This window comes from Hemitrygon akajei, chromosome 12 (assembly GCF_048418815.1).
Source record: "Hemitrygon akajei chromosome 12, sHemAka1.3, whole genome shotgun sequence".
In the NCBI taxonomy this organism is placed as follows: Eukaryota; Metazoa; Chordata; class Chondrichthyes; order Myliobatiformes; family Dasyatidae; genus Hemitrygon; species Hemitrygon akajei.
In genome coordinates, this window is record NC_133135.1 from 115,825,141 (window position 1) to 115,969,319 (window position 144,179).

Below are 144,179 nucleotides of genomic sequence, written 5' to 3' on the forward strand. Positions count from 1 at the left end.
CCCCCTAGCTCAATCAACCTACCCTCATTAGACATGCTCTCCAATCCAGGTGGCATCCTAGTAAATCTCTGCTCCCACTCTAAAAGTTTCCACATTAAGTAGAGTGTGACTTGGATGTGGAAATCTCTGATAATGGATACTGCTTTCCTACAACAGCATTTATACCTAAACGTAAAAAGCTTATTCCTCTCCATAGATGCTGCCTGACCTGCTGAGTTCCTCCAGCATTTTGGTTGTGTTATTCTGGATTTCCAGCATCCGCACAATCTTTTGTGTTTGTAATCTGAAGGGAAGCAGGATAAACTACCAGTGTGCAAGGGTAGTTTTCAGGTGTTGATTCCTGCAGCATCCAGTCATAGTGGATGTTTCTGGAGACATTTGCAAGTTTCTTATTTGTCTTTAACTGAAATTCAGTAAATTGCTTGTTCACCTTGATATCGTTTCATGTTGGCAAGGGAAAGCCTTCGATGGAGTTCAGTGAAGTGTACCACATAGGATTCTGCAGACTGACTTGACGCAAGTTTGTTGTTTGCAGTTAAGTACATACTTGTATAACTGTGAAGGACTGAACTAGTATATGAACACAGAAGATTCTGGAAATCCAGAGTAACACGAACAAAATGCTGGGGTAACTCAGCAGGTCAGGCAGCGTTTATGGAAAGGAATGACAAGTTGATGTTTCGGGTCAAGACCCTTCATCAGTTAATGTTTGAAAACTACTTGGCAAGAGGTCCAAAGCACTATTATCTACTCAGCTCTACACCTGGGAAAGATCAGTTGAACTCATAAGTGATTCAAAGAATATGCCAAGATGCTAATTTAATTTGTGTTTTATGCTTGGCAAGTACAAATAAACACACACATAATGGCTTCGTCTCCAATTAAATGACCAAAAACAAATCCAAGGATAACAACCCGAGTTAACAACCTTCTAAAGCAGGGTTCCTGACCTGGGCTCCATGGAATTAAAAAAAAGTTGGGAACTTCTGTTCTAAACTGAAACAGGTGGAGTTTTACATTCATAAACTTCAAATAAAAAGGTAAGGAACTTGAACTTGGATCTGAAATGATTTTATATTTATATAGTCATAGAGAAGTACAACACACAGGCTCTTCAGCCCATCTAGTAAGTGTTGAGCCATCTAAACTGCCTGCTCCCTGATATTCTGTTTGCGTGTGTTGAGGTTGGAGGAACAGCTTTGTATTCCATTTGGGTAGAATCCAACCTGATGGCATGAACATCGATTTTTCAAACTTCCGGTAATGTCTCCACTCACCATTTCCCGTCCCCTTTCTCCCCCTCCCCCTTATTTCTTTGCCTGCCCATCGCCTCTTTCTGGTGCTCCTTCACCCTTTACTTTCTTCCATGGCCTTCTGTTTCTTTCACCAACTTCCCAGCTCTTTACTTCATCCGTCCCCCTCCAGGTTTCACCTATCACTGGTGTTTCTCTCTCCCCTCTCCCCACCTTTTTCTCTCCAGTCCTGCTGAAGAGTTTCGGCCCAAAACATCGACTGTACTCTTTTCCAGAGACGATGCCTGGCATGCTGAGTTCCTCCGGCATTTTGTGTGTGTTGCTCAGATTTCCAGCAGCTGCAGATTGTTTCTTGTTTGTGCTTGGAGGTCGGGAACACTCTTCTCTTTCCCTCTTGCAAGCTTATCCTCCTACAGTCAGTGACGACTTTATTAGGTACAGGAATGGAACCTGGTGTGGTCTGCTGCAGCAACTGCATGGTTTCCTTTTATTTATTTATGTACGTATGTATAATGCAGCGTGGAGTAGGCCCTTCAAGCTGATTTAATCCCAGCCTAATTCTAGGATAAGTTACAATGACCAATGAACCTACCAACCGAGCACCCAGAGTAAGTGCACTCTGTCACTGGGAGAACGTACAAACTCACCGGCAGTAGTGGGAATTGAACCTGGGTCGCTGGTACTGTAAAGCATTGCGCTAACAGCTAGGCTAGGCTTCCAAGGGGTTGTTCTGCACGCCACTGTTGTAATGTTTGCAGATGTAGAATATATGTAGGGTAAATATATTGCTGCAAAGATTTCCACTGTTGCTGAGATTTCCCAACAAAAACAAAAACCCTGTAGGTCAGATATGTCACAGAGTTGTAGTGTCTGTTCTGATTAAAAGAAAATCTTTTCTGCATGCAGTGAAATTTGTTTTCTGGTAAGATGGTGGTGTGTTCAGTCAGAAGGCTTCTACCTTCACCCTGGAGTAACACTGTTGAGTTTGGCTGTATTCATGTATGACTGAATGACAATTAACCTTGAATTGAATTGATTAGCCTGGCCCATCTACCCCATATATACCCCTGTGGGGTGATACAAGGCAGTGGGATATGTGAGCGTAGAGATAGACCTGTTGTATCTGGGATGTGGTTTTTGCCAAATGACCAACACACATTTCATTAGAATAAAAGATTTATTTACAAAAATTGTAGAAAAATCAGTAGAAATAAATTCCATCGAGTGTGGATGTGTACCGTCTCCCTTCCCCACCCAAATACAACACACTATAGTCTGAGCTATTATAGCAGGGCAGGTGTTCCCTACCTGGGGCCGCACAGATCACTTTGGGTCCATGGCATAACCCCAGTCGTTGGGGCAGATTACTGTTCTCAATCATCCACATGCACTCCCAATGGTGGAATCAGTATAGATATAAGAATACTCCCTTGAACAGTGGCTGAGTCCAATACTGGAAGAACTCCTACCTCAGATAGACTGCACAATTGTATCACACTGTATATACTTCACATATCTTCGTGGTAGACTCACTCCACTTGTGGTTTCCTTGTTATACTTAAAGGTGCAATAAAGGGTTTGACAAGGAAGATGGACACTACTGATATAAATATTCAGTAGGCAAGTCTAACTGCAAACAAATAACTCTGCTCTAAGTGGCCAGTCACAACAACCTTGGTATCTGAGACATCAGGAAAATTGATGCTATTAATTCTGAGTGTTGAGAGTCACAACATGAAGGTTAGAGAGCCTCAGGATTCAGATTACTGGGTCCACAAATCCCGATGAGATAAATGTACCCTTTCCAAAATGGAAACTTTTGGTGTTCAACTCTTCTGAAGTACTATGTGGTACTATTCAGACAGGAGAGCCACAGGTAGTTCACAGCATTAGATGTTTAGCAATCTGGATATTAGCTCGACCAACCAGTTTGTGCAAAATGAGCTTATCTGAAAGCTAGACAGCACACAAGCTTGGATGGTTTCTTAAGGTCTAAGTTTGGCAAAAGGTTCTTTGAGTTAATCAGGAGTAAACAGCTAGGCTTGTGTGGAATGTTAGATTGGTGAATGTACATTCAGCAGAAACGTTGAGTGGAAATCTTACACCTTACGACTTCATGGGACCCCTGGGGTTCACTCACATCTGGCCTGGCCACTTTAGGTTAAACTCAGGCAGGCCAGAATTAAACTTTACAGGTCATCCCATGAGTTGGTACTGATCAGCCATCATCACGTTCATCACAAAATTCATTGAAGGAATATTTAAGAAAGACAGTGAAAGATGGCCTTTGGCATAATTCATCCAGATTTGAAGCTAGTGCCAGCCAGGAGATGTGTTCCTGGAGTAAAACAAGGTTGCAGTTGATGATAGGAAAGTTAAAATGGAATGGGTAATAAGTAAGCCAGAGTTGTTGGAGTGGGGAAACAGGGTGGAATGAGTGCAGATTTCAAATTGGAGAATGAGGGGATCTTCAGAATGGGAGAATGATGGATTGAACTTCCTGCTAGATTGCATGGGAACAGGTAGATGATGTAAAACGGTTTTCCAACATGGACCCCTTGTTTAATGGCATAAAAAGGTTGGGAATCACCGGAAGGCACATTGGAATTATTTATTCTTTGCCCTGTGTACTGTGTTTCAATGTAGGTATCCCAAGTATTTTACAATATTAGATGCTCACCAATCTAGACAAGAGTAATATTACCTCAAAAAAGACCAGTTAAAGCCTACTGAGCTCATTGAAATCAAGCTAGACACCACACAAGCTTGAAAGGCTTCTTAAATCTAAGTTTGTCAAAAGGTTCTTGGAGTTAATCAGGAGCAAACTTAGCTGGACTAGTGTGGAATGGTAGATACTGGTACTTTAACCAGAAACACTGAATCGAGATTGTACATCTACCTTGGGGTTCACTCTTCCCCCAGCAGGAGTACTCCCTTCTTCCCCAGTAAGGCTTGAACACCTTTGCTTATTTAATATGGTCTGTATTCCGACAATTCCTATTGGAATAACACGTAGACATAGCAGAAAGGGAATGAGCACTCGATGCAAATTTGGGGAGACGCTAGATAACTTTGAAACAAACACAATCGCCCTGTGAATTCAACTTCTCAAGCTACGAGTCATTAAGGTGTTTGACACTCTATTCTTGCTCTAGTTAGTGGCATTGTAGCCAATAATTGTTGGGTAATCATTTGTTCAATAGACAAAATAAAAATACTCAGAGACGACACAAAGCACTCAATTGATTTCCAATGTGTACTCTTTTCCCCATTTTTATACATTCCTATTTACAATAAACCAACAGACATACAGTTCTGGACAATGAAGTTCTTGTTGCTTCACGACATGTCCTGGATCAGGCAGATGCTGTGTGAAGGTTGTTGTCCCATTTCCCACCCCCAGTCTCACGCAGCACCCCTGCCCTTGGTACGTTTCTCATATTCCTGATCGTCCAAAGGGTCTGGGACCCACCTCACTCAGTCCGCGCTCCCAGTTTCTTCATGTACTCCTGCAGAGCGTTCAGCCTGGCATCGATTTCAGAAAGGTCGCAGGAGTCCAGGTAGTTTTCTGCAAAGAAATGTCTGTGAGAACCAGGACTTTCTCCCCCCCTAAGAGGTTGAACTTTGATAAGTTTGGCACCTTTTACTTTTTCCTTTTATATTGTATCTCTATTAAGTACGGTACATAGTTCCAGTAAGATCTATAGAGTGTAATGATTTAATCGCATATGGTGTACTGCCTGTTTTTTGGTCTGGGGATCTACAGCATCTACACAAACTGATGACCCAGTCTGGCAGGGCCGAAGGCTGCTCCTCCGAGACGGAAGCGAGCTGAGCGAGTCTCAGGGTTACCGGGGGTTACATTGTGGGGTTACTCGTCCGGGATTTGATTTTTGTAGGAAGATATGTGATTGCCCTCTGTAAATTATGCGTGCTGCGGGGATGGAAAGCTGGTGTGCCTCTGTGGGATTGCTGGTTATTACTGCATGTGTGTTGATACTGCATGTGGCTCTTGGTACTCCGGAGGTCGTTGTTCGAGTTCAGACTAGCGTTGACGAAATGGTGGTGGGACTGCCAGTGTCTATTGGTGCCCCAGGTGAGGCGGGACCATGGGCTGTCCATACTGTTAGGAGAGAGAGGAAAGACTGGTCGGAATGTTCCAGCTATGGCAGGCTCCTGCCGGTTGTTGGAATAATGTCCACCAAAGGGGTGGAGGGGACCTCTCAGCTGTTAGGTGAATGGCAGTGCTCGGCTGAGGGAATGCGTCAGGGATTGGTTGAAAGTTTGAGTAGGTGGGCTGGTGATGTTGTTAGAACTGTCTGGTTCAGTAACCTCGAAGTGACAGCTGCCAGTTATCTGAAAACGGGGGAAAATGCGTCTGATTCGACTGGAAGTAAAATGCAGCAGCTGGGGGGCTTTCCATATCTGTAGCAGGAGATTGGTGGAAAGTTTTCAGAGTATCTTCTCTGGCTAGGGGGCAGATAAATTGCTTGCGGTACCAGGGGGATCAGTTAAGGGGAGCAGCCCGTCCCTCAGTTGTTCAGCTGATCAGAGAGGTGTCGGGAATCTTAGTGGAGGCCCAGTGGGGGAAGGGCTTGGGGTCTCTGGGGGAGCACGTTCCCAGCAACGTACCAAGGAACTCCCGAAAGGAACAGACCCTATTCCTGAAGGCTTAGAGGGACCATGCACTCGGGTGTCGTTATGAATAGATGGAAGCTACGCTAAAGTCATCCTCGACACCGGGGTGCAGGTCAAATTCCTGTACAGTTCGTTTTAAAACCGGTATTTGAAGCTTGACAACATTAAGGGCACTGGAGATTTGGGGTATCAGTGCCAGTGATTATCCAGACAGCAGTTATTGGTCAGTGAAACTGGAGTTCTTGGAGGCCAATGTGGGGGTGACAGAGGTTGGTGAATCGTTCGTGCTGATGTGTCCGGACACTGTTGAGACGGGCAGAGTTTCGATTCTGGAGGGGACCAACACCCCGCTGGTGAGGAAGAGCATGGGGGCCTGTCAGGAGGAGGCGGGTGAGAGCTGTTTGGGGGCATTGTCTGTGCACCCAGTGTTTCAAGCTGCTTGTGAAGTCATGTGTAGCAGCATTGGGACGGTACTGAATTTAGCGGGAGCTGATTGTGGTACGGCCTGGGGGAAGTATCTGAGGGCAAGACCCTCTTAGTGGACGCTCCAAAATACCACGAGGGAGGGGAGTTGACCACTGAAGACACCTCGCTGACAGAGAGGTTGCGGCGACTGCAGCCGTGGAAGATGTAGGCAGCGTGTGTGTGGATTATACGATTCGGAACAGGCGCACTGTCAGTGACCAGAATACATTCCTGAGGGCCGAAGAGACGATGGTCTGTCTGAGTGGTGTGAAGTGGTTTAATGTGCTGGATCTGAGGAATGGATGTTGCCAGATCCCGCCGAGTGAGGCCGACAAGGAGAAGATGGCCATTATAGGTTAGCTAGGATTCTTCTGGTCCGAAAGGATGCCCTGTATCCGGAGCCCTTGTAACCTTCCCGCGGGGCAGGGGGAAGACCACGGGGGATGTGGAGGTGTTTGGAGTTTTGGCGTATGTGGATGATTGTCCAGGGTTTGGATTCGCCTTGGGGGACTATGATGCGAGGCGAGTGCTGGAGCCTGGGCAACAAAATTAATGAAGTAAAGCTTTCTCTGGACACGTGCCAGGTCTGGCGAAGGTCGCAGCTCGGGAGTGACTGTCTCTACGGGATCAAGTCTGAAGTGAAGATGGAGAGACCAAATTCCCAGCAGAGACCGGGGAAAGTGATCCAGAACCAGTTGGAAGACTTGCAAGTTGGGGAAGACAAAGAAAGTTGTCTGACTAAGGGCAAGAGAAAACCGAAAGCCCAGTTTGAGGAGGTGAAGCAATTGCGGACAGATCTTGGAAGAGGGAAGTGGAGGCTTGAAGGGAACCTGAAGATAACCATCGACAGTTTAAATGAAGTGGAAAACCTGAAAGTTGACCTGGAAGAAGTCATTAGGAAGAAAAAGCTGGAGATAAGTTCAGTGAACACTAAACTGGAGGCTGACCAATCTTTAACTGCTGATTTTCAGGTCGGGGTGCAAGAAACTGGTGGAGTAACTGCGTCCCAGATGGAGATGAACATGAAGCGTGAGTCAGAACTGCTGAGATTGTGGCGAAAGTTGGAGGAATCAGAGAAGAAGCTGACGTCGCGATTACAGTAGGCTGAAGAGGTTGCCGAGGCAGCCCAGGCCAAGTGCTTCAGTTTGGAGAAAATCAAACAGTAGCTACCGATCGAGGAAATGAGGAAGAATACAGATTCGAAGGATGATGTGCTGGATGTGTGGTACATGCTGCCTTTTGCTAACTTCCTCTTGATTGAGGAAGAGACCTTTGGCCCTTCTCCCATTGAGTCAGGGGTAGTGGCGAGGGCTAGCTGTGGGCAGCCTGGGTTACTGCAGGACCCTGAAAGAAAAGAAGTGGGGCCCTGGACACAGGACAGGGAGCTCTGAGTTGCAGTGGGGGCATGAGTGAGAGATTGTGAGAGGAGTTGGCAAGCAGACCCGAGGTATCCCCAGTAGTGTCCGAGCCTGAAGGGTTTAGGTGAGGGGGTATGGAGGTCTCGAAGGATTAGGAAACTCCCAGATAGGTTGGCCTATGTAGCGCTTGAGGAACAAGGTGTAAGCTCTACTCTTTGGGGAGCAATGTCACTGTCTGTATCTGGATTGGGTTTCTGTGTCTGCAGGAAGGGTTGCCGAGTTATTTAATAGTCATGAGGACATGACTAAATTTGGTGGGGGGGAGAGTGTAAGGGGTTTCTTCTTTTATGTTGCTGCTAAGGCTAATAAAATGGCTTCTTTGTTATGTTAACTGCTGAGAAAGTGCTTCTCTCTCACAGCTTTTTGGGGTTATAATTACTGATAATGAGAATTGTATTAATTTGCTAACCAATTGGGATAGATGTTAATTCTTTCTTGTGTGTCTGTAAGCTATTGTTACGCGGGCTTTGGGGAGAAGGCGCGATGAGGACAGAGAGGAGACGCGATGCTGTAAGCTGGGCGATGGAACGGACCCCGAGTGGGAGTCTGAGACCCAGGGTCTTTGGCGAGGAGAGGAGACGAGGACAGATTCGTGTGGAGCGTCTGGTTGACCACCATGGTTTGTCCCAGGCAGCAGGTCGAGGAGGTCGGAGGGGATCGAATGGTGGAAAGAAGACTCCGTTAATTGAGCTCCAACTGTTGTGCGCGAAGAGGTTGAACTTTGATAAGTTTGGCACCTTTTACTTTTTCCTTTTATATTGTATCTCTATTAAGTACATAGTTCAGTAAGATCTATAGAGTGTAATCATTTAATCGCTTATGGTGTACTGTCTGTTATTTGCATGGTGGGGACATCACACAGCATCTACACAATCTGATTACCCAGTTTGGTGGGGTCGAAGGCTGCTCCCCCTAGATGGAAGCGACTGAGGGAGCCTGAGGCTTAGCAGAGGGCTACAGATGTGCAGTCTCTCCCATCTCACCCTGAAGCTTGTAACTCCTCCTGACTAAGCTTTTCAATAACCTTTTTGCAAAGTCACTTGGTGTGTTTTTTTGTCTACATGGTGTAATTGTTGACAGCATATTACCCCACCAGATACAGGTGTATTTTTACTACAATCAATTGAAACACCTTGACTGCACACAGGTCTCCAAAAACAGATCTCCATTAACTAATTATACGACTTCTGAAACCAACTGGCTGCACCAGTGATGATTTGGTGTGTTTTATATTTGTAATTAATTTAGATCCCTTGGTAGAGATCTGTTTTTACTTTGACACCAGTGTCTTTTTCTGTTGATTAGTTTCAAAAAAGCCAAATTAAATCCACTGTGATTCAATGTTGTAAACCAATAAAATATGAAAACTTTATGGTATATATTATGTACCATAATATATACCATATGTACCGGGGGAGGGGGTGAATAATACTTATAGGCACTCTATATATAATATGTATCTTATTGTAATTTATGGTATATATTATGTATACTGCTGCCTCAAAACAACTTTCATCACGTATCAGTGAAAATAAACCTGACTCTGAAACATTTCCCTTGTCATCATCTTCCAGTTACAGACCCCATTGTACCATTGCCTGAACTACTTTCCACACATCAGGAATAATCTTCCCCAGTAATACTTGAAGCAGTTTTACAAATTTTGTATGGTCTGTATTCCAACAATTCCCATTGGAATAACCCAAAGGACACAGCGGACAGGGAATAAGGAACTCAGCATCTATGGAGGGGAATAAACAGCCAACAGTTTGTACCGTGCCTCTTCAGCAGGGCTGCTGATTATACAGCAGTTAATAACAACTTTTTTTACAAGGTACGCTTCATCTAGGGATAGAACACAAACCAAAGCTGGCACATCTGAAATAAATTGAGTGAGAACAAGCTACATACCTGCACTACCCAGCAGACCAATAATCTGAGGGTGTGTGAGGTGTGAGCAGTGTCCAGTCTGTAGCACCTTCTTACCTTTGTCAGACATCTTGTTCGATTTTGTGGGGGTGCTGGCCAAACGCTTCTGTTTGGGCTTCCTCCGAGGCTGAGAAAACAGAATATAAAGCTGCTCTTATTTCTTGGAAGGCTGCAGCAAATGAATCCATTCAGCCCATCCTATCTTTGCTAGCTCTTTATTCAAGCCCTTCAGCTAATTCCACACCCTGCCCTTTCCCCAAGAGTATGACAAATGTCCTTTATAAGACTGTCCAAATCTCCCATGAAACGCTGCAGTCAAATCTGCCGTACCATACATTGCCAAGCACTTTCTAACTTGTAGTTTAAGATAAGATGAAACTAGTAATCATGCTCCCCATAAACCTACTCCAAGACTAAGCCTCAATCGACATCACAAAACAAAGCATCACATTGCTGCTGTTGGAAGCATAAATGGGTTGTCACATGTCATACAAGCATTGGTCATTTTGGGAAATCAGGATGTCATGAAAGGTCTTAAAAATGCAAGTCTCTCTTCTGTTTTTTAAATGCACAAAATGATGGCTAAAGAACCATGGTAACGTTCTGCAGGCTATGTACAATACTTTTAAGTATACTACTGTTGAATTACTCTAACTGCAATCTGCAGCATTTAATTTAAGCAATGTATTTTTAAATATCCCTCAGATTTCACAATCTTCTGAGGACTCAGCAGACTTAACTTTCCTCCTCTACCCAGCATTTTGTTAGCATATGTGCAGTCGATGGAGAACAAAATTGAGGACCTGAGGGAAAAGTTGTTGTATCCATCATGTGTAAAGCCCACCCTACCATTGAACACACCTACATGAAACACAGTCACACATAGCAGCATGCATCATAAGGAACGCCCACCACCCAGGGCATGCTCTCTTCTCACTGCTGCCATTGGGACGAACGCATAGGAGTGCAGGACTCACAGCAACAGGGATTACCCCTGAACTATCAAGCTCTTGAACCAGAGGGGACTTAACTCCATTTCATTTGCCCCATCATTTAAATGTTCCCACAACCCATGAACTCACTTTCAAGATCTCTTCATTTCATGTTCTTAATATCTATTACTATTTATTTATTATTGTTTCTTTCATTTTGTATTTGCACAGTTCATTGTCTTTTGCACACTGGTTGATATAGTCTAGTATGGTTATTATTCTATTATGGACTTAGAGTATACCTGCAAGAAAATTAATCACATGGTGACACATATGTACGATAATAAATTTACTTTAACAACTTAAAATACTTACTAAAGTATACATTGTTTGGAGGAGCTTTCCATCATGCAGAAATTCCTCAATGCTCACACTACATAGAACAATAGACGACAGACCTTTCAGCCTGCCCAACCATGCTTGCACTGACCACGAAGCCAACCCAAACTAATCCCATTTTGAGAAGGAATATTGAGAGATAGATCAACACTATAATCAGAGGACAAGGCTTAAACCAATCGAGGCCAACAGTGTGATGAGATTCCTGTTTATTGCACAGACAGAGGTTCTGCAAGAACTCCAGCTGCTCAGCACCATCCAGGACAAATCATTTAGCTTGTCTAAAACAACACCCACAAAATGCTGGAGGAGCTCAGCAGGCCAGGCAGCATCTATGGAAATGAATAAACAGTCGACATTTTGAGCTGAGACACTTCTTCAGGACTGGAAAGGAAGGGGGAAGACACCAGAATAAAAAGGTGAGGGGAGGGGGAGGAGGCTAGCTAGAAGGTGAGAAGTGAAGCTAGTTGGGTAGGAAAGGTCAAAGGCTGGAGAAGAGAGTGGACAAAAGGAAGAGAACAGGATCCAAGGGTAAATGATAGGTAGTTGAGAAGAGGTAAAAGGTCAAAGTGGGGAATAGAGGGGAGTGGGAATTAGTTTACCAGAAGGAGAAATTAATATTCATGGAGCAGACCCAGGGGAATTTAAGGTGGCTTCATCTTGGCACAAGAGGAGGTCATGGACCAACATGTGGGAACAATAGGAATGGGAATTGGAATTGAAATTGAAATCTTTGAGCACCAGGAAGTCTTGCTTGGTGGCAAATGGTAACTTGCCCATTTGAAGTGTCTGAACACTGACTCCTTCCACTCTCATTCTACCTAGGCTGCTGTGTCTTCAAATTCAAGTACACTACAGCAGACCAGCCAATAACCCTTCCCAAGCTCACAGCCTCGAAGGAAGGACTTCCGAATATTAACCGGTTTACCTCGTATTCCACAAACCATTGGAAATGTGTTGCCATTCTCTCATTGTTGCAGGGTCTCATTCCCAGACGATGTGGGAGCATCTTTACAAGGGCATCAGCACTTAAGAGAGGCAACTTATCATCACTACCACTGTCACAGAGACAATTAGGAGCTTGTAATAAATATATTTGGGATGCAGGTATCACTGATATGAGTACAGTAGAACTTGGCACAAAGAACATTAGTGGTGAAGCTTATTTTTTCCAGGGGCTTACCAAGTTGGGACTGGTCCAGGAAGCTGATGCCAATGGTTTTCTGACTCTTTGCAATCTGTTGGAAGAGAGGGAAAGGAAGAAGCTGTAATACAGGCTAAATCAGAATTACCAGCAATCAGCAACATTACTCAGAAACACAGGAGATTCTGCAGATGCTGGAAATCCACAGTAACACACAAACATGCTGGAGGAACTCAGCAGGTCAGGCAGCGCCTATGGCGTGGAATAAAGAGTCGATGTTTTGGGCCCAGGCCCTCATCATCATTTCTCAGCAAGTTTCTGAATCAGTAAGGAAGTGACACAGCGTGCACCTTGGGCCTAAGCCGCCACGTGAATCGGACAAAGCTTAATACAAGGCACCTACAGCTGAGGAGGTTATTTGGCCCATCATATTCTTTAAAGGAACTATAAACTAAAACATAGAACAGTACAGGCCCTTTGGCCCGTAATGTTATGCTAACCTTTAAACCCCACTCCAAGATCAGTCCACGGGTTCCCAACCTTTATTATGCCATGGACCAATACCATTAAGCGAGGGATCCATGGACCCCAGGTTAGGAACCCAGATTCTCTCCCTCATAGCCCTCCAGTTTTTCCCTCAAACACCACACTCTGTAAAATATCTACCACCATCTTTTCAGTTTGAAACTAACTTAAGTCCTCATTTTTTCAATTCTGATTCTAAAACTTTGAACTGAAATGTTAACTTTGAACAAGACCTGATCATATTTTAGGTGATATTTATGCAGAAATAGAAAAAATTCCACAGGGTTCACAAACTTTCTAGCACCACTGTAAGCCCTCTTAACATTGAATTTCAATAGACCAAGGGATTGCTTGATAACACGTTATTACTACTGAGCACAATTTCAGATGAATAAAGGAATATCACATATGAGAACCTTAAGGCACAGAGGCTTTCCCTACCCTCACAACACTGGAGTCACAACTCAGTGGGAGCTCTGCCCACCTCAGTCACCACCATACCTGGAATTGCCTGCTGCCCCGTTGTCCTCAAAGTCACTGACTGAGCTCGCCGAGGAGAATCTGCTTCGAACATTTTCTGCTGCAAGAGATACAACAATGTGAGCAACATCCCACTGAAGGGTAACTTTCCATAGTACCGACCCTGCAGGCACTACAATCTTCAAGTGTGTATTGCACAGGGTCCGTGACACCATTCTCCACAGATTAGATAAACACCTTTTGCTACAACTATCAGATTGCTGATGGTTATATGCAGCTGTATGTTGCATTCCAGACTTGTCAAATATTTTCTCAGCTTCAATCAATTCCCTTCTCTCACAAGTGTTAACACTGAACTTCCCTAGCTCTGCCACTCTGCTTGGTGGGGTATATCGGAAATGTTGACAGGTTGAATTGGTTTAAGGCAATAAGACAAAGGAGCAGAATCAGGCCATTTGGCCCATCAATTCTGTTCTGCCACTCAATCGTAGCTGATTTATGTTTCAACTCCATTTATTTGTCTTCCCGTAAACTTTGATGCCCTTACTAATTAAGATCCTATCAAACTCTGAATGGAATTGAATTGACTTTATTTCTTACATCCTTCATACGAGTAAAAATCTTTATGTTACGTCTCTGTCTAAATGTGCAATGTGCAATCATAGTAATTTATCGTAAGTCAATGTAACATAGAAATACGCTCAAATCAGCATGAGTTAATCAGTCTGATGGCCTGACGGAAGAAGCTGTCCCAGAGCCTGCTGGTCCTGGCTTTTATGCTGCAGTATCATTTCCCGGTTGGTAGTAGCTGGAACTAATGTGTGGTTGGGATGACTCAGGTTCCTAATGATCCTTCGGGCCCTTTTTACACACCTGTCTTTGTAAATGTCCTGAATCATGGGAAGTTCACAACTACAGAGGTGCTGGACTGTCCACACCACTCTCTGCAGAGTCCTGTGATTAAGGGAGGTACAGTTCTCATACCAGGCAGAGATGCAGCCAGTCAGGATGCTCTCAATTGTGCCCCTGTAGAAAGTTGTTAGGATTTGGGGGCCCATACCAAACTTCCTCAACCGTCTGAGATGAAATAGTCAACAACATAATAGTTGTTATGCCTTTTTAACTACACAGCTGGTGTGTATAGACCACATGAGGTCCTCGGTGATGTGGATACCAAGGAACTTAAAGTTGTTTATCCTCTCAACCCCAGATCCATTGATGTCAATAGGGGTTAGTCCGTCTCCATGCCTCCTGTAATGCACAACCAGCTCCTTTGTTTTTGCGACATTGAGGGAGAATTTCTTTTCTTGATACCACTGTGTCAGAGAGATGATTTCTTTCCTGAAGGCCACATTGTTATTGTTTGAGATTAGGCCAATCAATGTAGTGTCTTTGGTAAATTTAATTAGCAGATTAGAGCTGTGGGTGGCAACACAGTTGTGGGTATACAGGGAGTAAAGGATGGCCCAGAGCCATCAAACACTGTCATACATTAACCTTTTCATTCCCAGAATTTCATTCAGAAATTATGTATTTCCAAGTATGAAGTTCCTGCATGGAGCAAGCTCTAATTGAGAAGGCGACTAGTGGAGTGCCACAGGGATCAGTGCTGGCTCTGTGGTTGGTTGTCATCTATGTCAATGTTCTGGATGATAATGTGATCAGCAAATTTGCAGATGACACCAAGACCAGGGGAGCAGTGGACAGCAATGAAGGTTGTCATGGCTTGGAGCGGGATCTAGACCAGCTGCAAAAATGGGCTGAAAAATGGCAGATGGAATTTAATGCAGACAAGGGTGAGGTTTTGCACTTAGGTAGGACCAACCACGGTAGATTTTACACAGTGAACGGTCGGGCACTGAGGAGTGCTGTAGAACAAAGGGATCTGGGATTACAGGTCCATAATTCATTGATGTTGGTGTCACAGGTAGTTAGGATTGTAATGAAAGCTTTTGGCCTTCATAAGTCAAAGTACTGAGTAGAAGAGATGGGATGTTATGTTGAAGCTGTACAAGACATTGGTGAGGCCTAACTTGGAGTGTTGTGTGCAGTTTTGGTCACCTACCTACAGGAAAGCTGTAAATAAGGTTGAAAGAGTACAGAGAAAATGTACAAGGATGTTGTAAAGTCTGGAGGACCTGAGTTAAAAGGAAAGATTGGAAAGGTTAGGACTTAGAATGTAGAAGATTAAGAGGAGATTTGATAGAGATATACAAAATTATGAGAGGTTTGGATAGGGTAAATGCAAGAAGTCTTTTTCTACTGAGTTTGGGTGCGACCACAACCGGAGATAGAAAAACAGACAACTGCAGCACAATACAGGCCCTTTGGCACACAAAGCTGTGCCAAACATGTCCCTACCTTAGAACTACCTAGGGTTACACATAGATCCTCCAGTTTTCTAAGCTGCATGTAGCCATCCAGGAATCTCTTAAAAGTCCCTATCATTCCTGCCTCCACCACCGCAGCAGGCAGCCCATTCCACGTACTCACCACTCTCTGCGTAAAAAACTTACCCGTGACATCTCTGTACCTACTTCCAAGCACCTTAAAACTGTGCCCTCTCATGTTAGCCATTTCAGCCCTGGGAAAAAGCCTCTGACTATCCAAACGATCAATGCCTCTCATTATCTTATACACCTCTATCAGGTCACCTTTCGTCCTCCGTTGCTCCAAGGAGAAAAAGTTCACTCAACCTATTCTCATAAGGCATGCTCCCCAATCCAGGCAACATCCTTGTAAATCTCCTCTGCACCCTTTCTATGGTTTCCATGTCCTTCCTGTAGTGAGGCAACCAGAAGTGAGCACAGTACTCCAAGTGGGATCTGACCAGGGCCCTATATAGCTGCAACATTACCTCTCGGCTCTTAAACTCAGTCCAATGACTGATGAAGGCCAATGCACCGTATGCCTTCTTAACCACAGAATCAAGCTGCATAGCAGCTTTGAGTGTCCTATGGACTCGGAACCCAAGATCCCTCTGATCCTCCACATTGCCAAGAGTCTTACCATTAATACTATATTCTGCCATCACATTTGACCTACCAAAATGAACCACCTCACACTTATCTGGGTTGAACTCCATCTGCCACTTCTCAGCCCAGTTTTGCATCCTATCAATGTCCTGCTGTAACCTCTGACAGCCCTCCACACTATCCACAACATGCCCAACCTTTGTGTCATCAGAAAATTTACTAACCCATCCCTCCACTTCCTCATCCAGGTCATTTATAAAAATCACAGAGTAGGGGTCCCAAAACAGATCCCTGAGGCACACCACTGGTCACCGACCTCCAAGCAGAATATGACCCATCTACAACCACTGTTTGCCTTCTGTGGGCAAGCTAGTTCTGGATCCACAAAGCAATGTCCCCTTGGATCACATGCCTCCTTACTTTCTTGATAAGCCTTTCATGGGGTACCTTGTCAAATACCTTGCTAAAATACACATACACTACATCTACTGCTCTACCTTCATCAATGTGTTTAGTCACATCCTCAAAAAAATCAATCTGCCTTTGACAAAATCATGCTGACTATTCCTAATCATATTATGCCTCTCCAAATGTTCATAAATCCTGCCTTTCAGGATTTTCTCCATCAACCTACCAACCACTGAGGTAAGACTCACTGGCCTAGAATTTCCTGGACTATCTCTACTCCCTTTCATGAATAAGGGAACAACATCCACAACCCTCCAATCCTCCGGAACCTCTCCTGTCCTCATTGGTGATGCAAAGATCATCACCATAGGCTCAGCAATCTCCTCCCTCGCTTCGCACAGTAGTCTGGGGTACATCCCGTCCCATCCTGGTGACTTATCCAACTTGATGCTTTCCAAAAGTTCCAGCACATCCTCTTTCTAAATATCTATATGCTCAAGCTTTTCAGTCCACTGCAAGTCATCCCTACAATCACCAAGATCCTTTTCTGTAATGAATACTGAAGCAAAGTATTCATCAAGTACCTCTGCTATTTCCTCTGATTCCATACACACTTTTCCACTGTCACTCTTGATTGGTCCTATTCTCTCACGTCTTATCCTCTTGCTCTTCACATACTTGTGGAATGCCTTGGGGTTTACCTCAATCCTGTCCACCAAGGCCTTCTCATTGTCCCTTATAACCATATAACAATTACAGCACGGAAACAGGCCATCTTGGCCCTTCAGTCTGTGCCAAACGCTTACTCTCACCTAGTCCCACCAATCTGCACTCAGCCCATAACCCTCTATTCTGGATTTAGTGTTATGTAATGAACAGGATTTGATAAGCGATCTTGCAGTAAAGGAGCCATTAGGAGGTAGTGATCACAATATGATAAGCTTTTATCTGCAATTTGAGAAGGATAAGGGCAGCTCGGAGGTGTCAGTGTTGCAGATGAACAGGGGAAACTATGGAGCCATGAGGGAGGAGCTGGCCAAAGTTGACTGGAAGGATAGCCTAGCAGAAAAGACAGTGGAGCAGCAATGGCAGGTATTCTTGGGAATAATGCACAAGGTGCAAAATCAGTTCATCCCCCAGAGAAGGAAGGATTCAAAGGGGGGAAAGGGGCCACAGTGGTTGACAAAGGAAGTCAGAGATTGCATAGCATTAAAAAAAAGGAAATATGACAGAGCTAAGGTGAGTGGGAGGACAGATGATTGGGAAGTTTTTAAGGAACAACAGAACTTAACTAAAAAGACAATACGGGGAGAAAAAATGAGGTACGAACGCAAGCTAGCCAGGAATATAAAGAAAGATAGCAAAAGCTTTTTTAGGTATGTGAAGAGAAAGAAGAAAGTTAAGAACAATGTTGGGCCCTTGAAGAATGAATTGGGTGAAATTGTTATGGGAAACAGAGAAATGGCAGAAGAATTTAATGAGTACTTTAGATCTGTTTTCACTAAGGAAGACACAAGCAGTCTCCCAGATGTATGGATGGGCCAAGGACATAGGGTAACAGAGGAAATGAAACAGATTGACATTCGGAAGGAAACGGTGATGAGAAGACTGACGGGACTGAAGGCTGACAAATCCCCAGGTCCAGATGGTCTGCACCCTAGGGTACTAAAGGAGGTGGCCCTGGAAATTGTGGATGCATTGGTAATCATTTTCCAATGTTCCTTAGATTCAGGATCAGTTCCTGAGGATTGGAGAATGGCTAATGTTATCCCACTTTTTAAGAAAGGAGGGAGGGAGAAAACAGAGAACTATCGACCTGTCAGCCTGACATCGGTGGTGGGAAAGATGCTAGAGTCCATTATTAAGGATGAAAGTGGCATATCTAGATAGCAGTGATAGGATTGGGCCGAGCCAGTATGGATTTACCAAGGGTAAATCATGCTTGACTAATCTGTTGGAGTTTTTCGAGGATGTAACCAGGAAGTTAGACGGGGGAGATCCAGTGGATGTAGTGTACCTCGATTTCCAGAAGGCATTTGATAAGGTCTCACATAGAAGATTGGTGGGTAAAATCAAAGCTCAGGGCATCGGGGGGAAGGCATTGACATGGATAGAAAACTGGTTGGCAGATAGAAAGCAAAGTGTAGCGGTGAATGGGTGTTTCTCGGAATGGCAGGTGGTGACTAGTGGGGTGCCACAGGGCTCGGTATTGGGACCACAGCTGTTTACCATTTACGTTAACGATTTGGATGAAGGCATAGAAAATAACATCAGCAAATTTGCTGATGATACTAAGCTGGGTGGCAGTGTGACATGTGACGAGGATGTTAGGAGAATTCAGGGTGACTTGGATAGGCTGGGTGAGTGGGCAGATACTTGGCAGATGGCGTTTAATGTGAATAAGTGTGAGGTTATCCACTTTGGGAGTAAGAACAGGAAGGCAGATTATTATCTGAACGGTATAGAGTTGGGTAAGGGAGTAATACCAAGAGATCTCGGAGTCCTTGTTCATCAGTCACTGAAGGTGAATGAGCAAGTGCAGCAGGCAGTGAAGAAGGCTAATGGAATGTTGGCCTTTATTACAAAGGGAATTGAGTACAAGAGCAAGGAAATCCTCTTGCATTTGTACAGAGCCCTGGTGAGACCACACCTGGAGTATTGTGTACAGTTTTGGTCTCCAGGGTTAAGGAAGGACATCCTGGCTGTAGAGGAAGTGCAGCGTAAATTCACGAGGTTAATTCCTGGGATGTCTGGACTGTCTTACGCAGAGAGGTTAGAGAGACTAGGCTTGTACACACTGGAATTAAGGAGATTGAGAGGGGATCTGATTGAAACATATAAGATTATTAAGGGATTGGACAAGATAGAGGCAGGAAATATGTTCCAGATGCTGGGAGAGTCCAGTACCAGAGGGCATGGTTTGAGAATAAGGGGTAGGTCATTTAGGACAGAGTTAAGGAAAAACTTCTTCTCCCAGAGAGTTGTGGGGGTCTGGAATGCACTGCCTCGGAAGGTAATGGAGGCCAATTCTCTGGATGCTTTCAAGAAGGAGCTAGATAGGTATCTTATGGATAGGGGAATCAAGGGATATGGGGACAAGGCAGGAACCGGGTATTGATAGTAATTGATCAGCCATGATCTCAAAATGGCGGTGCAGGCTCGAAGGGCCGAATGGTCTACTTCTGCACCTATTGTCTATTGTCATTCCTTTCTTGTCCATATACCTATCCAATTTTACTTTAAATGACAATATTGAACCTGCCTCTACCACTTCTACTGGAAGCTCGTTCCACACAGCTACCACTCTTTGAGTAAATAAGTTCCCCCTCGTGTTACCCTTAAACTTTTGCCCCCTAACTCTCAACTCATGTCCTCTTGTTTGAATCTCCCCTACTCTCAATGGAAAAAGCCTATCCACGTCAACTCTATCTATCCCCCTCATAATTTTAAATACCTCTATCAAGTTCCCCTTCAACCTTCTACACTCCAAAGAATAAAGACCTAACTTGTTCAACCTTTCTCTGTAACTTGGGTGCTGAAATCCTGGTAACAGTCTAGTAAATCTCCTCTATTTTGTTGACATCTTTCCTATAATTTGGTGACCAGAACTGTACACAATACTCCAAATTTGGCCTCACCAATGCCTTGTACAATTTTAACATTACATCCCAACTCCTATACTCAATGCTCTGATTTATAAAGGCCAGCATACCAAAAGCTTTTTTCACCACCTATCCACATGAGGTTCCACCTTCAGGGAACTATGCACCATTATTCATAGATCACTCTGTTCTACTGCATTCTTCAAAGCCCTACCATTTACCATGTATGTCCTATTTTGATTAGTCCTACCAAAATGTAGCACCTCACACTTATCAGCCATCTTTCAGTTCACTCTTCTAACTGGCCTAAATCTCTCTGCAAGCTTTGAAAAACTACTTCATTATCTACAACACCACCTATCTTAGTATCATCTGCATACTTACTAATCCAATTTACCACCCCATCATCCAGATCACTAATGTATATGTCAAACAACATTGGACCCAGTACAGATCCCTGAGGCACACCACTAGTTACCGGCCTCCAACCTGACAAACAGTTATCCACCACTACTCTCTGGCATCTCCCAACCAGCCACTGTTGAATCAATTTTACTACTTCAATATTAATAGCAAACAATTGAACCTTCCTAACTAACCTTCCGTGTGGAACCTTGTCAAAGGCCTTACTGAAGTCCATATAGACAACATCCACTGCTTTACCCTCATCAACTTTCCTAGTAACCTTTTCAAAAAATTCAATAAGATTTGTCAAACATGAACTTCCACACACAAATCCACGTTGACTGTTCCTAATCAGACCTTGTCTATCCAGATAATTAATTATATATACCATCTCTAAGAATACTTTCCATTAATTTACCCACCACTGACGTCAAACTTACAGGCCTATCATTGTTAGGTTTACTCTTAGAACCCTTTTTAAACAATGGAACAACATGAGCAATACAGCAATCCATCCGGCACCTTCTGGCTCTCCTAATTTCATTATTAAGCTCCTTCCTTCTAGCCTTATAGATTCCTATCACTACCTCGTTTTTTGAACCTTTCATAAGCTCTTTTCTTCTTGACTACATTTACAACAGCCTTTGTACACTATGGATCTTGTACCCTACCATCCTTTCTATGTCTCATTGGAACGTACCTACTCAGAACCCCACGCAAAAATCCCCTGAACATTTGCCACATTTCTTCAGTACATTTCCCTGAGAACATCTGTTTCCAATTTATGCTTCCAAAGTTCCTAACTGACAGCCTCATATTTCCCCTTACTCTGATTAAATGTTTTCCTAACTTGTCTGTTCCTATCCCTCTCCAATTCTATGGTAAAGGAGAGATGGAATTGTGATCACTATCTCCAAGATGCTCTCCCACTGAGAGACCTAACACCTGACCAGGTTCATTTCCCAATACTAGATCAAGTATAGCCTCTCTCCTCTTGTAGGCTTATCTACATATTGTGTCAAGAAACCTTTCTGAACACACCTAAGAAAGTCTACCCCATCTAAACCCCTCACTCTAGGGAGATGCCAATCAATAATTGGGAAATTAAAATCTCCCACCAAGACAACCCTGTTATTATTACTCCTTTTCAGAATCTGTCTCCCTACCTGCCCCCGATGTCCCTGTTACTATTGGGTGGTCTATAAAAAAATACCCAGTAGAGTTATTGACCCCTTCCTATTCCTAAATTCCACCCACAGAGACTCCACAGACAATCCCTCCATGACATCCTCCTTTTCTGCAGCCGTGACACTATCTCTGATCAATAGTGGTCATGGGTTAAGCGTGAAAGATGAAAATTTTAAGGGAAACATGAGGGGAAATATTTCCACTTAGAGGATGGTGAGTGTATAGATTGAGCTACCAGCACAAGTGGTGCATGTGAGCTCAATTTCAATGCTTAAGGCAAGTTTGGATAGGTACATTGATAGTAGGGATATGGAGGGCTATGGTCCCGGTGCAGACTATTGGGAGCAGGCAGATTAAATGGTATTGGCATTGACTGGATTGGCTGTTTCTGTGCTGTACTTTTCTGTGAGTCTAAGGTTTCTCAGGAGAGATGTGTTTAACATCTGTTTGCACCTTAAATCCGCAGTAGCAAATTCCTGTACCCCAAATGTATCTTCTTGCCCTTGCATAAGGTGTTTAACATTTTATTCTCATTCTCCTATTGATTAATTTGAGGCCATCTGTTCACATATTAAAACTAAGACCCAAGGACTGCATCAGAGGTGAGTTGGGCAAAAAAGACTCCTCCCGCACCCCCCCCCCCCCCCACTGCACTTGAAGACCATGAGATCATAAGACATAGGAGCAGAATTAGACCATTCAGACCATCGAGTCTGCTATGCCATTCCATCATGGCTGATCTGGGATCCCACTCAACCCCATACACCTGCCTTCCCGCCATATCCTTTGATGCCCTGGCCTATTAGGAAACTTTCAACAGCATGATTTTCCAGTGGTCCAATATCAGCTCTCACCTCCATTTTACTCTTTACGTAACTGAAAAAAACTTGATATCGTGCTTTATATTATTAGCTAGTCTGCCCTCATATTTTATCTTTTCCTTTCTTATAGCCTTATGTTGAATTTTAAAAGCTTTCCAATCATCCAACTACCCACTCACATTTGCAATTTTATATGGCCTTTCCTTGGCTTTTATGCAGTCCTGAACTTACTTTGTACTTTTCCAGCTCCTTTTGCAATCTCAACCCCACATCTTGGCTGCTATTTGGAGGCCTTTATATGATTCCCATAATGGTGTTTTAACCCTTATAGTTTCTAAACTCCACCTACAAAGATTCAGCATTCTCTGACCGTCACCTCTTTCTAAAGACGTAATTCCATCTCTTACCAACAAAGCCACAACACCACCTATGCCTTCCTCCCTGTCCTTTCAATACAAATTATATCCTCTGATGTTAAGCTCCCAACTATGGCCTTCTTTCAGCCACGACTCAGTGACGGCCACAACGTCATACCAACCATCTCTAATTGTTCTCACTGGGGATAAGTTCTCCCCAGCTGGCATAGTGCAACTACCCAGATGTTCTTCCCAGTGCAATTCAGACCTCTGCTTCCCCACCCATTCACTTCATAAGGTCTTACATACCTGAGGAGCTACGATTGCGGACTCCACTACCCACTCGCATCCTGCCGGTGCTGCCATCCCGCGAGCAGTTCCGGGACTTTGAGCGTCCTCGCTCATTGCTGGCCAGGCCGTTCATGTTCCTGTGGATTTTCCTCAAGCTGCACGAGAGATTGTGGTGGCAAGAGTCAATGCAGAAATGGACCGCAGGGTGCTCGGAGCCCTCAGGTGGGCTAGATCCCTCTCCTGAGACTTGACCGTACAATATCCATGCTCTCATTCACAATGCATGCAAGAAATACAAGAAAATAGGGTCTGGAGGAGGTCAGTTAAGCCTGCTCCTCTATTATCATCATGGCTGACCTGCCCCAGGCAACTTCTCCTCAGTGTCAGATCCCTATTGATCCCTTAAACCCTGATCTTTCAAACATCTGTCTGCCTCCAGAGGAATGGGTAATAAGAACAGAATTAGGCCATTTGGCCCATCGAGTCTGATCTGCCATTTCATCATGGCTGATTTAATTTTCCTATCAGCCCCAATCCCCTGCCTTCTCCTTGTATCCCTTTATGTCCTGACCAATCAAGAATTTATCAATCTCTGTTTTAAATATAAAAGCTTAGTCTTCACGCTGTCTGTAGCAAAGAATTCCACAGGTTCACCATCCTCTGGCTAAAGAAATACCTTCTTATCTCTGTTCTGACAGGACACCCCTATATCCTGAGGCTGTGTCGTCGGGTCTTAGACATTCCCACCACAGGAACTATCCTCTCCATGTCCACTCTATGAAGCCCTTTCACCATTCAATAGGTTTCAATGTGATCACCCCCTCATTCTTCAGAATTCTAGTGAATACAGGCCCAGAGCCATCAAACGCTCTTCATATGAGAAACCATTCAGGTCTGGAATCATTTTTGTGAATTTCCTTTATCCGCCTCCAGTTTCATCACATCCTTTCTAAGATAAGGGGCCCAAAACTGCCCACAATAAGTCTCAACATTACACCCTTGCTTTTATACTCTAGACCTCTCTAAATAAATTTGCCTTCCTCATCACAGACTCAACCTGCAAATTAACCTTTGGAGAATTCTGCATAAGGACTCCCAAGTTCCTTTGTACCTCAGATTTTTGTATTTTCTCTCCATTTTGTAAATAGTCAACCCTTTCATTTATTCTGCCCAAGTGCATGACCATACACTTCCCAACATTGTATTCCATCTGCCATTTCTTTGCCCATTCTCCTAATCTGTCTAAATCCTTCTGTAGCCTCTCTGCTTCATCAAAATTACCTGCCCCTCCACCCATCTTCATATCATCTGCAAACTTTGCAACAAAGCCTTCAGTTCCATCAATCCAAATCATTAACATATAACAAAATGATTGGTCCCAACAGACCCCTGTGGAACACCACTAGTCACTGGCAGCCAACCAGAAAAGGCTCCCTCTTTGCCTTCTGCCAATCGGCCTCTGCTTTATCCATGCTAGAATCTTTCCTGTAATACCACGGGCTCATAGCTTGTTAAGTAGCCTCGTGTGGCATTTTGTCAAAGGCCCTCTGAAAATCGAAGTACACAACATCAACCAATCCTCCTTTGTCTAGCTTGCTTGTTATTTCTTCAAAGAATTCCAACAGATTTATCAGGCAAGATCTTCCCTTGAGGAAACCTTGCTGACTACGACCTATTTTATTATGTGCCCTGAGACCTCATCCTTAATAATCGACTCCAACATCTTCCCAACCACTGAGCTCAGACTAACTGGCCTGGAGTTTCCTTTTTCTGTCTGTCTCTCTGTAAAGTTCAAAGTAAAATACATGATCAGAGTACATGCATGTCACTACATACAACCTCGAGATTCTTTTTCTGCAGGCATACTTAGCAAATCTGTAGAACAGTAACTCTAAACTAAATATCAGGAACTGTAAACTAAACGAACTGTGCAAATGCAGATATAAATAAATAGCAATAAATAATGAACATGAAATAACAGAGTTATTAAGTGAGTATGGCTATCCCCCCTTTTCAAGAGCCTAATGGTTGAGGGGTAGTAACTGTTCTCGAAGCTGGTGGAGTGAGTCTGAGGCTCTTGTACCTTCTACCTGATGGCAGCAGAGAGAAAAGAGCATGGCCTGGGTGGTGAGGATCTTTGACGATGGATGCTGCTTTTCTACAGCAACATTTCATGTAAACGTGCTGAATGGTCAGGAAGGTTTTATCCGTGTTGTATTGGGCCCTGACCAACTACCAGTTGTAGGATTTTCTGCTCAAAGGCATTGCTGTTCCCAGTCAGGTCTAATGCAGCCAGTCAGCACACTATCTGTCACACATCAATAGAAATTCGCCACGGTTTTTACGACATGCTGGATCTCTGCAGATTCCTTAGAAAGAAGTGATGTGTTTTCTTTGCAATTATATTTATATAATGAGTCCAGGACAGGTCCTCTGAGATAGTGACACCCAGGAATTTAAAGTTACTGACCCTCTGATGATTACCGGCTCACAGACCTCTTGTTTCCCTCTCCTGAAGTCTACAATCAATCCCTTGGTCTCATTGACATTGTGAGAGGGTGTTGTTATTACATCACTCAGCCAAACTTTCAATCTTCCTTCTGTATGCTGATTCATCACCCCCTTTGATACAGCCCACAACGGTAGTGCCATTAGCAAGTGGTGTTGGTGCTTTACTAAGCCACACAGTCATAGGTGTGACTGTGCGTAGAGCAGGGGACTAAGTACACATCCCTGTCGTGCTCCTGTGCTCATGGAGGTTGTGGAGATGTTTTTGCCAATCTGAACTGACTGGAGTCAACAAGTGAGAAAATCCAGGATCCAATTACACAGGGGGTATTGAGACCCAGGACTTGGAGTTTACTGATTAGTTTTGAAGAAATGATGGTTAAATTCTGAGCTATAATCAATAAACAGCATCTTGATGTATGCATCTTTGCTGTCCGGATGTTCCAGGGATGTGTGAAGAGTCAACAAGATAGCATCTGCTATAGGTCTGCTATTTCAGTATCGAATTGAAGTGGATGCAAGTCACCAGACAGGAGTGGATGTGCATCAACACCAGCTTCTCAAAACACTTCATCACTGTGGATGTCAGTGCCACTGGGCAGCAGTCATTTAGACAGGGTACCATGCTCTTCTTGGGCACTGGCACGATCGAAGCTTGCTTGAAGCAGGTGGGCACCATACACTGCTTGAGCAAGAGGTTGAAGATATCTGTGAATACACCAGCCTGTTGATCGGCACAGGGCTCCAGTACTCGGCCACATACTCCACCCGGATCAGATGCTTTCCTTGGATTCACTCTCTTAAAGGCAGCCCATATGTCATCTTCTGATACTGAGACCAAAGGATCATTGGGAGACGTGGGGATGCGCAATGGTTTCTTCCTGCTCTGGTGTTCAAAACGAGCATAGAAGGCACTGAGCTCATCTGGAAGTGAAGCTCCGCTGTCCCCTACGTCACAAGATTTAGTTTAGTAGGAGGTTATGGCATTCAAACCCTGCCACAGCTGTCGAGCATCCCTCGTTGATTCCAGTCTAGTCTGGGATCTCCACTTGGCCTAGAGGTGGCTTTCCAGAGATCATACCTGCACCTCTCGTAGCATTCTTGATCTTCAGACTTGAATGCCTCTGATCTGGTTCTCACCAGATTCTGGATTTCATTATTCATCCACGGCTTCTGATTGGGGAAAACCCTGAATGATTTTGTGGGGACACACTCATCCACGGCTGTTTTAATACAGTCTGTAACAACCCTGGTGTAGTCATTCAGGTCCTCAGATGAGTTCTTGAACATGGCCCAGTTTGCTGACTCAAGGAAATCCCATAACCATTCCTCTGCCTCCTGTGATCACCTCTTGGTTGTCCTGATCTCTGGAGCCTTGCTCTTTAGGCTTTCTCTGTATGCAGCTAGCAGGAGTACAGCCTAATGATCCGACTTGTCAAAATGCAGTCTCGGGAAGGAATGCTAGGTATTCCCTATCGTAGTGTAGCAGTGGTCTAGTGTGAGCTCTGTTGCAACAGGTTACAGTCTGGTGATAATTGCGTAGGGTTTTCTTCAAACAGGCTTTGTTAATGTTGTCAACTATAATTTGAAATGCGTCAGGATGGGCTGTTCCTTTTTTTACAGACAGCATCATGCAGTTTTGCAAGTGCTTGCTTATAGTCAGCCGCTAGTGGTATGTATACTGTGGTTAGGATCACGGGTCAGAACTCTGAGGCAAGTAGAAGGGTCTGCATTTAATCATTAGTTGTTCTAATGATTAATTATTGCTACTGGGCAAAGACCTGGTCCCTTACCCCCCCGGCTTGGTACAACTTACTTCCTCTGGTCTGCCTCCTTGCGTTTGCATTCCTTGTTGTGCACATATGCAGTGGGGTCGAAGCGTGGCTGTCGGCTCCCTGAGGAAAGTAAAAACAAGTGAGAGCTTTGACAAGTTGCATTTGATGCCCTGTTGCACACAAATATTGAGCACCCTATCATACATCAACACCTAGTGAGGAGTTCTACAAGATTCCTATTGGCTGTCCATATATCTATCCAAAGTTCTCTTTGAAATTGAAATTGAGCTCACATGGACCACTCATGCTGGCAGCTCAGTCCACACTTTCACGACCCCCCATGTGAATAAGTTTTCCCTCATGTTTCCCTTAAACTTCACACCTTTCACCCTTAAAGTCGTGACCTCTGGTTGTAGTTGCACCCACCCGCAGTGGGAAAAGCCTGCTTGCATTTACCCTATCTAGACCCCTCATAATTTTGTACACCTCTATCAAATCTCCTCTCAGCCTTCTACATTCCAGGTCCTAACCTACTCAATCTTTACTTATAATTCAGGTCCTCCAGACCCAGCAACGTCCTTGTAAACTTTCACTGCACTCTTTCAACATTGTTTACATTTTCCCTGTAGATAAGTAACCAAAACTGCACACAGTGCTCCAAATTAAGCCTCACCAACATCTTATACATAAATATAATATCCCATCTTCTGTACTAAGTACATTGATTTATGAAGGTCAATGTGCCAGAAGCTTTCCTTATGACCCTATCTACCTGTGACACCACTGTAAATGAGTTACAGACCTGAATTCCCAGATCCCTTTGTTCTACCACACTTCTCAGTGCCATACCGTTCACTGTTAAGACCTTTCCTGGTTGGTCCTAGCTAAGTGCAAAACCTCACACTTGTCTGTATTAAAGTCTGCCATTTTTCAGCTCATTTTTCCATCTGATGCAAATCCCTCTGCAAGTCATGATTTTCTTCCTCACTGTCCACTACACCCTCAATCTTGGTGTCATCCACAAATCTGTTGATCCAGTATACTACATTATCATCCAGATCATTGATACAGACGACAAACAACACCGATCCCTGTGGCACTGGACTAGTCACAGGCCTCCAGTCAGTGAGGCAACCCTCTACAACCGCTCGCTGGCTTTTCCCACAAAGCCCATGTCTAATCCAGTTTACTACCTCATCTTGAAAGACGAGTGACTGAACCTTCTAGACCAGTATCCCATGTGCGACCTTGTCAAATGCCTTACTAAAATCCATGTAGACAACATCCATACCTTGCTTTCATCTAGTTTCCTGGTAACTTCCTTGAAAAACTGTTTTTGTCTATGTAAAGTATATAAGCTAATCTTATATATTTATTTTAATTTTGTGTTTTTGTTGGTTCCTTAAGGTTGTCATAGCCGGGGGTAGTACTGGGGATAAGTTCCCAATATCTATTAAATGGTCCCAGTGGCCTGTGACTCAAATAGCCTCTGTCAACCAATTCTAGCTCAATAGACAATAGACAATAAGTGCAGGAGTAGGCCATTCGGTCCTTCGAGCCAGCACCACCATTCAATGTGATCATGGCTGATCATCCACAATCAGTACACCGTTCCTGCCTCCTCCCTTGACTCCGCTATCTTTAAGAACTCTATCTAACTCTTTCTTGAAAGCATCTAGAGAATTGGCCTCCACTGCCTTCTGAGGCAGAGCATTCCATAGATCCACAACTCTCTGGTGAAAAAGTTTTTCCTGAACTCCATTCTAAATGGCCTACCCCTTATTCTTAAACTGTGGCCTCTGGTTCTGGACTCCCCCAACATCGGGAACATGTTTCCTGCCTCTAGTGTGTCCAATTCCTTAATAATCTTATATGTTTCAATCAGATCCCTTCTCATCCTTCTAAATCCCAGTGTATACAAGCCCAGTCGCTCCAATCTTTCAACATATGACAGTCGCGCCATCCCGGGAATTAACCTCGTGAAGCTACGCTGCACTCCCTCAATAGCAAGAATGTCCTTCCTCAAATTTGGAGACCAAAACTGCACACAATACTCCAGGTGGGGTCTCACCAGGACCCTGTACAACTGCAGAAGGACCTCTTTGCTCCTATACTCAACTCCACTTGTTATGAATGCCAACATGCCATTAGCTTTCTTCACTGCCTGCTGTACCTGCATGCTTACTTTCAGTGACTGATGTACAAGAACACCTAGATCTCAGGGATTTAGATCTCTAGTACTTCCCCTTTTCCTAACTTGACACCATTCAGATAGTAATCTGCCTTCCTGTTCTTGCCACCAAAGTGGATAGCCTCACATTTATCCACATTAAACTGCATCTGCCATGCATCTGCCCACTCACCTAACCTGTCCAAGTCACCCTGCATTCTCCTAACATCCTCCTCATATCCTCCTCACACTGCCACCCAGCTTTGTGTCATCTACAAATTTACTAATGTTATTTTTAATCCCTTCATCTAAATCATTAATGTATATTGTAAATAGCTGCGGTCCCAGCACTGAGCCTTGCGGTACCCCACTAGTCAATGCCTGCCATTCTGAAAAGGACCCGTTAATCCCTACTCTTTGTTTCCTGTCTGCCAACCAATTTTCTATGTTAGTACCCCACCCCCAATACCATGTGCTCTAATTTTGCCCACTAATCTCATATTCACATATGAGAAAGCCTTTATCAAAGGCTTTCTGAAAGTTCAGGTACACTACATCCACTGGCTCTCCCTTGTCCATTTTCATAGTTACATCCTCAAAAAATTCCAGAAGATTAGTCAAGCATGATTTCTTCTTCGTAAATCCATGCTGACTTGGACCAATCCTCTTACTGCTATCCATTACTGATTACTGTTACTTCCTGAGGAGACTGAGGTCCTTTAACATCTGCCGGACGATGCTGAGGATGTTCTATGAGTCTGTGGTGGTCAGTGCTATCAAGTTTGCTGTTGTGTGCTGGGGCAGCAGGCTGAGGGTAGCAGACACCAACAGAATCACCAAACTCATTCGTAAGGCCAGTGATGTCGTGGGGGTGGAACTGAACTCTCTGTCAGTGGTGTTGGAAAAGAGGATGCTGTCCAAGTTGCATGCCATCTTGGACAATGTCTCCCATCCACTCCATAATGTACTGGTTAGGCACAGGAGTACATTCAGCCAGAGACTCATTCCACCGAGATGCAACACTGAGCGTCATAGGAAGTCATTCCTGCCAGTGGCCATCAAACTTTACAACTCCTCCCTCGGAGTGTCAGACACCCTGAGCCAATAGGCTGGTCCTGGACTTATTTCCACTTGTCATAATTTACTTATTATCATTTTAATCATTATTTAATTATTTATGATTTTATATTGCTAAATCTCCACACTATTCTTGGTGCGACTGTAACAAAACCTAGTTTCCCTTGGGATCAATAAAGTATGTGTCTGTCAAATGTGCCGCTATTTCATCTTTCATAATTGACTCCAGCATCTTCTCCACCACTGGTGTCAGGCTAACTAGTCTATAATTTCCTGTTTTCTCTCTCCCTCCTTTCTTAAAAAGTGGGATAACATTAGCTACCCTCCAATCCTCAGGAACTGATCCTGAATCTATAGAGCATTGGAAAATGATTACCAATGCATCCACGATTTCTAGAGCCACCTCCTTAAGTACCCTGGGATGCAGACCATCAGGCCCTGGGGATTTATCAGCCTTCAGTCCCATCAGTCCACCCAACACCATTTTCTGCCTAATGTGAATTTCCTTCAGTTCCTCCGTTACCCTAGGTCCTCTGGCCACTATTACATCTGGGAGATTGCCTGTGTCATCCCTAGCGAAGACAGATCCAAAGTACCTGTTCAACTCATCTGCCATTTCCTTGTTCCCCATAATAAATTCACCCGTTTCTGCCTTCAAGGGCCCAACTTTGGTCTCAACTAATTTCTTCCTCTTCACATACCTAAAGAAGCTTTTACTATCTTCCTTTATAATCTTGGCTAGCTTACCTTCCTACCTCATCTTTTCTCCTCGTATTGCCTTCTTAGTTATCTTCCATTGCTCTTTAAAAGTTTCCCAACCCTCTGGCTTCCCGCTCATCTTTGCTATGTTATACTTCTCTTTTATTTTTATACTGTCCTTGACTTCCCTTGTTAGCCACAGAGCCCCCTACTCCCCTTAGAATCTTTCTTCCTCTTTGGAATGAACTATTCCTGCACCTTCTGTATTATTCCCAGAAAAACCTGCCTTTGTTTTACCACTGTCATCCCTGCTAGGGTATCATTCATGGCTCCATAGTCCCCTTCGTTTAACTGTAATACTGACACTTCCGATTTTCCCTACTCCCTCTCAAATTGTAGATTAAAACTTATCATATTATGGTCACTACCTCCTAATGGCTCTTTTACCTCGAGTTCCCTTATCAAATCCAGTTCATTACACAACACTAGATCCAGAACTGCCTTCTCCCTGGTAGGCTCCAGTACAAGCTGCTCTAAGAATCCATCTCGGAGGCACTCCACAAACTCCCTTTCTTTGGGGTCCAGTACCAACCTGATTTTCCCAGTCTACCGGCATGTTGAAATCCCCCATTACAACTGTAGCATTACCTTTGCAACATGCTAATTTTAGCTCTTGATTCACTTGCTCCCTATATCCAGGCTACTATTTGGGGGCCTGTAGATAACTCCCACTAGGGTCTTTTTGCCCTTACAATTTTTCAGTTCTATTCATACTGACTCTACATCTCCTGATTCTATGTCACCCCTCGTAAGGGACTGAATTTCATTCCTCACCAGTAGAGCCACCCCACCCCCTCTGCCCACCTGTCTGTCCTTTCGATAAGATGTATACCCTTGAGTATTCATTTCCCAGCCCTGGTCCTCTTGCAGTCATGATCTTGCAGCTCCTGATCTTCACGAATTGCCTATCTACTAGGTCCGTTGGAACCATTTCTACTGACAGGAGAAGGGGCAAAGGCAGGTTACTGGTGCCTTAAAAGCCAGTTTTTTCGAGCAGGTGGGGTTAGCAGCTCATCTAAGAGAAGGAAAACTGTGATCTCAAACCTCTGCTGCCTTGTGGCTATACCCACTCACAAAGAAAGCTACAGGAGTAAACCTCGAGGGAAAAATCCAGAGCTGGTGCCCCTAAGGCAGTCCTACTTTGAGTTCAATGCTGACTGGCAACTCCTGGTGCCAAACTGTATCAGTCTTTGCCGTTGGATTCATCAGATGTGTGGAGAAGGGGAGTTTGCTACGTGGGCAACAGCTTGCTCTCCATGTTCTAATGCCCTGGCTTGTGTATCTGGACAGCTGGGATGCAACATCTGTGGTTGACCCAGACCAATGAAGACCTTTCTTGTGTTCTTTATGCTGCACCTGATCTGGAGTAACAATCATTTCACCCTCCTTTATGCTTGCATACTGAAAAATTAGAGCAATCTTGAATTGTGAAACAAGAGTCAGGGGTTTAGAGCACGAAGACAAGAAAATCTACAAATGTTGGAAATCTAAGCAACTCACACAAAAAGCTGGAAGAACTCAGCAGGCCAGGCAGCATCAATGAAAAAGAATAAACAAGTCGACATTTCAGGATGAGCCCCTTCTTCAGGATTGAGAAGGAAGGAGGAAGACGCCTAAATTAAAAGGTTGGGGGAGAAAAAGGAGGCTAGCTGAAGGTGATAGGTGAAACCAGGAGGGTAAGAAAGGTCATAGGTTGGAGAAGAAAGAATCTGATAGGAAAGTAGACAATAGACCAGATGGAGCTGGTACACAATTCGGTCCTGGGTGCAAGCTCAAATTACAAAAAAGTTAGCATGGGATGGTGCAGGTTGAATTACTAGACCAGAGACCTAGAGGCCAGAGTTCAAATCCCACTCCTGTAGCAGTGGAGATTAAATTTAGATTAATAATCTGGAGCAGAAGTTGGAGGAGAAAGTCTAGAATTAGTAATAATACACACACAATGCTGCAGGAACTCAGCAGGCTAGGCAGTATCTATGGAAAAAAGTACATTTGATGTTTCAATCCGAAACCCTTCGACAGTCCTTCAAAATTCACCCAGGAACAAGAAGATAGTGTTATTAACAAAACATTTAACACAATGGTTCCAGGAACAAAAGAAAGAGTAATGTAGCTAGACTGCGAAATCTGGCATTCTTCTTACATTAAGAAGACGAAAAGACTTGAGTTTATAAGAATTGGAGGAAAGGGATAGTGGAAATCTTATTGAAACCTATCAAATATTGAAAGGCCTAGATAGCGTGGAGTGTTTCCTACAGTTAGGGAGTCTAGGACCAGAGAGCACAGCCTCAGAATGCAAGGACATCCCTTTAGAACGTAATAAGGAAGAATTTATTCAGCTAGACGGTGGTTAATCTGTTGCACTCATTGCCACAGAAGGCTGTGAAGGCCAAGTCATTGGGTGTATTTAAACTGGAGGTTGATAGGTTATTCAATAGTGAGGACATCAAAGGTAACAGGACAAAGGCAGGAGAATGGGGCTGAATGGCAGAACAGACTCGATGGGCTGAATGGCTTAATTCTGCTCCTTTGTCTTACTGTCTTATAGATGTCATATTCACAGTTATGAAGGGCTTCTCTGAAATAAAGAGAAACCATTTCCAATAACCACAGGGCCCAGTATTCTGTGAGGATTTAATTAAATTGGCAAAACAGAGCTCAAAGATGAAGTGTGATGAATACTCTCATTTACTGCTACAGTATACTGTTAGAGTCATGGAAAACTACAGCTACAGAAAAAGGCCCTTTGGCCCATCTAGTACATTCCAAACCATTTTAACTGCCTATTCCCATTGATCTGCACTGGGACCATAGCCCTCCATACCCCTACCATCCATGCATCTATCCAAACTTCTCTTAAACATTGAAATCAAGTTTGCATGCACCACTTGTGCTGGCAGCTCATTTTACACTCTCACCAACCTCTGAATGAAGAAGTTCCCCTTCATGTTCCCCTTAAACTTCTCACCTTTCACCCTTAACCCATGACCTCTGATTGTAGTCCCACCCAACCTCAGTGGAAAAAGCTTGCTTGCATTTGCCCTATAATTTTGTATTCCTCTATCAAATCTCCTCTCAATCTTCTACGTTCCAAGGGGTAAAGTCCTAACCTATTCAACCTCTCCTTATAACTCAGGTCCTCCCGACCCAGCAACATCCTTGTATAATTTCTCTGTCTTCTTTACACCTTAATTACATCTTTCTTGTAGATAGATAACCAAAACTGCACACAATACTCCAAATTAGGCCTCACCAACATCTTATACAACTTCACTATGACATCCCATCTCCTGTACTCAATACTTTGATTTATGAAGGTCAATGTGCCAAAAGTCTTTTTTTTTACACCCTATGTCACTTTCAATGATTTATGGACCTATATCCCAGATCCCTTTGTTCTACTGCACTCCTCAGTGCCCTGCAGTTCACTGTGTAATACCTAACCTGGCTGGTCCTACCGAAGTACAAAACCTTGCATTAGTTTGCATTAAATTCCATCTGCCATTTTTCAACCCATTTTTCCAGCTGGTCCAAATTTTAAATTAGATTTATAGATTTGCTGTTTGTAGGTCATGCTTTGAGACATCCTGTACCTGTTGGAGAGGGAGTCAGCTTGTGCACATGGCATCGATTTCCTCTCTGACTCTCCCGGGAAGATGATCGCTCCCTACCACGAAAGGATGTCTGCCCGCCGCTCCTCTCTCTGGATGTGGATCCTGACCACTGCCTGCTCCGGTCCCTTGAGGCAGAACGGCTGTCCTCTCGAAGCCTGTGGGCTGAGTTCGTCCTGTTCTGAGAGTGCCGTTCAGAACTTGGGCTAAGATTCGACCGACTCTGGGGGGAGGGTCCTGCTGGAGTGAGTCGACTGGAAGAGCAGAGGATGAAGGGAAAGGGTGGAGGAGGAAAAGGGTGAGAAAAAAAAGATTCAAAATCTGCATGCAAATATCAGTGGGACTCAGTGGACTGAGTTTCTTAGTTTTCTACAATATAGATGATGACCAAACGAACCCCATTACGTCCAGAGGAATGGCCTTTTTGATTCCTGTGGTCCTAAGACTTCAGTGGCTATCAACAGAAAAGGTCACCAGTAGAAAATCCTATAAGCCAGTTGTGGGGGCAGAGGAGCACAAAAAGGATTGAAAGAGAGATATAGAGAGGAGAGATAGAGCGATGCTGGAGGTGTTTTAAATTATGAATGAATGGTGTGGAGTAAACACTAAAATTGATTGTCTACCTGCTGTGCACTTTCTCTGTAACTGTTACATTATATACTGCATTGTTTTTCTTTTTATACTACCTTGACGTATGGAACAATCAGTCTGGATCGTTAGCCATGAAGGAATTAATATAGAAGACAACATTGAACTCAAATGGATCAAGGACAGTGGAAGAAGACAGACCAATTGTCTTTGTTCTTGCCATGAGGGCAAAGGAATGGAGGTTGTCATTTTGTGAGCTGTTTGAAACTGTCCTTTCAGCTCCACATTTTGTGAACTCTGAACTGATTCATGCCCTGAGATAATCTAATCAGAGCAATTGAACGCGGACACAAGGAGTTTCTGCCATTGATCTGCTAAACCCGAGATCATTCTCAGATAAGCTGTGTATTGTGTACAAACATTTTAATTTCAATTCCCATTCCTGTTCTGACATGTCAATCCATGACCTCCTTTCATGCAAAGGTAAGGCCACTCTCAGGGTAGAGGAGCAACACCTTATATTCAGTGTGGGTACCCTTCAACCTGATAGCTTGAATATTGATTCCTCTTTCTGGTGAATAAATTCCCCCCTTCCCCACTCTTGATCTTTTACTTCTTCTCACCTAGCTATTACATCACCCTGGTTCCCCTCCTCCTTCTCTTTCACCTGTGGTCCAATCTCCTCCCCTATCAAATTGCTCACTCTCCAGCTATTGGCTTTTTCCACCCACCTATCACCTTCCAGCAAGTTTCTTTCCCCTCTCCCCCCACCTTTTTATTCTGGCATCATCCCCCGTCCTTATCAGTCCGGAAGAAAGGTCTCAGCTTGAAATGTTGACTGTTTCCTCTCTTCCATAGCTGCTGCCTGGCCTGCTGAGTCTCTCCAGTGTTTTCTATGTGTTGCTACTGTGTACAGTGGCAGGTTTGCAGAAGTAATCTCATTGTTTCCCAGTGTCCGGGTGACTCAGTTTTGTCTGGTTTGAACCAGAATCAAAGAGAACAAAAGAAGTCACCTAAGACATGTAGTTGTGTAGACTTTAGACTACATCCAATGGGAACTTTTATAGGTCAGTCAGGTGACCTAAAGCCAACAAGATTGAAGTGTAATATTTGAACTGATGAGGAAGACTATAAGAATCAGAAGTTTCAAATTCCAAGGGGTGAGAACTTTGGAGACTAACTAGCACAAGGAAGAACCCCTATGCCAGAAGCTGGGAGAAGATAGGATTGATTTTCTGATCCACTACATCAGTGTTATAAATTGGAGAAGTGGTCTGAGTGAGTATTGGTACAGAGGAAATAGTAGAATTCATGTTTTAAGTTGTTGGCCTGGGGTTAACATATTTATGTTGTTGCCTATGCAGAGACAATAAAGCTTGAGCTTTGATTAGTTAAGAGTTGCATAATGAATTGCCCAACCTAGATCAGTTGACGAACAGTCAACAAGGTGGCATGTATCAGTAGGAAAGCAGCATCCATCAGCAGAGAGCCCCACCACCCAGGCCATCGCTCCTGCCTTCAGGAAGAGCTCAGGACTCGCACCACCAGGTTCAAGAACAGTTAGTACCCCCTCAATCATCGAGCACTTGATTAAAAGGGGATAACTGCACTCACTTGCTCCATCGCTGTGATGTTCCTACAACCTATAATCTCATTTTAAGGACTCTTTATTTCATTATCTCATATTCTTATAATTTATTGCTATTTATTTATATTTGCATTTGCACAGTTTGTCATCTTCTGCACTCTGGTTGATCTTTCATTGATCCTGTTATAGTTACTATTCTATTGATTTGCTGAGTATGCCTGCAGGAAAATGAATCTCAGAGTTGTATGTATATGGTGAAATATACTGTATGTACTTTGGTAATAAAGTTTACTTTGAACTTTAATAAATCAATTAAGAAGCATTTCTTTCTGTCAGAGAATCAAAAACTAGGGACTAAGATATACAAGTCATCACCTCATAAAACAATAGAGAGCTTTATTAGAATGTGGAAAATGCTATGGCAAGAAGTTGAGGCAGGTGACTGACATACTTTCAAAGGGAAAACAAACAAGAACAGGAATGGAAGTAGAGAGGTGAACGAAAGGAGATTTGTGTGATATGAAATTGCCGAGAGGGCTATTTAGCTAAACAAACGTTTCTGTTTCTAGTATTCCTTGTGGGGGAAACGCTCATGAATGCTTGATTCATCTGTGCATGTTATCCAAGTGACCACTCCTCATATAGGACTAGTCTCAGGCATAGGCTGCCCATATGCAAGCATCAACCTCTCACTCAATTTCCATTTCCATTGTGTGGTTTGGTGAACTTTTGTCTAATAAGCCCTCTGTGTAGCTGGAGGTTATACTACCCTAAAGGAGCTATATAATTCCAAGAATTTTTTTAATATACAATGGATTTCAGTTAAATAGGACACACCAGGAACAGTACATTTTGGCCCAATTTAACAGCTGCCCTAATTAGCCAAAGTTTCATGGAAACAGTTAAAAGGTATAGTATAAAAATAAGTATTAAACTTTTAGCTGAAATTAAATTATGTATTTAAATGAACTTTTAATGAATTATGTATTTAAATGAAATACGAAACAAATTACAACACTATCAACACTACAACAATACTATAAAACTGTACTAGATCCTAACAGTTATCAACAAAGGAATTGTGAGCTGACCGAGTTGTGAACTCAGTCAGCATCAGGGCACTACCCTCCCCAGCATCCAGGACATCTTCAAGGTGCAATGCCTCAAAAAGGTGGCATCCATCATTAAGGACCCCATTACCAAGATCATGCCCTTCTCGTTGCTGCCATTAGGGAGGACGTATAGGAGCCTGAAGGGACCCACTCAATGATTTTGAAACATCTTCCTCCCTGCCATCAGATTTCTGAACCCATGAACACTACCACATGACACAGATTTAGATATAGACACAGACACAGCTGCAAGAAAACGTTTGTGAACCCTTTGCAATTACCTGGTTTTCTGCACTAATTACTCAAAAACTGTGGTCTGATCTTCATCTAAGTCACAATAATAGACAAACACAATCTACCTAATCTAACAACACACAAACAATTGTATCTTCCATGTCTTTATTGAACACATTGTTAGACCATTCACAGTCCAGGCTGGAAAAAGTATGTGAATTCTTGTACTTAATAAATGGTAGAACCTCCTTTAGCATCAATAACCTCCACAAAACGTTTCCTGTAGCTGTTGATCAGACTTGCACAACAGTGAGGAGAAATTTTAGACCATTCCTCCATATAAAACTGTTTCAGTTCATCAGTATTTTTAGGATACCTTGCATGAACAGCCCTCTTCTGGTCATGCAATATCTCAATTGGGTTAAGGTCCGCACTCTGACTAAACCATTCCAAAACACTAATTTTCTTCTTTTTTAAAATTATTGTTGTTGATTTACTTGTGTTTCAGGTCATTGTCTTGTTGCATTATCCAACTTCTATTAAGCTTCAGGTGACAGACCGCGACCCTGATGTTTTCCTGTAAAATGTCTTGATATAATTTTTAATTCATTGTTTCTTCACCTATTACAAGCTGGCCAGGTCCTGAGGCAGCAAAGCAGCCCAAATCTTCCCCCATACTTAAGAGCTGGGATGAGATTTTGGTTTTGGTGTACAATGCTCTTTTCCCTGCAAACACAGCGGTGTGCATTTCTGCAAAAACTTCAGCTTCTATCTCAGCTGTCCACAAAACATCATCCCAGAAGTGTTTTCGAACATCCAGATGGTCTTTTGCAAACTTGAGACATACAACAATATTTATTTTTGGAGTGCAGTAGCTTCCACCGTGGTGTCCTTTTATGAACACCATTCCTGTTCAGTGTTTTTCTTATAGGGAACACATGAACAGAGACAGAAGCAAGTTCTATAGATTTCTGCAAGTCTTTTGCTATTACCCTTGCTTTCTTTTTCATCTCCTTCAGCATTGCACATTGTGCTCTTGTTGTGATCTTTGCAGGATGCCCTCTCCTAGGCAGAGTAGGAACAGTACTGAATTTCCTCCATTTGTAGACAATTTCTCTTACTGTGGACTAATGTGGACTTTAAAAATGTTTTCTTAGCCTTTTCCAGAGGTCCTCTGAAAGTTGTTTTGATCGAGGCACAGTGCATATTGTTGAGTTCTGTTTATTTGGACTAGTTAAGTATTTAGTAGGCATGCACACTTTTCCTGTGAACATTTTAGATGAAGACATTACTGAAAATTAGTGTGAGAATGAAGTACTAACTTCACACAAAACATGACATGGATGAGAAATGCAAAGAGTTGCTCAAACTTCACAAGCAGTTTGGACACACTTCAACTGATAAGACTTAAAAAACTGCTCAGGAGTTCAGGAAGCAAAGATGCAGATTATTTTTCCATTCTACAGCAGATAATTGACAGATGTGAGACGTGCCAAAAGTTTGGAAAGCCCAAGCCTATGGTTGGTTTGCCACTAGCATCTGAATATGTTGAATATATTGAAACTCATAGCACTGTAAATACAAAGAGATCCCTACAGAAAGTAAAAACTTTCATTCATTTCTGGAGAAGTTTTCTGGAGAACTTTCATCCATTTCTGGCCCACCTTGGAAAGAATTCAGTGATAATGGTGGTGAATTTAATAATGATGAATTCAGAGATATGGCAGAGAACTTTAACATTGAAACAGAGACAACAGCGGCATATAGTCCTTGGAGTAAGGTACTTACTGAAATAATGTTGAAGGTAAAGGAAAGCAATGGCTGTGATTGGAATGCAGCCCTGGATTGGCCCCTTACGGCAAAGAATAGCATGCACAATGTACATGGCCAGCGCATGTATGAATTGGTGTTCAGTCAGAATCCAAACCTGCCCTCTGTACTGGTTGACAGACCACCTGCTCTGGTGGGCACGGCAAGCAGTGAATGGCTTGGGAAACATATTTCAGCACTGCGTGCATCAAGCAAGGCTGTCACTGAAACAGAGTGTTCAGAGAGAATTCAAAGAGCACAGAGGGCACAGGTCCATCATACAAATGACAAATACGACATGGGACAATATTATAAAAGAGCAGACTGGACAGAATAGAAAAATCTGGAGTTGTCATATGGTCAGTATGGAATTGTAGTATTTGTGAGAAATATGTGAGAGTGCATCATTCCAGACTACGTAAAGCACAAACTGAAGACCATCAGAACTCCTTGGAGAATGACACAAAAAATGAAAAGCACTAACCTGGTACACTGTCGCATAGCACAGACAGGGATGAGGAGAGGGCAGCTAAGGACCCAACAGAGTTGCTCGACAGTGGCACAGACAATGCAGATGGGGACTCAACAGACTTCCCTGAACAGAAATGATCACAAGTGCAAAGACAACGTGGAAGCTTCTGTCACAGGGCAAACTGTGAGATTTGTAGACCAAGACACTGGTATCTCATACAAAGCTGAAGGATGAGCAGGCAAAGCCACTTGGAGAAGCAACAGTTGGTACAACTTGAAATACCTTGAACCAGTCAGAGTCGCAGGCACCACAAGGTCAGTAGACATGTCATGTGTAGATAGACTTCATAGCGAATCAAGCATAGATCAGGCTGGACTATCTGAGAATGGCAAGATGAAGATGTTCTAACAGCTAAAGAGGTGTCGTTTGAATCTGAAAATCAGGATGAAATTAGAAGTTGGAGCCAGAGCCTTTGGCCAAAAGACAGTGCTTACAAAATGGGTGTGCACTCTGAAAGAAACCCCGACAGGAATTATACCAAAAGCACGTCTGATGGCTGTTCAGTTTTGAGGAACTGAACATAAAAGAACTCCAAAAAGACTCACCAACATGTGCATCAGAGTCTCTCTGACTACTTCTCTCAGTGATACGTCAAAAGCATTGGCAACCCAATTCCATGGTCATAAAATCCACATTCTTACAGGGAATGGAGTTGGCATGTGACATTTACATTAAACCCCCCCCCCCCCCCCAAGCCAGAATTAAAGGACCACTGTGAAAACGCAAAAAGTGTGTGTATGGTCTAGCAGATACATCAGTTTACTGGCATAAAATGGTCAAGGAAATAATGTTGAAAACAGGTGGAAAGCTGTCATGTGGATCCAGCTGTTTTTTACTGGTAAGATTCAGGATATCATTTGATTGGAGTATTTGCCTGTCAGGTAGATCACTTCATATCAGGTAGCTCACAAAACTTTGCCACAACAGTTATCCCTCAGCCAAAGTCAACCTTTCAGGCTGGACGGGTAGAACATGACAGATTCTCTGTAGGGATAGACATCCTTGCTGTTGACAGAACAGTACAACTATACCAAAAAAGTTACATCAGGGATCTTCAGACAATGCCACACAATGGGGTGCAGGCCATAGTGAAGCTAAAGCTGAGCAACGTTGGTCAAAGGTAGGTCAGATTCTACGGGTGCCAAGGCATAGCAGACCTGTCATCATGTTTGATGCCTGCAACTTGGCAGACAGTCAAAAAAAGCCATAATACAAACTTTACATGAGGCAAATAAGATAGTGAGCAGGATTCAATCTGGAAAAAGTAGTCTTGAAGTTTCAACAGCTTGGAAAAGATAGCTCAGAGGCTTGTTGTCTTCAGTGATGCCTCACTTGGAAATCTTCCTGATAGAGGTACTCAAAGGGGGCATTTTATTTTACTGATGGGAGACAAGGGAAGATTTTCACCTCTCTACTGGCAATCAAAAAGGATGCAAAGAGTTGTACAGAGTACAATGGCAGGAGAAAACTTTGCATTGTCTGAAGGTAGTGACAATGCTGTTTTTCTGACCACACCTTGAGCTTTTCCCAAGGTGACATAAAGAAGAACAGTCTATAAATAACTTGCGTCGCAGACATCTACTCTTTGGTTGATGCCATCAAATCCACCAAGTCAGTTACAGAGCAGAGGCTTTGTCTAGAGATGAGCAACATCAAAGAACTTGTCCAAGCCCAGAAAACTCACCACACGCTATGGTCGCTACAAAGGAACAACTAGCTGACTGTCCCACAGGAAGGGAGCACCAGCTCTTGTGCTGTTAAAGGCACTTAGTGAAGGCACTTGGTACCTTAAGAATTGTATTAAACATCAAGGGTTAGAACTAATTGTCATATCCTAATGGACATATGAATTGTCTTAATTTTTTAAATTTATTATTTTAATATATACATAAAATGGGAGATTATTGAATTCAGTTCATTCAAACTATGTAACGTTTTAGTAGGCATGCGCACTTTCCCTATTATATCCAAGTGCACTGGAGGAAAAGGGGGATTTCTGGGATGATAAAGTGGCAGCCCTCATGCATTGAACTGAGGTGTTTAAAGTAAATTTGTTTAAACAAAAGTAAAACGAGACTGTTGTTTGGGCATTAACACACATAAACAAATCTTTCTTGAGAAGAACAGGCTCTGTCAGTAACGTGACTTTTTATAGGGCAGGGCACCCGAACAACCCACACCTCCAATATCATCTCATTGATTGGAGCACCTGACTCCAAATAGCTTTTGTAGAAGGCATTACCCCAGAGGTTCCCATACTCTTTTGAACCTAGACCGTGTTTAAATGGTGGACTCAGTATTGACGAGAAGTACAATTGTTTGTATGTTATTTGGTTAGGCAGATTGTGTTTGCCTATTATGTGACTTAGATGAAGATCAGACTACATTTTTAGTAATTAATGCAGAAAAACAGGTAATTGCAAAGGGTTCACAAACTTTCTTGAAAGAGAATGTGTGTGTGTGAGAGACAGTGAGAGAGAGCACGAGAGAGAGACTGACTGAGACTCCACTTGCTTCAAGTGACAGTGCCTAAGAACAACGTAAACTGCCTTAGTGACTAATGCCCGGTAGCCCTCACATCTACAGTGATGAAATGCTTTGAGAGGCTGGTCACGACTAGACTGACCTTCTGCCTCAGCAATTTGCCTATCGCCACAATGTCAATGGCAGATACAATCTCAAAGGCTCTTCTCACAGCTTTAGACCACCTGGACAACATAAACACCTATGTCAGGATGCTGTTCATCAACTATAGCTCAGCATTTAATACCATTCCCCCAATCCTGATTGAGAAGTTACAGAACCTGGGCCTTTGTACTTCCCACTGCAATTGAATCCTCAACTTCCTAACTGGAAGATCACAATCTGTGCAGATTGGTGATAACATTTCCTCCTTGCTGACGATTAACACTGGTGTACCTCAGGGGTGTGTGCTTAGCCCACTGCTCTATTCTCTCTATACCCATCACTGTGTGGCTAGGCATAGCTCAAATACCATCTATAAATCTGCTGATGACACAACTATTGTTGGTAGAATCTCAGATGGTGACGAGAGGGCATACAGGAGCGAGATATGCCAACTAGTGGAATGGTGCCACAGCAACAACCTGGCAATCAATGTCAGTAAAACGAAAGAGCTGATTGTGGACTGCAGGAAGGGTAAGACAAAGAAAAACACACCAATCCTCATGGAGTGATCAGTAGTGAGCAGTTTCAAGTTCCTGGGTGCCAAGATCTTTGAGGACCTAACCCGGTCCCAACATACCGATGCAGTTTTAAAGGCGACAAGAGACCAACTGTACTTCGTTAGGAGTTTGAAGACATTTGGTATGTCAACAAATACACTCAAAAACTTCTACAGATGTACCGTGGAAAGCATTCTGACAGGCTGCATCACTGTCTGGTATGGTGGGGGGAAGGGGGCTATTGCACAGAACTGAAAGAAGCTGCAGAGGGTTTGTAAATCTAGTCAGTTTCATCTTGGGTACTAGCCTACAAAGTACCCAGGACATCTTCAAGGAGCAGTGTCTCAGAAAGGCAGCGTCTATTATTAAGGACCTCCAGCACCCAGGGCATGCCCTTTTCTAACTGTTACCATCAGGTAGGAGATACAGAAGCCTGAAGACACACACGCTCAGCGATTCAGGAACAGCTTCTTCCCCTCTGCCATCGATTCCTGAATGGACATTGAACCTGTGAACACTACCTCACTTTTTAAATATTTTTTGCATGATTTTTAATCTATTCAAAATATGTATACTGTAATTGATTTATTTATTATTATTTTATGTTTTTCTTCCTCTTCTTCTGTATTATGTATTGCATTGAACTGCTGCTGCTAAGTTAACAAATTTCATGACACATGCCAGTGATAACAAACCTGATTCTGATTCTAAAATACATGCCAACATTGCATTTGCCTTCATTACCACAGACTCAACCTGTAGATTAACCTTCTGGGAGTCTTGCAAGGACTCCTAAGTCCCTCTGCACCTCTGATGTTTGAACTTTTTCCCTTTTTAGATTATAGTCCACACTATTGTTCCTTTTACCAAAAGGCATTCTGTACATTTCCCCACACTGTATTCCATCTGCCACTTTTTGCCCATTATTCCAATTTGTATAAGTCCTGCTGCAATCGCATTGCTTTCTCAGCACTACCTACTGCTCCACCTAACTTCACATCATCTACAAACTTTGCCACAAAGCCGCGATGATCCAAATCACTGACAAAGAATGTGAAAAGTAGCGGTTCCAATACTGACCCTGACCACTATCACCGGCAGCCAACCAGAAAATGCCCCTTTTATTTCCACACTACCTCACTTTTTAAATATATATTATTTCTGTTTTTGCACAATTTTAATCTATTCAATATACATATACTGTAATTGATTGATTTATTTATTTTATTTTGTTCTTCTGTATTATGTATTGCAATGTACTGTTGCCAAATAACAACAAACTTCATGCCAGTAATATTAAAGCTGATTTTGATTCATCCAGTGTACATTGCCATGCTCTTTTGATTGACTGTACATGAACAAAATAAGCACAGACACACGGTACAGATAATGGGCTATCTCCATACAATGCTATCAATGATTGCATCCACCAAATCTTCATTTTCATTATAACATTCAAGATGACTGTAGATACCTTCACTCTTCATAGCTCCTAACCTGAAGAAGAGAAATTGTTTTATTTTCACCCCCTGCCATTTCTGATATATTCAAGCCTGAATACTTGAAACTGCAGTGAGCAAAACAGTTCTGAATTGTCTTACTGCTTATTTCTTAGAAACTATCAGTGACAAAAATCACTGCTTTTTGAACACAAACTCATGCAACTGACTCTGTTTAAAAACTATTATTTAAATTGCTATTTAAAAAAATGTTCGTTCTAAGCACAGTGTAGTGTCTAACAGCCACAAAAGTGCATATGATTGACGCTAGCCAGACAGGATGGTTTGAGTACCTCAGAAACTGCTGATTTCCTGGGATGTTCATGCACAACAGTCTCTTAAGAGTTTACAGGAATGGTGCGAGAAACAAAAACTGGTGCAAAAATACTTTGTTAATGAGAGAGCTCAGAGAATGGCCAGACTGGTTCAAGCTAACAGGAAGGCGACAGTAACTCAAATAAGACCATAAAATCATAAGACAGAGGAGCAGAAATAGGCCATTTGGCCCATCGTCTGCTCCTCCATTTCATCATGGCTGATCCATTTCCCTTTCAGCTCCAATCTCCTGCCTTCTCCCCACATCTCTTCAAGCCCTGTTGATCAAGAATCTAACTGCCTTAAAAATACCCAATAACTTGGCCTCCGCGGCTGCCCATGGCATCATAAAGGACCAGGCATTACAACAGTGATGTGCACAAAAGCAACTCTGACCATACAACACATCGAACGCTGAAGATCACACCAGGTCCCACTCCTGGCCACTGAGTGCTTACGGTGAATAAAGCTGATCTGTGATGAAGAACAAACAATGCTGGAAACTCAGCTGTTGAGCAACATCAGTGGAAAGAAGCAGTCTTGGACTTGAAACCAACTCTTATTTCTCTTTCCACAGATACTGACGGTCCTGCTGAGGATTTCTAGAATTTTCTGCTTTCATTTCAGATTTCCAGCATCCACAGTTTTTGAACTTTATACATTGTTGTTTAACAACTAGATGAGTTCCAACCAACCCCCCACCCCCACCTCCCGAGATCAAGGGCAGAAAGGGTAATCATAACCATACAGACAGAAGTCAGCTCACTCAGCACAGATTGTGCAGCCACTGTGAATAAAGCTTTGGTGCTCATACAATTCCGGTCACAAACTCACCCCCTCTTGTATAAACCCAGCTCAACAGTTAAGTTCTTCACTCGTAGCTTCAACTTCCGCTCTGAGGCCTTTACCTCTTCAAGCTGAGGGCAGAAACAGAAAGAAAACAAACATTAATTCTACAATGTCAACAAAGGTGATACTCTTCTTTTTAAACATTTATTTTTATAATCGCAAGATCCTGCTAGACATTAAGAACCTGAAGTACTGCAGGCCTACCCCAATCAGTGAGTTGCTCTTTGGCAGAGAAGCTGCAGGAACTGGACTTGGTGTGGAATGTGCTGTGTCAGAGAGGAGTTGGCATACGAAGGAGATGTGAGGAGAAGTGACTGACTTAGTCATTGTTCTTGTGATCGCAAGACCCTTTTTGACATTGTTAAAGTGGAATTCACTGATCTATTGGCGGACAGCAGGGGTGGACGGCAAGGGAGCAGCGTAGCCTCGGTCACAGCAAGAACTATGCTTCTAGCCGTGGTGTCGCCTGTTTACAACCGCCAGGAGAGAGACGTTGAAGCCAGTGTGCTTGACTAGAGGCAGAGTGGCGTGGCGTCCAAGCTGGAGTTGGTGCTGCCCCTCCACCCCCATCCCAGTACTCACTTGGCAGAAGACAAGCTGTATTGTGGTCAACTGCAGATTTCTGCTAGATTCATGGACTCAGGGTCTGGACTACTTGTTTTTGCGTGGCTGCATTTTACTGGTATCCTACATGTGCTTGCTATCTTATGTGTGCATTGTGTGTTGGTACTGTGTTCTGCATCTTGACCCTGGAGTTACACTGTCTTGTATTCGTAAGTTTTCATGTATGGTTGAATGACAATTAAACTTGAATTGAATTGAATTTTGTGCTGAGAACCTGGGCTCTTTGAGCAGAGTAGATTTGACAGCGATGTTCAAAATCATGGCCAGTTTGGAATAAATAAGACAACTGTTTCCAGTGGCAGAAGGGATAGAGACCAGAGGACATGGGTTTAAGAGGATGGGCAAAAGAAAACGTCATTACATTAATATATTTTTAAAATCTGTCGCGATTTTCTTCAGATTTCTAGCCTCCAAGCTATTTCCGTTGGCATGATCCTAACTGTGATCCAGAATGAACTGTATCAAACAGATCAGATAAATAAAGTAGGAGACATGAGACCACAGTGGCTGGAATCCTGGATTGATGGCAACCTCACATTCTGTCTGGTTAGACTCCATCCCGACAGCAAGAATATCAATTTCTCTAACTTCTTGTAATTCCTCCCCCCTCCTCTCTTTTCCTATTCCCCATTCTGTCTCCCCTCTCACCCTTTCTGTCTCCCCTCTTGCCATTCACCTTTCTCCAATTGTATGTGGCCTATCAGCGGTGTCAACGGAGCTTTACCAGGAGATTTCTCACAGGTCGGCAGCGGTTATTTAAAAAGGGAGCTTTGAGAGTGTTTGTCCATTGTATGTGGCCTATCAGCAGCGTCAAATGAAATAAAAGTACAGAAGGGATAAGCAGAGCGGCCATTGTATGGGAGTAGGCCAGTGGCGAGAGTAGAAGTGACAGGCTTCGGCTCAGAAGAGGTGTCGGCTCTGTGTAAAGCGTCTGTTAAGGTTTCCTTTCTGTGTTTTTTTCCCCTCTCTTACTGTACCATTTAAATGGCTCTGGTGTGCTCTTTGTGCCAGATGTTGGAGAACTGGGTGACCCAGAATCTCCTGGGGAACTACATCTGCGTGAAGTGCACCCAGCCACAGCTCTTTGAAGACTGTGTTAGGGATCCAGAGCAGCAACTGGATGACCATCAGCTTGTATGGGAGAGTGAGGAGATGGCTGATCCTGTCAGGAGAAATGGAAATAGGCAGTTAGAGCAGAGCACCCCATGGCCATTCCCCTCAAAAACAAGTAAACAGCTTTGGATACTTTTGTTGGGGGGTGTCTTCCCAGGAGAATGCCACGGTGACCGGGTTACAGCCACCAAGCATGGGTCCGTGGTGCCAAAGGGAAAGAAAGAGAAGAAGGGTGTGGTAGTGATAAGGGACTCAATAGTGAGGGGAACAGGCCCGAGATTCTGTGGATGCGAACAGGGCACCCGGATCGTATGTTGCCTCCCAGGTGCCAGGGTCAGGGATGTCTCAAATTGTGTCCGAAACATTTTGGAGAAGGAGGGAACCCAGCCAGATTTGTTAGTACATATTGGTACCAATGACATAGGAAGGAAAAGCAAAGAGGTCCTGAAAGGAGAATTTAGAGAGCTAGGTAGAAAGATGAGAAGCAGGACCTCCCGGGTAGTAATTTCAGTATTGCTACCCTTGCCAAACGCCAGTGAGGGTAGAAACAGGATGATTTGGCAAATAATTGTGTGTCTGAGAAGTTGGTGTGGGAGGCAGGGCTTCAGGTTCTTGGATCATTGGGATCTCTTCTGGGGTAGGTATGACCTGTTCAAAAGTGACAGGTTGCACCTGAAACCAAGGGGAACCAATATTGTCGTAGGCAGGTTGGTTAAGAGCTGTTGGGGAGGGTTTAAACTAAATTGGCAGGGGGGTGGGAACCGGAGCGAAGGGACTCAGGAAAGGACAGATGGTAAAAAAGTAGATCGTCTGCAGACAGATTGTCAGGAAGGGCAGTCAGGTGATGGGACTTAGTTGCAGCCAACAGGCTGAGTATCAAATCATTAGGGATGCAGAATCAGAAAGGACAGCAAATACAGCACTCAAGGTGTTGTATCTAAATGCACGTACTATAAGAAATAAGGTGGATGATCTTGTTGCAATATTACAGATTGCCAGGTATGATGTTATGGCCATCACTAAATCGTGGCTGAAGGATGGTTGTAGTTGGGAGCTGAATATCCAAGGTTACATGTTATATCAGAGGGATAGGAAGGTAGTGTGGCTCTGCTGGTAAGGAATGGCATCAAATCAGTAGAAAGATGTGACATGGGATCACAAGATATTGAATCCTTGTGGGCTGAGTTGAGAAACCGCAAGGGTTAAAGGACATTGATGGCAGTTATATACAAGCCTCCCAACAGTGGCTGGGATGTGGACCACAGGTTACAACAGGAAATAGAAAAGGCATGTCAGAAGGGCAATGTTATGGTAGTCATGGGAGATTTTAACATGCAGGTCGATTAGGAAAATCAGGTTGGTAATGGATCTCAAGAGGGTGAGTTTGTTCAATGTCTAAGAGATAGCTTTTTAGAGCAGTTTGTCGTTGAGCCTACTAGGGGATCAGCTATACTGGATTGGGCGTTATGTAATAAACTGGAGGTGACTAGGGAGCTTAAGGTACAAGAACCGTTAGGAACCAGTGATGACAATTTGATAGAGCGACAGTAAAGTCTGATATAGCAGATTGGGAAGTTTTTAAAAACCTACAGAGAGCAACTAAAAAAAATCACTAGAAGGGAAATGAAATATGAAAGCAAGCTGGCAAATAACATCTAAGTGGATAGTACAAGTTTTTTTAAAGTATGTTAAAAATAAGAGAGAGAGTGGATATAGGACTGCTAGAAAATGAGACAGGAGAAATAATAACAGGGGCCAAGGAGATGGCGGCTGAGTTAAATTAGTATTTTGTGTCAGTCTTCACTGTGGAAGACACTAACAGTATGCCTGATGTTGTAGTGTGTGAAGGGAGAGAAGTGGGTGCAGTCTCTGTTACAAGAGAGGAGCGGCTCAAAAAGTTGAAAGACCTAAAGTTAGATAAAACACCCAGACCAGAGGAACTGCACCCTAGGGTTCTGAAAGACGTTGCATTAGAAATGATCTTTCAAAACTCATTGGACTCTGGCAGCAGAAAGGAAATTATAGACCAGTTAGCTTGACCTCAATGGTTAGGAAGATGGTAGAGTCAACTGTTAATGAGGTGATGGAGTACTTGGTGACACAAGACAAGATAGTGCAAAGTCAGTATGGTTTCCTTCAGGGAAAATCCTGCCTGAAGAACCTAATAGAAATCTTAGAGGAGATTACAAGTAAGATAGATAAACGGAATGCAGTGGAAGTTGTGTATTTGGACTTGCAGAAGCCTTTGACAAGGTGCCACACATGAGGCTGCTTACCAAGTTAAGAGCCCAAGGAATTACAGGAGATTTACTAACATGATTAGAGCATTGGCTGATTGGTAGAAGGCAGAGAGTGGGAATAAAAGGATCCTTTTCTGGTTGGCTGCCAGTGACTAGTAGCGTTCCACAGGGGTTGGTGTTGGGACCACTTCTTTTTATGCTGTATATAAATTATTTAGATGATGGAATAGATGGCTTTGTTGCCAAGTTTGCAGATGATACAAAGATCAGTGGAGGGGCAGGTAGTGTTGAGGAAAGAGGTAGGATGCAGAAGGACTTGGACAGATTAAAAGAATGGGCAAAAAAGCGGTAAATCAAACACAATGTTGGAAAATGCATGGTTATGTACTTTGGTAGTAGAAATAAATGTGTGGACTATTTTCTAAATGAGGAGAAAATACAGGAATCGGAGATGCAAAGGGACTTGGGAGTCCTTGTGCAGAACACCCTGAAGGTTAACTTGCAGGCTGAGTCGGTGGTAAGGAAGGCAAATGCTATGTTAATATTCATTTCAAGAGGTTTAGAATTCAAGAGCAAGGAGGTGATGCTGAGGCTTTATAAGAAACTGATGAGGCCTCACCTTGAGTATTGCGAACAGTTTGGGCCCCTCATCTTAGAAAAGATGTACTGACATTGGAGATGGTCCAGAGGAGGTTCACAAGGATGATTCCAGGAATGAAAGGGTTATCATATGAGGAACATTTGATGGCTCTGGGTCTGTACAGAAGGATGGGGGGGGGGGGGGGGATCTCATTGAAACCTTTCAAATGTTAAAAGGCTTAGACAGAGTAGATCTGGAAAGGATGTTTCCCATGGTGAGGGTGTCTAGGACAAGAGGGTACAGCCTCAGGATAGAGGGGCATCCATTCAAAACAGAGATGCAGAGAAATTTCTTTAGCCAAAGGGTGGTGAATATGTGGAATTTGTTGGCACATACAGGTGTGGAGGCCAGGTCATTAGGTGTATTTAAGGCAGAGATTGATAGGTTCTTGATTGGACATGGCACCAAAGGTTACGGAGAAAAAGCTGGGAACTGTGGTTGAGGAGGAGATAGAAAAAAGGATCAGTCATGATGGAATGGCAGAGCAGACTCGATGGGCCAGATGGCCGAATTCTGCTCCTATGTCTTATGATTCTCCACCTCCTTCCCTTTCTTAACTGGTTCACTCTCTTCTCTGATCAAATTCCTTCTTGTTCAGCTCTTTACCTCTTCCACCTATCACCTGCCAGCTTTATCCGTCTCCCCCAGCCTTTCCCTTTACCTATCACCTCCAGCTTGTACACTTTTCCATTCCTCGTTCCCCACCTCTCACCACTTTCTTATTCTAGCTTCTTCCCTCTTCTTTACAATCCCGATGAAAGTTCTCGGCCTGAACGTCGACTGCATTTTCCTTTCCATTGATGTTGGCTGCCCAGCTGAGTTCCTCCAGCATTTTGTGATAACAAAGTAGTTTGCAAGTTCAAGATGGTGCCGAGCTGAGAACTCCGTTCCCAGGGAATTAACTTAAGGGAAAAACTGTACATAGATCTTCTATCTTTTATTCCCAGAACAGTGAACAATGGTGAGTGGCATCACAAACATAATAGCTTTAGGGTTAAAGTAGAGCAGGGGTTCCCAAACTGGGGTCCACAGACCCCTTGCTTAATGGTATTGGACCATGGGGTTAAAAAGGTTGGGAATCCCTAAAACAGTGGGGGAAAAGGCTTAAGAGAAACTTTCATGCAGCATATGGCCCTTCTATTTTTTACAAGATGTGAGACTGTGAAAAAATCTAATGTTGACCAGGTAACAGCCAAAGGGGAAAATTGAGGAGTGCTTAATGGCTCTGGGCTCGTACTCGCTGTAATGCAGAACAGTAGGGGAGGTGGTTTCATTGAAACCTATCGAATATTGAAAGGCCATGATAAAGTGGACATTGAGGATGTTTCCAATATTGGGACAATTTAGCACTAGAGGAATCAGCCTATGAATACAAGGATGTCCCTTTAGAAATGCGATGAGGAGGAATTTCTTTAGCCGGGGATGGTGAATTTGTGAAATTCCTTGCCACAGACACCTGTGGAGGCCAAATCATTGGGTGTACTTAAAGCAGACATTCTTGATTAGTCAGGGTGCCAAAGCTTACAAGGATAAGGCGGGAGAATGGGGTTGAGAGGGAAAATAAATCAGCCATGATGTAATGGCACAGCAGACTCAATGGGCCAAATGGACTCAGTTCTTCTTCTTTGTCTTTTGGTCTAAATGGGATACAGTGCAGAGGCCAAAAAGGGTGGATAGAGTAGGGAAGAGAGGGTCATTTCCTTTCCAGTGCAGTGGATTCCGGTTAACTGGGCCATCAGTTAACTGGAGCCGCTGCTTATTTGGAACAACTCCTAAAGAACAAAAACTAACTGAGAAAATAGCCAGGACTCCCTTTGCTTATTTGGGACATTATGCCGCTTAATTGGGGCAGGGGACTGTTTCTAACTAGCATCAGACAAGTGAAATCTGTGGTAGTTAGACACTACACCATGCTTAGAGCAAACACTTTTTAAATAGTGTTAGTTGTGTGTGCTTCTGCTTAAAAAAAATCAGTGATTTTTGTCAATGATAGTTGGCGAGAAATAAGCAGTAAAACAATTCAGAACCGTTTTGCTCCCAACGGTTTCAAGCATTCTGGCTTGCAGATGCCAGAAACGGCTCTGTGTAAAAATGAAACAACTTCACTACTTCAATAAGTTAGAAACTATGGAGAATTAAGATATCAACAATTATCTTGAATGTTACAATGTAAATGAAAATTTGGAGGATGCAATCACTGAAAATTGTATGCTGATAGTCCATTATCTACACTAGGTGCCTGCGCCAATTTTGTTCATTTACAATCAATCAAAAGAACACGGCAGTGTACACTCAGCTCTCACCTGTGATTCCAAGGAGCTGTTTGCATGCAACAGCAGGCAGACCCCCATACACTGCTTCAACAGGTGAGCTAAAGCAGGCGAGGGTAGCTGGCAGGCTTCATACCCTGGTGGGGTAGGGACCTGCCTGTCCTAGCATGCGAAGTCAGCTCCAGCCATCAGGGTGGGTGAGATCCAATGGCCAGGAAAGTGATTCTGCAGTGTTACATGGAGAGCGAAGGACATAACAAGGCACAGAAGTAGTCATGGCCATCCACAGCAACCAGTGAAGAACCTTGTGACGTTTACTCATACCACTGGACCTGGACTTCCGAGGTCGAGAGAGTGGAACTGCCCCAGTGCAACAGCTCTTCTACTTTCAAAACTTTCCCACACAGGTTTCCTGACATCGTCGGACACAATGGACAACCACAAGTAGTACTGGTGTTCTAGTTTGTTCTGTATTTCACTTAAATAATTCTTTACTCAGTTAAATGGTAGTTTATCTTTTTTATTCTTTAAATATTTCCATGAAACTTCAGATAATTGAGGTAGCTGCTTAGTTGGGCCAAAATGTACTGGTCCCGATGTGTCCCATTTAACCGCATATGATACTTAATTTTAAGTAAACAAAATTCACAGGTAGAAGACGCACTAGACAATTGTGATTATTTCACAGACTCAAGACGACAGTACGTAAACACTGCTATATTTGCACAGTTATTCCAATACTCACCTCATCAAGGACCTGGTGGTACTCCTGGTTTCTCTTGCTTGCCGCTCTCTGGTTTTTTGTCCGCTCCTTCATCAACTCCTGTTCCAGGCCTTGGATGACTTTCTTCAGGATTTTAATGTCCTTGGCGACAGTTGCTGTGCTCGAAAGCTTCACCTGCTCCTGGAGCTGCAGTATCATCACCTCCAACTCCTGCTTCTCCTGCAATAGCTTGTCAAACCTGAGGAGTACACAGAGAAAGAAAGACAGTTAATCCTACCCTGCTTGGATCCTTCCCAGTCAAGGACAGTGTGGGAGTCTAATAAAAGATTAAAGATTTTAGTTTAGTTGCTCAAGTTTAATTGTCATTCATCCATGCAGTTCTGGTCACCCCACTATGGGAAGGATGTTGAGGATTTGGAGAGGGTGCAGAAGAGGTTTACCAAGATGCTGCCTAGTTTAGAAGCTTGGCAAACTTGGGTTTTCTCTGGAGCGGTGGAAGCTGAGGGGATATCTCATAGAGGTTCATAAGATTACGAGAGGCATAGATAGAGTGGACAGAGAGTATCTGTTTCCCAGAATAGGAATGTGTAATACCAGAGGGTATGCACTGAAGGAGAGATGGGGTAGTTTCAAGGGGGATGTGAGGGGTAAGTTTTTTACCCAGAGAGTGGTGGATGCCTGGAATGTGCTGCCTGGTACGGTGGTCGAGGCAAATACATTAGAGGCTTTTAAGAGATGTTTAGATAGGCACATGGATGTGAGGAAGGTGGAGAGATATGGACCTTGTGTAGGTAGGAGGGATTAGATTTGTTTTTTTGTTAATTTACTTTTTAGCTGGTTTGGCACAACATTGTGGGCCGAATGGCCTGTTCATGTACTGTACTCTTGTACAGCACATGAACAAGCCGTTCGGGCCACAACGTACCCCTGAATACAGCCAAATGAAACAGCATTATTTCAGGACCAAGGTGCAACACACATTACCAACAGTCATACACAGCACAAAACACATACAAGATATCAGTAAATTCATCATCATTATGTGCCATGTTGTATGACGTGGGCAATCATGGTCCCCATGACCATGATCGTTCTTGGCAAATTTTTCTACAGCAGTAGATTTCCATTTTTTCTTCTGGGCAGTGTCTATACGAGATGGGTGACCCTAGTCATTATCAATACTCTTCAGAGATGTCTGCCTGGCGTCAGCGGTCGCATAACCAGAACTTGTGATATGCATCAGCTGCTCAAACGACCATCCACCACCTGCTCCCATGGCTTCATGTGACCCTGATTGGTGGGGGGGGGGGGGGGGGGGGGGTAGGGGAGGGGGCTAAGCAGGTACTACGCCTTGCTCAAGGGTGACCTGCAGGCTAGCGAGGGGAAGGAGCACCTACACCTCCTTTGGTAGGGACGCATCTCCATCCCGCCACTATATCAGTAAAATACAGTCACAAAAAATATTTAGTCCAAGACCCTGAGTCCGTGAACGAATAAGGACAGTGTGAAAGCCATTGGCCACTCTTTTGGAAAATGCATAATATTTTACAGCATAGGAGGCCATTCATTCCTCCACCTCTACGCTTCCATAAAATGAAGAGAGAATGTTTGTCTTATACTAGAAATATCCCAACTGAGACTTGGTTGATGAAGAAATTCAATTGTGACAACTGACTGTTGTGCCATCTATTGCATCCCACAGGGACAGACATGGACAGGGTCCTCCTCAGATGCCCATAAAGCTGCTCCATTAATTATAGTGCAGACCCCATCCACTTAGAGGTACAACAGATATGCTGTCAACACCAAGTGTGAAGTAGAACATCTTCCATTATGTGCAGAGATTTTTGACCTCAAAATAGCTTTTGAACCCAACAATCAAGAATATGGTTATCATAATTGGCTGCCAACTGAAATTGGCATTTTCAGTCTTCTCCACAATGGTATCAAGCCTTGATCTCCACCATAATCTCAGACAAAGTTGCATCATCGTCCTAACATTTTCCTCATTCTTTCTCTACCTAACTGCAGTGCCTTACCCCCAGACTGCTTCCCACTGATGTGGTGGGGATCTACAAGAAAAATGGGAAACCATTCCACCTATGTCACCCTTCCCTCCCCTCCCCCCACCACCCCATTCTAAGTCCAAGGTCTTCCCAATATCAGTTACTGAGCTGCAGTTTGCAGATGACACTTACATACGTGCTTACTTGCTAGCCGAGCTCCAAGTTCACTGAGGTCTGTAGTTAATTGGGCAGGAAAGCAAAGGTCCTTTAACAACCTATAACCTCACCCTCTAAAGATGTGATTCCCTTCATTTGTGTGGGATACTCTGTCACTTAATTGGGACAGGAGACTGTTGATGAACAGTTTCTAACTAGGATTAGACATGTGAATTCTGCAGCCATTACACTACATAGCGCTTTGTGTGAACAGTTTTTAAACCGCATGGGTTGCGTGTGCTTCTGTTCAAAAAGCAGTGATTTATGTCACTGACGGTTGGCAAAAATTAAGCAGTAAGACAAGATATCTACAGCAAAATGCTGGGAAACACAGACCGGTTGCTCACCGTCTGGTATGGAGGGGCTAGTGCACAGGATCAGGAAAAAAGTTGCAGAGGGTTATAAACTCAGATAGCTCCACCATGGGCACTAGCCTCTCCATAGGACATCTTCGAAAGCTGATGCCTCAAAAAGGCAGCATCCATTATTAAGAATCCTCACCACCCAGGACATGCCCTATTTTCATTGCTACCAGAGAGGAAGTACAGGAGCCTGAAGACACACTTAATGTTTTAGGAACATCATCTTCCCCTTCACCATCAGATTTCTGAATGGTCCATGAACACTAACTCACTATTTTGTTCTCTTTTAGCTCTATTTATTTATTTTTATATTTCTCATTGTAACTAGCTATATAACTCTTTCTTGTGAATTGTGTACTGCCGAGAAACAACAATTTTCACAATATATGACAATAATAATAAACCTGATAATAGACATCATTCCTTATCTCAGAAGCCATGATAGAATCAAGGAAAATCGGAATCAGTTTTAATATCATGAAATTTGTTGTTTTGTGGCAGCAGTACATTGCAATACACAATATTAAAAAATATATAAATTCCAATAAGAAATATTTATTTTAAAACTTTAGCGCAAAAAGAGAGCAAAAAAGTGAAAAAAATAGTGAGGTAGGATACATGGATTCATTGTCTATTCAGAAATCTGATGGCAGAGGGGAAGAAGCTGAGTGTGTGCCTTCAGATAGCATGGAGAAGAAGGCAAGTAATGGGTCACGCTTGCAATCTTGAAGAAAGAGGAACAACGCATCAGTATCTTGGGCCAAGACTATTCCTCTCCATAGATGCCGCCCAACCTGTGAGTTCCTCTAGCATTTTGTGTGTATTCACTTAAGTTCACCAGTCCTGCAGTCTCTGTCCATTTAAGGATAAGCGTGCTTGAAGATCAAGACCTTAAACATTCCACATTTTATTACACAGTAGCAGTAATCAGATACGCCTTCAAGACATTGCATATTGGATCAGCTTCTAGAGTGGTTAAGGCAGGTACAGTACTGTGTACCTATGCAAAAGTTTTAGGCACATATATAGAACTGAGCTACCTCAGACATTTGTACTATAGTATTGCACTATACTGCTACTGCAAAAAATATCATGACATATGTGACTGACGATAAGCCTGATTCTGATATTGGTCTCTATTGTGGACTGAGAGTGGGAATTGGACAGGAAGAAGGGAATCATGGTTGGGGAATAGGGGAAGGGAGAAGGAAGCACCAGAGAGACTTCTGTAATGATCAATGAACCAATTGTTTGTAATCACTAGCCTTGCCTGGTGCCTCATAGCTGGGTGTGTCTGCACCTGTGCCACCTCCCAGCCCTGGCACACCTCTGCCACCTGCCCCACACCCTACCCACGGCACTCCGCCTTCACCATTCACAATACCCACCAGATTTACAAACTTGCTCTCTGCTCCACGTTGACAAATACAGTACAGTGCAAAAGTCTTAAGACACTCTAATTATATAAATGTGCCTAAGACTTTTGCACAGCACTGTCCAACATTTAAATGGAAATGGACGAGTACATGGATAGGAAAGGTGAGAGAGATATGGGCCAAACACAGGCAAATGGGACCAGCTTGGATGGGAATCTTGATTGGCAAGGACCAGTTGGATCGATGGGCCTTCATTTGTACTGTATGGCGCTATGATTTAAAAGTTTGATCAGAGAGTGCTGTAGAAAATCCCACAATATGGTAGAAAAAGGGAGTCAAGGTCAGTGGCTCATAGGCTGACATCCCCAGCCATCAGTCCTTTTACTGGGAAGGTCACACTGTTGACATGCCTAGCACCAGACTCCTAAACAGCACTGCTTCATAGCAAGAGATTACCAGTTGAAGAGAAGTAAAAACGGTTCAAGGATGTTCTCAAAGCTTCTTTGGAAAGGTGCAACACCCACCAAACTGTGTGAGAATTCTTGGCCCATGACCACTTAAAAACAGACGATTATACGTTCATGTTTATTTGGGTGTACACCTCAAGGAAATAGTAGAAGCTCATCATTCATCAATTACCCTCTAACCCTGCTCAGTAACATATGCAGGTCTTTCACTGGGCCTATCAGCCAGCTGTTTGAAACCACTGTTCTTTTAAATACTTTTTATAAGATGAATAAATGTTAGACTGAAGTTGTAGATTAAGAATTTATACTTTCTAACAAACTCATACATCTTTCATAGTACGTGGCTGCTCATCCCCACCACTGGCAGAAAGCAGTATAGCTGTTAAATTAATGGCTTGTCACCTTTCTCCTCTTTCATTGGTATTAGCACATAGCCCACGTGATGTAATTCTGCAACCACTGATTAGTTTATTCTTAACTAAGGAATTTCGGTTATCTACATTATAAAAGGTGATGAATTTTTAAGAGGTGCCATCTTCATCTTTATTCCCTTGCATTCTTTGTTGTTCATTCACCTCCTAGCTTCCTTTCTCAGCTCTTTACTTAGTTTGCTTAGTATTTGTATGTTTGTACTTTAAAATAAACTATTAGAATTAAGACTGCTCATCATTCCTGACTCCCGGAAAAACCCTAATGATCAGAAGATAAACACAGATTCCATCACTGCCGAAGTTAGGCTTCACCCTGCACCACCAGGTTCAGGAACAATTACTAGCTACAACCATCAGGATCCTGAATGAGTGTGGATGACTTCACTCACCTCAACTCTGATCTAATTCTCTGCCATTCTGACATCTGATTTCTAAATGGACATTGAACCCATGAACACTACACACAATTTTTTAAATTTCTATTTCTGTTTTTGCATTATCTTACACACATACACATAAATACTTAGTGATTCAATTTTTTAAAATATTTATCATGTATTGCATTGTATTACTGCCACAAAGTTAACACATTTCACAGCATATGCCAGTAATATTAAACCTGATTCTGAGTCTACAAACTACATAGAAACCCTACAGCACAATACAGGCCCTTCAGCCTATAAAGCTGTGCCGAATATGTCCTTACCTTAGAACTACCTAAGCTTACCCATAGCCCTCTATTTTTCTGGGCTCCATGATTCCATCCAGGAGTCTCTTAAAAGACCATATCGTTTCCGGCTTCACCACTGCTGCTGGCAGCCCATTCCACACACTCACCACTCTTTGCATTAAAAAAAACTTACCCCTGATATCTCCTCTGTACCTACTTCTAAGAACCTATCAATGTCTACCTTGAATATACGTAAAGAATTGGCCTCCACAGCCACCTGTAGCAACGAATTCCACAGATTCATCCCTCTGCCTAAAGAAATTCCTCCTCATCTCTGTTCAAAATGGACATCCCTCTATTCTGAGGCTGTGTCCTCTGCTCTTAGACTCTTCCACCTTCAATCCTAGAATCATTTTTGTGAATCTCCTTTGAACCCTCTCTAATGTCAGCACATACTTTCTTAGATAAGGGGCCCAAAACTGCTCTTAATACTCCGTGAGGCCTCACCAGTGCTTTATAAAGTCTCAACATTACATCAATGTAACAGACCAATGGTGATCCCCACCAATTGTTATCCTTGTATAACGCACCCTTCAATCAATCCAACAATAATGTTCCAAAAGTTGAAGAAATATATTCGATCCTTTATTATCAACTAGCAAAACAATCGTGAAGCAATGAAATTTATGAAACTAAGACTAGCAATATGAAACATTCTTAGACGGACTTAATCAAAGTTAACTAGAGTTAAGCGATTTCAAATGTAATTACGGTAAACGAAGTTAAGCAGAAATTAAGCAGTCAACAAAAGATACGACATTCATCAGTGCCCAGTATTAAACTAAAACTGCTGAGAACAAAGCACAAATATGTAAGTGAATGTAACACTTCTACCAAACCCACACCCACATGACTAACTACCATAATAAACAAAACAGAAGGAGACTGGGGCTGAGAGTGAAATGGATCAGCCATGATGAGATGGCAGAGCAGACTCATTGGCCTAATCCTGTACCTATATTTAATGGTCTTATGATATTCCTGTCAAGACCATCATCAGCATTAACTGTCCCATTCCATCAATAGATAGCCTTGCGTCTACATTGAAGAGAGTGGGAATTTGCTGAGACTTACTCTGCTCTCAAACGCCTGAGCTCTGAGTCACGGTAATCCATGCCCTGCTTTGATCTCATCACGGCCAGCTCCTCCTTCAAACCCCGGATTACTTTCTGGAGAGCTACTGGATCAGGCTTCCCAGTATATGGTAGTGGCAGTGGGTAGTGTATCCTGCAGACATTAAAAAAAATGACAATCAACCTTTATTTTGAGAAAATTCTGAGGTAGTTATTTCTTTCCCAAAAGAATGAAAAGAGGTTCCAGTTATATATTTTGAGGTGCTGTTAAGATGACCAATTCAAGAACTTTTCATTCTGACTGTTGCATAGTTGTATCTAAATTACCACACACAAGTCATGTTCCAATGATCCAAGTTCAATCATGATCTCTGATGGTTACAGGGAGCAGAATGGGGACGGATGTGAATACTCTAAAAGCCAGCTTAGACTCTGAGGGTGTAACAGCTTCCTACTTGATTGTGAGAAAATATAACACATCCTCTACCTCTGTCAGGCCCTGAACTTGAAAACATTAAAGCAAGAAATGGACATCTTTCTGATGAAATAGATGTAACTTGTGTACCTATTACAAAAGTGCTCTGAATGGTCCTTTAGAGGTCATAAAGCTTTCATTCCCTTTGGCATCACTGACAAGTCCAGTTAATTTCACTATCTACCATTTTTACATTACGCTGCTGGTGTTTAGGGCAGTAACCAGAAGTTCCAGAAGAAAGCTTGAATCAGTGACGAGCTGCTAACCAACTGCTGCACATTAAAAAGTCTTTGAAGAAGACCTGTAGGACACTAAGGCTGGCATCCTGATAACTAATTCCCAATATAGTGCTGGATCTAATCAAATTAATTCAGAGCTGCTCCTGAACTAGAGGTCAGAAAAAGAATCTCATGGCATACATACTTTGATAATGAATGTACTGTGAACAAGTTGAAGGTGAAAGGTAAAATATTTAAGGTGAATCTAAGGTGGAACATGTTCACTCACAGAGGGTAGTGAGAGTATGGAACGAGCTGCCAGCAGAAGAGGTGGATGCAGTTTAACTGCAACATTCAAGAGAAGTTTGTATAAGTACATTGATGAGAGGGGGTGGAGGGCTATGGTCCAGATGCTGGGTCGATGAGACTAGGCAGAGTAACAGTTCAATGCTTAATGGTATTGTTAGGAACCCCTGTTATGAAGTATCAGATACTTTTACAACTGCTTTTGACAAATAATTTAACTGTGACTTGACGTAATTAAGGATATATTGATATGGCAACATAGTGGTTAGCATCGCCAATTACTGATGAGGGCTCGATAGTTGCCACTGTCTATAAGGAGTTTCTACTTCCCCCCATCACCACATAGGTTTCCTCCGGGTGCTCCAGTTTCCTCCCACATTCTAAACATGTACTGTTAGGATTAGGATCATGAGTTGTGAGCGTGCTACGTTGGTGCCAGAAGCATGGTGATACCTGCGGACTGCCCCCTACACATCCTCGGACTGTGTTGGTCATTGACGCAAAACGACACATTTTACTGTATGTTTTGATGTGTATGTGACAAATAAAGTTAATCTTTAATCTTACGCAACACATACAAAATCCAGGTCATGTTGCATTTTTCAAGTCTGTTAACTTGTGCACACATAATAATTGCCTTCAAGTTCAGCCCTACATCCCCATTGGGAGAGGTGGAAACGGGCAGGCCAGCCAAGGGGGCTCAGGTGAAGCTGTATAGGCCAATCCCCTGTACAGTGGATACAATGGATTACAGAAACATTGATGAACTCCAACCATCCCATCGAGTTCAGAAGACGATGGAGACCGGAGGTCATCAATGGCCTATGCTCCACTGGATGCCAAGGGCCAAAGAAGATGATGAAGACACATAATATGCCTGCAACACACAAAGTGCTGCAGGAACTCAAATTAGGCAGCATCTATGGAGGAGAATAAACAGTCAACATCTCGGCCAAGGCCCTTTATCAGGGCAGGAAAGAGAGAAGAAGCAGAATAAGATGGTGAGGGGGGGAAGGAGGATAGCTGGAAGGTGATACATGAGATCAGGTGAGGGGGAAGGTTAGTCTGGAGTGATTTTGGAGATTTTCACAGGTCTCCCCATAACCTGTGAACATATTTTAATCAGTTGGTTTCAGTCAACTGAAGGCGGCATGCAACTTGAATGTAAAGTTCTTCTGAGGTTCTTCTAACCTACCTGTCAAACTCCACGGAGTAGATGAGGATAAGGTAGCGTTTACAGCTGAGCGTCCCCGATTTTGGTGGTGGCACTTGCCTCATTCCAACTCCTGTTTTGCGGTTTCTTAGCAGCTCTAGGTCAGAGTAAGTCAACAGATCGAGGGTCACCGATTCACTGCTCTGAAGGAAGATAAAGCCCAAAATCAGTGCGAATACCATCCCAACCTGCAGCAGGCACCAGAGTTCAGATTTGACAAATTACTCACCGATGCAGCACCAGAGGCCTGGGTTTGATCCTGACCTCTGCTGCTTTCTCTGTGGAGTCTGCACGTTCTCCATATGGTTGTGCGTGTTTCCTCCCACTGTCCAAAGATATGCGGGTCGATGGGTTAACTGCCTAACTTAGACTTCCCCTGGGCAGTTAACCCAACAACCCGCATGTCTTTGGGCAGTGGGAGGAAACACACACAGCCATACCCCTAGTGTATGGGTATGTGGTAGATTGCAGTGGGAGCTGACAGAACATCGGGAGAATGTAGGATCTGTGTCATTGGTTGGTAAAGGGCCTTTCTCTGTGCAGTATTGTTACAATGCTGTTTCCCATTTTAAAAAGGAATGGAAATCTCCAAAGTCACAAAGATGTTCAAAGCCATGACTTCTAATAAATGTGCTACATTTTTAACCATGCTGTTTATCTTTAATAAGAACAAACATAACAAGGTACTCAGTGGCACATCATAAAATAGGCTGTAGTCAGCATAAGGGAAATTATTGTCTGACAAATATGTTGGAATTCTTTGAAGAAATAACAAGCAAGATAGACAAAAAGTCAATGGATGTTGTTTACTTGGACTTTAAAAAAGCCTTTGACAAGCTGTCACACGAGGCTGTTAAACAAGAGCCCACAGTATTATAGGAAAGATTCTAGCATGGATAGGGCAGTGGCTGATTGGCAGGAGGCAAAGACTGGGAATAAAGGGAACTTTTTCCGGTTGGCTGCCGGTGACCAGTGGTGTTCCACAGGGGTCTGTGTTGGGACCCATTCTTCTTATGTTATTTGTCAATGATTTGGATGACACAATTGATGGCTTTGTGGCCAAGTTTGAAAACAACACAAAAATAGGTGGAGGGGCAGATAGTGTTGAGGAAGCAGAGAGACTACAGAAGGACTTAGACAGATTAGGAGAATGGGTAAAGAGAAGGCAGACGGTATGCAGATGGACAAAATTCAAAAATCAGAGGTGCAAAAAGGGATTTGGATTCCCTAAAGGTTAATTTGGGTGGACTTAAGGCAGAGGTTGATAGGTCCTTGATTAGTCAGGGCATGGAAGAATATAGGGAGAAGGCAGGAGAATGGGGTTGAGTGGAAACAGATTAGCCATGAGGAGCCACAAGTGTGGGCATGCATCCGGTGCTAACATGCTTTCTGCAACTCACTAATCTTAACTGTACGTCTTTGGAAAGTGGGAGGGAACCGGAGCCCCTGGGGAAACCCTTGCGGCCACAGGGAGAACACACAAACTCCTTGCAGAGTAAAGCAGCTGCGCTAACCACCTCGCTATTGTGCCATGAGGAATATTAGAACCAATTGTTAAGGAAGTAATAGCAGCTACAAACAACCTGCTGGAAGAACACAGCAGGTCGAGCAGCGTCTGTGCAGGATGGGGGAAGGAACTGTTGATGTTTTGGTTTGAAACCCTGTATCAGGATTGAGCATGGAGAGCTGAGGAAACCCAACTATAGGAAAACTTTTGTTAAAAGTTAATCGTGGCATGGCAGCACAGCGGTTAGTACGACACTTTACAATGCCAGTAACCCCGGTTCTATTCCCACCATTGCCTGTAAGGAATTTGTACATTCTCCCTGTAACCAAGTGGGTTTCCTCTGGGTGCTCCGATTTCCTCCCACAATCCAAAGACATACCGGTTAGTAGGTTAATTGGTCAATGTAAATTGTCCGGTGATTAGGTTAGAGTTAAATTGGGGGTTGCTGGGCAGTATGGCCAGAAGGGCCTACTCCACACTATATCTCAACAAATAAATGGAAAGCAGTCAGCTTCATTAAGAGGAAATTGTGTCTAACAACACACACACTGAATGCTGGAGCAACTCAGCAGGCCAGACAGAATTTTGTGTGTGTCACTTTGCATTTTCAGCATCAGCATTCTTGTGTTTGTATCTAACAAATATATTTTTAAGTTTTTGAGTTATTTTCTTTCAGAAGTTTTGACCAAAATAGAGAAGAAAACCAGCAAATGTATTGTTTTTGAACTTCCAGAAAGCATTCAGTAAGTGTCCTTCGTAAGTCACGAAATAAAAGCCCAAATTATTGGAGGAAACATTCTGACCATCAGTGGGAAGTAGTGAGCAGCGATAAGGGGGCCTTTTTCAGCTTGCCAACCTGTGACCTAAGGGGCACCACACAGAATCACTTATGAAACCATAACTGTTTCGGCATGTTATGTACAGAAACCAAGTTTGCAAATACTACAAAAATAAATGGGAAGTTGAGAGAAGAATATAGTTCATAGACTGTACTGATAAGTTAGATGAGTGGGTAAAAAGTTAGAAAATGGAAAGGGGAAATAGAATATGAAGTTCACTTGGGAAGAAACTACAGAACAAAATATTCCTTTGAACTTTTTCCAGTGACATGGGAGTCTAGAACTAGAGGGCACAGATTTAAGGTGAGAATAGGGAAATGCAAATGAATTTCGAGGTCATAGGTTTTCCCCATACATAAAGCTCAGAGTTCAAAGTCAATTTTATTATCAAAGTAATACATGTCACTATATACAACCCATAGATTCATTTTCCTGCAGGCATACTCAGTAAATTTTTAGAATAGTAACTATAACAGGATCAATGAAAGATCAACCAGAGTGCAAAAGTCAACAAACTGTGTAGATGCAAATATAAATAGATAACAATAAATAACAAGAACATGAGTTAGAGAGTCCTTGAAACTGAGATAATTGGTTGTCACTTCAATGATAGGGTGAATGCAGTTATCCCCTTCTATTCAAGAGCCTGATGGTTGAGAGGTAGTAACTGTTCCTGAACCTGGTGGTTTGAATCCCAAGGCTCCTGCACCTTCTCCTAATGGCAGAAGAGAGCAAGAATTGGGCAGTGGGTTGCTGATGATGATTTTCCTATGATAGCATTTCATATCGTGGTGGTTATCTGGAAAGAACTGTCAGAGGAAGTGGTAGAGGCCAATGCTGCATTTAAAAGGTATTTGGACAGGTACTTAGATAGGAACAGCACAGAAGGATGAGGGACTATCGCAAGCAAACGGCATTGGTTTCAATAGCCATTACAGTCAGTACAGATGAGGTGGGCCAACTTCTGAGCTGTACAATTCAGATTCAATGAATCTATGGAGGGTCCATCTGGGAAGGAAAGTTTAACAGCTTCTAAGCTGGAGTTTAGAAGAATGAGGCACTCTTATTGAAACATGATTTTTAGGGGACTAAGGCAGTGTTATTACTGAGAGGGTGTTTCCTCAAATGGGAGAATCCAGAACTAAAGAAATGGTGACTGAGATGAGGAAGTAGGTTCTTTCTCAGATGGTTGAGAGTCTATGGAACAGAGGATTTTTTGGCAGAGCCTTTGCATCTACTTCAAAGGTTTCAAAGGTACATTTAATGTCAGGGAAATATATACAATATACATCTTGAAATGCTTTTTTTTTGCAACCAAGCAACCATCCATGAAAACAGAGGAGTGCCCCAAAGAATGAACAGTTAAATGTTAGAACCCCAAAGATCCCCCCCCAGCTCCCCTCCCTCATGCACATAAGCGGCAGCAAGCAACAATCCCCCCTCCCCTCACCGGCACCCGCCACCAAGCACTCAAGCGTGAGCAAAGCCACAGTAAAGACACAGACTTGCATTACTGCAAAGACTACATTGTTCACCCGGTATTCAACATACCTCCCTAATAAGGGAGAAAGAGATGTCTCCGTTTCACTTAAGACCAAGATACATAATTTTCTTTTTGAGATGGATTTTTTCAGATCAGAGAATTGATGATTTTGGGTGAAGGGCAGGAAAATGAACTTGAGGAATGCAAATGGAGCATGCTCAATGTCTGAACAGCCTAATCCTACTTGTAAACACAAGAGATTCTGCAGATGCTGGAAATCTTGAGCAATGCACGCACACACAGTGCTGGAGGAACTCATCAGCTCAGACAGCATCTGTGGAGAGGAATAACACTGGGCAATAAAGATCTTGCTTCCTGAATACTTCTGAGTGTATTTTATAGAATTTGGACTTCTGATCATGAAAAAAAAATCCCTATCATGCACCATTCTTCTGAAATTTCCTTTATTTGTTATTTCAATTATTTCATAATTCAAGTCAGAACAACTGATGCCAAGATTAAGGAAGGCATTTTGTTGGTTAAAAAAAATCAAACAGGTTACCAGTATAATCCAAGAAGAGAGACAATAGAGGAATTTTTTACAGAATTAAATTCTAAGAAGACCCATGATGGGCAATCTTTACGATAAATATAATAGGACCAGAAAGTAATATTCCTTATATTGGCAGCCCAATAGTAAAACCTAAAATTGGGTAGGGCCAATCCACCCATCTCTTTATTTCTTTGTAAGTAAACTTTACTTAAATGAGCTTGTTTATTATTCCAAATATAAGATGTTAAAATTGAATCTAAAGAATCAAAGTAGGTCTTGGGAATAAAAATAGGGAAGGCCTGGAAAAAGACATAAAAATTTAGGAAGAATCTTCATTTTAATCGAATTAATTCGGCCAATTAGGGATAAAGAAAGAGGAGACCATTTAGAAAGCGTCTTTTTCACATAATTCAATAAGGGGTTTAAGTTTTCTTTTAAATAAATTCTTGAAGATTTTAGTAACTGTTACACCTAAATATATAAATTGACTTGTAACAACTTGGAATGGAAATTTGGCATTTGATGACATTAGGTCATTTAAAGGAAATAGCTCACTTTTATGTAAGTTCAGCTTATATCCTGAAAAAAAAACTAAACTGGGAAATTAAAGAAAGAACCGAACTCTTCTTTTTCAGCAAATAAAATAACAGATAACATAATTGTTAAGCAAACTTTAAGGATTTGGTCTCAATTTAGGAAATTTTTTGGTTTAGCGAATTTTTCATTATCATCTCCCATTCTCCTTAATTATTTTTTTATCCCTTCCATTACTGACAAAGTCTTTAAGGATTGGGATGAACTAGGTATTAAGTATTTTTGAGACCTGTTTATCTCAGGATCTCTTGCTTCATTTGACCAATTGTCAACTAAATTTGCACTCCCAAAAACACATTTTTACAGATACCTTCAAATTAGAGATTTCTTACATTTCCAATTAACTACTTTTCCTATAGGTCCTGATAAAAATTTACTGGACGATCTTTTAAATTTAAAACCTTTTGTTAATGGTTCTATTACCGGTATCTATAACTTGTTGATTGATTCTAGACAAGACTTTTCAGATAAAATAAAAAAAGCTTGGGAGGATGACCTAAATTGTCAGATTTCTGATGATATATGGAATAAAATTCTTAAACGGGTTAATAAATCATCTTTCTGTGCTCGTCATTCTCTTCTACAATTTAAAGTGGTTCATAGAACTTACATTTCTAAACAGAAACTGTCCAGTTTTTATCCGAATGTTTCTCCACTTTGTAATAAATGCAACTCTGCTGATGCCTCTTTAATTCATGTTTTGGTTTCGCCCTAAAATTGAAAAGTTTTGGTGGGAAGTATTCCATACCTTCTCACAACTTTTTAGGGTCCAATTTGACCCAAATCCCCTTACTGCCTTGTTTGGTATTATTGCAAATGAAGATATAACTTTAAATACTCCTAACCTACAGGTTTTAGTTTTTACCTCTCTTTTAGCAAGGAGAGCAATCTTGCTTAAATGAAAGGAGTCTACCCCTCCTACACATCTTCAATGGCTACATAATTTTATGTCTTATTTAAATTTAGAAAAGATCCGCTGCTCAGTCTTAAATTCGAAACAATCTTTTTATGATATCTGGGGACCTTTCCTAAATTACTTTTCCAATTTATAAAGCTTAACAGTGCACAGACTTTTAGGTATATTTTTATCTTCTCTTCTTAAGTGAATATGTTTTTTTTTCCTAATTATCCATCATCATCCATCAGCTTTTTTCTTTGGTAGTTGGTAGGGGGTTGACTTTTTTTTATATAAAAAATTTATTTTATGATGTATGACCTATCTTTAAATTTTTGATTACAGAGTGGTATACCTTTATGTCTTATGCTATAACATTTTGATCAATTTTATTACAATATATGAATGTACACAAATTATGTTGAGATGTATCTATGTGGTGCACTCTGTAAATATTGTTTTTTCTTCTGAATAAAAATATTGTAAAAAAAAAACCAGGTTATCAGTGACAGGCAATTCAAAAAACTTCTAGTGGGACAGCAAAGAAGAAAACCGCATGGAAAGCATTCAGGGATGTTGCTGAAAGTTTTCTTGGCAACTACAGAGCACCAGACTACGTGCAGCTGATTGACAACATGTTTCAAGCATACAAAACCATTAAGTATAACATGTCACTACAGATTCATTTTCTGCATTCCCATTTGGACTTGTTCCCTGCAAACCTTGGTGCTGTCAGTGACGAGCACAGTGAGAGGTTTCACCAGAACATTGCGGCCATGGAGAAATGGTATCAGGGAAATTGAAGTGCATCAATGCTGGCTGATTATTGTTGGACACTTAAGCGAGAACACTGAGCACGCATGAAAATCATCAATAAAACATTTTTATCTTAGTTGAACTATTGCAAAGTGTTAGCACCGTTATGTAATTAAATGCATTATATTATTACTACAAATTCCTACATGATACACATAGTCTGAAATTATATTTGTGTTTAGCTTCATGAGGTTTATCATAAACAAAAATAAAAATGCTGAGGAAGCAACAGTTTCAAAAAACTTGGTTGCCTGTGTAATTAGTCGACATTTCAGGCATCAAGTTGGATAAGTCACCAGGACCGGACGGGATGTACCCCAGGCTACTGTGGGAAGTGAGGGAGGTGATTGCTGAGCCTCTGGTGATGATCTTTGCATCATCAATGAGGATGGGAGAGGTTCCGGAGGATTGGATGGTTGCGGATGTTGTTCCCTTATTTAAGAAAGGGAATAGGGATAGCCCAGGAAATTATAGACCATTGAGTCTTACTTCAGTGGTTGGTAAGTTGATGGAGAAGATCCTGAGAGGCAGGATTTATATACATTTGGAGAGGCATAATATGATTAGGAATAGTCAGCATGGCTTTGTCAAAGGCAGGTCGTGCCTTACTAGCCTGATTGAATTTTTTGATTAAACACATTGATGAAGGTAGAGCAGTAGATGTAGTGTATATGGATTTTCAACAAGGCTTTTGATAAGGTACCACATGCAAGGCTTATTGAGAAAGTAAGGAGGCATGGGATCAAAAGGGACCTTGCTTTGTAGATCCAGAACTGGCTTGCCCACAGAAGACAAAGAGTGGTTGTAGACGGGTCATATTCAGCATGCTGAGAAAGTCGTGAATAGCACGCTTAGTGAGATCGGCCCCGTGGTTTGTTCATCCTGCAGCATGTGGGAAATCAGGGATACTTCCAGTGTCCCTGACGACTATGCGTGCAGGAAGTGTGTCCAGCTGCAGCTTCTGGCAGACCGCATTGAGCGTCTGGAGCTGCGATTGGATTCATACCGGAGCATCCACGATGCTGAGAAAGTCGTGAATAGCACGCTTAGTGAGTTGGCCACACCACAGGTAAAGGCTACACAGGCAGAAAGGGAAGGGGTGGCCACTAGACAGCGTAGCAGTAGGCAGGTAGTGCAGGAATCCCCTGAGGTCATCTCCCTCCTAAACAGATATACTGTTTTGGATACTGTTGGGGGAGATGTCTCATTAGGGGAAAGCAGCAGCAGCCGAGTTCATTGCACTATGGGTGGCTCTGCGGCACAGGAGGGAAGGAAAAGGAGTGGGAGAGCTATAGTGATAGGGGATTCGATTGTAAGGGGAATAGATAGGTGTTTCTGCGGCCGCAAACGAGACTCCAGGATGGTATGTTCCTCCCTGGTGCAAGGGTCAAGGATGTCTCTGAGCGGCTGCAGAAACATATAAATTAGCAAAAAAAAGCGGCACACCTGAGGACTGGGAGAAATTCAGAGACCAGCAGAGGAGGACAAAGGGCTTAATTAGGAAAGGGAAAAAAGATTATGAGAGAAAGCTGGCAGGGAACATAAAAACTGACTGTAAAAGCTTTTATAGATATGTGAAAAGAAAAAGATTGGTCAAGACAAATGAAGGTCCCTTACAGTCAGAAACAGGTGAATTGATCATAGGGAACAAAGACATGGCAGACCAATTGAATAACTACTTTGGTTCTGTCTTCACTAAGGAGGACATAAATAATCTTCCGGAAATAGTAGGGGACCGAGGGTCTAGTGAGATGGAGGAACTGAGGGAAATGCATGTTAGTAGGGAAGTGGTGTTAGGTAAATTGAAGGGATTAAAGGCAGATAAATCCCCAGGGCCAGATGGTCTGCATCCCAGAGTGCTTAAGGAAGTTGCCCAAGAAATAGTGGATGCATTAGTGATAATTTTTCAAAACTCCTTAGATTCTGGATTAGTTCCTGAGGATTGGAGGGTGGCTAATGAAACCCCACTTTTTAAAAAAAGAGGGAGAGAGAAACCGGGGAATTATAGACTGGTCAGTCTGACATCGGTGGTGGGGAAAATGCTAGAGTCGGTTATCAAAGATGTGATAACAGCACATTTGGAAAGAGGTGAAATCATTGGACAAAGTCAGCATGGATTTGCGAAAGGAAAATCATGTCTGACGAATCTTATAGAATTTTTTGAAGATGTAACTAGTAGAATGGATAGGGGAGTGCCACTGGATGTGGTATATTTAGATTTTCAAAAGGCTTTTGACAAGGTCCCACACAGGAGATTAGTGTGCAAACTTAAAGCACACAGTATTGGGGGTATGGTATTGATGTGGATAGAGAATTGGTTGGCAGACAGGAAGCAAAGAGTGGGAGTAAACGGGACCTTTTCAGAATGACAGGCAGTGACTAGTGGGGTACCGCAAGGCTCAGTGCTGGGACCCCAGTTGTTTACAATATATATTAATGATTTAGACGAGGGAATTAAAGGCAGCATCTCCAAGTTTGCGGATGACATGAAGCTGGGCAGCGGTGTTAGCTGTGAGGAGGATGATAAGGGGATGCAGGGTGACTTGGATAGGTTAGGTGAGTGGGCAAATTCATGGCAGATGCAATTTAATGTGGATAAATGTGAGGTTATCCACTTTGGTTGCAAGAACAGGAAAACAGATTATTATCTGAATGGTGGCCGATTAGGAAAAGGGGAGGTGCAACGAGACCTGGGTATCATTGTACACCAGTCATTGAAGGTGGGCATGCAGGTACAGCAGGCGGTGAAAAAGGCAAATGGTATGTTGGCATTCATAGCAAAAGGATTTGAGTACAGGAGCAGGGAGGCTCTACTGCAGTTGTACAAGGCCTTGGTGAGACCGCACCTAGAGTATTGTGTGCAGTTTTGGTCCCCTAATCTGAGGAAAGACATTCTTGCCATAGAGGGAGCACAAAAAAGGTTCACCAGATTGACTCCTGGGATGGCAGGACTTTCATATGAAGAAAGACTGGATCGACTAGGCTTATACTCACTAGAATTTAGAAGATTGAGGGGGGATCTTATTGAAACGTATAAAATTCTAAAGGGATTGGACAGGCTAGATGCAGGAAGATTGTTTCCGAAGTTGGGGAAGTCCAGAACGAGGGGTCACAGTTTAAGGATAAAGGGGAAGCCTTTTAGGACCGAGATGAGGAAAAACTTCTTCACACAGAGAGTGGTGAATCTGTGGAATTCTCTGCCACAGGAAACAGTTGAGGCCAGTTCATTGGCTATATTTAAGAGGGAGTTAGATATGGCCTTCGTGGCTAAAGGGATCAGGGGGTATGGAGAGAAAGCAGGTATAGGGTTCTATATATATAACCATATATAACAATCACAGCACGGAAACAGGCCATTCCGGCCCTCCTAGTCCGTGCCGAACTCTTAATCTCACCTAGTCCCACCTACCCGCACTCAGCCCATAACCCTCCACTCCTTTCCTATCCATATACCTATCCAATTTTACCTTAAATGACACAACTGAACTGGCCTCTACTACTTCTACAGGAAGCTCATTCCACACAGCTATCACTCTCTGAGTAAAGAAATACCCCCTCGTGTTTCCCTTAAACTTTTGCCCCCTAACTCTCAAATCATGTCCTCTCGTTTGAATCTCCCCTACTCTCAATGGAAACAGCCTATTCACGTCAACTCTATCTATCCCTCTCAACATTTTAAATACCTCGATCAAATCCCCCCTCAACCTTCTACGCTCCAATGAATAGAGACCTAACTTGTTCAACCTTTCTCTGTAACTTAAGTGCTGAAACCCAGGTAACATCCTAGTAAATCGTCTCTGCACTCTCTCTAATTTATTGATATCTTTCCTATAATTCGGTGACCAGAACTGTACACAATATTCCAAATTTGGCCTTACCAATGCCTTGTACAATTTTAACATTACATCCCAACTTCTGTACTCAATGCTCTGATTTATAAAGGTTTCTGAGTTGGATGATCAGCCATGATCATACTGAATGGTGGTGCAGGCTCGAAGGGCCGAATGGCCTACTCCTGCACCTATTTTCGATGTTTCTATGGAGGTCGATGACCTGTCACGGATCTGTTCTGAGACCTCTTCTGTTTGTGATAGTGTGGAGGGCTGTCAGAGGTTACAGCGGGACATTGATATGATGCAAAACTGAGCTGAGAAGTGGCAGATGGGAGTTCAACCCAGATAAGTGTGAGGTGATTCATTTTGGTAGGTCAAATATGATGGCAGAATACAGGTGTCCCCCGCTTTACGAATGTTCGCTTTATGTAGGTCTTTTACAAAAGACCTACATTAGTAACCTGTTTTCTCATTACAAAGAGGATTTTCACTTTTACAAAAATTTTTCCTATATAAATTAATGGTTTTTCGCTTTACACCATTTCGGCTTAAGAAAGGTTTCATAGAACGCTCTACCTTTGTAAAGTGGGGGGGGGGGGGGGGAAGACACCTGTATAGTATTAATGGTATTCATTGAAGATCCAGCTGCAGATCTGAGTGCCAAGACCCAGGTTCCGGAGCTTTGGAATCAGTTTATTTGGAATGATGATATTAAAGGCAGAGCTGTAGTCGATGAAAAGGTGCCTTACATATGCGTCTTTATTCTCCAGGTGTTTTAAAAAGGAATGTAGTGCCAGAGAGATGGCACCTGCCGTTGACCTGTTGCTCCGGTAGGCGAATTGCAAAGCATCGAGGTTGACTGGTAGGTTATGGTTGATGTGTGCCATAACCAATGGCTCGAAGCACTTCATAGCAATTGATGTTAGAGCCACAGGTCGGTAGTCATTCAGGCATGCCACCTTGCTTTTCTTCAGCACCGGGATTATCGTTGCCTTCTTAAAACATGAAAGGATCTTGGACTGAAGCAGGGAGCAGTTGAAGATGTCAGCAAACACTCCAGCTAGCTCGCTTGCACAGGCCCGGAGAACCCATCCTGGGACGCCATCTGGGCCCGTCGCCTTCCTTGGATTTATCTTCAGGAAGGCTCTTCTAACATCTTCCTTGGTGACGATGAATCTCGATGCCACCAGATCCAGTTCATCCAGAGGGGGCGGGACGCTCCTCTTCTGTTCAAATCTTGCGTAGAATACGTTAAGTTCGTCAGGAAGAGAAGCGCTACAGTTATTGATTCTCCCAGCCTTTGCGCCCAGTGATCTCATTTAGACCCTGCCATAGCCTACTGGCATCCCTCTGGTTAGCCTGGGCTTCCAACTTGGCTCGATATTGCCTCTTGGCACCCTTAATGGCTTTCCGGAGTTCACGCCTGGATTCCATGTAGTGACTGGTATCTCCGGACCTAAAAGCCGCAGCTCTAGCCTTCAAAAGGGACTGGACTTCATAATTCATCCAAGGTTTCCGGTTAGGGAATACTCGGATCATCTTGCAAGACACACATTCCTCTGTGCATTTCCAGATAAAGTCCGCGACAGCTGAAGCATACTCGGAGGTTAGCTGCTGAGTCCTTGAATACTAACCAGTCCACCGATTCAAAGCAGTCACGGAGGACCTCATCCGTTTCCTCTGTCCAACGCGACACCACTTTTGACACCATGACCTCCCGCTTCAGTTTCTGTTTGTAAGCCGGGAGCAGTACGGCCTGATGGTCCGATTTTCCAAAGTGAGGTCATTGGACAGAACGGTAGGCATCCTTGACTGCTGTGTAGCAGTGGTCAAGTATATTTGGGCCTCTAGTGGAGCAGGAGACATGTTGGTATAACTTTGGCAGCGCTTTTCTGAGGTTGACCTGGTTAAAGTCCCCGGCCGTAATGAGCAAATCCTCCAGATACCTGGTCTCAAGTTCACTGATGTTGGCATACAGTGTATTCACAGCACACTCCATGTCCGCCTGGGGGGGAATGTAGACCGCTGTCAGTATGACCGAGGTGAATTCCCGTGGCAGATAATAAGGACGACACTTCACCGACAGATGTTCCAGGTCCGGACTACAGGACCTTGTCAGAGCCACTGTGTCCGAGCACCACGTAGTGTTGACAGTAGGCAGACTCCACCTCCCTTCGTCTTGCCCGAAGATGCTGTGCGGTCCATCCGATGGATCGAAAATCCCTCTGGTCAGATGGCACAGTCGGGGGTGGCAGGGGAGAGCCAGGTCTCTGTGAAACAGAATACACAGCAGTTCTGCATCTCCCTGCAGTAGGCGAGTCTCTCTTTAAGATCATCTACCTTGTTCTCTATGGCTTGCATATTAGCTAGTAGGATGGTGGGCAGAGGGATCCTAAAGCCCCTCTGCTTCAATCTGACCAGCAGCCCAGCTCTTTTCCCACGCTTCCTCGGTAATTTGTGCATCTTTCCAGATTTCCATCGATGCAGAGTGTTGTTGGCAGCTCTTTGAGGTTGGACGCATCCCGCGGGGATCGATCGGCGGGTCGCGTCATCGGGTGCTCCAGGTCGGGCCGAGTGACAGGGGAGGCTCCGCTGCCACTTCCAACTGTCAGGGTCGGGCCCCAAAGCCGACACTTAATCCCGAAGGGCTGCGCTGCTGGCTGAAACAAGTCCCTGAACTGTGTCACGGTTGCGGAGGCCTTCTCTCCAGCCGAGCCCCGGGCTCGATTTCCGAGGTCAGCGGCGGAGGCCTCACTTCAGGCAGCTGTGGATAGCCACCAACGAGGCTGTACGGTGCTCGCTCCAGGGAAGCGTCTGGGGTATCTTGAGGTTTCCGACATCACTTCTGTGTGCTCGTTTGCTTCGGAGAGGTGCTGGTCGGAATGGGCCATGTCTCCAGGCGATCCGGCACGGTAGCAGGCTGCAGGTCTCCGGGAACACGGTGGACCCCTCGGACCAGGCCTCGACGATCGGGTCCAGATACGGTCTGGAGTTGAAGCAATTCTGGCGCGTCGATGATCTCCAGCTGGGTCAGTAACTTCGCCAGTGTGTTGTTGATCTTGCTAGATGCAGCAAATTGGAGGTTTAGAAGGGTTTCTCGGCTATAGGGTAGTATAGAGGGCAGTTTGCTCGGGAGAGCACGTGCAGAGTCGCCAGTTATCTTAAACATCAAGAATATCAATAGAACCAGAGGGAACTGCCTCAGAATAGAAGGACATCCCTTTAGAAGAGAGATGAGGAGGAATTTCTTTAGCCAGAGGTGATAAATCTAGAATTAATTGCCACAGATGTCATTAGGTATATTTAAAGTGGAGATTGATAGGTTCTTGATTAGTCAGGACGTCAAAGGTTTTGGGGAGATGGCAGGAGAATGGAGATGAGAGGGTTAATAAATTAGCCACGTCAGAATAGCGGAGCAGACCCAATGGCCAAATGGGTTCATTCTGCTCCTATGTCTTATTGATTTCTTTCCCTTAAAAAGGTTAACAGTACAGGTTTGCTCATTTAACCTTTGTGATTTGAAAACAAAAACACTGGGAAAAAAGTGAAATAAAAACAGAAAATTCTGGAAATAGGCACCAGTTTAGGACAGAGAAGCAATGGATGTTTTGTCTACCTTTGTGATGGCTGACTCCAACATATTGCAGAAAATGGAGAACTGCTTGAAATTCCCGGTTTTGTGTGTGACATCCTCAATATCTACGACAGAGCAATAAGACACACCTTCAGTTAGATAGTAGTAAATTTGCCCCACAAAAGGTTTAACCTCCTACCCCTTTTCCCAATAATGGTTTGCTTGTTATGTGCTGTGTTGCGTGATATTGTCAATCACAGTCTTTCCATGACCATAATTGGTCTCGACAAATTTTTCTACACAAGTTGTTTGCCATTGCCCTCTATCTTTACAAGACAGGCGACCCCAGCCATTATCAATACTCTTCAGACTTGTGAAATGCACCAGCTGCCCATACGACCATCTACCATTTGCTCACATGGCTTCATGTGACCTTGATCGGGGGAGGAGGGCACTAAGCAGGTATTAGACCTTGCCCAAGGGTGACCTGCAGATTAGCACAGGGAAAGAGAGCCTTATACCTTTTTTGGTAGAGATGTATCTCTACCCCACCACCCTTTCCCAATAACAGTTGCCCTGTTCTCTATAACAATGATTTGAGAGGTGGTCCAACATGGAGAGAGAAGGAACAGGAAAAAGAACTGCAGATGTGACATGGAGAGCATCCTCAGATTTAGAAGTATTCAGGTCTAGGGAGGATTTAGGCTAAAGTACCACAGGATAGATGCTTCAGGCATCTGTCCTGATTAGAGAAAATACTGCAGGGGAGGAGGAAGTGAGTAGTAGAGTTGGATAAACTGGGTTGTTAGTCAAAAAGGTTGGAATTGATCTAATGAGTCAAGAGGCCACATTCTGTGGTAAGTGGAGTTGAAGGAAGTAAAGATGGCGCCAGAAGTTTTTGCGGACCTGGGCGACTTCTTCCAGTTCGTGCACGAAACAGTTTAAAATCTCATATCTTTTTTTTTCCTTTTCAATGTGACTGGGGTCCTGTTGGAGTCCATGGAATACAGTTGCATTCAAACTATGCTCTTCACAGGCAGTGAGTTCTCACTCTCGGAACTCGCCAAGCGGCCTGGTGTTTTGGGAAGACGTGCGCCTTTGGGGTGCAGCCCCATTTACAAGCTGATTCCTCGCTGATGTTGCTGACTGAAGCGTCACAGGAGATTGAAACATTGAGATAGCAGGTGATGTGTGGTGCTGTTGAAAGAAGGCCCCTGCACTGAAGCGAAGGAGCGATCCATCTCTCTCTCTCTCTCGTGAGTCTGTTGGTCATCGATGTGTGGGGCTCAAACAAGTGAAGCAGCAGATTGTAACATCGAAACAACAAGATGTTGGCCTCCCCCCCCCACCCCCACTGTGGCAGGAGAGATATCTTTTTCTCCCTCACTAGTGAGAGAGGGCCTGTCTGAGGTGTTGGGATGGACAGTAGTTTTTGATGGACTCTAGATCACGGTCTCTGGGCTTTGCTATTGCTTGCTTGGTGGGTGGTGGGGGAGCTTGATGCTATTACTGGAGCAAGAGGGGGGAGAGTTGATGCTTTGCTGCTGCTTGTGCGTGGGAGGGGAGGGACTTTGGGGTTCTAATGTTTTTCTGTTACTCATTTTTTTCCTCTCTTTGTTTCGTGGATGTCTATGAAGAGCAAGGATTTCAGATTGTATACATTCTCCAATATTAATGGAACCATTGAATCATTGATACAGTTCTATATGAGCGGCACAGTGACGTAGCAGTTAGCATAATACTTTACAACAGGAGGAATTAAGTTTCAGTTCCTGCCGTGACTGTGCGGGATTCCTCCAGGTGCTCCGTCACCTCCCACATTTCAAGGACGTACGGGTCAGGGTTCGTAAGCTGTGGTCGTGCTACGCTGATGCCAGAAGAACGACGACACTTGCAGGTTGCCCCCAGCACATCCTCAGACGGTTTGGTCTTTGACGCAAAACAACGTATTTCACTTTCCTTTCCTTTCGGTTAGTCCTGACGAAGGGTCTCGGCCCGAAATGTCGACAGTGCTTCTTCCTATAGATGCTGCCGGGCCTGCTGTGTTCCACCAGCAATTTTTGTGTGTGTTTTTGTTTGAATTTCCAGCATCTGCAGATTTCCTCGTGTTTGAGCGTATTTCACTGTATGGTTTGAGTTCTATGTGAGCTAATCTTTAATCTCGATGACTGTGTCAGGAATTTCAGCTGACATTTGATAAACCAGCCTTTCATGGATTCTTTCCTCCAGTTCATCCTCAAAGTTCAAAATTTGATGAAACTCTTTACCAGAGGATGATAAGCAGTGAAATTCCCTGCCTTGGCATGAAGTAAAGGCATGAAATATATTCAAAGGATTCAAAATACATAGCCTCGGGCTCAGTTCATCACATAATAGGGTAAGTCGCCTCAAAACTTGTAGATACAAAGCGCATAGCAGCCAAAGCAGTCTCACAGCCTCAGCGCCGCAGAGAGAGGAGTGAACATTGTGGAAGAGCCAGGGAATTGGCCCAACTCTCGCCTGGAAGCAGGTATACTTTTTAAAAAGCCAAAGCTTTCGAGTGACATGGGGAGAAGCCAAGAACAGGGTACAAAGTGGCCAATCAGTCTTTAACATATTCAATGGTGGAACAGACCTGAAAGACTAAATGGCCTACACCTTTTATCTTGTACAGTATATTCAAACAGTCTTTTAGAACAGTGGTCCCCAACCACCGGGCCGCAAAGCATGTGCTAATGGGCTGCGAGGAAATGATATGATTTGGCGATATGAGTTAGCTGCACCTTTCCTCATTCCCTGTTGAACTTGAACACACGTGAGGTCATTACGCACGCAAAGTCATTACCCACGCGAGGTCATCAGTCGCCTAAACGCAGTGATACCCTCGCGCCAGGGACCACTGGTTGGCCTCGGTTAACCGACTGCCACGTGCGGCCAGCGGGAAGTGATGATGCTACTGGCCCAGAGCATGGACAGATGGGTGCCGCCTCTAAAGCTATTTACCATACCAAATGCTCGTGGGGAACCCGGTGCTAAAATATTCGCAGACGACCTAATTTGAGCTCAGGGTTTCGTAAGTAGCAGAGCAGCTACTTCGCTGCGATCTACTGAAAGTCATCACTCTAGAGAAACTTTTGTCGGCTGATAGATCCTACGGGGTGGGGGGGGGGGGGGTGGGCGCGTGCCCTGTCGCACTCCTCACTCGGTTGGCCGCTCTCTCTGGACTGCGACTGCTGCGGCCCCGGTACGGGGACTTCTGACCCTTACCTTGTCCTCTCACTGGTGTGTTGCAATGATTTTATATGTTCATACAAGGAAAATATGCACTGTGTTTAATATTAAATTCGTTAGATAAACCCTTTGAGAAATGAAATTGAGTGTATTAGCCACTTATAAGTGACTTATAGTTGACTTATCACCTATATTCCGGACGTGATTAACACCAACCCCGCCCACCCACCGGTCAGTTGGTCTGTAAGAATATTGTCAATATTAAACCAGTCTGTGGTGCAAAAAAGGTTGGTGACCCCTGTTGTAGAAGCAAGGACATGAGCATCGGCAGCCTGTTTAACCAGTAGAGATGGGTTGCATGTTCATTCTTCTGGAGATTAACTCAAGCTGAAGAATGCTAACAAGACTAAAAACTTAAACACAAGAGAGGGCACCGTTTTAAGGTGCTTGTAAGTAGGTACAGGGGAGATGTCAGGGGTAAGTTGTTTTTTTACACAGAGAGTGGTGAGTGCGTGGAATGGGCTGCCAGCGACGGTGGTGGAGGTGGATACGATATGGTCTTTTAAGAGACTCCTGGATAGGTACACGAAGCTTAGAAAAATAGAGAGCCAAGGTTAACCCTAGGTAATTTCTAAAGTAAGTACATGTTTAGCACAGCATTGTGGGCCGAAGGACCTGTATTGTGCTGTAGGTTTTCTATGTAAGAGCTTCCGGAAACCTTGAGCAACACACACAAAATGTTGGAGGAACTCAGCGGGTCAGGCAGTATCTGTGGAAGGGAATAAAGAGTTAGCATTTCGTGCCAAGACCCTTTGACACACTGAAAAGGAATGGGGAAGAAGCCAGAATAAGAAGTTGGGGGGGGGGGGGGGGAGGGAAAGGAGTCCAATCTGGCAGGTGAATAAAAGTTTTCCTGATAGTCCAGGAACTGAAAGCACACACCAGTCCCCTATTGACCATTTTGACTGAGATTACCTCTACAAAGATCTCAGTACAATAAAAGAGTATTTCCCACTGAAATATCAGAAGAACTTCGAAAAATGGTTGTTGACCTTTCTACAAATTTATAATGCCAGTATTAGAAATGAATAAATAAAGCTAATGTTTAGTATTTATATATTGAGACACAGTGCAGAATAGGCCCTTCCGGCTCTTTGAACCACAGTGCCCAGTAATCCCAATTTAATCCTAGCCTAATCATGGGACAATTTACAATGAACAATTAGCCTACTAACCTTTGGACCGTGGGAGGAAACTAGAGCACCTGGAGGAAACGCACGTGGTCATGGGGAGAAAGTAGAAACTGCTTACAGGCAGCGGTGGGACGCAACACCTGCACTGTAAAGTGCAGTGCTAATCACTGCGCTACCGTCCCACCCTTTTATGCATGTTGATGGCCGAAGAATCAGAATCTGAATCAGGTTTAATATCACTGGCATGTGTTGCGAAATTTGTTGTTATCTGTCTGAAGGATAAATATTGAGGAGCGTGTCAAGGATAATCTGGATATTGTATGCAGTTCTGAGGCTTTGGGGAGGGTTAAGAAGAGGTTTACCAGGATGCTGCCTGGTTTGGAGGGAATGTGCTATTATGAATGGCTGGATTAACTTGAGTTGTTTTCTCCGGAGTGTCGGAGGCTGAGGAGAGATCTGATTGAGGTTTACAAGATTATGAGAGGCAGATCGAGTGGACAGAGAGGTTCTGTTTCCCAGGATTGAAATGAAAACCCCTAGAGGGTATGATTGAAGGTGAGAGGGGTAGGTTCAAGGGGGATGTGAGGGGCAAGTTTTTTTTTACTCAGAGAGTGGTGGATGCCTGGAATGCGCTGCCTGGTATGGTGGTAGAGGCAAATACATTAGAGGCTCTTAAGAGACGTTTGGATAGGCACATGGATGTGAGGAAGATGGAGGGATATGGACATGGTGTAGGGAGGAGGGATTAGTGTTTGGGTGTTTTTTGATTTGCTTTTTAGCTCGTTCAGCACAATATTGTGGGCTGAATGGCCTGTTCCTGCGCTGCAGTTTTCTATGTTCTAATTAATTTACTCTTTGTGGTCAAACTTGAAGGCTGAATGCAGGGTTAATGGCAGGAGTCTTCACAGTGTGGGGGGACAGAAGGATTTTGGGAGTCACGCCCATTGATCCATCAAAGTGGCCACACTATTTGATAGGGTGGTTAAGTAGGCTTGCGGTGTGCTGGCTTTCATTAGTCAGGAAAGAATGAGTTCACGAGCTTTGAGGTAATGTTGCAACTCTATAAAACTTTGGTTAGACCACAGTTGGAATATTGTGTTCAGTTCTCGGGGCCTCATTATAAAAGGAATGTAAAAGCTTTAGAGAAGGAGCAGAGATTTACTGGGATGTTGCCTGGATTAGACAGCATGTCTTAGGAAGGTAAGTTGAGTGGGCTAGGGCTTTTCTCTTTGGAGCAAAGGAGCAAGTGACGAGGGGCAGAGCGAAGTGATGATGGTGCTGAATGGTGACTCCTTTGCTTGCATCCTCAGAAACAACTCTATTTCCATCTTTAATATCTCTATTTTCTCCCCCTTTTTTTTGAAGACCCTGACCTGGAGTTACACGCTGAATACGGGCCTTTGCGGAAATGGGACCTGCTCTCGGGGTTTCACAACTGGCTGTTGTGCTGCACGCCAAGGGCTCGGCCTAAGAGTTTGGCTTGCCTTTGGAGACCTAGTATCTCGGGGCTCTGGAGACAGGCAGATCAAAGGTGGATGTCACAGCAGGAGATCTATGTGTCATCGGGGGATCTACAGCTGTGTGCCCAGAGACCCAAGATCTTTGCGCACAGAGCTCGAAAAAAGCGATGTATCGGACTTTTAACATCATAACCCAGTGTACTGTTTGTTATGTCTCCCCTCTCACTGTGAAACGGAGACACCCCTTTCTCCCTTATTAGGGAGAGAGAGAGAGAGCCTGTGGTATATCGAATGTCAGGTGAACAATTTAGTCTTTGGGGTAACTGCAAGTCTGTGACTTTACTGTCACTTTGCACATGCTTGAGTGCTCGGTGGCGGGTGCCGATGTTCTTTTATTGCCGGTGGGGCGGAGGGGGGAATTGTTGCTTGCTGCCACTTTCGCCAGGGAGGGAGGGGAGCTGGGGGGGGGGGTGGACTTTGGGGTTCTAACGTTTAACTGTCATTCATTCTTTGGGGCACTCCTCTGTTTTCGTGGATGGTTACGAAGAAAAAGCATTTCAGGATGTATATATTTCTCTGACATTAAATATATCTTTGAAACCTTTATAGCGGCGTACAAGATGATAAGAGATATAGATCGAGTGGACAGCCACAGACTTTGTTGCAGGGTAGAAATGGTTAATATGCAGGGCATAATTTTAAAGTAATTGGAGGAAAGTATACAGAGGATGTCGGAGGTAAGCTTTTATTGTTTTTTTTTTTAAAAAACACAGAGAATGGTGAGTACATGGAACTCACTGCCTGGGGTAGTGATAGAGACAGATACATTGAGACTCTTAGATAGTCACATGGATGAAAGAAAACTGGAGGGCTATATGGGAGGAAAGGGTTAGATTGATCTTGGAGTAGGTTAACAGGTTGGGACAACGTTGTGGGCCAAAGGGCTTGTACTGTGCTATACCGGTTTATGTGCAAAAAAAACCAAAAATAAAAAAGTAGTGAGGCAGTGTTCATGGTTTCTTTGTCCCTTCAGAAATCGATGGCAGAGGGGAAGCAGTTATTTCTGAATGGTTGAGTGTGTGCCTTCAGGCTCCTGTGCCTCCTCCCTGAAAGTACTATTTGTTGTCACATCGGTACTGTACATCTAAGAATACAGCACTGCAGTGGATAGTTAACTTAGATCATTAGGTTTCCTTAACTGAAAGACTGCCAATCGAAACATGGCTAGAAAATGCAACAGGACAGATAGATTATACTATTATTTGAGAAAGGGCAGCCTTGTACTTACAAACAGCCTCGAATTCTCCTCTCCACTGCTCAGAGGTCAACCTGTCCTCAACTTGCACCTCCAACACATCGCCAGTCACCATCATGGTGATTATATACTCAATCCCTCGGAATACATAATTTGCTTGTACAGGACCCCCTTCCAAGGTGCAAGACATTATTGGTAGTTGACAAAATTGAGTGAGTCCTCAATAATAATTCTAAGAAAAAGAAAGACAATAAAAATGCTTAGAAACAGCATTAAAATTATGTTAAACATAGTGAATATTCAAATATTCTGGAAATAATTTATAATTAAACACCTTTATTTATAGAAACCCTGCTCTTCCACACTGTACCTCAAGGTGATATTGATTTTAGGACGAAACACTTTCTTTACAGGAACTTTCAAATCAACAGACAATCTCTGGGCGATTTACAAACCACACCAATTCCTTCCGAGATTGAGATCGGACCAGGCCCTTGAAACTACGAGGCACCAACACTACCGGCTGTGCCACTACTCTGTCCTGGTTGGCAGGGGAGTAAACTAGTCCTGACCACTGCCCTTCAGGCCGAAGACCAACAATTCTGAGTTTGATCAATCGAGAGTTTACTAATTTCAGTTCTTAAGTATTGTGATCTCTGCTTTTATAAGTCATCCAACACATCTCTGCACCCCAATTTATTGCCCCTATTATCCATTCCCTTTGCACGATGACTCAAGATGCTTCAATTTAAGCAATATCTTAACTTTAAATTCTCATATCTTGTCTCAGTAAGCTCCTCCGATTCTGAGACTTGTGTAGAGATTATGGTTGCGGATGTAGGGGTCAAAAGCAGATATAACGGGGGTCACAACCAGAGCTGTGAACTATCTCATAATTTTCTTACAAAAACTGAGACCCAGCTTCAAGGACAGCTCCAATCCCATTAATATAAGTCAAGTCAAGTCTATTGTCATTTCCACCATAAACTGCTGGTGCAGTACACAGTAAAAACGAAACAACGTTCTTCTGGGTATTGAGGAGTCTGATGGCTCGGGGGAAGAAACTGTTACATAGTCTGGTCGTGAGAGCCCGAATGCTTCGGTGCCTTTTCCCAGACGGCAGGAGGGAGAAGAGATTGTGTGAGGGGTGCATGGGGTCCTTCAAAATGCTGTTTGCTTTGCGGGTGCAGTGTGTGGTGTAAATGTCTGTAATAGCGGACAGAGAGACCCTGATGATCTTCTCAGCTGACCTCACTACCCGCTGCAGGGTCTTGTGATAAAACTCTTGAACAGACCTCTTATACAATACAAAATAACTATTGATCTTACTATCTTCCTCATGACCTTTGGATTTTATCAGTCAATGTCTTTCTCTGTAACTGTAAACAGTTATTACCCCTCAAAGGGAATAACCCTGAAATATTCCCACAACCTATGGACTCGAGGACTCTTCATCTAACATTAATGATATTTATTGTTTATTTATTTATTATTGTTTCTTATTTTTGTACCTGCACTGTGGTTGAAAACTCTGGGTGGTTTTTCATCGACTCTGTTATGGTTATTATTCTATAGATTTGCTGAGTATGCCCACAAGAGAATGAATCTCAGGGTTATATATGGTGACATATATGTACTTTGATAATAAGATTGACTTTGAACTTTATTTTGCAGTGTTTTTTCATGCTTGTACTGTCTCAGTGTTCAGATCATTCCTTATGTACGGACACAACCCACCCAGTAAACTGCCTTTTCCAAAAACTCCCATTCCGAAGCACCTTAGGGCTATTAAAACAAAAACTTCACACATTCTTAAAAATCTCTTCCCTCAGGCTGTTACTCTGATCAACCATTCTAGTTAGCCACCCCACCCCCTCTATTACTCCACTCACTGCACTGTAAACATTTTACAAACAAGAGAAAATCTGCTGATGCTGGGGTTCCAAGCAACACACACAAAATGCTGGAGGAAGTCAGCAGGCCAGGCAGCATCTATGGAAAAGAGTACAGTCAACGTTTCGGGCTGAGACCCTTCAGCAGGGTATCTATAGATGCTACCTGGCCTGCTGAGTTCCTCAGCATTTTGTTAGTGCCGCATGTAAACATTTTAAACCACTTTTTATGTGGGTATTAGTGCACATTTTATTCCATATCCATACTTGAACCTCTAAGATTATTTTTAGGTAATTCTTTATATAATTATTGAATATTGTTTTTGTTTCCTCATATGGTGATGAAATGTTTACAAATGTTTTGCCAAGATCGGAGAACAATTTAATCCAATCATCAGCCACCAGAGCTACGTTTTTCCGTATTTTGCTTCTGTTGCTTATCACACCAAATTTGGGGCGGCACAGCACAATGCTTTACGGTCCCCTGCTTCAACTGTGAGTCTTACTGATGGAGAAGATCCCGAGAGGCAGGATTTCTGAACATCTAGCGAGGCATATGATTAGGAATAGTCAACATGACTTTGTCAAAGGCAGGTCATGCCTTATGATCCTGACTGAATTTTCTGAGGATATGACTAAACACATTGATGAAGGTAGAGTCGTAGATGTAGTGTATATGGATTTCAGCAAGGCATTTGATAAGGTACCCCATGAACGGCTTATTGAGAAAGGAGGCATGGGATCCAAAGGGACATTGCTTTGTGGATCCAGAACTGGTTTGCCCACAGAAGGCAAAGAGTGGTTGTAGACGGGTCAGCATTAAGGTTGGTGACCGGTGTTGTGCCTCAGGGATTTGTTCTGAGACCCCTTCTCAGATAGGCACACAACACATTCGTAACGTATACTTTACACTGTATAGTGAATAAAGTTGATCCTTGAATGCTCTATCCGGATGGCACACAAACAAAGCTTTACACTGCATCTTAGCACATGTGACAATAATAAACTAATTACCAATGCTGAATGCCATTCAACCCCTTCAGTCGGTGCAACAACTATTCCATGTATTGCTCTACTCCTCGCTCCCCTGGAATCCCCTCCAACCACACGAAACCACCACTCTCCACACAAGGGCAGATCCTGAGGTCGGGAGCGAACCCGGGGGTCTGCGAATCTATGAGACACTTTGCTGGATCACCCTGAGCTCTGGCTGGGAGGGGAGAACGCGTAAATTAGCTGGGAAACCTTCCAACCCAAGCCTGTCCGTACCCAGACAATGGTAAAAGCCTCACACAGTCGAACAGCTTCCCTTTAAGCCGACCCACAACCACTCACCTCGCTCCCCTCAGCCGCCACTACCGCCTCCCGGCCCGCGTTCCCACTCAGGCCAAGCGTCCCCTTCCCGCTCACCCGAACATAGCAACGCACGCCGACCCCGCCCCTCTCCTTTCTCTATTCGCCAGAATCCGACAAGCTCTCGATTCTACGGGCTAACTCGCCCTGCCAATCAAGCAGGACGCCGCATCACGTTTGGTTGACACGAGGACGGCAACGGAACCTTCCACACCGAAGATAAATAGAGGGACCGGAAAATAATATAAACAACTATAATTCAACTATTATCTTTCAGTAAATTAAATGACTACAAAGAGAGTGGTTGCTACATTAATTATTAACTTTTTATTAATTTAATTAAGTGTTCTCGACTATTGCTATTCTAAAATAATTATTGTAAAATATTTCCCCCCGATTCTGGAATGCAATCATTTTGTAGAACGAAGGTGGCCGTTGAATGTCGTCACTTTTCTGCGACCGCAAGGTGTTGTCAATCACAGCGGCGACACGGGAGCGGAGGTGGTCGGTTGCTCTTGGCAACGGGAGACTCCTGCCTGGTCAAGGTGAGGAGTTGGTCCGCATGCTCATGGCGACATGAAGGGGTTCCAAAACACACAACATCTCATCATTTCCAGTTATTGTAATTGGCAAACGTGTCGAAATTCCATCTACCTTACGTACATACAATCAGTGTCACATCCCATCTTGCAAAAACTACATTTCAAGGAGGTAGCAACCCCATATTCTTCCCCCCCCTCCCCCCCCCGGTCGACCTCCAGGGGTGTATGTAATACTTTGTTTAGCTTTTCTATTTCTTTTGCAAACTTTCCTTGTTGCTGTGATGTGGCTCGCTTGGCAGATTTGAGCATTTTGCCAGAGGTCTCAACCTCATAGCAGTCTGTGTCAATGAATTTGTTAATTTTGGAAGACATCAGATTCACAATTATTATCATAGAGTCGTTGTTTATTCAATTCCAACTTTAAGCAAGTCTACAGGGAGTTTGGCCTCATCACGTAGGACACACGTTAGACTGTGTGGGTGACACTGTTACCTGTGTGGGTGACACCATGATCAGTGTGAATGACGCTGTGATCAGTGTGGGCGACGCTGTGATCTGTGTGGGTGACACCGTGATCAGTGTGGGTGACACTGTTACCTGTGTGGGTGACACCGTGATCAGTGTGGGTCACACTGTGATCTGTGTGGGTGGCACTTATCAGTATGGATGGTTCTGTTATCTGTGTGGATGATTCTGTTTTCTTTGTGCGTGACAAGGTGATCTGTATCAGTGACACGATGCTCTATGTGAATGACACAGTGCTCGGTACTGATTTCACCACGATCTGCATGGATGACACAGTGATCTATGTGGATGATTTGATGATCTGTATGAATGACGCTGTGAGATCTATGGATATCACAATGATCTGTATCAATGTCAGGGTGATCTGAACGGACGACACATTGATTCCTAAGGATGTCTCATTGATCTGTAGCGGTGTCACAACGATTACCTGTATGGGTGACAAAGTGATCTGTATCAATAACACAATGATCTGTAACTGTGACACAATAATCTGTGTGGATGTCACTTTGATGGAAACTGGTCACACAATATTCATGATCAGAATCAGAATCAGGTTTATTATCACCAGCATGTGACGTGAAATTTGTTAACTTAGCAGCAGCAGTTCATTGCAATACATAATCTAGCAGAGAGAGAAAAATAATAATAATAATAATAAATAAAATAAAACAAAAATAAATAAAGAAGTAAATCAATTACACATACTAAATAGATTATTTTAAAATGTGCAATAACAGAAATATTGTGCATTAAAAAAAGTGAGGTAGTGGCCAAAGCTTCAATGTCCATTTAGGAATTAGATGGCAGAGGGGAAGAAGCTGTTCCTGAATCGCTGAGTGTGTGCATTCAGGCTTCTGTACCTCCTACCTGATGGTAACAGTGAGAAAAGGGCATGCCCTTTAATAATGGACACTGCCTTTCTAAGACACCACTCCTGAAAGATGTCCTGAGTACTTTGTAGGCTAGTGCCCAAGATGGACCTGACAACCTTTTGCAGCTTCTTTCGGTCCTGCGCAGTAGCCCCTCCATACCAGACAGTGATACAGCCTTTCAGAATGCTCTCCACGGTGCAGCTATAGAAGTTTTTGAGTATATTTGTTGACATGCCAAATCGCTTCAAACTCCTAATAAAGTATAGCCGCTGTCTTGCCTTCTTTATGACTACATCAGTGTGTTGGGACCTGCTTAGATCCTCAGAGATCATGACACCTAGGAACTTGAAGCTGCTCACTCTCTCCACTTCTGATCCCTCTCTGAGGATTAGTATGTGTTCCTTCATCTTATCCTTTCTGAAGTCCACAATCTGCTCTTTTGTCTTACTGACGTTGAGTGCCAGGTTGTTGCTGTGGCACCATTCCACTAGTTGGCATATCTCACTCCTGTACACCCTCTCATTACCACCTGAGATTCTACCAACAACGGTTGTATCATCAGCAAATTTATAGATGGTATTTGAGCTTTGCCTAGCCACACAGTCATGTGTATACAGAGAGTAGAGCAGTGGGCTAAGCACACACCCCTGAGGTGCACCAGTGTTGATCATCAGCAAGGAGGATATGTTATCACCCATCTGCACAGATTGTGGTCTTCCGGTTAGGAAGTTGAGGATCCAATTGCAGTGGGAGGTATAGAGGCCCAGGTTCTGCAACTTCTCAATCAGAATTGTGGGAATGATGGTATTAAATGCTGAGCTATAGTCGATGAACAGCATCCTGACATAGGTGTTTGTGTTGTTTAGGTGGTCTAAAGCCATGTGAAGAGCCATGGAGACTGCCTCTGCCGTTGACCTATTGTGCAATAGACAAATTGCAATGGGTCCAAGTCCCTACTGAGGCAGGAGTTCAGTCTAGTCATAACCAACCTCTCAAAGCATTTCATCTCTGTTGATGTGAGTGCTACTGGGAATAGTCATTAAGGCAGCCCACATTATTCTTTTTTGGCACTGGGATAATTGTTGCCTTTTTGAGGCAAGTTGGTACTTTTGCCTGTAGCAGTAAGAGGTTGAAAATGCCCTTGAATGCTCCACTAGTTGGTTGGCACAGGTTTTCAGAGCCTTACCAGGTACTCCATCGAGACCTTCTGCCTTGTGAGGGTTCACTCTCTTTAAAGACAGTCTAACATTGGCCTGTGAGACAGAGATCATAGGGTCATCTGGTGCAGCAGGGATCTTCACAGCTGTAGTTGTGTTCTCCCTGTCAAAGCGTGCATAGAAGGCGTTGAATTCATCTGGTAGTGAAGCATCGCTGCCATTCATGCTATTGGGTTTTGCTTTGTAGAAAGTAATGTCTTGCAGCCCCTGCCAGAGTTGTCATGCATCTGATATCACCTCCAACCTCATTCAAAATTGTCTCTTCGCCCTTGAAATAGCCCTCTGCAAATCATACCTGCTTTTCTGGTATAGGCCTGAGTCGCCAGACTTGAATGCCACAGATGTAGCCTTCAAAAGACAAGGTACTTCCTGGTTCATCCATGGCTTTTGGTTTGGGAATGTACATGGATTTCACAATGATCTGACTGGACAACACATTGACCCGAATATACAACATGATGATATATATGGATGACACAATGATCTGTATGGGTGACATGATGATCTGTATGGGTGAAATGATGATCTGTATGGGTGACACGATGATATGTACGGGTGACACAATGATGTGTATGGGTGACATGATGATCTGTATGGGTAATAAGATGATCTGATATGGGTCACACATTGATCTGTATGGATGTCACAATGATCTGTATGGGTGACACCATAATCTGTCGGGGTAACACTGATCTTTCTGGGTGATATAATGATCTGTGAAGGTGACAAACTTCTGTGTAGATGACACAATAATTTGTGTATATGACTCAGATCTGTATTGATTACATGATGATCAGTATGGATGGCATGTTGATCTGTATGAATCATCTCAATGAATGACACAATGTGGGGTTGAGATTACAAAGGCAGCTGGAAAGGGAGTGTAATGTCACAATTGTAAAGGGGCACTTCAATATGCAAGGGGATTGGGAAAATCATGTTGGTTTTCCCAACAATCCTCTCACTTATATTTTGACTTCGGCTAAGCTGGATGCCACAGGACATTGGTGGCTGGCGGACTTGTCGGTATATGATTTCAGCCTGAGGTACCGCCCAGGAAGCAAGAATGTCGATGCAGATGCTTTGTCACGTCGGGAGCCGGGGTAACAGGAGAAGGATGAGGAGTGGGAGAGTGTCCCTGCCCCTGGAGTGAAGGCGATGTGTCAGTTTGCTATCACCGTGAAGGCCGAGGGAAGAGGGAGGCTGGAACGAGCCGTGGACCATTTGGGGGTTTTTGATGACGCCATACCCCTAGCTTACTGTGACCTGACCGCACTGCGGACTAAACAGTTGCCGGAACTGAGTCCGGGGGAAGTGGCAGCTGCTCAACAAAATGACCCGGGCATTGGCACTGTGTGGAGAGCGGTCGAGAAGGGGGATGTGGCATTGGCTGAGAAGGCGAAACACCCATTCGTGCCTCTGTTATTGAAGGAGTGGTCTCGGTTAAAGTTAAAGAACCAAATCTTGTACCGGGTAACAGCGCCTCCGGACCAACCCCGCCGTTGGCAACTGGTCCTGCCGGAGGAGTATTGGCAGGCTGTACTCCAGGCCTTACATGATGATTCTGGACACTTGGGGGTGGAAAAGACCTATGGATTACTCAAAGACCGGTTCTACTGGCCCCGGATGAGGGGGGGAAGTCAAAGAATACTGTAGGGGATGCAGTCGTTGCATCCGGAGGAAGACCCTGCCAGCGTTGGCGTCTCCACTGTCGCACTTGCAGAGTGCGGGACATCTGGACCTGGTATGTATGGATTTCCTGTCGATTGAGTCTGACACCAGCAACACTGCGAATGTCTTAGTCATCACCGATCATTACACTCGCTATGCTCAGGCTTCTGCACCGGTACATCTTCCAACTCGCACCAGCTAACAATCTTATCTCTGTCCATCTCCGCTCTGCTGCCTGCTCGATTCCACAGTGCCCTTTTCAAAGATCGGAACGCCTCTTCACATCGATCATCCCGGACGAGCCCCCACAAATGTAACACTTACCCAACAGGCTGGTATATGTCTAGGGGAAAAGGAGATCCAGCCACACACCAACCCCACCTCCCATACACACAGGTGCTGTGAGAATCAAGTTTATGCCTCACGCCCGCACACAGTATCAAATTCACACCAGATACCATTATGAAATACACTCCAAAGAGTTTACTAAAACTAAAAGAGTACTAGGCAACACAATATATATGAAAGGAAAGAAAAAAACAAAAGGCGTCAACTTATCAAAGTTCAGTCAGTTCAGTGCACATCGATGGATCTCAACCATTGAACCATTCGACCCCTCGTCGCTTGCCTCCGACCTCCACGTCCTTGCACCTGGGACTACCCCTGGTGGTCAACCAAGCAGTGCAGCGCACGTCCACCTTCCTCGGCGTCTTCCTCTCGACTCTCCTCAAAAGACCGCGAAACCCCTCCCCCCCCAAGTTCCCAGCCTCACAAGACAAAATAACATTCCCCATTGGTGTACAAATGAATACAATCCCCATATCAGCAAGTCTAAAGCTAAACAACTGCGAGAGAAACACTTATCAGACAAAGAAGCATTCCTACTCTTAACAAACCAACGAAGCCATTTTGAGTAACATACACAGGACATTGTACAATTGGTTTGCAAGAGAGGGAATTTGTTGAATGCTTATGAGATGGCTTTTTAAGAACAGCTTGTGCTTGAGCCTACTAGGCTATGTCAGATTGGATGTTATGTAATAACCCTGATCTTATTAGGAAGCTTAATGTAAAGGAACCCTTAAGAGTCAGTGATCATAATATGATTGAATTCAAACTGCAATTTGAGAGGGAGAAGCATAAGTCACATTTTCTTGTGAAGCAATCTCACATGTGGCACCTTATCAAATACCTTCTGAAAATCCAAGGAATTGGAATCCACAGCCTCTCCTTTGTCCACCCTGCTTGTTACTTCCTTGAAGAACTCTAACAGATTTGTCAGGCAAGATCTCCCTGTACAGGGGCCATGCTGACTTTGACTCATTAAGACCTCATCCTTTCTTTCACCTTCTTCCCTTCTTAAAGAAATTTTCCAGTGCTCTGGGACCATGCTAGAATCAAGTGATTCTTGAAAGATCATGATCAATGCATCCGTTATCTCTTCAGCAACCTCTCTCAAGACTCTGCAATGTAGTCCATCTGGTCCAGGTGACTTAACCACCTTAAGACCTTTGAGTTTGCCTAGCACTTTTTCCTTTGTAATAGCAATGGCACTCACTCCTGCTCCCTGACACGGACCTCTAGCATATAGCGAGTGTCTTCCACAGTAAAGAATGAAGCAAAGCACTTATCAAGTTCATCTGCCATTTCTGTGTTCCCCATTACTACCTTACCAGCATTAGATTCTAGTGGTCCAATATTAACTCTCACCTCCCTTTTACTCTTTATATAACTGAAAAGATTTTTAGTATCCTGCTTTATGTTATTGACTAGTTTGCCCTCATATTTCATCTTTTCCCTTCTTATAGCTTTTTTAGTTGCCTTTTGTTGGTTTTAAAAGCTTCCCAATCATTCAACTTCCCACTCACTTTTGCTACCTTATATTCTCTTTCTTTGGCTTTTATGCAGTCACAGTTGCCTACCCCTGCCAATTCTTCTTCTGTGGCACATATCTATCCTGCACCTTGTGAACTATTCCCAGAAACTTCAGCCATGTCTGCTCTGTGTCATCCCCACCAGTATTATCCAATCCACCTGGGTAAGCTCCTCTCTCACGCCTTTGTAATTCCCTTTATCCCAATGCGATACTGATAACATGTGATTTATGCTTCTCCCTCTCAAACTGCCCTGATCTGTGTGAATGACACAGTGGTTTGCATGGATGACACAATGATGTGTACTGTCCATTGCATATCTATAGAAGTTGTCAAAGTTTTAGATGTTTTTACCATATCTTCTCAATTTCTTCTTTTTAAAGCAGGCAAAATCAGTAATAGTCATCCCTTCAGTGAATAAACTTTGTGGGAAAGTTGTACTCATCTGCTTAACGTTAAGTGACAAATTATTAAGTGACCATGAAGCTTTTAAATGTCAAAGGTGCTATATTAGGACATTAATTTTCTTTTAAAAACAGACCGTTGGGTTAAGTCGCAATGAACAATTATCAATACCTCCTGTACCTAATAAAATGATCACTGAATGTATGTTTATGGCCTTCTGCTGCTGTAGCCCATCCATTTCAAGGTTCAAAATGCTGTGCATTCAAAGTTGTTATTTTGCTCACCACTGTAGTAGCTTGTGGTTATTTGAGTTACTGTCACCCTCCTGTTGGTTTGAACCAGGCTGGCCATTCTCCTCTGACCTCTCTCAGTAACAAGGCGTTTTCACCCACAGAACTGTTGCTCCCTGTATTTTTTGCACCATTCTCTGTAAACTCGAGATATTGTTGTGCATGAAAACCCCAGGAGATTAGCAGTTTCTAAGATGTTCAAGCTACCCTGTCTGGCACCAATAATCATTCCACCATCAAAATCACTTAGATCACATTTCTTCCCCATTCTGATATTTGATCTAAATAATAATTGAACAGTTTGATCATGCTTTTACGCATTGAGTTGCTGCCACCTTATTGGTTGATTAGATGTATGCATTAAAAAGCAGGTGTCTCTAATAAAGTGGCCACAGAGTGTATTTCTATAATTCATGTTCTGATTAGCATAGCATGCAAGAAAACTGCAGGAAACAACAAGGTTCATTTCTAGTTAGTAAATCCTTGGAATTTTTTTTCATTAGGATCTGGAATTCCCTGCCCAGGAGGACTGTCAAGGTTCAGTGATCAAATATAGCCAACAGCGATCGCCAGAGTTTCTAGATCTTGGGGAAATCAAGAAGTATATGGATAGGGCAGGAAAGAGGTATTCAGAGAGATGATTAACCATGATCTTACTGAAATTGGCAGCTGGGAAGCTAAACGCCCGATGCTGCTCCTAACTTGTTATGAAGTCCCAGCTTTGTCTAAAAATTTTAAAGAACTGCAGATGTTGCAAGCAACACACACAAAATGCTAGAAGAACTCAGCAAGCTAGGGAGCATCTATGGAAAAGAGTAAATAGTCAACATTTTGAACTGAGACCCTTCTTTGGGACTGGAAAGGAAGGGGAGGGGAGAAAGAAGCACAAGGTGGTAGGTGATAGGTGAAACAGGTAGGGGGAGGGATGCAGTAAAGAGCTGGGAAGTTGATTGGTGAAAGAAATAAAGAGCTAGAGAAGGGGAATTTTGATAGAAGAAGGCAGAAAACCATGGAAGAAAGAGAAGGGGGAGGAGCACCAGAGGGAGGTGATGGGCAGGTAAAGAAATAAGGTGAGAGAGGGAAATGGGAATGGGGAATGGTGAAAGAGGGAGACGGGGGCAAATACTGGAAGTTTGGGAGATAGATGTTCATGTCATCAGGTTGGAGACTACCCAGACAGAATATATGGTGTTGCTGCTGCAACCTGAGTGTGACCTCATCACAGTAGTAGAGGCAATGGACTGACATGTTGGAATATGAATGGGAAGTAGAATTGAAATGGGTGGCCACCGGGAGATCATGCTTTTTTCTGGCAGATGGAGCGAAGGTACCTGGCTGATGGTAACCATCAGATGTTGAAAATCTGAAATTAAAACAAGAAATTCTCAGAAAATCTCAGCAAGTCAGGCAATATCTGGTCTGTGAAACATCGGTTGCTTCCAATGAAGTCACAGATCCAAAAACATTGAGTGTTTCCCTTTCAATACATGCTAAACTTTTCCCTTATTTTCCTTCTTTACCCCTGCTTTGTATAGTTGGTCCCCTCCCTGTGACAACCTTTCTATCAAAAGTTTGAAAATTATACTGTAGTATTTCACATGAAGCCCTTTCAAAGTGTTTTGTAGCCAGATGGCAGTTTCTAAAAGCTCTAAGGATATTAACGATGGGATTAAAGAGAAGCACATCGCCATCTTCAATCAGGGACAATGTGAAATGGGAGTGGAGGTTTTCTCAATCTCACTCCTTCGGAACAATTCTCCATCTGGGCACAAATCCAAACACTCTGCTTAAAGCTCATCGACCGTCAGTGTAAAGAAAAAACAGTGCTCTTCATTCATGTCTTTCTCAATGTAATTAATTTCAAAAGTAACTGAAAATCAACAAATTGCAGATGCTAAAAGCCTGAAATAAACTCAGAAATCATGAAACACTCAGTGGGTCAGGCAGCACTGACAGAGAGTGGAAAACCTGAAATTTTAACCATGTTTCTCCTTCCATAAGAACACAAGATATAGGAGCAGAATTAGGCCATTTCACCCATCAAGTCTGCTCCACCATTCAATCATGGCTGATTTATTATCCCTCTCAGCCCCATTCTCCTGCCTTCTTCCCATAACCTTTGACACCCTATACCCAATCAACCTTCACAATGACTTGGCCTACTCAGCCGCCCGTAGCAATGAATTCCACAGATTCACCATCCTCTGGCTGAAGAAATTCCTTCCTTATCTCTGTTCTATAGGGGAATCCTTCCATTCTGAGAACATGCCCAATGGTCCTTGATTCTCCCACTAATGGAAACATCCTCTCCACATCCACTCTTTCAGGGCCTTTCAATATTTGATAAGTTTCAATAAGTTCCGCCACATTCTTCAAAACTCCAGCAAGAATGCAGGCCCTAAGCTCCTCAAACATTAATCCTTTCATTCCCAGGATCCTTCTTGTGAACCTTTGGTCACCTACCTACAGGGAAGATAGAAGATTGAAAGAGTACAGAGAAACTTTACAAGGATGTTGCCAGCTCAGGAGGACCTGAGTTAGAAGGAAAGATTGAATGGGTTAGGAATTTATTTCTTAGAACATAGAAGATTGAGAGGAGATTTGATAGAGGTATACAAAATTATGTAGGGTATAGATAGGGTAAGTACAAGCAGGCTTTTTCCACTGAGGAAGTTAGAGAAATCGATGTACATGCTATCAGGTTGGAGTCTACCCAGGTGGAATATGAGGTGTTACTCCCCCACCTGAGAGTGCCCTCATTATACAGTAGAGGAGGCCATGGACTCACATGTCAGATTAGGAATGGGGAGTGGAATTAAAATGGGTGGCCACCAGGAAATCCTGCCAGTTGTGTCAGGTGGGTCGAAGGCTGGATTTTTTGTACTTAAGATCCTGCAGAAGAGGCTAAAGGAGGCCAGCCTTTTGTTGCGATGGGGCTTGCACAGACACAATCAGCTAACTGATATCCGACTATACAGTGACAGTCTATTTAACCTCAAGGGCCATTATAATTGTACTGCAGGAATAAGGCTCCCATCATTGGTGGAGGAGTTAGGATATAGAAAACAGGTTACAACAACATTAGTAGGGTGCTATAGCAATGTACGATTAATATAGAATATTTCATTACATCAGAAAATGTTGACACAGAGATAATTTACATGCATAAAGTTTTTAATATTATTCACAAATTGTCATAATACAAAATAAATACCTTGTGGCATCTCATCCACTTTACACAGAACATAAACGTACAACTGTGGCTTCGGATAATTTCCATAAAACCCAACACTTAAATCTGTTAAAATTGGTACAAAGATAGAGGACACATCTAGCACCAATAAACCAAGGAGATTAAAGTAGAAGCCAGTATCAGGCAGGCTCTGACTACAATCCTTCTGTGGGCTTCTGTCCAAATAGGCATCTTAAAGCTTGTTAATCTACTAAAGACTCAAGGGATCACTGGATCAGAAATCTCTTACGTTTGCAGAGAAAAGTACGTCACACCAATAATGTTCTCTTTTTGTATGTCTCTCTCTTCCTATCTTTTTGCCTCTCACCCTTCTGTCCCCCCAACTCTTCACTCCCTTTCTCCTACCCCTATCTCCAACTCTCTGCCCCCTCTACCCCCTCACCTCCCCTCCCTCCTTAATTCCTCTATCCCCCTCCCTCTGGCTCCTCTCCCCCCTCTCCTTCTCTCTCTCTTGACCTCTATCTCTATCTCTCCATCTCTCTTATCATTCCAAGTATACAGTGATATAAATGGCGTCCAGTGATCATTAATGAGCCATTCAGTTTTCACCCCAGTCCCTGGTTTTATCATCATACTGATTCTATCTTTTTAATAACAGGTTATGTAATTAAACAAATTTAAATTTCCTATCTGGTGTTGTGGGATTTAAACTTGCAGATCATATGTCTAGGAATTTAAAATAAGCGTCTCAAAGACATAAATACTGTCTTACAGTTCGTCTATTCAGTAAACCAACTCCTTTTATCTTAAACCTCTTAATTACAACATCCTTTAATCTTCTATTATCGTGGTCATTCACCTGGTCTAGTCAATCCGTCCACATAATTTAACTGAGATTTCCTCCTCCATGCCCTTGGTAAAACTGTGGCTGGGAACGGCTACCTTGGCGTAGATGGGGAGTTATTTGTGTTCAGAACAGTTCAGTAACAAATTAGAAAACAGACTTATTTACTAGATTATTTGAGGGAATCAATGAGGCTTGATTTTTCAATGTAACGCAGAGACAAAAAATTGAACTGTTTTCAGGGACCGCGCTGTTTTTTTCATATATAGAAGGATCCTCGTACAGGTAGCGTTGAGGAAGTCAGCAGTCTTCAGGGGGACTTGGACAGATATGGTGGATGGACTACAGTGTAAGGATGTGTAAAGTCATGGATTTTGGTAGAAAGAATAAAGGCGTAGATTTTTGTCAAAACAGGGAGTGAATTCTGAAATCAATCATGCAAAGTGACTTGGGAGTCCTCATGCAGGATTCCCTAAAGGTTAATTGCAGGTTGAGTCAGTGGTAAGGAAGGCAAATCCAATGTTAGTGTTCATTTCAAGAAGACTAGAATATAAAAGTAAGGATGTAATGTTGAGGCTTTATAAGGCACTGGTCAGACCACATTTGGAGCATTGTGAACAGTTTTGGGACAATTAATTAAGAAAGAATAATCTGGCATTGTAGATGGTCCAGAGGAGGTTTGTGAGAATAATTCTAGAAATGAAAAGGTTAGTGTATGAAGAGCATTTGATGGCTCGAGGCCTGTACTCAATGGAGTTTGTAAGAATGATGGGGAATCTCATTGAAACCTATTGAATACTGAAAGGCCTAGATTGTGGAAAGGATACTTACTATAGCGGGGGAGTCTAGGACCAGAGAACACAGCCTCAGAATTGAGGGAAGCCAATTTACAACAAAGATGAGGAAAAATGTCCTCAGCCAGAGGGTGGTGAATCTGTGGAATTCATTGCCACAGGCGGCTGTAGAGGCCGAGTCACGGGGTTTACTTAAGCAGAAGTTGATAGGTTCTTGATTTGTCAGCACATCAAAAGTTACGTGGAGAAGGCAATAGAATGGGGTTGAGAGGGAAAATGAATCTGCCATGCTGAATGCTAATTGGCCAAATGGGTTAACTCTGCTCCTATGCCCTATGGTCCACATTTATCTATTCTGTGTGATATTATGCCCAACTGAAAAGTAAAGGCAGCAAATGTGGATGTTGAGTTTGTTGAGCTGTTCAGGTCTAGTTAGTTCTGATTCTAAATGCAGTCAAGTAAACAAGGTTGGAAATCTAGTTAAATGCATGTAAGACCATGCAAGAGCAATGATGGGTACGGTTTCCCCTCATGCTGTTGGCATTCCCCCAAGAGGACTACAACCTTGGTGTAAGGTTTGGAGGCTTGAGTGCCTCAATGACCTGGAGAACTATGGTGGCTGGAGTGATCACCCATGCCAAACACGTCATAGAGTAGAGGCCAGACTATGAGTGGTCCACTGGCCCTCCAGGTTCGGGGAGGGTTCATCTCAGGGCAAACAACCCTGACTGGTAAAACAAACTTGTTACGGAAACAGCAGTGAAGAATCCTTCTACATCTGAATGTGACGGTATTCCCGAGTCTCCACCCGGGACTTGTGTGACTGACAATTGTGAAAACCAAGCTACTGAAACTGAATACCGCCAGAGATGGAAGACACTCATTGCTGCCCTAAATGCCAGTCGCGTAAAAGACAGTAGGTGTTTGGCCCTCTTATTTTACTAGAAAGACATTCTTTGCTAAGCTATAGGGAAATCAAAAAACTTCAGAGGCTAGGAATCTGAAATAAAAATAGAAAATGCTAGAAAAACGTGGCAGGTCAGGCAGCATCTGAGGGGAGAGAAGCAGACAATTCATTGTCAGAACTGGGCAAGAAAGAGATACAAGGAGAGAAGATGGAGGAAGGGTGTGCAGAGCAAAGGAAACGTGTGATAGGATAGGTCAAGATGACTTAATAGGAGCAGTTAGCAACACGTTAAATTCTTTGTTTGTAGAATCAGAATTAGAAACAGGTTTATTATCACCAGCATATGTCATGAAAGCTGCATGCCACAGTTGTGGACTGAACTCAGATCTCTTTCCATAATGTAAAGTATTCGAGCTTAGCTGAGGACATGTTACTTAGACATATGCAGATTCATTGGATTGGGTCCTCCCTTGGCCATTGAAAAATGGGAGGTCCTTCTTCCTAACCTCGACTGCAGATTTTCTCTTGGCTTGCACTCCTTTGATGGCTGCCTTGATCTTCCTCCAGCCCAGGTGGTTGAGCTCAGCCAGGTTGAGAACCACACAGATGCCACTGACCGCAAACATGAAGATCAAGAACACCGTCTTCTCTGTCGGCCTGGACACATAACACTCCACCTCCTTGACGCAAGGGTACCTATCGCACTCAAAGATTGCAGGAACATTAAACCCATAAAGAAAATATTGTCCCACCAAGAAGCCAATCTCCAAAACATTTCTAAAGACCACTTGGATAATATAGAATCTTGATATCCCCTCTTGCCGCTGAACTTTTACGCTTTTGCTACGGATCCATCCTGATGTATTAGGATTTTTTTTATTCTCCAAATAGTCTGATTCCACTGCCTTTCCAGACCTTTCAGTATTCTGCCCCAGAGTCCCATTGATGAGACTGCTTTTTGACTTTTTATTCTCCCTACAGCCTGTGGAGGTTTTGGTGACTTCCCGGTCCAGAGGAGGACCGAGCACAGCGGAGTGTTTGTCCTTCTGTTTGGATGATTGGTGGACCGAATAGGTGATGAAGCAAAGACTCGGCGTGCACACCAGAATGATCTGGAAGACCCAGTACCTGATGTGGGAGATGGGAAATGCCTTATCGTAGCAGGCCTGGTTACAGCCTGGCTGGAGGGTGTTGCACATGAACATGGTCTGCTCGTCCTCATAGACAGTCTCCCCGACAATGGCGACAATCAGAATTCGGAAGATCACAACCACAGTGAGGAGTATCCTGGAGATAAAATGAGAAATTCCTGAAAACAATCGTACAAAAGAATATACAAAAGAACATACAATAAGGGGGGAGCTGTTGTAGTCTGGCGGACTGACCTCTACCTGGCCGAGGCACAGCGACAACTCTCTGATACTTCCTCTTATTTACCCCTTGATCATGACCCCACTAAGGAGCACCAGGCCACTGTCTCCTATACCATCACCAACCTTATCAGCTCTGGGGATCTCCCATCCACTGCCACCAACCTCATAGTTCCCACACCCCGCACTTCCCGTTTCTACCTCCTACCCAAGATCCACAAACCTGCCTGACCAGGTAGACCCACTGTCTCAGCTTGCTCCTGCCCCACTGAACTCATTTCTACATACCTTGACACTGTTTTATCCCCCCTTGTTCAATCCCTTCCCACCTATGTTCGTGACACTTCTCACGCTTTGAATTTTTTCAATGATTTTAAGTTCCCTGGCCCCCACTGCCTTATTTTCACCATGGACATCCAGTCCCAAAATACCTCCATCCCCCACCAGGAAGGTCTCAAAGCTCTCTGCTTCTTTTTGGATTCCAGACCTAACCAATTCCCCTCTACCACCACTCTCCTCCGTCTACCAGAATTAGTTCTTACTCTCAATAGTTTCTCCTTTGGTTCCTCCCACTTCCTCCAAACCAAAGGTGTAGCCATGGGTCCCAGTTATGCCTGCCTTTTTGTTGGCTTTGTGGAACAGTCCATGTTCCAAGCCGATACGGGTATCTGTCCCCCTCTTTTCCTTCGCTACATCGACAACTGCATTGGCGCTGCCTCCTGCACGCATGCTGAGCTCGTTGACTTATTAACTTTGCCTCCAACTTTCACCCTGCCCTCAAATTTACCTGGTCTATTTCTGACACCTCCCTCCCCTTTCTTGATCTTTCTGTCTCCATCTCTGGAGTCGGCCTATCTACTGGTATCTACTATAAGCCTACAGACTCTCACAGCTACTTGGACTATTCCTCTTCCCACTCTGTCTTTTGCAAAAATGCTATCCCCTTCTCACAATTCCTCCGTCTCCGCCGCATCTGCTCTCAGGATGAGGCTTTTCATTCCAGGACGAAGGAGATGTCTTCCTTTTTTAAACAAAGGGGCTTCCCTTCCACCATCAACTCTGCTCTCAAACGCATCTCTCCCATTTCCCGCACATCTGCCCTCACCCCATCCGCCCGCCACCCCACTCGTGATAGAGTTCCCCTTGTCCTCATCTACCACCCCACCAGCCTCCGGATCCAACATATAATTCTCCGTAACTTCCGCCAACTCCAATGGGATCTGACTACCAAGCACATCTTTCCCTCCCCACCTTTCTGCTATCCATAGAGATCGCTCCCTACGCGACTCCCTTGTCCATTCATTCCCCCCCCCCCCCCACCATCCCTTCCCACCGATCTCCCTCCTGGCACTTATCCTTGCAAGCAGAACAAGTGCTACACCTGCCCTTACACTTCCTCCCTCACCACCATTCAGGGCCCCAGACAGTCCCTCCAGGTGAGGCGACACTTCACCTGTGAGTCGGCTGGTGTGGTATACTGCGTCTGGTGCTCCCGGTGTGGCCTTTTATATATTGGTGAGACCCGACGCAGACTGGGAGACCGTTTCGCTGAACACCTACGCTCGGTCCGCCAGAGAAAGCAGGATCTCCCAGTGGCCACACATTTTAATTCCACGTCCCATTCCCATTCTGATATGTCTATCCATGGCCTCCTCTACTGTCAAGATGAAGCCACACTCAGGTTGGAGGAACAACACCTTATATACTGGCTGGGTAGCCTCCAACCTGATGGCATGAACATTGACTTCTCTAACTTCCGTTAATGCCCGTCCTCCCCTTCTTACCCCATCCCTGACATATTTAGTTGTTTGGTTTTTTACTCTCTGTCCATCTCTCTGCCTGTTCTCCATCTCCCTCTGGTGCTCCCCTCCCCCTTTCTTTCTCCCTAGGCCACCCGTCCCATGATCCTTTCCCTTCTCTAGCTCTGTATCCCTTTTACCAATCACCTTTCCAGCTCTCAGCTTCACCCCACCCCCTCCGGTCTTCTCCTATCATTTCGCATTTCCCCCTCCCCCTCCTACTTTCAAATCTCTTACTATCTTTCCTTTCAGTTAGTCCTGACGAAGCGTCTCGGCCCGAAACGTTGACAGTGCTTCTTCCTATAGATGCTGCCTGGCCTGCTGCGTTCCACCAGCATTTTGTGTATGTTGTACAAAAGAATGATTGCCTACTGCCAGGATGAGGCCACACTCAAGTTGGAGGAGCAACACCTTGTATTCTGTCTGGGTATCCTCCAACCTGAAGGCATGAACATCAATTTCTCCCCCTCCTCTCCTTCACCCTCCCCAATTCCTGTTTAGCTCACTCACTTTATCGCCTCACCTGCCGTAGCATCCCTGTAGTGGTCCTCCCCTCCTTTTCTTCCATAGTCTTCTGTCCTCTCCTATCAGATTTTCGCTTCCAGCCCATTACCTCTTTCACCAATCAACTTCCCAGCTCTTAACCACCCCTCCCCTCTCTCTTGGTTTCACCTATCACCTGCCTCGTTGTACTTCTTCCTTCTCTACCCCCACCCTCTTACTCTGACTCCTCTCCTTCCTTTCCCATCCTGATGAAGGGTCTTGGCCTGAACTTTGATTCTTTGCTCTTTTCTGTAGATGCTGCCTGACCTGCTGAGTTCCTCCAGCATTTTGTGTGAGTTGCTTTGGATTTCCAGCATCTGCAGATTTTCTCAAGTTTACTAAAGAAAAGAGTTTGTTTTCTTCGACAAAATGCCCCTTAGAACTTTGTGGCTAACAAAATTCTTTTTAAGTGTAGATCTTGGGACATCAAGTTCTACAACACTGACTTTCTGGTCCTTGCTATCCAAGTTGCTTACCTGAGCCTGTGTTTGGCCCAAATCCCTCTAAACCTTTTAATGCCATTTACTACCTCTGCTGAAGGGGCTTGTCGTGTCCATTCCGGGGCAGCTCATTCACCTTTGGTCCTCACTGGACACTCAGCTCTCACCTGTGGCTCCAAGCAGCCGCTTGCATGCCACCACAGGCATACCACTGTCCCCCCCCACCCCCCGTCAGTACACCACTTCGACAAGCGGGCTAAACCATGCAGGCCTCGTACTCCAGAGAGAAAGGGATATGTCTGCTGTAGCCTGTGAAGTCAGCTCTAGTGGGCTGGGCTGATGAGATCTACAGTGAGATCCAACGGCCAGGAAGGTTCTGCAACACTCCTTGGAGAGCTTAATGATCATTCACTGCAACCAAGGAAGACACCAGCTGGTGATGCGTGTTTGTACCACTGGACCTGGACTTCTGAGGTCGAGAGAGTGGAACTGTCCCAGTGCGACTGCTTTTCCACTTTAAAGGCTCTCCGCACAAGGTTCCTGTTAATGTCAGATATGATGGACAACCAATCATCATTGCCTTTTAAATATTGTAATTGTACCTGCTTCTACAACCTCTTCTGGTATATATACACCACCCTTTGTTTGAAGAGGCATTCCTTTCAGATTTCACATTTGAACTCTGCCCTGTAAGCTTGGACTAACCTATCCTGGGATAAACCCCTTGGCTATTCACCTTATCATTGCCCCTCATGGTTTTATGAACCTCTGCAATCTCTCCCCTCAGCCTCTTGCTCCAGGGAAAACAGTCCCAGCTTGTCCAGTCTCTCCTTATAACCCAAGCAATATCCTCAAAAGGACAGCATGGTAGCATAATGGTTAGCACGATGCTCTACAGTACCAGTGACCCGCGTTCAATTCCTGCCGCTGCCTATAAGGAGTTTGTACGTTCTCCCCATGACTGTGTGGATTTCTTCCGGGAGCTCCGGTTTCTTCCCACAACTCAAAGACATACAGGTTCATAGGTTAATTGGTCATTATGAATTGTCCTGTGGTTAGGCTAGGGTTGAATCAGGAGTCGCTGGGCTTGTTGGGCCGGAAAGGCCTACTCCTCACTGTATCTCAACCAATAAATAAATAAAGTTGGGTTTTTTGCACCTTCTCAAGTTTAATGACATCCTTCATGAACTTCATGCAGTACTTGGAATGTAGCCTTACCAGTGTTTTGTACGGCTGTAACATGATCTCCCAACTCCTGCGCTCACTATTCTGACCGATGAAGTCAAGTGTATCAAGTGCTGAAGGAACTCAGCAAGTCAGACCCAAAACATCTATTGAGGGGAATAAACAATTGATTGTACAGGCCAAGGTCTTTCTCAGGACTGGAAATAAAGGGAAAAGAAAGAAAGAAGTACAAGGTAGTAGGTGGTAGGTGAAACCGGCAGAGGTGGAGGGGTAAAGTAAAGAGCTGAGAAGTCGATTGGTGAAAGAGGTAAAGGGCTGGAGAAGGGCGTATTTGATGGGAGAAGACAGAAGGTTTTGGAGATGCCCCCCTTCTTTTTCACCATTCCTCATTCCTCTTTCCCTCTCTAATGTTATCTCCTTACCTGCCCATCACTTCTCTCTGGTGATGTTTTTCTTTGGACTGGTTCCATGTTTTTAGTGGCTCTCTGCAGCAAGATGAATCTCAGGGTTGCATACTTCTTACATACTTTGATTAAAAAATGTGCTCTGACTTAGAATCTTTGTGAGAGAGAAGTGGGGGAGAATATGCTGAAAGCTTTGTCATGAAGCTCAATTTTACAGAGGGTCTTTAACAACGGACAAGGGAGATCAAGTTTAAAGTAAAGTTATTATCAAAGTACTTATATGTCACCATACTCAACCCTGAGATTCATTTTCTTGTGGGCATACTCAATAAGATCTATAGAATAATAACCATAACAGAATCAATGAAAGACCACCCAACCAGGGTGTTCAATCAGAGTGCAGAAGACAACAATCTGTGCAAATATAAAAAGAAAGAAAGAATAATAATAAATAAATAAGCAATAAGTATTGAGAACTTGAGACGAAAAGTCCTTGAAAATGAGTCCATAGGTTATGGGAACATTTCAAAGATGGGGCGAGTGAAGTTATTCTCTTTGGTTCAAGAGCCTGATAGTTGAGGGGTAGTAACTGTTCCCGAACCTGGTGATGTGGGTCCTGAGACTCCTGTACCTTCTCCCTGATGGCGGCAATGAGAAGAGAGCATGGCCTGGGTGGTGGGCTGTTCCTAGTGATGGATGCTGCTTTCCTGTGACAACGCTTTGTCAAGTATAGCTGAAGTTCAAAGTAAATTTATTATCAAAGTAATAACAAGAAACAACAAAATCAAGCAAAATAATGATAAACAAGCAATAACTATTGATCACATGAGATGAAGAGTCCTTGAAAGTGACTCCATTGGTTGTGGGAACATTTCATTGATGGGGCAAGTGAAGTTATCCCCTTTGGTTTAAGAGCCTGATGGTTGAGGATAATTGCTGTTCCTGAACATGAATTCCAGGGTTTAGGATCCGAAGTAATGGTTGCCAATGTTGGAGAAATTATATCAAGAAAGTGCAAGACCCAGAGATCGAGGAACAGAGAAATATCGGAGCAATTCCAGCAATAAAGTCCACAGATAGATGAGAATTTTAGAACAGTGTGTTGAATAATATCCAAGTAACATCTTGTAATTCACTCATCCGGGAAAATAGCTTCTGTGCTTTGACCTTGAATCAGTGAACCACGCGGCTCACCTCTGCCCATTTCCTTTGTTTCATGAGCACCATGTGTTCAAAGCTCCACAGTTCCAGATTACTGTTTGAGTCGAATGCTGTAACTGCATCACATCATGTTCTGCAGGTGGCCTTGCGTTATACATCATTGTTCATTGAAATGCTGCCAGATGATCCTCAGCGTAGCTTCCCTCTGTCAGAATGTCATGAATTCGTCCATCTTCATGAGCAGGAGAAAACTGGAAAGGTCTTCAGTGGGATACTGAGGGAGTTCCACACTGCCAATGATGCCATCATCTTTCTCATGAGATAGCAATGGTTCAATTTAACATCAGAGAATGTATACAGTATACAACATGAAATTCTTACTCTTCACAGCCATCCATAAAATAGAAGAAAACTCCAAAGAATGAATGATTGAAACCCAAAGACCCCTCTCCCCTTCTTGGGCACAAGCAGCAGCAAGACGATCAACCCTCTCCCTACTTGCTCCAGCAGAAGCACCGACCCTTTGCAGCAAATTCCCCAGAGACCTTGATCAGAATCCATCAAAACTACAGTTCCATCCCAAAACTTCAGTATATCAGTCAGGCTCTCTCTCTTTCTCAACAACAAGGAAGAGAGAGGTTGCTCTTGCAAGGCTCTGTCTGCTCCAAAACAGGCACCATTTTTAGAATTAAAGCAGTGAGTTCTTCTCAATGTTCAGATCTAAGTTTATCCCTCAATTAATGGCACCAAATGAAAGACTATTAGCATCATAGCCGTCGTTGTTTTTGGCCAATTTTTCTACAAAAGTGGTTTGACATTGCCTTCTTCTGGTGTTTACATGACAGGTGACTCCACCCCTCCAGCCACTATTAATACCAGAATGTAATTTGCACCGGCTACTCATACGACCATCCACCACTTGCTCCCATGGCTTCACGTGACCCTGATCGGGAGCGGGGGCGCGAGGCAGTTGGCTAAGCAGGTGCTGCACCTTGCCCAAGGGTGACCTTACACCTCCCTTGGTAGAGATGTATCTCTGCCCTGTCACCCCTTAACATACACAAGATTGTCACAGCTGAGGGGTGGGGGTGAGGGGGTTAGTACAAATAAGCTCCCAGTGGTGTGGTGCACCCCAAATAGTCTCTGACAATCAAGTCCAGCTCCTGGCCTTTACAGTTGACTTAGCTACTTGGCCCAGCAGAACTGTTTCTACTGACAGGAGAAGGGGCAAAGGCAGATTACTGGCGCCTTAAAACTAGTCACTTCGGGCAGCTCTTTCTCAAACCTCCACTAGCTTGTGGCTATACCCACTCATGGGGAAGGCTTTGGAAGTAAACCCAGAACAAAACTCCAGGGCTGTCATTCCTTTGGATTCCTCAGTTGTGTGGAGAGGGGATCTTGCTATATGGGAACAACTTGCTCTCCCTATTGTACTCCCTGGCTTGAGTCTAGATAGAATGTAACGTCCATAGTTGAATTCAACCAACAGAGAGCCTCACAACACATGACTGAGGAGCTCAGCAGGTCAGGTGATTGGTGGAAGAGTGATAGGAGAGGAGAGTGGGCCATGTGATAAAGGGAAAGAGGAGAGACGTCAAAGCAAAGTGACAGCAGGTGAGGAGAAGAGAGGGGGTGAGAAGGGAGCTAGATTTGGGAAAGGGAAAGGGGGAGAAATTACCGGAATTTGGAAAAATTGATTTTCATGACATCAAGTTGAAGGCTACCCAGACGGAATATGGCATGTTGCTCCTCCAACCTGAGAGTGGCCACATCAAGATTGTAGAGGAGGCCATGGACTGACATTTCAGAAAGCAGAAGGGGAGTGGAATTAGAATGATTGGAACCCAACTTGCCATCGATACATTGCTGTTCGTGGGATCCTGTATTGCTCATGTTGTTTACCAAGAGTAACTACACTCTATTGACCATAACCCTCTTTGGGATGCTCTGATGTATGAATCTACATGCCTGAGATGCTGCTGCAAATACTTTCTTGGACCTGTACCTCGCTGTCCTTGATGATAAACTCAACTTGATGTGAATTTATTGCAAAAGGTACTACAGAAATACGAGATATCTCATTCTCTGTAGTATAGATAAGGAAAGGATTAAATTTGATTCCTCTTTGGTGTACTGTATGCTAAAAAGTTTAACACAAAATGGAAGTTTGTAAGACAAAATGGTGTTAGTCCAGGATGTGGGAATACTTGAGAAAATGCAAGGGAACCAATCCAGAGCCAAGTTTTGAGAACTTAGTGTGAGTACTGGAATTCAGTCTTGAGAGTAGGTAATGGTAACAATCTGTTTTTAGAGCAGCTTGTACTTGAGCCTACTCGGGGAAAGGCTGTCTTAGATTGGGTGTCGTGTAATCATCTAGATCTTATTAGGGAGCTTAATGTAAAGGAACTCTTAGGAGGCAGTGATCATAACATGATTGAATTTACACTGCAGTTTGAGAGGGAGATGTATCAGTATCGCAATGGAATAAAGGAAATTTCTACCTAAAGGGAACTGAGTGTGTATTTTGCATCAGTCTTCACAGTGGAAGACATCTGCAGAATACCACACATTCAACAGTGTCAGGGAAGTGAAGTATGTGCAGTGAAAATTATGACTGAGAAGGTGCTCAGGAAGCTTAATGGTCTGAGGGTGGATAAATCTTCTGGACCTGATGGAATACACCCTCAGGTTCTGAAGGAAGTAGCTGTAGAGATTGCAGAAGCATTAACAATGATCTTTCAATAACTGATAGATTCTGGCATTGTACCGGATTACTGGAAAATTACAAATGTTGCTCCACTATTTATGAAGGGTGGGAGGCAGCAGAAAGGAAACTATAGACCTGTTAGCATGACATCAGTGGTTGGGAAGTTGTTGGAATTGATTGTTAGAGATGAGATTATGGAATACCTGGAGGCACATGACAAGGTAGGCCAAAGCCAGCATGGTTTCCTGAAAGAAAAATCCTGCCTGACAAACTTACTGAAATTTTTTGAGGAAATTACAAAGGAGATGCAGTAGATGTGGTGTACTTGAATTTTCAGAGGGCCTTTGACAAGGTGCCACATATAAGGCTGCTTAGCAATATAAGAGCCCATGAAATTACAGGGAAGTTACTAGCACGGGTGGAGCATTGGCTGATCAGCAGAAAACAGAGAGTGGGAATAAAGGGATCCTATTCTGGCTGGCTGCCGGTTACCAGTGGAGTTCCACAGGGGTCGGTGTTCGGACTGCTGCTTTTGACAATGTATGTTAATGATTTGGACTAAATTTGTGGCTAAATTTGCTGATGATATAAAGATAGTTAGAGGAGCGGGTAGTGTTGAGGAAACAGAGGGCCTGCAGAGACACTTAGATAGTTTAGCAGAATGGGCAAAGAAGTGGCAAATGAAATACAATGTTGGAAAGTGTATGGTCATGCACTTTGGTGGAAGAAATAAATCGGCAGACTATTAGTTAGATGGGGAGAGAATTCAAAATGCAGAAATGCAAAGGGACTTGGGAGTCCTTGTGCAAGATGCCCTAAATGTTAACACTCCGGGTTGAGTCGGTGGTGAAGAAGGCAAATGCAATGTTGGCATTCATTTCTAGAGGTATAGAATATGACAGCAGGGATGTGATGTTGAGGCTCGATAAGGCACTCGTGAGACCACACTTGGAGTATTGGGTGCAGTTTCTGGCTCCTTATTATAGAATGGATATACTGACATTGGAGAGGGTTCAGAAAAGATTCACAAGAATGATTCCAGGAATGAGAGGGTTACCATATGAGGAACATCTGGTAGCTCTTGGGCTGTATTCCCTGGAGTTCAGGAGAATGAGGGGGGAATCTCATAGAAACATTCCGAATGTTAAAAGGCCTGAACAGATTAGATATGGGAAAGTTACTTCCCATGGTAGGGGAGTCTAGGACAAGAGGGCACGACTTCAGGATTGAAGGACATCCATTTAGAACAGAGATGTGGAGAAATTACTTCAGTCAGAGGGTGGTAAATCTGTGGAATTTGTTGCCACGAGTGTCTGTGGAAGCCAAGTCATTGAGTGCATTTAAGGCGATAGCTAGGTTCTTGATTAGCATCAAAGAGTACAGGGAGAAGGCAAGGGAGTGGGGATGACTGGAAGAATTGGATCAGCCCATGATTGAGTGGCGGAGCAGACTCGATGGGCTGAAGGGTTCCTATATCTTATGGTCTTATAGTGCTGAGGAAGCAATGCGGTTGCAGCAGAACTTAGACAGATTGGAAGAATGGGCAAAAGAAGTGGGATATGGAATGAGGTGTTGGGAAATGTATGATTATGCATTTTGGTAAAAGGAACAATAGTGCGCACTGTTATCTAAATGGGAGCAGGTTCAAACATCAGAGGGACTTAGGAGTCCTCGTGCAAGACTCCCAGAAGATTAATTTACAGGTTGAGTCTGTGGTAAAGAAGGCAAGTGCAATGTTGACATTTATTTCAAGGGGATGGAACATAAAAGCAAGGAGATAATGCTGAGTTTTTATAAGACACTAGTCAGGCTGCACTTGGAGTATTGTAAACGTTTTGGGCTCCTTATCTCAGAAAAGATGTGTTGTCATTGGAGAGAGTCCAGAGGAGGTTCTCAAGGATTATTCTGGGAATGAAGGAGTTAATATAAGAGGAGTGTTTGGAGCTTTGGACCTGTACTCACTGGAATTTCGAAGAATATGGGGGGATCTCATTGAAATCTACCGAATGTTGAAAGGACCAGCCAGGGTGGATTTGGAGAGGATGATTCCTATGGTGGGGGTATCCAGAACTAGAGGGCACAGCCTCAAAAGTGAGGGGCAACCTTTTTGAACAGAGGTAAGAAGGAAATTTTTTAGCCAGAGAGATGTGAATATGTGGAATGCTCTGCCACAGACTAAGGTGGAGGCCAAGTCCGTGGATATATTTAAGGCAGAAGTTGATCATTTTCTGATTGGTCAGAGCATGAAAGGATATGGTGAGAAGGCAGGTGTATGGATTTGAGTTGGATCCGGGATCAGTCATGATGAAATGGCAGAGCAGACCTGATGGGCTGAATGGCCTAATTTTGCTCCTTTGTCTTATGGTCCGTATGTTTGTCTGGGCAAGTACAGTATTAAAGAAAAGAAAGGGTTGCCAATCTGGCGTCCATGGACTCCTTCCTTAATGGTAGGTGTCCATGCATAAAAAAAGGGCAAATTTCTTTGTGCAAGGCGAATCTCTTAGGCGAGAGAGACAGGGAGGGGAGAGAGGAGAAGGGAGAAAGAGAGAAAGAGGGAGAGGGAAGGAGAAAGTGAGGAAGGGAGAGAGAGTGGGAGGGGTAAGGAGAAAGAAAGAGAGGGAGAAGGAAGGAGAGGGAGGGGGAAAGAGAGAGGGGGAAGGGAAGGAGAGAAAGAGAGGGAGAAGAAAGGAAAGTGTGAGAAAGGGAGAGAGAGTGAGGGAGGGGATGGAGGGGGAAGAGAGAGATGAGGGAGAGAGACAGAGTGAGAGAGAGAAAGAGAGAGACTGACTCTAGAGAGGCTGTCAGACACTTGCCATTCCCTCCGGAAATAGAATGTGTAGCAAGGCACAGTGATGGGTTGATAATTATTATTTTGGCTCTTTTACTGGTAATTATAGACCAGTGAGCCTTACGTCTGTGGTGGGAAAGCTGTTGGAAAAGATTTTTAGAGATAGGATCTATGGGCATTTAGAGAATCATGGTCTGATCAGGGACAGTCAACATGGCTTTGTGAAGGGCAGATCGTGTCTAACAAGCCTGATGAGGTGAGGAGGTGACCAGGCATATAGATGAGGGTAGTGCAGTGGATGTGATCTACATGGATTTTAGTCAGGCATTTGACAAGGTTCCACACGGTTGGTTTATTCAGAAAGTCAGAAGGCATGGGATCCAGGGAAGTTTGGCCAGGTGGGTTCAGAATTGGCTTGCCTGCAGAAAGCAGAGGGTCATGGTGGAGAGAATACATTCAGATTGGAGGGTTGTGACTAGTGGTGTCCCACAAGAATCTGTTATGGGACCTCTACTTTTCGTGATTTTTATTAACAACCTGGATGTGGGGGTAGAAGGGTGGGTTGGCAAGTTTGCAGACAACACAAAGGTTGGTGGTGTTGTAGATAGTGTAGAGGACTGTTGAAGATTGCAGAGAGACATTGATAGGATGCAGAAGAGGGCTGAAAAGTGGCAGATGGAGTTCAATCCGGAGAAGTGTGAGGTGGTACACTTTGGAAGGACAAACTCCAAGGCAGAGTACAAAGTAAATGGCAGGATACTTGGTAGTGTGGAGGAGCAGAGGGATCTGTGGGTACATGTCCACAGATCCCTGAAAGTTGCCTCACAGGTAGATAGGATAGTTAAGAAAGATTATGGGGTGTTAGCTTTCATAAGTCGAGGGATAGAGTTTAAGAGAGGCGATGTAATGATGCGGTTCTATAAAACTCTGGTTAGGCCACACTGGGAGTACTGTGTCCAGTTCTGGATGCCTCACACTATAGGAAGGATGTGGAAGCATTGGAAAGGGTACAGAGGAGATTTACCAGGATGCTGCCTGGTTTAGAGAGTATGGATTATGATCAGAAATTAAGAGAGCTAGGGCTTTACTCTTTGGAGAGAAGGAGGATGAGAGGAGACATGATAGAGGAATACAAGATATTAAGAGGAATAGACAGAGTGGACAGCCAGCGCCTTTTCCCCAGGGCACCACTGCTCAATACAAGAGGACATGGCTTTAAGGTAAGGGGTGGGAAGTTCAAGGGGGATATTAGAGGAAGGTTTTTTACTCAGAGAGTGGTTGGTGCGTGGAATGCACTGCCTGAGTCAGTGGTGGAGGCAGATACACTAGTGAAATTTAAGAGACAACTAGACAGGTATATGGAGGAATTTAAGGTGGGGGGGGGTTATATGGGAGGCAGGGTTTAAGGGTTGGCACAACATTGTGGGGCGAAGGGTCTGTAATGTGCTGTACTATTCTATGTTCTATGTTTTACTACTTCATTAACCATTCCTTTCTGTATTTTATTCTGAATAATCATATGAACTATTAAAGTAATTTCTTATAACATTTACCACATGTACAGTGCCTCCTTTGTATATGCTTGTTGCTGATGAATTAGAAAAGAACAAGGAATGAATGTAACAATATCTTTGTTATAGTACAGCATGCAATGTAAGAGTGGAGTAATTTGACATATTATGGTACATTCTTTGTTTGTGACCAGGATATGAATTGAGGAGTGATTGCACAAATTGAAACTTTAGAGTTTAACTGAAAATTTAATGGCAGAAGTGAAATTTCCCAGTGGCCAAACATTTCAATCCCGATTCCCATTCCTGTTCCAAAATGTCAGTCCATGGCCTCCTTTTGTGCCACAATGAGGCTGCCCTTAGGGTGAGGAAGCAACACCTTAAATTCCATCTGGGTAGCTTCCAACCTGATGGCATGGATATCAATTCCTACTTCCAGTTCAAAAAAACTACCCTCCCACTCCCCTTTTCTTCTATTCCCCACTGGCCTCTTATATCTTCTCACTTGCCTATCACCTCCCCCCGGTGCCCCTCCTTCCCTTTGCCCCAGGTCCAACCTCCTCTCCTATCAGATTCCTTCGTTTCCAGCCCTTTACCTTTCCTACTCACCTGGCTTCACCCATCTCCTTCCAGCTATCCTTCTTCACCTCTACCTACTTTTTATTCTAGCATCTTCCCCTTTCCTTTCTAGTTCTAATGAAAGGTCTTGGCCCAAAATACAACTGTTTATTTAACCAACACACACAAAATGCTGGTGGAACACAGCAGGCCAGGCAGCATCTATAATGAGAAGCACTGTCGATGTTTCGGGCCGAGACCCTTCGTCAGGACTAACTGAAGGGAAAGATACTAAGAAATTTGAAAGTAGTTGGGGGAGGGGGAAATGCGAAATGATAGGAGAAGACTGGAGGGGGTGGGATGAAGCTAAGAGCTGGAAAGGTGATTGGCAAAAGTGATATAGAGCTGGAGAAGGGAAAGGATCATGGGACGGGAGGCCTCGGGAGAAAGAAGGTGGGGGGGGAGCACCAAAGGGAGATGGAGAACCGGCAGAGTGACGGGCAGAGAGAGAGAAAAAAAAACAAACAACTAAATATGTCAGGGATGGGGTAAGAAGGGGAGGAGGGGCATTAAAGGAAGTTAGAGAAGTCAATGTTCATGCCATCAGGTTGGAGGCTACCCAGCCAGTATATAAGGTGTTGTTCCTCCAACCTGAGTGTGGCTTCATCTTGACAGTAGAGGAGGCCATGGATAGACATATCGGAATGGGAATGGGACATGGGATTAAAATGTGTGGTCTTTATATATATTGGCGAGACCTGACGCAGACTGGGAGACTGTTTCGCTGAACACCTATGCTCGGTCCGCCAGAGAAAGCGGGATCTCCCAGTGGCCACACATTTTAATTCCACGTTCCATTCCCATTCCGATAGACTCCAAAAGTCTGGAACCAGAGAACAGTGACTAAATATTTGAAGCAGGATTTCTTGAATGAAATTTGGAATTATGTATTTATGGAGTTAAGTCACAGATCAGTCAAGATCTCAATGATTCTCAAGACAAAAGAAACAGCAGTTGTTGGAATATAGAGCATCAATCAATCAATCAGCATCTGTGGAAGGAAAGGAATTGTCAGCGTTTTGAGTATGATCCTGATGCTGTTGAACCTGCTGAGTTTCTCTGGCAGATTGTTTGCTACAACAGGTTGGAAGTCCTTATTGTTTATTATCAAGTGGATGATAGGGATACAGACCAAACTATGGGAAGACTAGGTTCTGATGAGACCTCATATGGAGGAGGGGAGGAAGCTGTTCTTAAACCATTGAGTGTGTGCCTTCAGGCTCCTGTACCTCTTCCATGAGAAGACTGCATGTCCTGGTTGATGGGGGTCCTTAGCCTTCCACTTTTCTAGAGACATTGGCTTTTGAAGGTGTCCTTGATTCTGGGGAGCCGCCAGCTGAGTTTGCAGCTTTTTCTGATCCTGTGCAGTGGCCCCTCCATACCAGCCGGTGATGCAACCAGCCAGAATGGTCTCCAGGTTCACGTGATGAGGAAATCAAGGATCCAGTTGCAGAGGAAGGTATGGAGGTTTCAGAGCTTGTTGATTCATTCTGAGAGTATAATTGTGTTGAACACTGAGCAGTAATAGGCAAATTGCAGTGGGTCCAGGCCCTTGCTGAGGCAGGAGTTAATTCTGGCCATGACCAACCTCTCAAAGTACTTCTTCACAGCAGATGTGAATGCAACTGGGTGATAGTCCTTGAGGCAGCTCACCCTGTTCTTCTTGGGCACTGGTGTGATTGTCATCCTTTTGAAGTAGGCGGGAACCTTAGATTGCAACAGTGAGAGACTGAAGATGTCCTTGAACAGTCCCACCAGTTGATTGGCACAAGTTTTCAGAGCCTTACCAGGTACACTTTTAGGGCCTGACAACTTGCGAGTGTTCACTCCCTTGAAAGATGTTCTGACATCGGTCTCTGAGACTGAGATCACAGGGTCACCCGATGCCGCAGGGATTCGCACAGTGTAGTTTTGTTCTCCCTTTCAAAATGTGCATAGAAGGCATTGAGCTCTTCTGGGAGGGGAGCATCACAGCCATTTATGTTAGATTTTGCCTTGTAGAAAGTAATGGCCTGCAAATCCTGCCAGAGCTGATGTGCGTCTCTAGCTTCAATCGGAAATGTTTTCTTGCTCTTAAAGTAGCCTTCTGTAGGTCGTACCTGGATGTTTTGTGTAGTTCTTGATCACTGGTCTTGAATTCCATAGATCTAGCCCTCAGCAGACTACAAATATCCTGGTTCATCCACAGCTTTTGCTTTGGGTATATCCTCAAAGGCACACAAGAATCTACACTGGTCTTGATGTAGTTGTTGACAACTGTGGCACATTCACTCAGACTCAGAGATGAATCCCTGAATATTGTCCAGTCAATTGACTCAAAACAGTGGGGGAGTCCAGGACCAGAGGCAGAGCCCAAGAATACAAGGACATCCCTTTAGAAAGGAGATGAGGAGGAATTTCAGCTGTGGAAGCCAAGTCATCAAGTATTTTTAAAGCAGAGGTTGATAAGTTCTTGATTAATAAGGGTGTGGAAATTTATAGGGAGAAGGCAGGACAATGGGATTGAGAGAATAAGTTCGCCATGATGGAATGGCGGAGCAGACTCGATGGGCCACAAAGCCTAATAATTTTGCTCTATGTCTTATGTTCTTATGGACTCTCCCTGACCTTGCCTGTTTAAGTATTTCCTTTTCAGATATTTAATATTTCCCTTTTAAAAGTTAAGTGGTTTCTATTTCTGACACACTTTTACAATCGGTGCCCTAGCAACCTTATAAATAAAATAAATTCCTCTTAGCTCTGTTTTGATGCTAATCTGAACTTCCTCAGTTTCTTGTTACCGCTCCATTAGCGGTGGGAGGGATTCTTCCCATTTATCAGGATCACTTCAAACACCTTTGACAGGTCTCTGAAACATCTGTGTTCCCGTAAAGATAACCTGTAGTTAGAACCATAGAACATACATTTCACTCCATTGTTAAGATAATGGAAAGCTTCAGAATAATCACATAAAAATTTCTTTGTCGGCTTTGGAAAGGTGAAAGATGAAATGTTTGCAGAGGTTCACAAACTAGGGTTCACGGACCCCTTGCTTAATGGTGTTGCTCCACAGCAGAAAAAGGTTGGGAATCCCTGGTTTAAGGGGAACATGAGGGGAAACATCTTCACTCAGAGGGTGGTGAGAGTGTGGGATGAGCTGTCAGTGTAACTAGTGAATGTGATTTCGATTTCACCATTAAAGAGAGGTTTGGATAGGTACGTGGAAGGAAGGGCTATGGAGGGCTATGGTCCTGGTGCAGGTCGATGAGACCGGTCAGTTTAAATAGTTCAGCACAGACTGTATGGGCCAAAGAGCCTGTTTCTGCACTGTAGTTTTCTATGATTCTATAACATCCTTACTAATCAAGGACTTATGAACCTCTGCTTTAAATGTACCCATGACTCAGCCATCACAGATTGTCTTAGCTGACTGGTCAGTCTAGAACATAAGTTCCCACACTGGGGTCCATGGTTCCCCGATTAATGGTATTGGTCCGTGGCATAGAAAAGGTTGTCTTTCAAAAGTTTACCTTCTCCAGTAGAGAAAGCCCATCAGTCCCATTCCTTCATTCGTTCCCCCTGCCCAGAAAACTATTTTCTATCTGATTCCCTCTTGAAAATAAAGTAACTTGCCTATTCCATTTCTGATTGCACCCCTTTGTGGCAAGCTCAGGAATGCCAGTGGAAATAAAAGAGACTGCAGATCCTGGAATCTTGGGGCACACACAGTCTCTCCACTCTCAGACCTGATGCAGAGAGTCTTGGCCCAAAATGTCGACAATCCCACTGATGCTCCTCGGCTGCCGAGTCCTTCCAGCACCTTACGTGTTTCTCAGGAATAATGTTATTAAAACTACCAATGGGGCACATTTCTTTGCCTCTGAGTCAAAATTGTGGATCCAGTTCCCCTCTAGGTGTCTGTGGTGGAAATTACCACAGTGACTGATGGATGGAGGCCTGCACTGTTCAGAGGCTTATCTTTTAGATGGGACTTTAACAAAGACCATTGACTGCCTTCTTTAGCCACCATGGTGCCACTTAACTTCACGGGTCAAGCATCCTGGGCTAATTCTTCACCCAACAACACAGAAGGTAATAGATAATGTGGTCCAGAGCATGGCCGTTATTGAGAGTTTGCTATATGCAAATTGGCTGCCAGATTTCCTACACTACAGCAATGACCATACAAAAATACTTAATTAGCTGTAACATACCTAGGGACATTCTGAAAGGGATGCCAAAAGCACCATAGAAATATACATATTTATTTTATCAAAGGTATCGCTCTCGTTATTATTGACAGTAATTCCAGATAGGGTAAATGCAAGCAGGTTTTTTCCACTAAGGTTCGGTGAGATGACAACTAGACATCTTGGGTTAAGGGTGAAAGGTGAAAAGTTTAGGGGGAACATGAGGGGAAACTTTCACTCAGAGGGTTGTGAGCAAGTGGAACGAGCTGCCAGTGCAAGTGGTGTACACAAGCTTAATTTCAATGTTTAAGAGAAGTTTAGAGAGGTGTTTGGGTGGTAGGGCTATGGTCCTGGTGCAGGTGGATGGGAGTCAGCAGTTCAGTTGGTTTGGTATGGACTAGATGGACTGAAGGGCCTGTTCTGTGCTGCACTTTTCTATGAGTCTATGACTCTATTGCAGAACTCTGGTCTGAATTAATTTTGGTTTCAGATTTACTAGGTTTCTTGTTGCTGGCATTGTAGTTTTATTAGATGGCTCTGGGTCATCAAAAATAAAAAATGCATGCACACACAGACACACACCTAGCAACAAGCACACATACAGACCAGAAGAACAACCAGACAGTCCAACAAACACAAGCATACGTACATAGTCAAACACATCCTCAACACACACACACCCAGAAGCACAATCAGGCCATCAGACACCTACACACACTAACGTAAACACAAATATTAACACAGACACCTCCAAGAGGACCACAACCTTGTCGTACGGCTTGGAGGCTTGCATGGCTCGACCTGGAGAGCTATGTTGGCTAGAGTTTGGGCTTTACGCTTTGGCTCTTGGTGGGGTCACCCATGTCAAACAGGTCAAAGGGTAGCGGCCAGACTATGAGTGGCCCACTGGTCCTCCAGGTTCGGGGGTTCAGCTCAGGGCTAACGACCCTGACCGGTCAAACAAAATTTTTACAAAAACGTCAATGAAGAATCCTTCTACATCGGAGTGTGACGGTATTCCTGAGTCTCCACCCAGGATCTACATGACTGACGGGAGTGAAAACCGAGAGGAAGCTACTGGCATGATGAAGGAAATCCTGAATACCTCCAAGACCAAGGTGCACTGAAGAGGCAGAAATGAGGATCCTGACCCACACCTGGGGCACAATAGAGAAGATGGCCAAGGATAGACGGAGATAGAGGACCTTCATTGCTACCCGAAACAGCAGTATCGTGACTGGCGGTAACTAACTAACTAACATAGACAGGCAAACACTCATGCACAAGCATGTATGTGAACACACACTCACACAAAATATATATAGTGTATTTGCATAAAATGTTAATTGCACATTTTCTAGCAAAAAAAGGAATTAATTTAGAAATCAACACAAAAATATTGAAAAGTTAATTTGTGCCTGTACGTTTTACAAAAGGGCATGGATGCGATTTGCCAGGCAGGGCTGCACTTGCAGAAAGGGCTATCCCACACGGTGGGGACAGGCTTTGCCTGAGAGGCTGCCCACTCACCCCTCCCCTCTTACCTGCCAATCATGGTGGAGTGCTGCTGCACGGCTGCCTCCAGGAGCCGCTCCAGAATGGTCCACTCACCCATGTCCAAAAGTGCTTCAGAATCAAAGGGGAGAATAAAACAAAGGCGTCTGTTCTTCCTCTCGATCCCTTTTCAAGAGGCTGCTGCACAGTTTAAGGGGTGTGGGAGACCTCTCCTTGGTTTTAAACAACCGCTGTCGTTAAGTCACATTCCCTCACTCTCCCGGCGCCGCCTGCAGAGATCCACACATTTGAGAGATTATCACTGGAGTTTCCTTCAATAATCAGGTTCAGAGGCCAACGCAAGAGGGCATTTCAGTTTCGTGCCTTTTTTTAATCTTCCCTTAACTGGATTTCAATTCCCCCAAAGCCAGGAGAGGTCCAACACAGAAGCCGCTCAGCTGTGCTCGTGTTGAAGTGCATTCTGAAATGAGTCTCTCACTAGCAAACTCAAATGAATAAAAACAGCGCCGTGCTAAAGGCTGGGCTTCCATCCATCAGTAATTGTTCCCAAAAAAAGCCCAAAGGCTTGACTTCCTAGTCTAAATTAACACTGATGGCTTCTCTCCCTTAGATTCTGGAGTCATGTGACCCTCTCCTAGAGTAAGATGCCAACAATTTGAAATGACTGTTTTAAAAGGCTTGCATTTGCAATATGTCTATGAAATTGTGAGGGGCACAGATAGGGTGAATGCACGCAGTCTTTTCTCCAGAGCCAAGGAATTAAGAACTGGAGAGCAGAGGTTTATTTAAAGCATGATAACATAGTGGTCAGCACATCACTTTACAGTACCAGTGCCCAGGGTTCAATTCCCACCGCTGCCTGTAAGGAGCTTGTACGTTCTCCCTGTGACTGCGTGGGTCTCCTCCCACCGCCCAAAGACGTACCGCTTGGCAGGTTAATTGGTCATTGTAAATTGTCCCGTGATTAGGCTCAGGTTAAATCAGGGGCTGCTGGGCTGGCACGGCTCGAAGGGCCAGAAGGTCCTATTCCGCATTGTATCTCAATAATAAATAAATGAAGTGGAGCTTGTTTAGTCAGAGGTTACAGGGTGAAGACCAGGAGAATGGGGCTGAGAGGGATAATAGATCAATCATGATGGAGTGGCAAAGCAGACTCCAAAGTCTCACTGAAACCTACTGAATATTGAAAGGCTACGAGAGAGTGGACACGGAGAGCATGTTCCCTATCGTGGAGTAGTTTGGGATCAGAGGGCACCGCCTCAGATTAGAAGGACGTCCCTTTAGAACAGGAGGGCTTCCTGTAGCCAGAGGGGTAAATATTTGAATTCATTGCCACAGGCGGCTGTGGAGGCCAAGTCATTGGGTGTATTTAAAGCAGAAGTTGTGATTATTAGGGGCATCAAAGGTTATGGGGAAGGCAGGGGGGTGGGTTGGGAGGAATGATAAATCAGCTGTGATGGAGCAGACTTGAATGTCCAAGTGGCCTGATTCCACTTCTATATCCTATGGTCTTTAAAGTGAGAGGGGAGAGATTTAGTCAGAACCTGAGGAGGTGTAAAGCATATGGCTTTAGCTCCTAGACGAAATGGCTGAGGCAGGTACATTAACAACATTTAATAGGCACTTAGATGGGTACGTGGACAGGAAAGGTTTACAGCAGGGGTTCCTAACCTGGAGACCTGGACCCCTTTGGGGTCCGTGAACTTAGATGGGAAATGATTTACATCTTCATTTTCACTGATATTTAGCATTTCCTTCAATTATGAATGTAGACAACAAACCACAGTAGTATTAGCTGTCCCTGTAGAAATCACATCACATTACAGTTGTTAAAAATATCAAAATATCACTTATGTCAGGCTCAAGACTACTTTGAAATTACAGTACTTTTGGGCAGTGCCTTGAAAGGGTCCATGGCATGAGAAAGGCTGGGAACCCCTGGTTTTAGGCCAAACATGGGAATCTTGGTCAGCATAGGCGAGTTGGACTGAAGGCCCTGCTTCCAAGCTGTATGAGTCTACAGCACCTCTCACCAATCGGTCAGTGATAGAGGGAAGTCAGCAGACAATTCACACACAGCACACTCCCACACATCACATTCGGCACGCATACACTTAGGATGCTGGAGCCACGTCACCCTGGGAAAAAGTCCCTGGCTATACACAAAATGCTGGAGGAACTCCGCAGGTCAGGCAGCGTCTGTGGAGAGGAATAAACCCTTGATGAGGACTGGAAAGGAAGGGGGTAGAAGCCAGAGTAAGAAGGTGGGGGAGGGAATACATGAAGGTAATGATCTTTCACGAATCACTAGATTTGTAATGGTTCCAGAATACTGGAAAATTGCAACTGTCACTCCAATCTTCAAGAAGAGAGAGAGGCAGAAGAAAGGAAATCATAGGCCAGTTAGTCTGAGCTCAGTGGTTGGGAAGATGTTGGAGAATAGTTCTCAGGGTACTTGAAGGCATATGATAAAATAGACTGTGGTCAGCATGATTTCCTCAAGAGAAAATCTTGCCTGACAGATATGTGGAAATTCTTTCAAGAAGTAACAAGCAGGATAGACAAAAGACAATCGGTGGATGTTGTGTACTTGGATTTTCAGAAGGCCTTTGACAAGGTGCCACACATGCGGCTGCTTAACAAGCTGTGACCCCATGGAATTACAGGAAAGATTCCAGCCTGGATAAAGGAGTGACTGATTGGCAGGAGGCAAAGAGAGGGATTAAAGGGAGTCTTTGCTGACTGGCTGCCAGTGACTAGTCCACAGGGGTCTGAGTTGGGGCCGATTCTTTTTACAATATTTGTCAACGATTAGGACGATGTAATTTCTGGCTTTGTTGCAAAACTTGCAGATGATATGAAGATAGTTGGAGGGGCAGGTAGACTTGAGGAAGTGGAGCAGGACTTAGACAGATTAGGAGAATGTGCAAAGAAGTGGCAGTGTCAGGAAATGTATGGCCACGCGTTTTGATGGAAGAAATGAAATGATTCCCTAAAGGTTAAATTGCAGGGTGAGTTGTTGATAAGGAACGCAATGCAATGTTAGCGTTCATTTTGAGAGGACTAAAATATAAAAGCAAGGAATAATGTTGAGGCTTTATAAGGCACTGATGAGGCCTCACAGAGTATTGTGAGCAGTTTTGGGCCCCTTATCGAAGAAAAGATGTGCTGATACTGGAGAAGGTCCAGAGGAGGTTCACGAAAATGATTCTGGGATTGAAAGGCTTATCATATGAGGAGTGTTTGATGGCTCTGGGCCTGTACACACTGGAGCTTAGGTGAATGAGGGGGGTGGTTTCAATAGAGTGGATGTGGAGAGGATGTTTCTTATGGTGGGGGATTCGAAGACCTGAGGGGACAGCCTCAGAATAGAGGGACGTCTATTTAGAATGGAGATGAGGAGGAATTTCTTTAGCCAGAGAGTGGTGAATCTGTGGAATTTGTTCCCACAGGTGGCTCTGGGGGCCAAGTCATTGGGTATACTTAAGGCACAGGTTGATAGATTCCTGTTTGGTCAGGGTGTGAAGGGTTACGGGGAGAAGGTAGGATTCTGGAAAAATGCATCAGTCATGTTGAAATGGTGGAGCAGACTTGATGGGCTGAATGGCCTAATTCTGCTGCTATATCTTATGGTCTTATGAACAATCAAACACATGAATACATAATAATAAACTGCTGCTGGGAATCCCAGCACAGTGGTCTTCAGGCAACAGTGCTGAGTGTAACAGCAAGATGGTGCATCAGGCAGACTGACACAGGTAAGACTGGAGGCTGCGCGGCTTCACACTCACGCTGAAATCTAGCACACAACTTAACATCTTTGGTGTTAGAAACATGGGATATAAATTGCAAATCAGAGACAAGAGAGCACTCACTGTGTCTCGTTCATTCACTCATTCTGTGCTGTGTCTATGACGTGGCTGATCATGGTCTTTCCACGACCATGATTGTTCTGGAAAGTTCTTCCACAGAAATTCTTCTGGGCAGTGCCTTTACAAGGCAGGTGACCGAGGCCATTATCAATGCTCTTCAGAGATTGCCAGCCTGGCGTCCATGGTCACATAACCAGGACTTGTGATATTACTTACTGAGATTCAGTGTGAAATTGGCCTTTCCAGCCCGTCGAATCGCACTACCCAGCAACCCCCCAATTTAAAGAAATCAGGGAACCCAGAGGAACCCCACGTGGTCACGAGGAGAACGTACAGTCAGCAGCAGGAACTGGGCCTTGGTCATCCGTACAGACTCTTAGTGTGTCTAATGAAATAAATAATATGGGGGAGTGCTGAGACAATACAGATTCACACCAGTTTATCTGATCCTGATGAACTGTTGCCTTTGTCCTCACTCTGATGACCAAGCCTCCTTAAAGAGCAACACACACAGTAGAGGAGGCAATGGACTGACACATGGGAAAAACACGTCAGTCCATGTTAAAGAGCAGGGCCAATTTACTGTTAGAATGTTGCATTCAAGATGGTTTCTCATCTGTAGCAGATACTGGAAAACAAACCAACCCACTGAGAGGCTGCACAAGCAACACACACTAAATGTTGGTGGAACGCAGCAGGCCAGGCAGCATCTATAAGGAGAAGCACTGTCGACGTTTCGGGCCGAGACCCTTCGTCAGGACAGAGGCTGCACAAGAACATTTTGAGTGTAGTCTTAAAAGAACTGTGTCTATTGCTAAAGCTTTGTGTCCTTGAGGACATCCTATGTTTCTCCAACTAAAATTCCTAGTCTGCGTAACTAAGATTTATAGCTCTGGGCAGAATCCCTCATTAAAGTGAAATCGCAGGTGCACAAATGGGATGAGTATAGACAAATGAGCCACAAATCAAGAAAAAAAATCATGAGCTAACTCCTTTGTTCTGCTAAGGTCATACATGTTGCTACGAGATATAAAGACAAGCTTTTCCCTTGTACCTCAGAGTTCCAGACGCGTGGATTCTCTGTGATATCTTGGTAAAATAAAAGATTCACCGCTTGCAGTCTGGTATCAAGCTTCATTTTAAAATCCCTGACAGAGAGACCCGACACTCTTTGACGTGTTTCCAAATAATACCATAACTTTCCAAATTGAAAAAGGTTTGATCCTTTATTACAAAAACAGTAAAGACAAACAATCTTGTAGCGATGAAAAAACTAATGAAACTAAATTAGCAATATAATGCTCTAATATTAGTTTGAATAGCATAACTAGGCCTTCTAATAGCATTACAACTAGCGATCTAGTTAACATTCCAATTAATTCCCAATTAGCGATCAACAAAAAATGATCATTTCCCTGACTCAGCCCCCCAACTAGACTAACCAATTAACTAAGTATGAAAACATAATTACTGTGTTCTCATTTGCTTCTTCCACACCCCAACCCACGTGACAGATTACATAATAAATGCACCACAAACTACAGTACAGAAAATAGACACATGGTCCTACATTGTCATTCATCAGTAGACAAGTGTAACGAAGAATGAAATGATTATTATTCCAGATCTGATACACCATAAAGAAACACAATAAGATAAAGAAAATAGTAAAAAAACACAATGTGTAAGTACATAACATTATCTTGCATGCATAGACTAACAGTATGTCCATACGGTGATGCTAGGCACAGGAGTGTCTCTACATAAGGTGACTCTGACAGGAAATGAAAAAGTAGTAGTGGTTGGGGGTTGGACGGGTGGGTTAGTGTGTGGAGGTGTTGAACAGCCTTACTACTTGATGAAAGTCATTGTTTTTGAGGCTGGTGGTCTGGCCATGAATTCTACGTAGCCTCCTCCCTATTGGGAGTGGGACAAACAGTCTGTGAGCAGATGGGTGGGCATCCTTCATGATATTGCTGGCTTTTTTCTGGCACCTTTCTGAATGTATGTCCTTGATAACAGGGAGGCTGGGGCCAGTGATGCATTGGGTAGCTTTAACTCTCTGTTGTAGAGCCCTCCTGTCCGCAGTATTGCAGCTTCCGTACCACGCAGTATTGCAGCTTCCGTACCACGCAGCGATGCAGCTTCCGTACCACGCAGTATTGCAGCTTCCGTACCACGCAGCGATGCAGCTTCCATACCATGCAGCGATGCAGCTTCCGTACCACGCAGTATTGCAGCTTCCACACCGCATGGCGATGCAACTTGCTAGGATGTTCTCAACTGCACATCTGTAGAAGGTCAATGGTTCAATAATTCCATTTAATATCAGAGACTGTATACAGTATACAGCCTGAAATTCGTACTCCTCACAGACAATTCAATATCAGAGACTGTATACAGTATACAGCCTGAAATTCTTACTCCTCACAGGCAATTTAATATCAGAGACTGTTTACAGCCTGAAATTCTTACTCCTCACAAACAATTTAATATCAGAGACTGTATACAGTATACAGCCTGAAATTCTTACTCCTCACAGACAATTTAATATCAGAGACTGTATACAGTATACAGCCTGAAATTCGTACTCCTCACAGACAATTTAATATCAGAGACTGTGTACAGTATACAGCCTGAAATTCTTACTCTTCACAGACAATTTAATATCAGAGACTGTATACAGTATACAGCCTGAAATTCTTACTCCTCACAGGCAATTTAATATCAGAGACTGTATACAGTATACAGCCTGAAATTCTTACTCTTCACAGACAATTTAATATCAGAGACTGTATACAGTATACAGCCTGAAATTCTTACTCTTCACAGACAATTTAATATCAGAGACTGTATACAGTATACAGCCTGAAATTCTTACTCCTCACAGGCAATTTAATATCAGAGACTGTATACAGTATACAGCCTGAAATCCTTACTCCTCGCAGACAATTTAATATCAGAGACTGTATACAGCCTGAAATTCTTACTCATCACAGACAATTTAATATCAGAGACTGTATACAGCCTGAAATTCTTACTCCTCACAGACAATTTAATATCAGAGACTGTGTACAGTATACAGCCTGAAATTCGTACTCCTCACAGACAATTTAATATCAGAGACTGTATACAGTATACAGCCTGAAATTCTTACTCTTCACAGACAATTTAATATCAGAGACTGTATACAGTATACAGCCTGAAATTCTTACTCTTCACAGACAATTTAATATCAGAGACTGTATACAGTATACAGCCTGAAATTCTTACTCCTCACAGGCAATTTAATATCAGAGACTGTATACAGTATACAGCCTGAAATCCTTACTCCTCGCAGACAATTTAATATCGGAGACTGTGTACAGTATACAGCCTGAAATTCTTACTCTTCACAGACAATTTAATATCAGAGACTGTGTACAGTATACAGCCTGAAATTCTTACTCCTCACAGGCAATTTAATTCAGAGACTGTATACAGTATACAGCCTGAAATTCTTACTCCTCACAGACAATTTAATATCAGAGACTGTATACAGTATACAGCCTGAAATTCTTACTCCTCACAGACAATTTAATATCAGAGACTGTATACAGCCTGAAATTCTTACTCATCACAGACAATTTAATATCAGAGACTGTGTACAGTATACAGCCTGAAATTCGTACTCCTCACAGACAATTTAATATCAGAGACTGTATACAGTATACAGCCTGAAATTCTTACTCCTCACAGACATCCACAAAACAGAAAAAACCCTAAAAAATGAATGACAGAAAATGTTAGAACCACAAAGCCCCCTCCCTCCTCCAATGCACAAGCAGAAGCACTGACCTTACCCTCTCCTCCTTCCCCACTTGCTCCAGCAAAATCATCAGCCGCCCCACCACCCACCACACAAACATCAGCAAAGCCCCCCGAGACCATGATCTCGAGTCCATCAAAAACTACTGTCCATCCAACACTTCAACATCACAGACAGGCTCTCTCTCTCTCTCATTAATGAGGGAAAAAGAGAACACTCCTGTAACAGCGAGTAGAGAGACCAACAGCTTGCTGTTTCTATGTTACAATCTGCCATGCCACTTCCCCGAGTCCCCAGATTCGAGGACCGACAGGCTCTCACTCACCATCAAGAGCAAGGGAAGGAGAGAGAGATCGCTCCAGTGAAAGGGCTTTCCTACAGCTGTGGACCCTGCCTGCTATCTCAATCTCCCGCAATGCTTCAGTCAGCTTCATCGGCGAGGAACTGAATCATCCACCGGGCTGCACCCCAAAGGCACACGTCGCCCGACTGCACCTGGAGATATTGAAATGCCAGGCTGCTCAGAGAGTCCAAGAGCCGGAACCATATTGGAGCTGAGCTGTAGATCATGGAGTCTGACAGGACCCCAGCCACTTGAAAGCAAAAGCGAGATGCAGGAAGAGAAGAATTAGCTGTTTCACAGACAAATGGGAAAAACTCGCCTGGGTTCCTAAAAACTTCTAGTGCCATCTTTAGCTCCTCCCATTCCTCCAATATTCCACTCGTGAGTATTGATTTGTTAGCTGAGCTCTCTTTAACCTCCTCAGATGCTGAAGCCATTGGTGAGACGATAAAAAAATCTTTCATTTGTACAGTACATTTCATGAAGCTTCAAAATCCTGATGTGAGTATTTTCAGACAGACTGTGAATTTCTTCAAGGTGTCCACTGTCTCTGTGTTTAATCTGGATGGTGAGCTCCCAATGTAGAAATCTGATTATCAGGTTGATACTAGCCATGTTATCTGTTACAGTTACTAGCTGAGGGCCCAGAGCTTCCCCTCAAAGTATGAGGATAGGTTGATCGAGCAAGGGCTTTTTTCTTTGGAGTGGAGGAGGATGAGAGGTGACTTGATCGAGGTGTACAAAATGACAAGAGGCATAGATCGAGTGGACAGCCAGAGACATTTTCTCAGGGTTCAAATAGCTAATATTATGTTAAGTAACTTCTAAAGATCAAACTAATTCCAACAAAGACAGAGGAGTATGAAATGCAGGTCTAACTTCATGTTTACTTTAAGCAAGGCACACACATATCAAATGGTAGCGTAATGACGTTTGCAGCTAACATATTTATACATATAACCCGCAATGAACAAGAATGGTCAGACAACTAACATATATACAAAATTCCTCAAATATTACAGAAATAATCTCTCACAGCTAATATGAGGGGTGATAATTATAAGGTGATTGGTGGAAAGTGCAGGGGGAATGTCAGAAATAGTTTTTTTACAAAGACTGGTGAGTGTGTGGAACACACTGACAGGGTGGAGGTAGAGCCAGATACATTAGGGACATTTAAGAGACTCTTAGATAGGCAAGTGGATGATAGAAAATGAAGGGCTATGTGGGAAGGAAGGGTTAGATTGATGTGAGTGTAGGTTATAAGGTCAGCACCACATCATGGGCTGAATGGCCTGTACTGCACCTTAGTGCTCTATGTTCTGTGTTTTACATAACAGTGCTAATTTCATCCTTTACATAAACACAAGAGATTCTGCAGGGAGTGGAAAATATACAGAATGCTAGAGGAACTCAGCAAGCGAGACAGCATCCATGGAGATGCAAAAGAGTTGACGTTTTGGACCAAGACACTTCATCAGGATTGGAAAGGAAGGGGTCACAAGTTGTAGATTTGCCACTAACAGTGCTATGTCATTTATATATATGGGAAATACTCTCACACTCCCTTCAATGCCCATCTACTGCTTCCCCATCTCTATTGGCTGCTGCCACCCCTCCTACAGACCAGCCAACAATCTATGCTGCCCTTTTCTGTCAGATTCCATTGTCTGTGGCCCCCTGTTACATCCACCTATCACCTCTCAGAATCCGTAACTAGTCCCACTCTCCCTTCTCCATCAGTCTGTCACTCCTCCTCACCCAGCCCAGCCTCTCTTACTATGCCCACTGTCCCCACCGTCAGTATATCACATCCCCTCACCTGGATCCAGCCATCACCTCCCAGCCTCTGTCACTATACCCACTGTCCCCACCGTCAGTATATCACATCCCCTCACCTGGATCCACCCATCACCTCCCAGCCTCTCTTACTATACCCACTGTCCCCACCGTCAGTATATCACATCCCCTCACCTGGATCCACCCATCACCTCCCAGCCTCTCTTACTATACCCACTGTCCCCACCGTCAGTATATCACATCCCCTCACCTGAAACCACCCATCACCTCCCAGCCTCTCTTACTATACCCACTGTCCCCACCGTCAGTGTATCACATCCCCTCACCTGGATCCAGCCATCACCTCCCAGCCTCTCTTACTATACCCACTGTCCCCACCGTCAGTATATCACATCCCCTCACCTGGATCCACCCATCACCTCCCAGCCTCTCTTACTATACCCACTGTCCCCACCGTCAGTATATCACATCCCCTCACCTGGATCCAGCCATCACCTCCCAGCCTCTCTTACTATACCCACTGTCCCCACCGTCAGTATATCACATCCCCTCACCTGGATCCACCCATCACCTCCCAGCCTCTCTTACTATACCCACTGTCCCCACCGTCAGTATATCACATCCCCTCACCTGAATCCAGCCATCACCTCCCAGCCTCTCTTACTATACCCACTGTCCCCACCGTCAGTATATCACATCCCCTCACCTGAAACCACCCATCACCTCCCAGCCTCTCTTACTATACCCACTGTCCCCACCGTCAGTATATCACATCCCCTCACCTGGATCCACCCATCACCTCCCAGCCTCTCTTACTATACCCACTGTCCCCACCGTCAGTATATCACATCCCCTCACCTGGATCCACCCATCACCTCCCAGCCTCTCTTACTATACCCACTGTCCCCACCGTCAGTATATCACATCCCCTCACCTGGATCCAGCCATCACCTCCCAGCCTCTCTTACTATACCCACTGTCCCCACCGTCAGTGTATCACATCCCCTCACCTGGATCCACCCATCATCTCCCAGCCTCTCTTACTATGCCCACTGTCCCCACCGTCAGTATATCACATCCCCTCACCTGGATCCAGCCATCACCTCCCAGCCTCTGTCACTATACCCACTGTCCCCACCGTCAGTATATCACATCCCCTCACCTGGATCCACCCATCACCTCCCAGCCTCTCTTACTATACCCACTGTCCCCACCGTCAGTATATCACATCCCCTCACCTGGATCCAGCCATCACCTCCCAGCCTCTGTCACTATACCCACTGTCCCCACCGTCAGTATATCACATCCCCTCACCTGAAACCACCCATCACCTCCCAGCCTCTCTTACTATGCCCACTGTCCCCTCCGTCAGTATATCACATCCCCTCACCTGGATCCACCCATCACCTCCCAGCCTCTCTTACTATACCCACTGTCCCCACCGTCAGTATATCACATCCCCTCACCTGGATCCACCCATCACCTCCCAGCCTCTCTTACTATACCCACTGTCCCCACCGTCAGTATATCACATCCCCTCACCTGGATCCAGCCATCACCTCCCAGCCTCTCTTACTATACCCACTGTCCCCACCGTCAGTATATCACATCCCCTCACCAGGATCCACCCATCACCTCCCAGCCTCTCTTACTATACCCACTGTCCCCACCGTCAGTATATCACATCCCCTCACCTGGATCCAGCCATCACCTCCCAGCCTCTGTCACTATTCCTAGTCGCCTTGTTCCTTCTGAGTATCACTCCTCTTCACCTGGGTCCACCCATCACCTTCCAACCTCGCTCAATATTCCAACTCTCCCTTCTCCATGTCTATCACTGGCCCTCACCTGGATCCACCCATCTCCCAGCCTCTGTCAATATTCCAACTCTCCCTTCTCCATGTCTATCACTCACCCTCACCTGGATCCGCCCATCTCCCAGCCTCTGTCAATATTCCAACTCTCCCTTCTCCATGTCTATCACTGGCCCTCACCTGGATCCTCCCATCTCCCAGCCTCTGTCAATATTCCAACTCTCCCTTCTCCATGTCTATCACTGGCCCTCACCTGGATCCGCCCATCTCCCAGCCTCTGTCAATATTCCAACTCTCCCTTCTCCATGTCTATCACTCACCCTCACCTGGATCCACCCATCTCCCAGCCTCTGTCAATATTCCAACTCTCCCTTCTCCATGTCTATCACTGGCCCTCACCTGAATCCACCCATCTCCCAGCCTCTGTCAATATTCCAACTCTCCCTTCTCCATGTCCATCACTCACCCTCACCTGGATCTGCCCATCTCCCAGCCTCTGTCAATATTCCAACTCTCCCTTCTCCATGTCTATCACTGGCCCTCACCTGAATCCACCCATCTCCCAGCCTCTGTCAATATTCCAACTCTCCCTTCTCCATGTCCATCACTCACCCTCACCTGGATCCGCCCATCTCCCAGCCTCTGTCAATATTCCAACTCTCCCTTCTCCATGTCTATCACTCACCCTCACCTGGATCCACCCATCTCCCAGCCTCTGTCAATATTCCAACTCTCCCTTCTCCATGTCTATTACTCACCCTCACCTGGATCCACCCATCTCCTCCTACGTGTTGGCCTACTCCTTCTCTTTACTCCCTTATACAAGCTATCTCCCCTCTAGTTCTTCAATGTTCAAAGTATATTTATTATCACTGTATACAAACTTGAGATTCGGCTCCTTACAGGCATCCTCTAAACATAGAATCCGCTTGCAGGGATAAGTGCCAGGAGAGAGATCGGTGGGGAGGGATGAACGGACAAGGGAATTACAAGGAGCAATCCCTATGGAAAGCAGAAGGGGGCAGGTAAAGATATGTTTAGCAGTAGGATCCCTTTGCAGATAGTAGAAGTTGTGAGCGATAGTGTGCTGGATGTGGAGGCTCATGGGGTGGTAGGTAAGGACAAGAGGGACTCGATCACTATTATGGCGGCGGGAAGATGGGGAGAGCATGGATGTATGCGAAATGGAGGTGATGTGGTGAGGGCAGCATCAAAAGCAGAGGGAGGGAATTATTTCCCTGAAATTTACTTTATTCATAATATATAATGTAAATACTGTCTAGGCACGTCTTTCTGTAAGGAGACATGAGAGACTATAACGCCAAAATCTGAATAAACTCAAAATCTGCTGGAAGAACTCACAGCAACAATCTTGCACTCAATGTCAATAAAGCAAAAGGGCTGATTGTGGACTTCAGGAAGGGTGAGACATGGGAGGACACACCAGTCCTCATAGAGGGATCAGAAGTGGAGAGAGTGAGCAGCTTCAAGTTCCTGGGTGTCAACATCTCTGAAGATCTTTCCTGAGCCCAACATATTGATGGATGCAGCTACAAAGAAGACAACTACATTTCATCAGAAGTTTGAAGAGATTTGGAACAGCTCAGTCTGGTTTTCCTCTTTGCCTTGACCCTGTTAAGGTTAAAGAGCCCTCTTCCCCGACAACTTCCTACAGAGAATCTGGACTCCTTGTGGGAGGTCTTGCTTGTTGCAATGGAAGTGGCAGTCAAACATTAACCCTCTGCCGTCCGATTTATGAATGGACATTGAACCCACAAACACTACCTCACTACTTTTTTTATTTCTATTTTTGCACTGCTTATTTAACTATTATATATATTTAATTTTTATTTATACTTACTCTAATTCACAGTTTCTATTATTATGTATTGCATTGTAATGCTGATGCTATATTAAAAATTTTCACAACATATGCAGGTGATATTAAACCTGATTCTGATTTGGCTTCTGTTCAAAGCAATTATTAAAATACTGCAGTATTCTTTATTGTCATGTGGTGGCGCTACTGTCACATATTGTCTCCATTCCTTTAAAGGAGTTGGTGCGTCATTGCCCCAATTTTATTTACCATTTTCATTGCAACCATTCCTCACTTCACAGGCCAAGGCCTCCCACGAGGAGTCCAGATTCTCTGTATGACAGATGTGGGGGGGGGGGGGTGCGCGGGGGCTGCTCTTTAACCTTAACTGGTTCAAGGCAAAGAGTAAGGAGTCAACTACTTCCATCATGGATCTCCAATATGCAGACAACACCACCATCGTAGCTCACTCTGAGGAGGTTCCGCAGAGCATAATGGATGCTTTAGGCAGAGGCTAAAGCTCCAGAGGCTTGATGTAAACATCAAGAAAATCCTAGTCCTGCACCAACCTGCTCCAGATCAAGCTCCGGAACCTCCCATCATCCGGGTTGACAACATCCCTCTGGAACTCGCTGATCTTTTCTTGGCAGCCTCCTTTCTTCAAGAGCCAACCTTGACCTTGAAAATGATGGCAAAGAGGGCTGTGTGAGTGGAGCTTTTGTCAGGCTGAGAAAGAGGGTTTTTGAAGATTGGGAAATTGGAAAGACCGACACTAAGCTTCTGGTCTACACAGCTATAGTCTTCCCCTCCTTGCTATATGGAGTGGAGTCATGGACAACATACAGCAAGCACATAACATCACAAGAAACCTACCATCAAAGATGCCTCTGAAACATTCTGAGAGTTAGCTGATAGAACAGGCGCACTAACTCTAGCATCCTGGAGGAAGCTAAAATTAACTCCACAGCCACAATCGTGACTCAACATGAATTGTGATGGGTCAGCCACATGTCCGAGTGCCTGACTCCCACCTCCAGAAACAACTCCTGTTCGGCCAACTGCTGGAGGGAGAAAAAGCAGTTGAAGGACAGAATTCTAGACCTACCCGAGGAAGGACCACATCATCCTGAATGGATGGGAGAAACTAGCACAGATTAGGAAAAGCAGGAGAGGACTGTCTTTAAGGGGACCACACAGCTCGAGGAATACTTCCAATGTGGCACCGAGACTAAGTGGCTTCAACGTAAGGAGACGGAGAAAGGCCCAGCCAGCCACATCCACCAGCACTTCAATGACCTACACCTGGCAACACCACAATAGGACTTGTGGGTCACGGATCGGCCTCTTCGGTCACCTCAAGGCCCACAAGTGACCAGATCAACCACCAGGAGAATCGTACTCGACTATGAGTGATCGCTGATGATGATGATGTTGATGGAAGAGACAGAAGAGCCCTTTGCAGAAATTCCAAATCAGAATCGGGTTGGTGATCACTGGCATATGTCGTGAAATCTGCTGTTGTGTGACGGCAGTGCAGTGCAAGACGTAGAGATGTGTGGGGCAAGATTTTTTTAATGCAGGGAGTGCTGGGTGCCTGCAATGTGCTGCCAGGGTGGTGGTACAGGCAGACACTTTAGTCAGGTCAGATAAGCACATACAATTGGAAAGAATGGAGGGATTATGCAGCCAGAAGGAATTAGTGTAATTAGGCATCATTACCTTAGTGAGGTCCGTACAATATTGTGGGCTGAATGGCCTGTTCCTGTACTGTGCTCTTCTATGTTAGTTTTCAGTATCAGGGAAAGCAGGGAAGAGACAGAATATGTATTATTTTCACAGATTACTGATACATCAATTCGTCTTGCCTCACCCTATTGGGAATATTCACTGAGTTTGTAGAGTCATAGAAAAGTACAGCACAGAACAGGCCCTTCAGCCCATCTAGTCTGGGCAGAACCATTAAACTGCCTACTCCCATCAATTTGCAGCAGGCGCATAACCTTCCATACCCCCACCATCCACATACCTATCCAGACTGCTCTTAAACATTGAAATCGAGCTTGCATGCACCACTTGTCCTGGCAGCTCATTCCACACTCTCACTACCCTCTGAGTGAAGAAGTTTCCCCTCATGTTCCCCTTAAACTCTTCACCTTTCACCTTTAACTCATGGGCCACTCTCAGTCTGGCCTCCATCATTTGACCTGCCTACCAAGAGCCAAAGCATAAAGCCCTGACTCCAGTCAACACGGCTCTCTTGGTCACTGAGGCACTCAAGCCTCCAAACCCAACAACAAGGTTGTGTTCTTCTTGGAGGCGCTATGAAGCGTTACGCTGGCCACTGTGCCACCAAGCCACCATCCAGTCATTGGGTAGATAGTTTATTCCTTTCTTGGGGCTCTCATGCATCGGTTGTAGAAAAATACAGCACGTAAACAGGCCCTTCGGCCCACTGACTCCATGCTATAAACAACCCATTCACTCTAGACCAGGGGTACCCAACCTTTTTAATGCCATGGGCCCCCTACCATGAACCGAGCAGTCCATGGACCCCAGGTGGAGAACCCCTGTTCTATACCATCAGATAGAGGGGCAAAATCAGGCCATTTGGTCCATTGAGTCCATTCTATATCATCAGATATAGGAGCAGAATCAGGCCATTTGGTGCTTTGAGTCGGCTCCAATCATGTCTATTTTATATATTGATTGAGATACAGTGCAGAATGGGTCCTTCTGGCCCTACAAGCCACACTGCCCAGCAACCCTCCGATTTTGCCCTGGCCTAACCGCAAGACAATTTACAATGACCAATTAACCTACTAACCAGCACATCTTTGGACTGTGGCAGGAAACTGGAGCACACTGAGGAAACCCACGTGGTCACGGGGAGAACATACAAACTCCTTACAGACAGTGGCAGGAATTGAACCCATTTTGCCTGTACTGTAAAGCATTGTGCTAACCACTACCATGTCACCCTTTCATCCCTGTTCTCCTTGTATTTCTTAATCCCCCTTACCAATCATGAACCATCAAAATCTGCCTTAAATACACACAATGGCCCCCACAGCTATTCACGGCAATGCTGTCCCCCTGACTGAAGAAATCCCTCCTCATTTCTGCTCTAAAGGAATGTCCCTTAATTGTGTCCATGCATCCCAGACTCTCCACATCCACAACCATCCAGCACAAATCCCATTTCATTCTCCCCAAATTCCTGTTGACTCTCCCCGCACCTCCCCACCCCAGATTCTACCACTCACTCGTGCACTGGGGGCAACTTATAACGGGAATTGTAACAGTCAAGGGATGTTTGGACAGGAGCGTGCTGGAAGCAGTTTGGAGGGTTTGGGACAATGCAGAAGACCAGGTCGGCACGGACTAGATGGAATGAAGAGCCTGCTTCAGTGTTGTACATCAGAATCAGGTTTCAGATCACCAGAGTTTGTTGTTCAGCAGCAGCACATTGCAATACATAATAATAATAAATGTGAATTACTGTAAGATATATATATCCAAAGTTAAATTATATAAATAGTGCACAGAGCAGTGATGTAGTGTTCACGGGTTCAATGTCCATTCAGAAATCGGATGGCAGAGAAGAAGAAGCTGTTCCTGAATCATTGAGTGTGGCTTCAGGCTTCTGTACCTCCTCCCTGATGGTATCAATGAGAACAAGGCATGACCAGGGTGATGGGGGGGGGGGGGGGGGGGGCGTCATTCATGATGGATGATGACCTTGGAGATGTCCTGGATACTGGGGAGTCCAGTGCCTACGATGGAGCTGTCTATCCTTACAACTCTCTGCAGTAAACACCCCCCACCCACCCCCCCAGACTAGGTGACGATGCAGCCAGTCAGAATGGTACATCTGTAGCGATTTGCCAGCGGTTTTGGTGAGATGCCAAATCTCCTGATGAAGTATAGCTGCTGTTGTGCCTTCCTTGTAGCAGCATTGACACATTGGGACAAGGTGAATGTTCACACCCAGGAACGTCAAATTGCTCACTCTTACCCTTTCCGTCCACAATCCGTTCTCTGGTCTTACTGATGTCGAGTGCAAGGTTGTTGCTGCGACACCACTCAGACAGCTGATTTACCTTACTCCTGTATAATGATTACTCCATGATTAATCACTGTCTGTGGGATCTTGCTGCACACAGATTGGTTTGACAGACTTCCTCCCTAACTCCTGGACCCAAAGTGTTAACGGTTTTCCTCTGCCTGATCTGCTGAGAGTTTCCAGCACTTCCCTGCTTCTCTTTAAGATTTCAATCATCTGCGGCAATTTGATTTTCAGGTTGTTTTCTTTTGGTTTTAAACACAAGAGATTCTGCAGGTGTTGGAAATTCAGAGTCACTCACACAAAATTCTGCAGGAACTCGAAGGTTCAAAGTACCTTTATTATCAAGGTATTCAATCTTGGGATTTGTCTTCTTGCAGACAGCCACAAAACAAAGAAACACAATAGGACCCATTTTAAAAACACACACAAAGCACCCCAATGAGCAAAAACGAAACAAGTCTTGCAAGCAATAAAAAAAGTAAACAAGTAACACATAGAACACAAACTGCAGAGTCTCCGAAAGTGAGGCCACAGCAGCGGAGCCAGATTAGCACTGCAGACGGACCAGGAGCCTGATGACTGCAGACGGACCAGGAGGCCGACGACTACAGGTGGACCAAGAGCCCGACGACTGCAGACGGACTAGGAGTTGATGACTACAGGCGGACCAGGAGGCCGACAAATGCAGGCAGACCAGGAGGCTGATGGCTGCAGACGAACCAGGAGGCCGATGACTGCAGGCGGACCAGGAGGCTGATGGCTGCAGACGGACCAGGAGCTGATGACTGCAGACGGACCAGGAGCTGATGACTGCAGACGGACCAGGAGCCTGATGACTGCAGACGGACCAGGAGCCCGATGGCTGCAGACAGACCAGGAGGCCGATGACTGCAGACAGACCAGGAGGCCGATGACTGCAGGCGGACCAGGAGGCCGATGGCTGCAGACGGACCAGGAGCCCGATGGCTGCAGACGGACCAGGAGCCCGATGGCTGCAGACGGACCAGGAGCCCGATGGCTGCAGAAGGACCAGGAGGCCGGTGGCTGCAGACGGACCAGGAGCTGATGACTGCAGACGGACCAGGAGCCCGATGTCTGCAGACGGACCAGGAGGCCGATGGCTGCAGACAGACCAGGAGCCGATGGCTGCAGACGGACCAGGAGCCCGATGGCTGCAGAATGACCAGGAGCCCGATGGCTGCAGAATGACCAGGAGCCCGATGACTGCAGATGGACCAGGATCCCGATGACTGCAGGCGGACCAGGAGTCCGATGACTGCAGGCGGACCAGGAGCTGATGACTACAGACGGACCAGGAGCCCGATGACTGCAGACGGACCAGGAGGCCGATGACTGCAGGCGGACCAGGAGCCCAATTACTGCAGGCGGACCAGGAGCCGATGGCTGCAGACGGACCAGGAGCCCCATGGCTGCAGACGGACCAGGAGCTGATGACTACAGGCAGACCAGGAGCCCGATGGCTGCAGACGGACCAGGAGCCCGATGACTGCAGACAGATCAGGAGGCCGATGACTACAGGCAGGCCGATGACTACAGGCAGATGACTACAGGCAGACCAGGAGGCCGATGACTACAGGCAGGCCGATGACTACAGGCAGACCAGGAGCCCGATGGCTGCAGACGGACCAGGAGCCCGATGGCTGCAGACGGACCAGGAGCTGATGATTACAGGCAGACCAGGAGGCCGATGGCTGCAGGTGGACCAGGAGGCTGATGGCTGCAGACGGACCAGGAGCCCGATGACTGCAGGCGGACCAGGAGCTGATGACTACAGACGGACCAGGAGCCCGATGACTGCAGGCAGACCAGGAGGCCGATGACTGCAGGCGGACCAGGAGGCCGATGACTGCAGACGGACCAGGAGCCGATGGCTGCAGACGGACCAGGAGCCCGATGGCTGCAGATGGACCAGGATCCCGATGGCTGCAGAATGACCAGGATCCCGATGACTGCAGATGGACCAGGAGCCCGATGACTGCAGACGGACCAGGAGCCGATGACTGCAGGCGGACCAGGAGCCGATGGCTGCAGGCGGACCAGGAGCCCGAAGGCTGCAGAAGGACCAGGAGCCCGATGGCTGCAGAAGGACCAGGAGCTGAAGACTGCAGGCAGACCAGGAGCTGATGACTACAGGCAGACCAGGAGGCCGATGGCTGCAGACAGACCAGGAGCCGATGGCTGCAGACGGACCAGGAGCCCGATGGCTGCAGAATGACCAGGAGCCCGATGACTGCAGATGGACCAGGATCCCGATGACTGCAGGCGGACCAGGAGTCCGATGACTGCAGGCGGACCAGGAGCTGATGACTACAGACGGACCAGGAGCCCGATGACTGCAGACGGACCAGGAGGCCGATGACTGCAGGCGGACCAGGAGCCGATGGCTGCAGACGGACCAGGAGCCCCATGGCTGCAGACGGACCAGGAGCTGATGACTACAGGCAGACCAGGAGCCCGATGGCTGCAGACGGACCAGGAGCCCGAGGACTGCAGACGGATCAGGAGTTGATGACTACAGGCAGACCAGGAGCCCGACGACTACAGGCAGACGAGGAGGCCGATGGCTGCAGACGGACCAGGAGCTGTTGACTACAGGCAGACCAGGAGGCCGATGACTACAGGCAGGCCGATGACTACAGGCAGACCAGGAGGCCGATGACTACAGGCAGGCCGATGACTACAGGCAGACCAGGAGCCCAATGGCTGCAGACGGACCAGGAGCCCGATGGCTGCAGACGGACCAGGAGCTGATGATTACAGGCAGACCAGGAGGCCGATGGCTGCAGGTGGACCAGGAGGCTGATGGCTGCAGACGGACCAGGAGCTGATGACTACAGGCAGACCAGGAGGCCGATGACTACAGGCAGGCCGATGACTACAGGCAGATGACTACAGGCAGACCAGGAGGCCGATGACTACAGGCAGACCAGGAGCCCGATGGCTGCAGACGGACCAGGAGCCCGATGACTGCAGAAGGACCAGGAGCCCGATGACTGCAGACGGACCAGGAGGCCGATGACTGTAGACGGACCAGGAGCCGATGGCTGCAGACGGACCAGGAGCCCCATGGCTTCAGGCAGACCAGGAGCCCGATGGCTGCAGACGGACCAGGAGGCCGATGGCTGCAGACGGACCAGGAGGCCGATGGCTGCAGACGGACCAGGAGCACGATGGCTGCAGACGGACCAGGAGCCCGATGGCTGCAGACGGACCAGGAGCCCGATGGCTGCAGAAGGACCAGGAGGCCGATGGCTGCAGACGGACCAGGAGCTGATGACTGCAGACGGACCAGGAGTCCGATGGCTGCAGGCGGACCAGGAGTCCGATGGCTGCAGGCGGACCAGGAGTTGATGACTGCAGAGGGACCAGGAGGCCGATGGCTGCAGACGGACCAGGAGGCCGATGGCTGCAGACGGACCAGGAGCCCGATGACTGCAGACGGACCAGGAGGCCGATGGCTGCAGACGGACCAGGAGCCGATGGCTGCAGAATGACCAGGAGCCCGATGGCTGCAGAATGACCAGGATCCCGATGACTGCAGATGGACCAGGAGCCCGATGGCTGCAGAATGACCAGGATCCCGATGACTGCAGATGGACCAGGAGCCCGATGACTGATGACTGCAGGCAGACCAGGAGCTGATGACTACAGGCAGACCAGGAGCTGATGACTGCAGGCAGACCAGGAGCCCGATGACTGCAGACGGACCAGGAGTCCGATGACTGCAGGCGGACCAGGAGCCCGATGACTACAGACGGACCAGGAGCCCGATGACTACAGACGGACCAGGAGGCCGATGACTGCAGACGGACCAGGAGCCCGATGGCTGCAGGCAGACCAGGAGCCCGATGGCTGCATACGGACCAGGAGCCTGATGGCTGCAGACGGACCAGGAGCCCGATGGCTGCAGACGGACCAGGAGCCGATGGCTGCAGACGGACCAGGAGGCCGATGACTGCAGACGGACCAGGAGCCGATGGCTGCAGACGGACCAGGAGCCCCATGGCTTCAGGCAGACCAGGAGCCCGATGGCTGCAGATGGACCAGTAGGCCGATGGCTGCAGACGGACCAGGAGGCCGATGGCTGCAGACGGACCAGGAGCACGATGGCTGCAGACGGACCAGGAGCCCGATGGCTGCAGACGGACCAGGAGCCCGATGGCTGCAGAAGGACCAGGAGGCCGATGGCTGCAGACGGACCAGGAGCTGATGACTGCAGACGGACCAGGAGTCCGATGGCTGCAGGCGGACCAGGAGTCCGATGGCTGCAGGCGGACCAGGAGTTGATGACTGCAGAGGGACCAGGAGGCCGATGGCTGCAGACGGACCAGGAGGCCGATGGCTGCAGACGGACCAGGAGCCCGATGACTGCAGACGGACCAGGAGGCCGATGGCTGCAGACGGACCAGGAGCCGATGGCTGCAGAATGACCAGGAGCCCGATGGCTGCAGAATGACCAGGATCCCGATGACTGCAGATGGACCAGGAGCCCGATGGCTGCAGAATGACCAGGATCCCGATGACTGCAGATGGACCAGGAGCCCGATGACTGATGACTGCAGGCAGACCAGGAGCTGATGACTACAGGCAGACCAGGAGCTGATGACTGCAGGCAGACCAGGAGCCCGATGACTGCAGACGGACCAGGAGTCCGATGACTGCAGACGGACCAGGAGCCCGATGACTACAGACGGACCAGGAGCCCGATGACTGCAGACGGACCAGGAGGCCGATGACTGCAGACGGACCAGGAGCCCGATGGCTGCAGGCAGACCAGGAGCCCGATGGCTGCATACGGACCAGGAGCCTGATGGCTGCAGACGGACCAGGAGCCCGATGGCTGCTGACGGACCAGGAGCCGATGGCTGCAGACGGACCAGGAGCCCGATGGCTGCAGAATGACCAGGATCCCAATGACTGCAGATGGACCAGGAGCCCGATGGCTGCAGAATGACCAGGATCCCGATGGCTGCAGATGGACCAGGAGCCCGATGACTGATGACTGCAGGCAGACCAGGAGCTGATGACTGCAGGCAGACCAGGAGCTGATGACTACAGGCAGACCAGGAGCTGATGACTGCAGGCAGACCAGGAGTTGATGACTGCAGACGGACCAGGAGGCCGATGGCTGCAGACGGACCAGGAGCCCGATGGCTGCAGACGGACCAGGAGCCCGATGGCTGCAGACGGACCAGGAGCCCGATGGCTGCAGACGGACCAGGAGCCCGATGGCTGCAGAAGGACCAGGAGGCCGATGGCTGCAGACGGACCAGGAGCCCGATGGCTGCAGACGGACCAGGAGCCCGATGGCTGCAGACGGACCAGGAGCCCGATGGCTGCAGACGGACCAGGAGCCCGATGGCTGCAGAAGGACCAGGAGGCCGATGGCTGCAGACGGACCAGGAGCTGATGACTGCAGACGGACCAGGTGTTGATGACTGCAGGCGGACCAGGAGGCCGATGGCTGCAGACGGACCAGGAGGCCGATGGCTGCAGACGGACCAGGAG

The 144,179-nt window shown here is 44.6% G+C and overlaps 2 protein-coding genes across 3 annotated transcripts; both read right to left on the bottom strand.

Moving 5' to 3' along the window:
- Nucleotides 1–2,411: 2,411 nt before the first annotated feature.
- ccdc61 (coiled-coil domain containing 61) lies at nt 2,412–87,864 on the bottom strand. 2 transcript variants are annotated; one of them, XM_073063899.1, is made up of 14 exons: nt 87,764–87,864; nt 84,570–84,768; nt 77,461–77,543; nt 63,307–63,467; nt 61,114–61,266; nt 54,473–54,689; nt 46,826–46,908; nt 35,112–35,383; nt 27,554–27,632; nt 23,248–23,384; nt 13,205–13,283; nt 12,218–12,272; nt 9,761–9,830; nt 2,412–4,821 (listed from the first exon to the last, which is right to left on the bottom strand). In XM_073063899.1, exons 2-14 carry the CDS (start codon nt 84,724–84,726, stop codon nt 4,727–4,729), a joined length of 1,641 nt encoding a protein of 546 aa, XP_072920000.1. In that variant the 5' UTR covers nt 84,727–84,768; nt 87,764–87,864; the 3' UTR covers nt 2,412–4,726. The 2 variants fall into 2 exon arrangements, with proteins under 2 accessions (XP_072920000.1, XP_072920001.1); XM_073063900.1 differs by lacking the exons at nt 77,461–77,543; nt 87,764–87,864 and having other exon boundaries at nt 84,570–84,699.
- Nucleotides 87,865–100,825: 12,961 nt separating this feature from the next.
- Nucleotides 100,826–121,247, bottom strand: LOC140737412 (gap junction delta-2 protein-like). The gene is made up of 2 exons (XM_073063901.1): nt 121,158–121,247; nt 100,826–102,205 (listed from the first exon to the last, which is right to left on the bottom strand). The coding sequence occupies exons 1-2, from the start codon at nt 121,226–121,228 to the stop codon at nt 101,353–101,355; spliced, it is 924 nt and encodes a 307-aa protein (XP_072920002.1). The 5' UTR covers nt 121,229–121,247; the 3' UTR covers nt 100,826–101,352.
- Between the last annotated feature and the right edge of the window lie 22,932 nt (nt 121,248–144,179).

Bases quoted from the DNA above. Each gene is read 5' to 3' on its own strand.
- LOC140737412 (XM_073063901.1), bottom strand. From the start codon at position 121,228: ATGGGTGAGTGGACCATTCTGGAGCGGCTCCTGGAGGCAGCCGTGCAG. The intron at 102,206-121,157 runs GTAAGAGGGGAG...TTTTATCTCCAG, and splicing joins CACTCCACCATGATTGGCAG to GATACTCCTCACTGTGGTTG.
- ccdc61 (XM_073063899.1), bottom strand. From the start codon at position 84,726: ATGTCTTGCACCTTGGAAGGGGGTCCTGTACAAGCAAATTATGTATTC. The intron at 23,385-27,553 runs GTAAGTTGTACC...TCTCTCGTGCAG, and splicing joins AAGGAGGCAGACCAGAGGAA to CTTGAGGAAAATCCACAGGA. The intron at 12,273-13,204 runs GTATGGTGGTGA...CTCTTCCAACAG, and splicing joins GGGGCAGCAGGCAATTCCAG to ATTGCAAAGAGTCAGAAAAC.